Here is a 139,411-nt window from a genome sequence, read left to right on the forward strand (position 1 = left end):
GGGGTGGGGTGGTGGGCAAACGCCTCGAGATACGCCCTTACTTTGAGTTTCTCCTTCTCTTCTTTAAGACTCGGATGGGGAGGGCGGGAAAATGACGGGGGGGGGGGCTTTTCTTTCTTCTTGTCTGACTCGCGTGGCGATGCCCCCCCCCCCGTTTTTTCTTTCCGCAGCGCAACTGAGGGGCTTCTGACCTCCTCCCCCTGGTCCCCAACAGCGCTAGCACTTGCATGTGGTCATTTGGGGGTGTGTGGAAAAAAAGGGGGGATGGTCCTTAGATTCCGATCTCTTTTATTTGGCAAGCAGGAAACGGGTCAGGAATCAGGAAGGAAGGAAGGAAGGAAGGAAGGAGAGGAAGGAAGGAGAGGAAGGAGAGGAAGGAAGGAAAGAAGGAGAGGAAGGAAGGAAGGATTTTTTTAAATTTTTCTTTTTCTACAACCAGAAGAAGATAAGAGAACTGTTTATTTTCTTCTGGACGTGGCCAAGGCAGAATTCCCAGGGTGTCAAGTGTTACAAAATGGAAGGAGACTTTGGCAGGACGTTGGATTCTCGTGGTTTTTGTCCTCTTTAGAGTAGAGGAAGGAGACAATTGGGAGAAAAAGACAAGAGGGGAGAAATAGACCCTCGGCAAAGGGTTCAAATCACCCTCCAACATTCTGCTTTGGAAAATGTCTTTTTTACACACACACACACACACACACACACACACACACACACACCAGAAAGGAAGAAAAATTAGCTTTCCTTCTTTCCCTTCGTGATTTCGAGTGAAGAATCGTTGTTAGTTAAAATGACATTTCTCAAACTCGGCAACTTTCGGATGGGTGGACTTCAATCCCCAGAATTCCCCAGCCAGCTTTGCCTGTTTTTAATTCTCTTATCTCCCAGAGCAGAGAGGTCGCAGAGGAAGGGATGAGAAGAGAGTAAGCAGGTTCCCAATGGGGGCGTACCTATCCAAGGGAATGCATTAGCGCCAGGGAATTCTGGGAGTCGAAGTCCACCCCTCTTAAAAGTTGCCACAGTTGAGAAATGCTGAATCCAATTGAGAGCTGGAGAAGAATCGGGCTTGTACAGAATAGCCAAATGACTTAGGAATTTTATTCATATAAATATATTCATATGTATGTATGTATGTGTGTATGTATGTATGTATGTATGTATATACATACATACATACATATATATATATATATATAAATATATTCATATACATACATACATACATACATACATATATATATATATATATATATATATAAATATTATATATATATATATATTCATATATATAAATATATTCATATATATATATATATATATATATATATATATATATATATATATATATATATATATATATATATATATATATATATATATATATATATATATATATATATATATTCATATATATATATGCGAAATAATGGTCGCATAAATATAAAAAGGCTCTTTTTTTTCCCAGTTGCATTTCCCCCCCTTTTTTGACCCTTCTTATTTTTTATTTCGAGTCCACAAGGAGTCATCTGCAGCTTTAGGAGAGGGCAAAAAAGAAAGGGGGGTGGTGGAATTTTATTATATTTGCAGCCTTCTATATTTTTCTTTCCACGGAAGAGAAGGGGAGGGAAGAGGAAGAGAGAAAAAGATCAACAACAACAACAACAAAATATTTTTTTTCTATGTCCTGTGATTCTTTTTTGCGGTCCTATCAAGTCTTTTGGTGCGGCTGTGCGTGATGTTAAGAAAAAAAAAACAAATATATAAAGGAGAAACAGTTTTTAACTGGGGGGGGAAAAAATCTACTTCGGAGAATTGTTTTCGGCTTTCCATTGGAAAATTGCCGTTTCCAAGTGGAATGAATTATTCTTACATTTTTTTTTTGTACATAAAAAGGAAAACAAACGAAAGAAAGAGAAACTGGGGAAGAAGGTGGGTTAAGAGAATTTACACCCCACTCCATCCTTTACCGCTTTGGGAAGTGTCGTCCCCGTTCCCCCCCCCCCCACGAGACCCCAAAATCCAAAGACGCAAAATTCACAAGATTTTGTGGCAGAGTGGGCAGAAATTGTGAATGACAGAATAAATAAATTTTTAAAAACACAGCAGGGAGAGTTTTCAGAGGGAGAAGAAGCCCCCGGCTTAATCATTGCTACGTTCTGGGGGTCTCTATCCACCCCAGCCGTTTTGATGCAAACAATGCTGAAAACAGATCAAGTGACTTTAGTCTTTGCTGTTGAAATAATAATAATAATAATAATTGGAGGAAGGAGATCCGTCAAATTTTTCAACATTGCCTTCCGATGAAGAGAGGCTTCTGGGGAGCGGTTTTTTAGGGGGAGCATTCAAACCCCCTCCCTGCTGACCCCCCCTGATCCCCCCTCAATGGAAGACCACCTCCTCATTTTTTATTTAAAATGTTGGTTTCTTTTATGCGTTTCCAGGTAGAAATGGTTAAATGAAGGAGAGAGTGGGGGGGGATGAGACGGGGGGGGGAAAAGAGTTTTTTTTCTGAGCACAACAAAGAGGCAGCTTGGGGTGATCTAGATGGCTCTGGGTGCCCCCCACCCCCCCAGTGGCCGATTCCAGGGTGAGAAGGCAGCTGGCTGGGAGACCAGGGGAATTGGGGAGGGGGGAGAATATATAGATATATATGTATAGAGAGAAAAAGATTTATTTATTACCCCGGTTTCCAAAGGCGTCCCCCCCCATCCTGCAAACTTGGCTGCTCCCAGCCCCAGAGGCTGGGCCTGATTTTAGGGGAACTAGCAGAGGGGGGGTCTCAACCTTTCCGCCGTTTCCCCCTCCCCTTATGCTCAGCTCTCACTCCAGTGATGGCAGCCATCCTGTTGACTGACACGTGTCAAGGGCTTTCAACCCAGGGACAGGGTCCCTGTGCCCCACCCCCTACGCCGCCACCCCACGCACCCCCAACTTCCTCCCCCCTCAACGATGGGGATTGGGGGCAGAAGACGTCAGTCAGGCACCAAAGGGTCGTTCGTTCCCCCTTTGCAAAAATGCCAAAAAAAAAAAAAGATTAAAAAATTAACTATTAAAAGAACTAGCTGGGGGGGGCAGATTTCTTGGGGGTGGGGCACCAAGGATCAGCAGGGGTGGGGGCTGGGCTGGGGGGGGAGATATAAGAGAGTATTTTGCATAGAAATATTATCGCCTTCGGCAATGAATAATTAAAAATTAATGAAAACCCACCAGCGTCTCTCGCAGTTTGATTTATCTTTTGGGGGTGGGTGGGATTGAACAGTTGGGATTTCTCCCCCACCCCAACCAGATTGTTGGGCTTTTAATTTCATTATTTATTTGTTTTAAAGTCTTTTTTGAAATGCGCAGAAAAAGACACCGAGCGATCGGCCTGCTTGAGTGACCTTAAACCTGGCCTCAATAAATGTAATATATTGATATTAAATACAATACAATACAATAGTAGAGTTGGAAGGGACCTTGGAGGTCTTCTAGTCCAACCCCCTGCCTAGGCAGGAAACCCTATACCGTTTCAGACAGATGGCTATCCAACATCTTCTTAAAGACTTCCAGTGTTGAGGCATTCACAACTTCTGGAGGCAACTTCTGTTCCCCTGATTAATTGTCCTAACTGTCAGGAAATTTCTCCTCAGTTCTAAGTTGCTTCTCTCCTTGATTAGTTTCCACCCATTGCTTCTTGTTCTACCCTCAGGTGCTTTGGAGAATAGTTTGACTCCCTCTTCTTTGTGGCAACCCCTGAGATATTGGAAGACTGCTATCCTGTCTCCCCTAGTCCTTCTTTCTCTTAAGCTAAACATACCCAGTTCCTGCAACCGTTCTTCATATGTTTTATCCTCCAGTCCCTTAATCCTCTTTGTTGCTCTTCTCTGCACTCTTTCTAGAGTCTCCACGTCTTTTCTACATCGTGGCGACCAGAACTGAATGCAGTATTCCAAGTGTGGCCTTACCAAGGCATTATAAAGTGGTATTAACACTTCACGTGATCTTGATTCTCTCCCTCTGTTGATGCAGCCTAGAACTGTGTTGGCTTTTTTGGCAGCTGCTGCACACGGCTGGCTCCTATTTAAATGGTTGTCCACTAGGACTCCAAGGTCCCTTTCACAGTTACTACTGTTGAGCAAGGTACCACCTATACTGTCCCTGTGCATTCTGTTTCTCTTGCCTAAATGTAGAACCTGACTCTTTTCACCATTGAATTTCATTTTATTAGATAGTGCCCAATGTTCAAGTTTGTCAAGATCCTTCTGTATCTTAAGCCTATCTTCTGGAGTGTTGGCTATTCCTGCCAGCTTGGTGTCATCTGCAAATTTGATGAGTTCCCCATTTATTCCCTCATCCAAATCATTGATGAAGATGTTGAAGAGTACTGGGCCTAAAACAGAGCCTTGGGGGACTCCACTGCATACTTCCCTCCATGTAGATGCAGTTCCATTGAGAACTACACGTTGAGTGCGGTTGGTCAGCCAGTTACCAATCCATCTGGTGGTGATGCTGTCTAACCCACATTCTTCTACTTTATCTAGTAGTAGGTTATGGTCTACCTTATCAAAAGCCTTACTGAAGTCCAAGTAAACTATATCAACGGCATTCCTCTGGTCCACTAATTTTGTCACATTATCAAAGAATGCAATAAGATTAGTCTGGCATGATCTCTTTTTGACAAATCCATGTTGACTTTTGGCTATTACTTTGTTTGCTTCTAGGTGTTCGCGAATTCGTTGCTTGATTATTTTTTCCAGAATCTTTCCTGGTATTGAGGTTAGGCTGATAGGTCTGTAGTTTCCTGGATCTAATTTTTTCCCTTTTTTGAAGATGGGAACCACATCAGCTCTTTTCCAGTCCTCTGGTAGTTCCCCGGTGTTCCAGGATCTCTGAAAGATATAATTCAGTGGTTCTGAGATCTCGTCTGCTAGTTCCTTCAGAACTCTGGGGTGTAATCCATCCGGTCCTGGTGATTTGAACTCATCTAGGGTAGACAGGTGCTCACTTACCATTTTCTTCCCTATTTCAATTTGTGTTCCTAATTTTGTGGTGCTGCTTTTGATAGGTTGGACTGTTTTATCCCTTTGTGTAAAGACAGATGCAAAACATGAGTTAAATAGTTCTGCTTTCTCCCTGTTGCTTGTCACCTTCTTGCCACTTTCTCCTAGCAATGGACCAATTGTTTCCTTAACTTTTTTCTTGTTTTTAACATGTTGGAAGAAGCTTTTTTTGTTAATTTTTACTTTTGTGGCAAGCCTTTCTTCATTGTGAGCCTTAGCTTTCCTCACTTCATCTTTACAGGCTCGGGCTATTTGCTGATATTCTGCCTTAGTTATGTCCCCCTCCTTCCACTTTTTATACTTACTTTTTTTGTCTTTCAGTTTGTCAGATAGTTGTTTATGCAGCCATGCTGGTTTCTTTTGGGAGCTGTTGTTTTTCTTCTTCATTGGTATTGTGTTAGACTGGGCTTTTCTAATCTCATTTTTCAAAATTTCCCAAGCTTCTTGAGTTGTTTTCCCCTCGAGGATTCTCATCCATGGAATTTTTCCCAAGCTCTCTCTAAGTTTATTGAAATTAGCTTTCTTAAAGTCCAAGACTCTAGTTTGACTTTGTTCTACTACTTGTGTTTGGATAATGTTGAATTCCAATTCTGGAGGGCTTTTAAGTTTGAAAGACTCACATCGACAGATATTTTTTTGGAGTTGGGAAAATGAGACCGAAGTGTTCAAAAGAATACAAAATGTAAGTAAAAATCCCCTTTTCCCCCAAAGATTCATAGACTTCTAACATACATTCTCTATAGAACAAGATCTCCAAACTTGGCCACTTTAAGTGGACTTCAACTCCCAGAATTTCTCCGTCACTTTAAGATTAATGGACTTTGACTCCCAAAATTTCTCTGTCACTTTAAGACTGGTGGACTTCAACTCCCAGAATCCCTCCGTCACTTTCAGACTGGCGGACATCCACTCCCAGCATGGCTGCCTGGGGAATTCTGGGAATTGAAGTCCTCACAGCTTGAATTGGCTGAGGCTGAGAAATGCAGCTTAGTTCCTCCCCCCCCCCCCCAAGGGAAGGACAAAGCCTTGGCCCCTCCCAGTTTAGCATGGCCACACCCACAGTGGCCCTCATCCCCCCCTCCCTCCCCCAGCTCTGCCAGTGTCTAGATGGGGAATCTGGCAAAAGGATTTGGACCCCAAAGAGGAAGTGATTGGACAGCTCCGGAAACAGGAAGCCAGAAGGGCATCTCTTCAAGAATGGGGGGGGGAGGCCATGACTCAGGGCACCCCCCCCCGCCCGCAGTGGGCTGACCCCCCCCCCATCTCCATCTTGTAATGGGCAGAGGCTGTTGGGAGGATGCCAAGAGCGACCGAGGGGCAGGAGTTCAGCTGGGGAGGTGGGAGGGCAGAATAGGCCTGCTGAAGGGAGACACTGACCACTTTCCTTCCTTCCTTCTTCTCTCCCTCCCTCCCTCTCTTTTCCTTCCTTTTGTATATTTCCTTTTCTTTCTTTCCTTCCTTTTCTTTCTTTTCCCCTCCCTTCCCTTCGCTTATCTTTCCTTTCCTTAACTTTCTCTTCCTTTCTTTTCTTCCTTTTTCCCTCCCTTCCCTTAATTTTCCTTTCCTTCTTTCCTTCTTTCCTTTCACCCTTCCTTCCCTTCCCTTAACTTTCTCTTCCCTTTCGTTTTCCCTCCCTCCCTCCCTTTTCTTTCACTCATTCTAATCTGTCCCATGGAGATGGCCTAGAGATGCCCCTCCGTGGTTTTCTTGGCAAGGTTTTCCGGAGGCGGTTTGCCATTGTCTCCTTCCTAGGGCTGAGAGAGAGTGACTGGCCAAGGATCACCCAGCCAGCATTGGCTGGCTGGAGAATTCTGGGAGTTGAAGTCCACCCATCTTCCAGGGGCCAAAGTTGAGAGCCGTTGTCTTCTTAGGAGAATGGCAGCTGTTCAGGGACGATCAGATAAGAGGAGACGCAGCCCGCAGTTGTATAAGGGAAAAGGGGGGAAAGAAACTCTACTAAGTCTCTAAAAGAGACAGCGGGCGTATTTGTACTTTCAGACCTGGTTAAGATGTTGTTGAGGTAGCCTCACCACAAAGTGGGATTAGATCGTTGCATTGTTGTGTTTCCTGTCAAGGCGATGAACGAGCTGGATAGGCCAGTCTGACACCCGCCTTGGAAACGACAACAACACAAACGCACCAGCAGATGGAGCCCCCGTCATTCATTGTGCGGCCTTCGCACGCCTTTAAGAAAAGGCCATGCGGCTAAAAGGGCCAATGGGAACACAAGGGAGAAATCGCTGCACACACACACACACACACACACACACACACAAATTGTGTTAATGGCATTCAATTAACGGCATCCCAATGGGATCGATTGGTCCTGAGTGACCTAAATCAACTTTTATTGTATCTCCATAGAATCCAATTTTATTTTTACCCTGGGGGCTTCTGGGTGCCTTTGCCCCCTCCGTTCACACTGGGGAGGGGGGAAAGACCCTCCCTTCCACTAGCCCTACACACACACACACACACATACACGGCTGGCAGATTCCACGTAGGGCATGGTAAGGATTACAAAGGGGGGGGGAGAGGGAAGGAGAAGCCCTTTGGTGTCGTGGAGACTGGGTGGCTGTGAGTTCTAGTCCTGCACAAAGGCAGCTTGGAGACCTTGGGCCAGCCCCTTTCTCTGCGCTCTTTCTGTGGAAAAGAAAAATACCTCGCCAAGAAAACTGCAGGGACTCTTGATGGAATAGAGATAAGGGAAGAAGGGAAGGGGAAGAAAAGGGAGGAAGGGATGAAAGAGAGGGAGGGAGGAAAAGAGAAAAGAGAAAAGGAAGAGAAAGGAAAGGAAGGGAAAGGAAGGGAAGGATAAGGAAGGAAGGAGAGAAGAAACAAAGAGGAAGGAAGGAGGGGAAGGAAGGAAGGAAAGGAAGGAGGGAAGGATAAGGAAGGAAGGAGGGAGGGAAGAATGAAAGAAAGAAAGAAAGAAAGAAAGAAAGAAGAAGGAAGGAGGATAAGGAAGGAAGGAAGGAAAGGGAAAGGAAGGAGGTAAGGATAAGGATGGAAGGAAGGAGGAAGGAGAGAAAGAAAGAAAGAAAAAAGGAAGGAAGGAAGAGAAGAAAGGAAGGGAAAGGGAAAGAAAGGAGGGAAGGATAAGGGTGGAAGGAAGGAAGGAAGGAGGGAGGGAAGAAAGAAAGAAAGGAAAGAAAAAAGGAGGAAAGAAAGGAAGGAAGAGAAGAAAGGAAGGAAAGTGAAAGGAAGGAGGGAGGGAAAGATAAGGAAGGAAGGAAGGAAAGAGTGAGGGAGGGAAGAAAAAGAAAAAAGAAAGAAAGAGGAAGGAAGAGAAGAAAGGAACAAAGGAAAAGAAGAAGGGAGGGAAGAGGAAGGAAGGATAAGGAAGGAAAGAAGGAGGGAGGGAGTAAAGAAAGAATAGGCCCCTTCAGCAAGCCTATTCTGCCCCCCCACCCCCACCCCCAGCTGAACTCCTGGCCTGGCTTCCTGTTTCCGGAGCTGTCCAATCACTTCCTCTTTGGGGTCCAAATCCTTTTGCCAGATTCCCCATCTAGACACTGGGACAGCTGGGGGAGGGAGGGGGGGATGAGGGCCACTGTGGGCGTGGCCATGCCAAACTGGGAGGGGCCAAGGCTTTGTCCTTCCCTTGGGGGGGGGAGGAACTAAGCTGCATTTCTCAGCCTCAGCCAATTCAAGCTGTGAGGACTTCAATTCCCAGAATTCCCCAGGGAGCCATGCTGGGAGTGGATGTCTGCCAGTCTGAAAGTGATGGAGGAATTCTGGGAGTTGAAGTCCACCAATCTTAAAGTGACGGAGGAATTCTGGGAGTTGAAGTCCACCAATCTTAAAGTGGCCGAGGAATTCTGGGAGTTGAAGTCCACCAATCTTAAAGTGACCGAGGGATTCTGGGAGTTGAAGTCCACACAGCTTCAACTTCCTAACACAACCTCTGACCGCTGGATTCCAAATCCCAATTCTGCTTAACCTTAATGAGAGGGGTTTAAATTATGCTTAATTAATTCATCAAAGTCTCCCCACCCTCCCATATTTGAATCCCTGCTTTTGTCGTTCTTGATGCTGTCTGAATTGAGCAGAGGGCCAATCAAATCAAATCCAATCCAATCTCAAGTCAAGCGATTAGTCCTGGATTTAATTCTTACAAATTAGATGCCACTTTTCATTACGTCCGAAATCTCGAAAAACTCCTGCGGTCAAAAAAATACACAAATTTTAAAAAAAAAACTGCTTTCCCTAAGAAAATAATAATAACAACTTAATCTCAGCTGCTGTAAAGGTGGGTGTCAAATTTCGTAACGATGCCCCAATAAATTCATAATTATCGAGTCAAGGTTTGAGTACAAAACCAGTGATTTATTATGAGCTTCGTTAGGCAAGATCTGTTCGCAGTCAAGCCTGTGCTTTGTTTGATTTTCTTCTGAACTTTACCCCTGTTCCTTCCCTCTCCTCTGTGTCATAAATCACATTCCCCTGTAAGATGCCACCCCTCCCGAGCCGGCTGCACTAACCTGAGATCCATCTTCAGCCGACAGGATGCGTGAAATGTACTCCCCCCTCCTTTCTACCATGACAACACGGGGTGGTTAGTTCAGATAGTCCTCGACTTACGACCATTCTGTTAGTGACCGTTTCGAGATAGGACGATGCTTGAAAAAGTGCCCTCAGGTGCTTTGGAGAATAAGTTGACACCTTCTTCTTTATGGCGGCCCCTCAAACACTTATCATGCCCCCCTCCCAAAAATCCTTCTTTTTCTCCAGAGTAGCCAAACTCAAATCCTGCCACCGTTCTTCGCATGTTTTAGCCTCCAGGCCTTTGACCCTCTTAGTTGCCCTTCTCTGCACTTTTTCCCAAGCCTCCAACATCTGCCTTCCTTCACAATGGAAAAGCCGCCCTTGTTGTGGTCATAAATTGAGGACTATCTATCATTGCAGGACTTTAAGGTGGCCAAATTTGGGTCCTCAACTGATTTACTTTCAGTGTGGAGAATTTCACCTTAAGGGACACTTGGGTGAATTAATTAATTACTGGAAAATTATTTCCATACAGGGAGTCCTCGGCTTACGGCCGCAATGGAGCACCAAAATCTCTGCTGTTCAGAGAGACATTTGTTGAGTTTCACTCCATTTTTGCAACCTTTCCCGCCACCGTTGTTAAGCGAATCCAGACTGCTGTTAAGTCAGGAACCCTGCTGTTAAGTGAATCGGGCTTTCCCCCTCCCCCCTTGACTTTGCTGGACCGAGGATCGCAAAAGGGGATCACGTGACACGCACACACACACACACACGCGACACTGCGACCGTCATAAGTATGCGTCAGTTGCCGAGCGTTTGAATTTTCATTACGGGAAGCTGCAACGGTCATCAATGTGGAAAACGGTCATAAGTTGCCTTTTCCAGTGCCGTCGTAACTTTGAACGGTCACTAAATGTACCGTTGTAAGTGGAGGACTCCCTGTATTACAGATCCCTATTGGACCAGGGTGGTATAAGGCAGGGGTGTCCAAACTTGGGAACTTTAAGACTTGTGGACTTCAACTCCCAGAATTCCCCGCTGTCTTAAAGTTCCCAAGTTTGGACATCCCTGGTATAAGGTCTCTTGCATGGGGTTGGACTAGAAGACCTTTGAGGTCCCTCCTGACCCTATAAATCTATGTTCCAAGTTGGTTAGATTTAAGCTGTGAATGCCACCCCTTTGTTCTCACAGTCTGGACTCACGTAGGCTGTGTTAACCCAAGTTGGGTTGTGTGAACAGGGACTTCGACATAGGCTCGGGATGTGCCTTCTCCTCACCACCCATCCACCCACCCCCAGATCCCTCCCGGGGCTTCGCTTTTATCTTTCAAAAGGCAGACGGATGAGTCTCCATGTCCTGGCCAGGAGGGCTTGGGAGGTGAGTGGAGGCACACGATGTTCTGTTCCAGGTACCTTGGAAGCTTCTGCCCAGGTGGGAGGGGTGCCAAGGTAGGCTGGCACGAGCTCAGGCCCTGCGTCTTATGCGAAGGAGGAAGGGAGAAGGTTCAGGAGGAGAAGATTCTTTAAAGGCCAGGACTGACCTGTGAGGTCCGCGGTTATCTCTGAACTGGGTGGTTTTCTTGCAGACGTTTTATGACCCAAGTAGGGAACATCATCAATCCTAGGGGAGGGGTAAGGTTTGTAGAGGAGGAGGACTGTGGGGTCCTTGGGGGTCTCTGAGCTTGCTTGTTTTCTTGCAGACGTTTCATGACCCAACTAGGGAGCATCATCAGTGCTAGAAGGGGATAATGTTTGTGGAGAGGAGGAGGAGGAGAAAGAAGAAGAAGATTGGAGCTTGGTTCCTTCCTTCCTTCCTTCCTTCCTTCCTTCCTTCCTTCCTTCCTTCCTTCCTTCCTTCCTTCCTTCCTGGAATGGAATAGAATAGAAAATATGGAATGGAATGGAATAGAATAGAAAATATGGAATGGAATAGAATAGAATAGAATGGAATGGAATGGAATGGAATGGAATAGAATAGAAAATATGGAATGGAATAGAATAGAATAGAATGGAATGGAATGGAATGGAATGGAATAGAATAGAATAGAATAGAAAATATGGAATGGAATGGAATGGAATGGAATAGAATAGAAAATATGGAATGGAATAGAATAGAATAGAATGGAATGGAATGGAATGGAATGGAATAGAATAGAATAGAATAGAAAATATGGAATGGAATGGAATAGAATAGAAACTATGGAATGGGATGGAATGGAATGGAATAGAATAGAATAGAATAGAATAGAATAGAATAGAATAGCAGAGTTGGAAGGGACCCTGGAGGTCTTCTAGTCCAACCCCCTGCCTTAAATTTCCCTATAAAATTCAGACAAATGGTTATCCACTTGTATTATAAAAATAGCAACAGCACTTAGGAGCTGTTTCCCCAGCTAATAACTTACTAGCACAGCCCCAAATAAGGAGGGGGGGGTCCTTCTCTCGGGGTGCTAGGCAGAGGATGGGTGTGTCCACCTTGCCCTGATCTCGTCAACATCCGTTTATTTTTGCTGACTTGTTTGCAGGAATCGGGGAGTGACGACCGATAGAAAGAAGATTTCTGCCTCGGCCAAGAGAACTGAATGAACTCAAAAGGCGCTTACAGCTATAAAAACCCGCGTTCATTTTAAGGACAGCTCTTCCTTAAATTGCCCCCTGTTCAGCGGCCTCAAGACAAAAGTTGCAAACAAGCAAAAAAAAATAGAATTTTAAAAAATATCGTAAGCGTCAGAAAAAAGCGTTCGAAGGCCAACCCCACAGGTCAAATTTGAAGATTGGGAGGAAGTGAAACCTCAAACGAGCATTATTAGAAATATAAATATATTTCTTAGTAAGGGTTTCTTGGGAGGGAATTCACGCTCTGCAAAATGATAACGGGAAGAGGGGTTTGGGCCAGTTTCGGGGAACACCAATTCGTCTTATAGGCCAGCACCTCTTCTTCCAGGTGTCAGGTTCCCCCCCTCCAAAAAAAGCCCTAATTGATTCATGAGCCTCAGACCAAACTTCAAAAGAAATCCAGTTGTTTATTAGGAACACCATTCCGGCAATATCCCATTGCAGTCAAATCTGACCTCATTTAAATTATGGCTGAACTTTGCCCCTGTTCCTTCCCCCCCCCCTCAGTCTGTGTCATAAATCATATTCCCCAATGAGGTGCACCCCTCCCAAACCTGCTGCGGTAATCTAGCCGAAAGTATGCGTGAAATACGCTTCCCCCCCTTTCCTCAGAATGGCAACTTTAGGAGTTGACATTCGGCTCCCCTCTCTTTGCAAAAGCAACCTGTGCGAAGCAAAAACAATTGACACCGGGTTTTGTAGCTGAGTGTCAATGACAGGTAGTCCTCGACGTACGACCACAATTGAGCCCCAAAGGGCCTGTTGCTAAGCGAGACAGTTGTCAAGGGAAGTTTGCTCCATTTTCTGACCTTCCTTGCCACCATCGGGAAGTGAATCCCTGCAGTCATTCAGCGAGTCACATGGATGTTAAGCAAATCGGGCTTCCCCCACGGACTTTGCTCGTCAGAAGGTCATGAAAGGGGATGGTGTGACCCTGGGGAACACTGCAACTGTCATAAATGTGAATAAATTGGCAAGCATTTGAACTTTGATCGCTTACAATGGTCGTAAGCGTGAAAAATGATCCTCGGTCATTTTTTTCATGCCGTTACAACTTTGAATGGTCATTAAATGAATTGTTATCAGGGCATTCATTGCCTGTATGGCAAAATGAAGTGCTTGGACATCCAAAAGGTATTTGATAAAGTAAACTGTGACCTACTTCTTGGTATGCTAGAAAAAAGAGGCAGAATGTCAGTCCATCCGTCCCCCCCTTTGTCAATGGGCCATTAAGGCCGGATCCAGTGTATTCTACATAACAAAGATCTCCCTCCTTCAGGCAGAGCCATAGTAGGAATTGCCCAGAGCCCTTTCATTACATCATCACCCAGCAAGAGTCAACCAAGCTTGGGACTCAGGACAGCCTACAGAGTTGCCCCTGCATGGGCCCATGGGAATCTGACAACCAATCATAATGCAAGCTCAAATTCAAAAACCCAGAGAGGGCATAAAACCAGGGCAGTTTCAGCATCTCTGACCGTTTTTCAGCCCCCAGGACCTCAAATCATCAATAAACCATCTTTCCAAGCAATTTCCAATGAATCCGGTGTCTTTTTCCCCACTTGGAACTGAACCCAGAGGGATATTTTTTTTCCCCAACAGGAGAATAGGTTGAGCCTCTTTGCTTTGGGGCAGCCCCTCACACATTGGAACACTGCTATCATGTTACCTCTAAGTTCTTTTTGCCATTAAACAAGACATACCCAATTCCTGCAACTGTTCTTCTGATATTTGGTCGTCCTCTAATCCTCTTTGCACGTTTTCCCAGAATCTCAACATGAGTTTTTTATGTCATGGTGACCAATACTGGGTACAACCCCCAGAAGCTGTGAATGCTCCACCAGTAAAAGTTTTGAAGAAGAGTTTAAGCAACCATTTGTCTGAAGTAGTGCAGGGCATCCTGCCTAAGCAGGGGGTTGGACTAGAAGGCCTCCAAGGTCCCTTCCAACTCTGTTATTCTATTCTAATCAATGCTAGCCGATAACCCGGCCTGGCCCGGAGATTTATTTATAGGGGGAAGACATCTGGACCAAACGTAATTTTTAATGTTGGATTTTCCCCCTTACCAGAGGGAGCCCCCTTGTGGAGTGCTGTGAAGCCGTTACCATGGCAACTTTAATGCACTGTACAGTAGAATCCATTTTACGGCAGTACAGTAGAAGCCATTTGAAGGCACAACAGGCTGTATCTTAACAGAACACACACCCTGAGGGACGTTAGGGGTATCTTACTTATCCAACACTATCTCTATCTAGAGATAGAGATGATAGATAGATAGATAGATAGATAGATAGATAGATAGATAGATAGATAGATAGATAGATAGACAGACAGAGAGAGATAGAGATAGAGATAGATGATAGATAGATAGATAGATAGATAGATAGATAGATAGATGAGAGAGAGAGATAGAGAGATAGAGAGATAGAGAGATAGAGAGATAGAGAGATAGAGAGAGAGAGAGAGAGAGAGAGAGAGAGAGAGAGAGAGAGAGAGAGAGAGAGAGAGAGAGAGAGATTTGTTTTCGTATATATATAGAAGACTCCAAGAGGGCATTATGGTTCCATGTTGGCTGGGGAATTCTGGGAGATGAAGTCTGCAAGTCTTAAATTTGCCCAGTTTGGAGACCACGAACATCAACAACGTCCCCCTACAGGTGGGAGGTTCTCCTCTAGAACGTTCTACCAGCCCACGAGGGAGTTCAGATTGCGGTGCCTTTGAACTCAACATCTGCTGACTGACTTCTAGGAAAACCTAGAATTTTTCCATCAGCAAATTTGCAAAATACGGTTGACCCCGTTATGAGTCATGTGGTTTAACTTCAGCACCGGGGCAGGGGGCGGGGGGGCGGGGGGGCGGGGGGGTGAGGGGGCGGGGGGGCAGGGGGGCGGGGGGGTGAGGGGGGCGGGGGGGCGGGAAGCCAAAATGCATTCGATTTCAGAAGTGAAAGTCTTTAACTTTGGAGAGGGACTACGCGGAAGATGGTCGTGAAGAAGGCACACACACACACATAGTCTCAGGAATTTGGAGGAGGGGAGGGGGGGTCACTTAAGGTCCTAAAGTGGAACCCACCCATCTTAAATTAGCCAAGATTATTTTTTTTGGGGGGGGGGAAATTTCCAGAAATAATTATTCAAATAGAAGAAAATGTTTGTAGCTCAAATTTGGATGGTGGGGGAGCTTGGTGCTCTCTGAGCTGGGTGGTTTTCTTGCAGACGTTTCATGACCCAAGTAGGGACTGTCATCAGGGCTAGAAGGGAGCGGGGCTGGTGGAGTGGAGAGGGGGAAGAGGAGGAGGATTGTGGGATCATTGGGGCTTTCTGAGCTTGGTGGCCTGCTTGCACCAAGCCCCCCCCCCCCCCGCAGTCCTTGTAGTCTCCCTCCTCCTCGTTACATATCCCACTCCCTTCTAGCACTGATGATGTTCCCTAGATGGGTCATGTAATGTCTGCAAGAAAACCACCAATACGGCCAAAAATTGGAAATAATGGAAAGGTAATGCAGAATGAATTATGTGTTTGTGGAGATGTTAAAGGGGAAATCTGGACAACACTTTTGTTCACAAAAGCATTTTTTTTAAAATTATGTAACAAAAATAAAATAAAAAACTTTTTGAAAAAAAGAAAAGAAAAGAAACATTTCTACTTATGCGTTGTTTAATCATCTTTTCCAAACGTGTGTGGATTTTCTTCCAATATTTTCTCCTTTTCGGACACCTCCACCACACGTGGTAGTAAGTGCCTAGGGACTGATCACATGTCCAAGCGTTTGGGAGATATGTCTCCCAAAGACATGGTTTATGCCGCTTATGCGCAGCTTATCCGTCTCTATTGCGTCAAGTTTTGAGGATTTTCGGTTCCTCTCTTTGGGGAAATGCCCTTTCCAAGGGGGGGGGGGACCCCAGAGCCAAGGGAGGGGCGAGCATCGAGCCCAATATAAGGGAGGGGGGCGGTGCAGACTGAGCTGGCCGCTTCTCTTTTAGCAAACTTGGACAAACTTTGAAACGTCCCGCAGGAGAAACGTATTGACAGGGCAAAGATCAACAAGGGGGGGGGGGGGCGGAAAAGCGAACGGTTGGCCAGAAAGAGAGAAAGGCCGAGGTCCTTTTGAAAACCTCAACCAGGACTAGCTTCATCCCCGCTGCAGGTTGGTTTTGGGAAGGTAGGTGTGTGTGTGGGGGGGGCTTGGTTTTGTAGTAGCTGAGCCAGGAGTCTCCCTTCCTAAAAATGAAAACAAAAACAAAAAAAACAGGACCAGATGAGAAGAAGGAAGAGGCTTCACGCGGCAGAAAAGATGGCGGGAGACGAAAGGTGAAAAAGGATAAAACAGGAGGAATATTGGCAGCTCTGGGTCCAAAGGAGGTGGATTTTCTGGCAGGCGTTTCGTGAACTAACCAGGGAACATCATCAGTGCTAGAAAAGAGAGGGGTTTATGAAGAGGAAGAGGAGGAGGACTGAGGGGTCCTTGATGCTCTCTGAGCTTGTGGTTTTCTTGCAGACGTTTCATGACCCAACTAGGGAACAGCATCAGTGCTAGAAGAGTTTATGAGAGGAGGAAGAAGAGGAGGAGGACTGTGGGGTCCTGGGTGGTCTCTAAACTTGCTGGTTTTCTCTGATGTTACTCAAGTTGTGTCCTTAAACCCCTGCCAGAAAGCCCCCAAGTTCAGAGACCACCAAGGCCTCCTCCGGTTATACCGTTCGTTGTACTTTGAAGGGCTGTCTTTCGGTTACATGAGAATTGGGGTGGGGGGCTTTGAGGGGGGTGAAGGGAACAGGTGGGGGGAGCAGCCATTTAGGGGGGGGAACCCGGGACAGAAAGGCCAGCGGCCATGTCACCCATGACAAATAAAAGAAGGTGAACGGTTTAGGAGTCACCTTTGGGGTCGCTGGGCTTCCCTTCCAGAAAAGCAGCCATGTTGGCGTTTGGGTGTTTGCCTCAGTTTCCCCTTCGGCACAGCACTCTTAAAACCGGAGTGTCGGGAGACGGAGGAGGAGGAGGAGGCTGAAGGCCAAGAAGAATCTCCTCCCCTCTTAAAATCAGAATCTCAGTTTATTATTTCATCCGGGCAGGTATATATTGAAATTTTCTTCTCTTTGAGACAACCTATTTTTTTTCCTGGTACAAGGAAAGAAGGGGGGGGGAAAGGGGCTGGGGTGGGGGCTCGGTGGGACCTTCAGAGGTTCTGTAGAAGGTTTCCCCCAAGAGACTCGTTCTCGTCCGCAGTTCTGGGTTCTTTGTGCCAGGAAGTTGTGAGCCGAATACCAAAATAACGCAGAATTGGCAGGGACCTTAGAGGCTTTCTAGTCCAGCCCTCTGCTCAAGCAGGAGACCCTAGACCAGTGTTTCTCAATCTTGGCAACTTGAAGATGTCCGGACTTCAACTCCCAGAATGCCCCAGCCAGCATCCGCTGGCTGGGGCATTCTGGGAGTTGAGATCCGGACATCTTCAAGTTGGCAAGATTGAGAAACACTGCCCTAGACCATTCCAGACCAATGGGTGTCCAGCTTCTTCTTAAAAACCTCCAATATTGGAGTGCCTGCAACCTCTGGAGGCCAGCTGTTCCCCTGTCAGCAAGGGGTACCGATGATCTCCTGGTGTCTCTTCCTTGACCAAAAGTTCAGAAGATGACTTTAGAAAGCTAAGGAGGCCCCACAGACAGGATCCTGGAGCCAGAGGGTTCAGATAAATAAACGAATAAAGTAAATAAATAGTCAATAAACTTGTAGCTCAGGGTTGAAATGAGGGATCCGTGGTGCTCTCAGCACTGGGTGGTTTTCTTGCAGGCGTTTTATGACCCAACTAGGGAACATCATCAGTGCTAGAAGGGAGTGGAGGAAGAGGAGGAGGAAGAAGAGGGGGAGGAGGAGGAGGAGGAGGAGGAGGAAGAGGAGGAGGAGGAGGAGGAGAAGGAGGAAGAAAAGGAGAAGAGTGTGTGCCTTCATTCTCTCTGAACTTAGTAGTTTCCTTCAGACATTTCATGACCCAACTAAGGAACATCATCAGTGCTAGAAGGGAGTGGAGGAAGAGGAGGAGGAAAAAGAGGGGGAGGAGGGGGAAGAGAAGGAAGAGGAGGAGAGGAGGAGAGGAGGAGGAGGAGTTAGAAAAGGAGAAAAGTGTGTTCCTTCCTTCTCTCTGAACTTGGTAGTTTCCTTGCAGACGTTTCATGACCCAACTAGGGAACATCATCAGTGCTACCTAGAAGGGCCTGCAAGAAAGCAGCTCCTGCAAAATAACGGAAGGCAGGCCAACGGTCCACAAACTAAGTGTGTGTGTGTGTGTGTGTGGCCTTGTGACCCTTGTGTTGTGCTTCCAGGTGTTTGGGGAAGGGTCTCAAGATGATCCGAGACTACCAGGATCTGACCATGACGTTTGACCCCGAAAACGAGGATGCCCCACGGATGAAAGGTGGGCTTTACTCAGAGATGGACAATCCCCACCCACAAAGCCCCCAGGTCCCACGCTCTGCAATTCACGCTCCGTGGCTCTTCCTCGGGCAGGGGGCTCCATCCTTGCCCCCCCTTCCCCAATTCCCCTGAGTAAGAGACAAGGGCCCTTGTTTTAAAAAATGAGGAAGAGTCATGGTTAGCGACTCAACAACAGCCTTTTTGTGAAATGCCACAATTTGTGGGTTTGGTGGCTTTGCGTGGCCTCCCCCCCCACCCCCATTTTCAAAAGTGTTCTCGACTTACGACCACCATAGAGCCCCACGCACCTGCGGCTGAGTGAGAACCGTCGTTAGGTGAATTCCGCCCTGTTTTAAACGGACCTTTCCTGCAGCAATCGTTTAAGCGAACCGCCACCGTTGTTAAGTGAGCGACAGGGTTTCTTGAGGGAATCCAGCTGCCCCGTCATCTTAGCCAATCAGACACAGAGAGAGAAATGATAGGTAGATAGATAGAGATGGAGAGAAAGAGAGAGAGAGAATGATGGAGAGAGAGAGATGATAGATAGATAGATAGATAGATAGATAGATAGATAGATAGATAGATAGATAGATAGATAGATAGATAGATAGATAGATAGATGATATAGATAGATAGATAGATAGATAGATAGATAGATAGATAGATAGATAGATAGATAGATGATAGATAGATAGATAGATAGATAGATAGATAGATAGATAGATAGATAGATAGAGATGGAGAAAAAGAGAGAGAGAGAATGATGGAGAGAGAGATATGATAGATAGATAGATGGATGGATGGATGGTTGGATGGATGGATAAATATAGATATAGATGATAAATAGATAGATGATAGATAGATGATAGATAGATGATAGATAGATAGATAGATGATAGATAGATAGATAGATAGATAGATAGATAGATAGATGATAGATAGATGATAGATAGAGATAGATAGATAGATAGATAGATAGATAGATAGATAGATAGATGATAGATAGATGATAGATAGAGATAGATAGATAGATAGATAGATAGATAGATAGATAGATGATAGAGAGAGATGATAGATAGATGATAGATAGATAGATAGATAGATAGAGATAGATAGATAGATAGATGATAGATAGATAGAGATAGATAGATAGATAGATAGATAGATAGAGATAGATAGATAGATAGATGATAGATAGATGATAGATACAGATAGATAGATAGATAGATAGATAGATAGATAGATAGATAGATGATAGATAGATGATAGATAGAGATAGATAGATAGATAAATAGATAGATAGATAGATAGATAGATGATAGAGAGAGATGATAGATAGATGATAGATAGATAGATATAGATAAATAGATAGAGATAGATAGATAGATGATAGATAGATAGAGATAGATAGATAGATAGATAGATAGATAGAGATAGATAGATAGATAGATAGATAGATAGAGATAGATAGATAGATAGATAGATAGATAGATGATAGATAGATGATGATAGATAGATAGATAGATAGAGATAGATAGATAGATAGAGATAGATAGATAGATAGATAGATAGATAGATAGATAGATAGATAGATAGATAGATAGATATGGAGAGAGAGAGAGAGACATCGAAACAGTCACTATATTTATAAATATAGTCATATATTTACATATAATTATAGACTACAACCGGAATTACTAGGAATTTAATGCTAGGTCAGATGCTTCCTCTTTTCTTACTCCACCATGCCCTAATTCCTATTTCTCTCCTCCCACTGTCCTTCTGGTTCTTACCTTCTTCTTGTGACCTGCTCTATTTCTGCCTCCTTCCTTCCTTTATTCCCCAAGGTTTTTGCAATTTTAGCACCTTTAAAACAGCTTCGCTGGCTGGGGAATTAGAATAGAATAGAGCCCAGAAGGGAACTTAGAGGTCTTCTAGTCCAGCCCCCTTCTCAAGCAGGAGAACCATTTCAGACAAACATTCAGTCTCTCTTGAAAGCCTCCAGTGTTGGTGCATCTGCAACTTCTGGAGGGAAGCCACATGCTGTTTCTACTGATTAATAGAGTCGGGTGGGATCTTGGAGGTCATCCAGTCCAACCCGCAGCCCTACCCCATTTGAGACAAGTGACCGTCTCATGTCTTCAAGGCCAGATAACTTAAAAATGGCCAAGGTTGAGAAACATGGTGTTACCCATTCGGGGCAAGCGAGGAAGGCTACATTAACAGATAACAGAGTTGGAAGGGACCTTGGAGATCATCCAGTCCAACCCGCAACCCAAGCAGGAGTCCCTGCTCCATTTCTGACAGTTTCTTCTTGAAAGCTTCCAGGGATGAAGCTTCCACAACTTCCGAAGGCAACTTCTGTTCCGTTGGTGGAGTGATACGTTACTCTGAGATGGGTTCTCGCAGGTGTCCCTCTGAACTACGATTCCCAGCATCCTTTGCCTTGGTGATGGAGCCGCTGGGAATTCGAATCATAGAGTGGAAGAGCTAGAAAGGATTTTGGAGAAAGGATTCAGCCTTGTTTTTCAGCGTAGGCAACTTTTAAACTGGGTGGACTTCAACTCCCAGAATCCCCAGAAACAATGGAATAGAAAATAGAGTAATAAACTGAAAGAAAAATGAAGCTGAATAAAGAAAAAAAAGCAAAAGAAAGAAAAGAAAAGAAATAAAAGAAAGAAGGAAAGAAAAGAAAGAAAACAAAAAAGAAAAGAAAAATAAAATAAAAAAGAAAAGAAAAGAAATAAAATGAATAAAAGAAAAAAGAAAAGAAAGAAAAGAAATAAATAAAATACATAAAATACATAAAATAAATAAAGAAAAGAAATAAAATAAAGAAAAGAAATAAAATAAATAAATACATAAATACATAAAATACATAAATAAAATAAAATAAATAAATTATAAAATAAAGAAAAGAAATAAAATAAATAAAATAAATAATAAAATAAATAAAATGAATAAAATGAATAAAATGAATAAAATGAATAAAATGAATAAAATGAATAAAATGAATAAAAAAATGAATAAAATAAATAAAATAAATAATAGAACAGAACAGAACAGAGCAGAACTAAATTAAACTAAACTAAACTAAACTAAACTAAACTAAACTAAACTAAACCTCAGGGAGTGGAAATCCACCCAGTTTAAAGTTTGTTTAGACAGTCCTCACAGCATCCATCAAACAAACAAACCTCCTTACTAAAGTTTGGGAAATAAACCAAGGTTTGCTTCCTCTCTTCTTAGCCCCTCCGAAGATGCCCCAAAGCCGGACGTGGCTCCAACGGACTTTCCCCAGCCGGCGCCGGGTTCTAATCCTGATGGCTCTGAGCTTCATCCTCACCATCGCGGTGATGGTCTTTGGCGTCAAAGGTGAGCATGTCGCTAGGCCCGAAAACGGCGTCCTAGGGTCTGAGCAAAGGCAAAAAAGCCGAGGGGGAGTGAGTGGGCACCACCAGGTGATCACCAACGGGCCTTTTTTTTTCTTCCTCAGCCATTATTTTGTACTTTTCTTCTTCTCAGGACATTTTTACAACATGGAGTTGAAGAAGATGCAGGAGAGCATGAACAGCCTCAATAAAACAGTCGGGACGCAGCTCACCAAGCTTCAGGAGAAGGGTAAACCTCGGCCAGGTTACTTAACAGAGTCGGAAGGGGCCTTGGAGGTCATCTAGTCCAACCCCCTTGCCCCAAGCAGTATCCTGATTGATTGATTGATTGATTGATTGATGTGGTCTAGGGTCTCCTGCTTCAGCAGGGGGCTGGACTAGAAGACCTCCAAGGTACCTTCCAGCTTCTATTCTGTTTGATTGATTGATTGATTGATTGATTGATGCGGTCTAGAGTCTCCTGCTCAATCAGGGGGCTGGACTAGAAGACCTCCAAGGTCCCTTCTAGCTTCTATTTTAATTGATTGATTGATTGATTGATGTGATCTAGGGCCTCCTGCTCGATCAGAGGGCTGGACTAGAAGACCTCCAAGGTCCCTTCCAGCTTCTATTCTGTTTGATTGATTGATTGATTGATTGATTGATTGACGTGGTCTAGGGCCTCCTGCTCGATCAGGGGGCTGAACTAGGTGAACTCCAAGGTCCCTTCATTCCACCTGTGTTTCGCAGAGAACGACGCGGACACAAAACTGAAGGAGACGGAAGGGACAGTGAAGCAGTTGACCGAGGAGGCCAACAGAGGTAAGGAAGAAAAAGCCCCTTCCTGTCAGGTGGCGAAAAACCAGATCCAATTACAGGGCGGTCCTTGGCTTATGACCAGAAACGAGCCCCCACATTTCTGTCACTAAGCAAAGCCATTGAATTTGGACCCGTTTTATGACTCGTCTTGCCCCTGTTGTAAAGCAAATCGCAGCCGCTGTTGAATGAGTCACACGGTTGTTAAGTGAACCCCGGACGGTCGCAAATGATCGCCATGACCATCGTAAGTACACGCCGGGTGCCAAGCGTGGGAATTTGGCTCCTGTGACCACGTCGGATGGCTGTAGGTTTGGGCAACCTGTGTGGATTTTATCCCCGGTGGAAGGAGCTGAGCCACGAGGAGGGTGTAACCGCCCTGCCCTTCCGCCTGGCGTCCCGGGAGGGACGGCTGAGATACCCAGGGAGCCTTCATGTGGGCAGACTGCGTGGCACCCGTGGAAACAGCTGCCGGTGGTTTCCTGGCGCTGATGCCTCTTTTGGGGCATTTGAAAAGGGAGGGGAGGTTTCAACGCCTCTTATTTCTTTTTTTCCCCCTTGGCAAACCCCAAGAAAAAGGGGGGAAGCTATTGGCAGACGAAGCCCCCCCCCCCCCCAGATTTCATTTCATTTCATTGTATTTTATTTTATTTCATTTCATTTACTTTATTAACTTTATTTTATTTGTTTTCCTTCTTTCTTTTCTTTTTTTTTTGCTTTTTTGCTTTATTCAGTTTCGTTTTCTTTACATGCTCTCCATATTTTCACATTTATTTCAGTTTATTATTCTGTTCTATTCCATTGTTTTGTTTTATTATTTCTTTTCCTTTTCGGTTTCCTTTATCCGGCTGTGTTTTGTGTTGATATGCTCTCCGTCTCACTATCCATTTTATTTCTCTGCAATAAAAACAGAAATAGAAAAGCAATTGTAAAAATAATTGTTGCCCACCCCAGCAATAAGTAACTATTCCTAATTGAGTGACATTTTTAAAATGTGTTCCCTTTTTCCTTCCTTCCTTCCTTCCTTCCTTCCTTCCTTCCTTCTTTCTTTCCTTCCTTCCTTCCTTCCTTCCTTCCTTCTTTCCTTCCTCTTACCATCCTTCCTACCCTCCCTCCCTTTCTTTCCTTCTTTCCTCCCTCCGTCCCTCTCTCTCTCTCTCTCCCTTCCTTCCTTCCTTTCAATTTTCATTCTTTCTGTCTGCCTCTTTTCCTTCCTCTTTCTTTTTTCTTTCTCTTTCTCCTTCCCTCCCTCTCTCTTTCTTTTCCTTCCTTTCTTCTTTTTCCTTTCTTCTTTCTTCTGTTTCTTTCATTTTTCTTTCTTTCTTTCTTTCATTTTTCTTTCTTTCTTTCCATCTCTTTTCTATCCTTTCTTTCTTTCTTTTTCTTCCTTCCTTCCTTCTTTTACTTTCTTTCTTTCTCTTCTTTTCTTTCTTTCTTTTGTTTTTCCTTCCCTCTTTTCCCTCCTCTTTTCTTCCTTTCTTCCTTCTTTCTCTTTCTTCTTTTCTTTCTTTCATTCATTTTTCTTTCTTTCTTTCCATCTCTTTTCCTTCCTCTTCCTTCCTTCTTTATTTCTCTCTCTCTCTCTCTCTTTCTTTCTTTCTTTCTTTCTTTCTCTCTCTCTCTCTCTCTCTCTCTCTCTTTCTTTCTTTCTCTCTCTCTCTCTCTCTCTCTTTCTTTCTTTCTTTCTTTCACAGCCACAACCCACCTTCTAAACCAGCTGAAGGAGCTACGGAGGAATAACATCGCCCTCAATTGTGACTTCCAGGACTTCAAACACAACCGTACAGGTGCGGAGGGAGAGGGGGGGGAGGGCACGCCAAGGGTGAGGCCTGGCACCGGTGGGCATAAGGAGAGTGGCTCCCTGCTGGTCCTCCTTCCGCTTGGTTGGCGCCTGCCGCCTCTTTGCCTTGGCCTGGGGTTTGAAGGAGGGGGGGGGGGCTGTGTGGGCTTTGAGCCTTTTAATATTTGTAGCTGAGGGTCCGGCGGCTGTGAGCTCCTTGGGGGTCTTGGAGCTCAAGAGTTTTCTGGCAGGCATTCCATCGCCAAACTAGATAACGTCATCAGTGCTAGAAAGGTAAAGCTCACTCTGTCCTAGCACTGATGATGTTATCTAGTTGGGTTATGACAAGTGGCAAGATGTCCTGAGAGAACCAAGGACCCCACCGTCCTCCTCCCCATCCTGCAAACCCCTCCTCCCTTCTAGCACTGATGACGTTCCCTAGTTGGGTCATGAAACGCCTGGAAGAAAATAACCAAGTTCCGAGAGCAGCAAGAGTCCTCCTCCTCCTCCTCCTCCTCCTCCTCCTCCCACAACTCTTCCAGCATTGATGATGTTCCCTAGTTTGGTCATGAAACGTCTGCAAGGAAGCTCAGAGAGGCACTAAGGGCATCAAAGTCTCCTTCCTTCCCCCTCTTCCTCCTCCTTCCTTCTAGCCCTGATGATATTGCCTAGCTGGGTCATGAAACGTCTCCAAGAAAACCACCCAGCTCAGAGACCCCCCAAGGACCCCACAGTCCTCCTCCTCCCACTCCTCCTCCTCCTCTTCTTCTTCTCCTCCTCCCCCACTTCTCCTCCTCTTCTCTGCAAACACCGCTCCCTTCAAGCGCTGATAATATTACCTAGTTGGGTCACAAAATGTCTGCCGGGAAACCCCCAAGCTCAGAGACCCCCCCAAGGACCCCACAGTCCCCCTCTTCCTCCTCTCTACAAACACCACTCCCTTCCAGCACTGATGACATTCCATAGATGGGTCATGAAACGTCTGCAAGAACCCCCTCCACCCGCACCAAGCTCTGAGACCCCCACCGTCGTAGCCTTTCCCCTTAGCCAAATGGCACCCTGGGGCTGATGGTCTTCCTTGTGGGTGGGCTGCTTCCGGCTGAGGCTGAGCCGAGGATGCTGAGCCCCCAAGTGCATGATGGGAATATCCCTCCCCTCCCAATTGCCGCCCAGCAAGGGCTCTTCCGGAGGTTGGCTTGTTTTCCAGTGGTTTGGAATGGATTCCGGGATGAATCACACAGGGATGGGAAGAGGCCCCGCTTGTCATCTCTTCTCCCCGTCGTTTATTCGGCCTCTGCAAACGTCTCCGGGTGCCACCTGGGTTTTGGGGGGGCACCAGAAATAACTCCGGCGGGGCTCCCTGGCGCCTCGCCCTAAATTCGGGCTGGACCCGCCCAGCCAGTTCTGCGACATTTTCTTGGTTTTCAGATGTTTTTCTCTTGCTTTGATTCTCTGCCAGGCCTCCCGGATGGGCGGAATGAAGAATTAAAAAGGGAATTAAGAATCGTATTGGTCGTCCTCGACTTACGACGATTCGTTTAGTGACTGTTGAAAAAAAAAGGGACATGGACATTTCCCCCCCCCCCCACGATCAAAATTTAGACGCCGATTCGTATTTACAACGGTCACAGCGTCCCAGGGTGGGGTGGGGGTGAGGTTGTCAGGTAAATCCCCTTTTTGCGACCTTCCGCCACAAGCAAAGTCAACGGGGAAGCTGGACTCGCTTAATGACCACGTGGCCCACTTATCCACTGGGGCGATTTGCTTAACAACGGTGGCCAGAAAGGTTGTAAAATGGGGGAGGGGGGACTCATTTCGTCAACGTCTCACTTAACGATGGATGTTTTGGACTCCGCTGCGGTCATAAGCCAAGGACCCTCCCTACATGAAAGCATTTTTGCTGCCCAAAAACGGCACGAGAAGACGCCAGTTCTTTACGATGACGGGCTTTTCTCACCGCCCAGAAGGAGAGGCAAGGCTAGCTCAGCCTGATGGGTGTTGTAGTCCAGCACAGCTGAAGCTCTCTCTCTCTCTCTTCTCTTCCTTTTCTTCCCAGGCCGAACGGAGGCCTGCTGTCCCAGGGGTTGGGATGCATTTCGGAAAAGCTGCTACTGGGAAAGCCAAGTGGGAACGTCGTGGCAGGAAGCCAAAGCCGAGTGCGAAAGCTACGATGCTCACCTGGTGATCATCAACTCCTACGAGGAGCAGGTAGACGTCCCTACCTGGGTGGCTGATTGAGTCAGGAAGCAGTTGGATTAGACCGGGGGGGGGGGGGGGTTGTCTCCAGACATGGCCCCTTTAAGATGTGTGGACTTCAACTCCCACAATTCCTCTGTCAGCATAGCTGGCTGAGGAATCCTGGGAGTTGAAGTCCACCAGTCTTAAAGGAACCAAGTTTGCTGGCTGAGGAATTCTGGGAGTTGAAGTCCAGCAGTCTTAAAGGAACCAAGTTTGCTGGCTGAGGAATTCTGGGAGTTGAAGTCCAGCAGTCTTAAAGGAACCAAGTTTGCTGGCTGAGGAATTCTGGGAGTTGAAGTCCACCAGTCTTAAAGGAACCACGTTTGCTGGCTGAGGAATTCTGGGAGTTGAAGTCCAGCAGTCTTAAAGGAACCAAGTTTGCTGGCTGAGGAATCCTGGGAGTTGAAGTCCCCAAGTCTTAAAGGGGCCAAGATTGGAGACCCCCTGAGACCCAATATTTTTTCAACTTGGACCATTTTAAGAGGAGTGGACTTCAACTCCCAGAATTCCCCAGCCAACCAAAACTTATGGAAATTCAGCATGAATAAGAACCAATGTGGTTAGACTAATTTTTGCATTTAAAAAAAACAAATTGGGTCACTTTCTTAATAGACGGTGGGAATGCAGTCGACGTAATATATCTTGATTTCAAGAAAATAGGGGGCGGGGGGGGGGGAAACCATCCATGAGAAACTAAATTAATAAACAGGTTAAATATGGGCTCTATGGCGTAACAATTAATTAATGAGGAAACTTGATATGCTGGCCGGGGAATTCTGGGAGTTGAAGTCCACCCCAAGTAAAGTTTCAAACAGATGTTTCTATCTATCTATTTTGCTACTCAGTGTATTTGACTAGGTATTTCTTTAATTATATCTATTATTCTATGCTGGGATGGACTTCACTGGTAGAGTAAGATTTTCGGGTGCTGGGGGGGGTCTCAACGTTCCTTTTTTTTTTTCTGACAGCAATTCGTGGCGGTCCGTGTCAGGCCAAACTTAATGTGGATCGGGTTGACAGACAGTAGTGGCAGCTGGAAGTGGGTGGACGATTCCCCCTACACAATGGTCTCACGGTAGGTTCAACTGGAGGGGTTCCCCCCACCCCACCAACCATCCAGAATTCCCCATTGACTGTCCATGGATAGTCAGCCTTGAGGGTACCTCTCGAGGTCATCTAGACCAACCCCCCTCTGTTTAGCGCAGCAAGGGAATTCTGGGAATGGAACTCCAGCCGTCTTAAATCTGCCGAAAGACTGTTCTACGCAGGTAGTCCTCAACTTAGGACGGGTTGCTTGAGGACCATTCAAAGTACCGACAGACTTATTAATACCTACGGATGACCTGTCCTCATAGTTACGCCTGGCGTAACTGCAGGACAGATCCTGTTTTGTGCGTATCGCTTCGTGGTTATGACCGGTGGCAGTGTCCCGCAGTCACGTGACCGCCACTGGAGAGTATTTTGCCCCCCAAAATGGTTGGGTTCCCTTAAAGAGGTTCACTTAACGACGGGGGGTGACTCATTTTAAGACCGTTGTCAAAACAGTGATCAAATGGAGACTGGTCACGTGGTGCCTCGGCTTACGACCGCAGTGACTTATGAGGAACATTTCAAACTCCAAAAGGTTGTAACTTGAGGACTATAGGTAGTCCGAGACCTATGACCGCAATTGAGCCCAACATTTGCGTTGCTAAGCAAAACGGTTGCTAAGTGAGTTTTGCTCCCTTTTACGAGCTTTCTTGTCACTGCTGTTGTTAAGTGAGTAACATGGTTGTTAAGTGAATCCATTTTCCCTATGGACTCCGCTTGTCAGGGGAATCATGTGAGCCCGGTAAAAACTGTGACCGTCATAAAGATGAGTCAGTTTCGAACCATCGGAATTTTGATCATGTGACTGCGGGAATACTGCAACGGTCATAAGTGTGTCACTTTTTTACAGGGATGTCGTAACTTTGAATGGTCACTAAATGAACTGTTGGAAGTTGAGGACTACCTTTATTTTATTTTAGTTTAGGTTTTTTTATTTACTTTAGTATCTTATATTTTGTTTTATTTTATTATTTTGTTCATTTTAATACTTTATATTTCATTTTATTTTAATATTTTATTTCATTTCATTTCATTTTAGCATTTTATTTCATTTTAATATTTTATATTTCATTTTATTTTATTTTATTTTAATATTTAATCTTTCGTTTTATTTTACTTTAGTATTTTATATTTCATTTTATTTCATTTTAGTATTTTACATTTCATTTTATTTTACTTTAGTATTTTATTTCATTTTATTTCATTTTAGTATTTTACATTTCATTTTATTTTACTTTAGTATTTTATTTCATTTTATTTTAGTATTTTATATTTTGTTTTATTTTACTTTAGTATTTTATATTTCATTTTAGTATTTTATATTTCATTTCTTTAGTATTTTATTTTACTTTAGTATTTTATATTTCATTTTATTTCTTTAGTATTTTATTTTACTTTAGTATTTTATGTTTAATTTTATTTCATTTCATTTCATTTTAGTATTTTATATTTCATTTCATTTCATTTTAATATTTATTCTTTTTTATTTGGTTCTCCCGTTGGCTTATTGTTTTGCCCTTGGGTGCCTGTGGTTGTGTTGGGAGGCATCCCCACAACCTAACCAAACTCACCCCGTCTTCTGCCGTGTCTCTCTCTGGCCCAGGGACTGGTGCCCAGAACAACCGGACAACTGGTACTACCATGAACTGGGGGGCGGGGAAGACTGCGCCCACCTCCACCGGGACGGCTGCTGGAACGATGACCACTGTAGCCGGCTCTACGGCTTCGTCTGCGAGTTGGAGATGAATAATTAAGGGGAGCCGGAAGCCCCCCACCCACCCAGAGCTCCCCCAAAGTGGACAATCAACCACCCCGGTTTAGATGCTGGCTAGATGCTGGCTAGATGCTGGCTAGATTCCTTGTTTCGCACTCAAGATGGAAGCGGCCATCTTGAGACTGAGACTTCGACGACCTCCATTCTTCCTCCCTTCCTCCCTCTGTTTCTGACTTTACACTTAGTCCTCGACTTGCAGCCATTAGTGACGGTTCGAAGTTACGACGACACAAAAAAAGAAACTTAGGCAGACTGTTTGTCACACTCACGACCGTTACAGGATCAAAATTCGTAGGCTTGGCAACTGGCACGTACTTATGCCTGTTGCATTGTGTCCCCTTTTCCGACCTTCTGACAAGGCAGGTCAACGAGGAAGCTGGAGTCACTTCACAGCCATGGGACTCGCTGAACAGTGGCGGCGATTCGCTTAGCAACAGCGGCCGGGAAAGTCGTACAATGGGGCAACACTCACTTAACAATTGTCTCGCTTAACGACCGAAATGTTGGGCTCCATAGTGTTAAGACCACCCTGGAGCCCAGATTTTCCATTTTAAGTCAGGACAATCATAAATCAAGGGACGCATTTTGAGTGGATCCAATTTTATGCCTTCTTTTTTTTAATGTGGCGGTCATTAAGTGAGCCACAATGTGAATGCCATGAGTAAGGAAATCAATGTATTCCTATGTAAATATTTGGCTGGAAACAGGGAAACATTATGCCATAAAGATGGGCAGCCTATAAGTTTTACAAACAAACAAATAAGTAAGGGACACGTGAACTCAGAACAGGGTCGTAAGGAGCTTTGGGGGAGGTCCGTCGTAACTCTGAACATTCGCTTAACTCGTTGGTCGTTAAGTCGAGGATTACCTGCCTGCTTTGACTGCAAACTTAGCGCAAAGGGGACATCGGTCAGAGGTTTGACCTCTTCCCTGGCTAAGACCAACCATTTTGCCCAAAATTCAGCCTTGATATGTGTATCTTTGATGTCAATCATTCAATAAAGGATTCCTCGATCCACCAGATCAGCAAGCAATCTGGTTGGCTGCAGGAATGAGCCCGTTTCGGAGACTGAGGATAGTTCAATGCAGAATAACACAGTCGGAAGGGACCTTGGAGGTCATCTAGTTCAACCCCCTGCCCAAGATCATAGAAACAGGGCTGGAAGGGACCTCGGAGCTCTCCTAGTCTAGGCCAACCTCCTGCCCGAGATAGTAGGAACATAGGCCTGGAAGGGGCCTTAGAGGTCTTCTAGTCCACCCCCCCTGCAATCTCTTCTTAAAAGCCTCTAATGATGGAACAACCACAACTTCCAGAGCACCCACAATGTTCTTGTGTCTTGGGGTTCAGTAAAGCCCGCCAATGGCCAGCTTCTGCGCCTTCTCCAAGAGGGCCCATCCGAGGGTCTCCATGTTCGGGCAGAGGTGACTGGCAGAGTAGCAGCTGCTTGGGTAGGTGCCCAGGCCCGTTCCCTCCTGTCCCAGGTAGGACGTGCCGAGCCGTCCGTCCCGGAGCAGGAAAGGATGTGAGGCACCTTTGCGATGGCTCCTGTGGCTGACTCACCTGCCTCAAGCCAGGGCATGAACGCCAGGTGGGTTGGTTTGTCCGTGGTTTGGATTAACCACGTTTCCTCCTTTAGCAACAGGGTGCAACATCCATCAGGGATGACCAACTCCGAATCCTTCAGGGGGAGAGCTTTGAACCTTGGGATGGACAGAGAAGGAAGCTTGGGAAGTTGGAGCAAGTCACCTCCCCCGGGGTGGTCCTTTGGAGCAGGGGGTCTCCAACCACGGACACTTTAAGACTGGTGGACTTCAACTCCCAGAATTCCTCAGCCGGCTTCGCTTTAAGACTGGTGGGCTTCTGGGCGTTGAAGTCCACAAGTCTTAAAGTCCTCAAGTTTGACAAGAACTGATTTAAACTGTGCTGAGATTGGCTGGGGAATTCTGGGAGTTGAAGTCCACAAGTCTTAAAGTCCTCAAGTTTGACAAGCATGGATTTCAACTGTAGTGAACCTGGCTGGGGAATTCTGGGAGTTGAAGTCCACCTCTTTTTAAAATTTCCCAAGTTGAAAAGCACTGGTTTAAGCAGCCCTTGCAAAGCATGCTGGCTGGGGAATTCTGGGAGTTGAAGTCCACCTCTCTTCGAAGTTGCCACCTTGGGAGTTTTTCTACCTGAGACGGGGGCGGAATAAGGCCGGGGTGAGCCAAGGCCGCCGAATCAGGCCACAGAGCCCGGTGACTCACCCAGCCAGTCTGAAATTGCATGCAGGTTTTGCAACGCCACCGGAAAAACACAAAACGTTTGCGGGCGGTCAGTGAGGGAGGGTGTGCGTTCAGACAAACACGACAACAAGGATTACGTGCCACTGGAAACGGGGCCCTGCTAGATGCGGAGGAGGAGGAGGAGGAGGCTTTCCGGCTTTCCATTTAGGGAGCTGGTTGGTTTGGTTCCCTGCCCGGGGAAGAGGGCCGGGCAGAGACGGAGGCGTCATGAGCCCTGGAATTTCAATAAGGCGGCCCTGGGAGCCGAGCCCTTCCGCTCCCAAACCCCGGATTGGAGGCAGGTTGCAAAATGCCAGCAGTCCTCCTCGCCTTGCGACCGTTCGTTTAGTGACCGTTCAAAGTTACAACAGGAAAAAGTGATTTGTGACCGTTGCTCGCGCTTACGACTGTTGCAGCCGTAAGGGATCCACGTTCCAATGCTCGGCAACCGGTTTTGTATTCGTGATAGTGGCAGCTTCACACGATTTGGGACCTTCTGACCAGCCGAGTCCATGGGGGAAGCCAGATTCACTGAATGACACGGTCACTAACTGAGCAACGGCAGCGGTGCGCTTAACGACCGTGGCCTGGAAGGTTGTAAAATGGGAGCGAAGCTCACTTCTCTGAGCAACCGAAATTTTGGCCTCGGTTGTGGTCCTCAGTTAAGGCTTAGCTGAGTCTACAGTATTCCATCCTCCTGTTCCTTCCCACAACAACCTCCCTGCTAGGTAGGCCGAGCTGAGGAAAGAAAGAGAAAGAAAGAGAGAGAGAGGGAGAGAGAAAGAGAAAAAAGAGTGAGAGAAAGGGAAAGGGAAAGAAAAAAGAGAAAGAGAGAGAGAGACAAGGGGACAGAAAGAAAGAGAGAAAGGAAGAGAGAGAGAGAAAGAGGGAAAGAAAGAAAGAGAAAGGGAGAGAAAGAAAGTGAGAGAGAAAGAGAGGGGGAAAGAAAGAAAGAGAAAGAGAGAGACAGAGAGAGAGAGAAAGGGAAAGAAAGAAAGAGAAAGGGAGAAAGAAAGAGAGAGAGAGAGAGAGAGAGAAAGAGAGTGAGAGAAAGGGGAAGGGAAAGAAAGACAGACAGAGAGAAACAGAAAGAGAGGGAGAGAAAGGGAGAGAAAAAGAAAGAGAGAAAGAGAAAAGGAGAGAGGGAAAGAAAGAAAGAAAGAGAAAGAGAGAGAAAGGGAGAGAAAGAAAGAGAAAAAGAGAGAGAGGGAAAGAGAGGGAAGAAAGAAAGAGAAAGGAGGAGAGAGAGAGGGAAAGAAAGAAAAAGAGAGACAGAAAGAGAGGGAAAGAGGGGGAAGAAAGAGAGAGGGAAAGAAAGAAAGAAAGAAAGAAAGAAAGAAAGAAAGAAAGAAAGAAAGAAAGAGAGAGGGAAAGAAAGAGGGAAAGAAAGAGAAAGAAAGAGAGGGAAAGAACGAAAGAGAGAAAGAGAGGGAAAGAGAGAGAGGGAAGAAAGAAAGAGGGAAAGAAAGAGAGAGAGAGAGAGAGAGAGAGAGAGAAGGGGGGCGGGGGGCGGGATTGGGACTGTCCCAAAGTCTCAAGAACTCAGGCGGCCCCCCCAGGGGGCATTTGAACTCGGGTTTCCCACTTTCCCACGCAAACTTTTCAAAAGTTTGCGCTGTCCAAAACCCGAACTGCTGGGGGCTGTCTCACCACCCCCCCCACGTCTCTGGCACCCACCAACCCCAAGCACCGAATAGGAATCGAATGGAGACCCTGCCGCAAGAAGGCGGGATCCCAAGTTGTGAGACGCTCCCACCGCCCACTGCCCACCCATCATCCCCCACCGCCCACCACCCATCATCCCCCGCCGCCCTCGGGGGGGCGCGTTTCTTCTCCAGGACGACTCAACGGCGGGATGGCACCGCTCCAGTCGCTTGTTGCGGGATGATCGCGGGGACGACCACCGGGGGGGGGGGGGGGCAGAGGTCCCCACTCCTCCGTCCGGGGGTCCGGGGTTGGAGGGGGCGGGAAGGGTTGAGACATACGCACACCCGGGACCTGGAGGAGGTCCTAGGCCAGCCAGGGGGTCTGTTCCAGATTGCGGCGAGGCTCCGTCGCTGAACGGGACAGAAGCGGCGGCGGCGCCCCCACCCCTCCGTCCGGGGGTTCGGAGTTGGAGGGGGCAGGAAAGGTTGAGACCCCCACCCGGGGACCCAGAAGGAAGTCCTAGACCCGCCAGGGGTCGGTTCCCAATTGCGGCGAGGCTCCGTCGCTGAACGAGGCAGAAGCGGCGGCAGCGCCCCCACCCCACCTACCGGCTGCTTTCCCGGGGCGGGGAACGAGCCCTACCCGCCCCCGCCGCTCCCGCCCCTATAAAGAGCCGCCGCCGCCGGCAGCGCCCAGAGAAATCCGATCGGACCAGGCGCGCTTGCTTTCCCCGCACCGGAGACCCCCGGCAGGTAAGGAGACCCCTCCCCTCCTCCATCACCCTCGGGGAGGGGAGAGCTGGTCAACCCCCCCCACAAGCCCACCCCTCGCTCCTTCTGCTCCCCTCCCCCGCTGGAGGGATCACAGCCGGGGACCCTCGCCCCCTCCAGTCCGTGGGAGGGGGAGGGGGGCTTCCCAGGACGAGCCCCCCGCTTTAGGGCAGGGAGGACTCCAGTTCCCATCCTCCTTCGCCTGATGGGAGCGGAGTCCCAGGCTTCCCTCCCCCACTTTTACAGCTTCTGATGTTCTGCCCCCTCCCCCAATTCACACACCCCTTTCGGGAGGGGCGCAGAAGAGGAAGGGGGGAGCCCACCCAAAGCTGCAGCCCAGCCCGTCCCGGACCCCTCCGGGGGGCAGGATCCCACTGGGACGTCCCAGACTGGGAACCGCCCCCACCTGGCCGGGAAGGCGCCCCTTCCCCGCCCCCCGCCCCCGCCCCTTTTGCCTGGGACCTCAGCTCTGCAAGCGCCTCTGCTTGCCTTTAACAGCCCCCCCCCACTCCCTCCCCCCCCCCTCAGCCCCGAAAAGTGTGGGTGGAGGGAAGGCGACCCAAGACGGGATTTTGGAAAGAGTTGCGAAGATTTTTTTCTCTCCCACGTTGGAAAATTATATCAGGTGGTGTTTGCTCGTTTGTTTATTCCGTTTATCTGACTCTCTCTCTCTCTTTCTCTCTCTCTCTCTGTTTCTATCTATCTCTCCGTCTCTCTCTAAATCTCTATTTTCCCTATTTCTCCCTATTTCTCTCTCTATTTTATATATCTCTTTCTCTCTGTTTCTCTCTCTCTCTCTCTCTCTCTCTCTAACTCTCTATTTTCTCTCTCTTTCTATGTATATCTATATCTTTCTCTCTTTCTTTCTCTCTCTATATAGTATCTATAGGGCAGAAAATCTCTATTTTCCCTATTTCTCCCTATTTCTCTCTCTATTTTATATATCTCTTTCTCTCTGTTTCTCTCTCTCTCTCTCTCTCTCTCTCTCTAACTCTCTATTTTCTCTCTCTTTCTATCTATATCTATTTTTCTTTCTCTATTAGATATATATATATATCTTCCCCCCTCTCTCTGGTATCTATTTTTCTATCTCTATCTTTCTCTCTCTTTCCATCTATAACTTTCTTTCTTTCTTTCTTTCTTTCTCTTTTGCTATCTATCTCTATCTTCCTCTCTCTCTTTCTATCCATAACTATCTATCTATCTATCTATCTATCTATCTATCTATCTATCTATCATCTCTTTTTCTTTCTTTTTCTCTCTTTCGCTATCTATCTCTATCTTCCTCTCTCTCTCTTTCTATCTATCTATATCTATCTATCTATCTATCTATCTATCTTTTTTTTTCTTTCTTTCTTTCTCTTTCGCTACCTATCTGTCTTCCTCTCTCTCACTCTATCTATCTATCTATCTATCTATCTATCTATCTATCATCTATCTATTAAATTATTATGCCCCCCCCCTCCTCACTGTTACCGTAGCTCTGGATGGCTCACAATACAGGTTATCCTCGACTTTACAACCATTCGTTTAATGACCGGGATGTTATGACAGTGCTGAAAAAAGTGACCTATGACCATTTTTCACTCTTAACAACCGTTTCAGTAGATCACGTGGTCAAAATCCAGATAGTCACAGTATCCTATGGTCAAGAGATTCCGTTTTGTGACCATCCCACAAGCAAAGTCAACCGGGGGGGGAGCCTGATTCACTTAACAACTGTATTTCTCACTTAACAACTGCAGTGATTCACTTAACAACAGTGGCAAGAAAAGTCATTAAAATGGGGCTAAATTGTACTGATAAGTCTAACGCTATAATATCAATCATCTTCATTTAACTACCCCATAATCCCTTGCGGGATGGAGTCTGGGCAACTGAATGATTCAGAGGATGACATCGGAAGCTCGGGAAAACAGCAGGTGCACCCATCCATCACACCCCAAATCACGCACCCCCTTCTCATCTCCCCACAGGTGTCTTCGTGAGGATGCCGGACACTTGCCAGGACCCAGGCCGACTTGGCCCACTGGTGACCCTGAACGTGGGGGGGAAACTCTACAGCACCACCCTGGAAACCTTGACCCGCTTCCCTGACTCCATGCTGGGCGCCATGTTCCGGGGTCCCCAACCGGCCCTCCTGGACAGCTGCGGGAACTACTTCATCGACCGCGACGGCAAGACTTTCCGCCACATTCTGAACTTCCTCCGGTTCGGCCGCCTGGATCTTCCGGAGGGCTACGCCGAGCTCTCCCTGCTGCGGGCCGAAGCGGACTTCTACCAGATCCGTCCACTCCTGGAACAACTGCGGCGGGTCGAGGCGGAGCGATGGCGGCAGCGGAGCAACGCGGTGCTCCACGCCGATGTGGACGTGACCCAGCGCCAGCTGCATTTCAACGTGCGCCGCGGACCCCAAAACTATGAGCTCAGCTCTTGCATCGTGGAGATCTTCACCGCCAACGTCTTCTGCACCGACCGGCACTTTCTGGCTGGACTGCGTAGACAGCTGGGCTGCCTTGAGTGTGTCAACGAGGATTTGGACGAAGGGTCTTCTGACGGACAGCCGGACCCGTCACGGAAAGGATCACGTCTTCCCAAAACTCAGCCAACCCTCCGGGAAAGCGGAGAAAGGAAGAGGTGGTCTAGTAATGGCGACCGGAGAATTTCTCCGGATGACTCCCCGGACGAAGACACGGAGACGGATGATGAGATGCTGGACGGTTCCCCGGGAAGGTCCTGCGTGGAAGCCACGACGTGCCACCATCTGTGTTTGGAGTGGGCCCCGTGGCCGGCCACGCTGCCCGCCGCGGAGTACGCCAAACAGAAGTTCCGCCAGCTACGGGTGGACGGGCGAGAGATCAGCTCCTCCAACCAATTCCTGGAAGAGGTCCTGAAGGTGGCCTTGGCCCAAGGCTTCCGGGTGGATTCGGTCTTCCCGGATCCGGCTGATATCCTGAACGCCCGTTCTTTGCGTTTCGTACGACAGTGAATAGCTCAGCCAAACGTTCGGGGCAGAGGCAGCCCTTGGCAGCCGACGCTACCGCGAGGCGGACCAAAAAGGTAAGCAGGAACCTTGGCCTGACATGGTTTGAAATGATCCAGCGCAAGGATGGCTAACCTTTGTCTCGCCGCATGCCGAAAGCTTAGGGGTTTGCTGCCTGAGCAGGGGGTTGGACTAGAAGACCTCTAAGGTCCCTTCCAACCATTACAGGTAGTCCTCGACTTACAAACATTCATTTAGTGACCGCTGAAAGTTACGACCGCACGGAACCAAGCGGCTTACGGCCGTTTCCACACTTCAATTAAGAACATCCCCAGGGTCATGGGAGCCAAATTCAGCCACCTGGCAACTGACTCCTATTTACGACGGTCGCAGTGTCCCGGCCGTCCCATGATTCCCCCTTTAGCAACCTTCGGACAAACCAAAGTCCCCTGAGGAAGCCAGATTCGTTTAGCCATCGTGTGACGAATTTAACAATTGCGGGGATTCCCATAACAACGGTGAACGGAAAGCTCGTAAAACGGGGCAAAACTCGCTTAAATGTCCTGCTTAACGACAGAAATTGGTCGTAAGTCGAGGACTGCCCGTAGAGGGGCAACTCGTAAGCCTGAAATTGTAACTTGGGGGTGGGGGTGGGGGTGGAACAAAGGCATGCTCTGTTCTGAACTACGGTTCGCTTAACCAGGTTTACGGCTTCAACAGGCCTTAAGATGGTTTGCTCCCTTGTGTTATGCCCCAACAGCGGTGGGCAGATTCACATGGCACCTTTCATTGAACACACCTGATTCTGGATTGGCGCAATGTCTAAATCCGTGGCACCAGGGGCCACGATTCGGATTTGGCCAAGGGCTTCCCCCCCCCGCCCCCGTTTCCCCGAAAATAAGACCTAGCGGGATTTTTCAGGCTGCTGGTCATATAAGCCCTACCCAGTGTGGAAATCTCAACACACACACCCCACCGGTTCTGTGGGCGTGGCTTGGTGGTGGAGGGATCATGTGACTAGGTGGGCGTGGCCATTTCCCCCCCAAGTTCAGCTATTTTTTTTAGATTTTTCAAAATGCTTTAGAAAGCTTTGAAAAATAGCTTCTTCCGACCATCTCTTCTGATTGACCGATTGAGGGGCTGCCCCCCCAAAAAAGAGGGGGTGAACTCATTTTCCAAAGCCCCTGGAGGCAGAGCACGAAGCAATGGATGGAAACTAATCAAGGAGAGAAGCACCCTGGAATTCAGGAGACATTTCCTGACCATTAAGCAGTGGAACTCCTTGCCACCTGCACTTAGGGGTGCTTCGTCCCTGGAGGTTGATAACGAAAAGTCTGGACAGCCTACATGTCTGGAATGGTACGGGGTCTCCTCCTTGAGCAGGGGGGGTTGGATTAGATGACCTCCAAGGTCCCTTCCCACTGTCATTCTGAGCAGGGGGGGTTGGACTAGATGACCTCCAAGGTCCCTTCCCACTCTGTCATTCTGTAAGGGCTACCAGGCTGAGCGGAGGAGAAGAGCTGCCCGGCCCAGGCGGTGAGTGGTACATGGGGACGGTGGGGAGGTCATAGGGGGAGGGAACTTGAGAAGGGGACAAACCGGCTTTTGTCTGAAGCGGCTGCCTGGCTCCAGAATCCGCCTTTGTCTGCCTTAACTCAGCGAGGCCTCCCCGTTTCTCTCTCACCCCCCATTACCTTCTCCTTCCACCTCCCTAACACCCCCCACCCCCACACCCCCACCCCCGTCTAGATCCCACCTGTCGCCTGAGCTTTCGGCCTCCGGATGGACACAGCGGAAGACACCGAAGAGAGGAAGACGATGGACGAGGAAGGCTTGAGCATCCGTGGGGGGGGGGGGGGAGCAGGAATGGCATCGTAGCGACGTCACCCTGAGAAGGATGGCATCCCAAGACCCCCTTCCCCTCCCTCCCCCGTGACGTCTGCATTGGCTGCAGCCTAAAACTCAGAAGTCCTCGATGTACGACGGGTCACTTAAGCAAGAGTTCAGGGTTATGACAGAGACCCTGCTCAACCCCCCCCCCAAATGTAGAGGTAGTCCTCGGCTTACGGCCACAATTGAGCCCCGAATATCTGTGGCTCCACAGGACACTTTTTTTTTAAAGTGAATTTTGCTCCGTTTTAACAACCTTTCGGTTGTTAAGCGAATCTGGACTCCCCCCCCTTTCCTTGGCTTGGCTTGGCGGAAGGTCGCCAAAGGGGGACCCCGCAACCGTCGTAAGTACATGCCGGTTGGCCAAGCGTCTGAATTCACGTGACCGAGGCAGCGGTCGTAAGTGTGAAAAAGGATCTCTTTTTTCAGGGAGGTCACTTTGGGCGGTCGCTAAATGAACTGTTGTAACTCGAGGAGTTAGCTGTAATCTACATCAGGCGGGGGGGAGGGGGAAGTAAATGGCAACTGAGGAGGATTTAAGGGATGCAGCTAATCCTTGACTTACGACCGTTCCCTTAGAGACTGTCCAGACTTACAACGGACCTCCGCCCGGCGGGGTGGGGGGGTAGAGTTACTTACAACCCAGTTCCGAAGTTCTGATGCACTCCCCCCCCCGAATCCCGTGATCACATGACCACAAGTCCCGTTCCTGGAAACTGGCCTCTTTTTACAGCCATTTGCAATATCCCCCGTGCATGTGACTCATTTAACGACCGAAAACTGGCCTTCTAGTTTTTGGCAAAGCTGGCCCACAGACAACCGCTGGTTCGTTGAAAGACAGCCGAGGTCACTTAACAACTACCGTTAAAAAAAAAACCATCGTAAAATCTGGCGACTGATCCGGGTTATGGACTTACCACCGCGATAGGCGGGTTCCATGACGGTTGTAAGTCAAGGACTACCTATCATGAGATAATCCGATGACAGGTAATTAATATAATTGGGGGGGGGATATAATTTAATGAACTTAATGGGGTGTTGATTGTACCCCTCCCTCTTTCCTTAACTTATTTTGCTTCTAATTGTTGATGAGCATTTTCACACATGTCTGCACACAAAGGGGGCGCACTTGAAAGGGGCACGACTCCCTCTGGGGAAGATGGGAGGTGTAGTCCAACCCCCTCTGAAAGGCAAAGGGAATTCTGCCCCCTAGATAAGTTTTCCTGGTGCCTTTTCGACTGCGGTTGGCAAACCAGACACACAAAAGAACGAACAACGAATTGTGTTCTCGGCACGGGTACAAAGGGGGGAAGAACATCGCGCAAAAATTGTGTAGGTTGATTTCACACACACGCGCACACTCTTCGAGAGCAACGCAAGTGCCTGCCTGTGTGGGGTGGAGGATGGCGATACCTCGCAAAAATGCAAGGCCTCCTCGGTGTGTTGATTGCCACGTGACAATAAAGCTCGGCAATGTTGTGCTTTTTCCCTGTGATCCTCCTCCTTCTTTTTTAACGAGCCCATAATCCCTTGCGGGGGTGGAGACTGGGCAACTGAATGGAGAGCTGAGTGTTTTACTGGCCGGATGCCTTTCCCTGTCGCCAATGAGGAGTTTTGTTCGGCAGTTATATTCTCATTGTGCCCAGAGAGAGAAAAATCTGCCTCTACCTAGGATCGAACAAAGAGCCGGCGGGGGCCAGGTCCAAGATACACCATCCCAGAGAACCGTTGGTCCATTTAACGACTGAGGTGCTCGCTTTGTGACCGCACCGGTCACTTAACGACCAGCCAGGCAGAAAAGGATGATAAAATCACAATTCTTTTTTCTTTTTCCTCCATTCCTCTTTGTGAAAATTTAATTAAACCTGCAATGGCTGTGGGTATTTGAAGAGAGATTTTGGGGGATTATGGACCCTCTCCCTGGGATAAGGGGGGGGGATAGGTGGGGGAGGTTGAGGGGGGGGCACAACGGCTAAGTGGAGATTAGCATGCATGGAAACACGGGTGGGTTAGAGAAGGGGCAACCCAGGGGTTTATTTTTAATGCATTAAAGTGGGTTTTTTGCTTGAAATATACCAAAGAAATCTTATTTTCACCAGCTGCCTGTTTTTATCAATGGAAGGGAATATTGGCAGTTCCTGCCACTTTAAGAGGGGTTGGACTTCAACTCCCAGGATTCCTGCCACTTTAAGAGAGGGTGGTGGTGGCTTCCGGGAGTTGAATTCTGGGAGTTGAAGTCCGTCCCTCTTCAAACTGACCCAGATTGAAAAACACTGATTTAAAGATTGTTCACTTTAATTTTCCCCCCTTTTATCTGCTTTTATCCTATTTTATCTTGCTTTGAACGGCATTCGCCCACCCTCCCTCCTTCAGTTAATATCCCACCTGGCCCAAAGACCCGAATCGGTGCCTTCTGGGTTCCGGAATCCCATTTTTGGGGGGCATCTTTTCCAAACTGCTCCGAGTTTGGAAAAGTTTCTTGTTTTTGAGATGGGGAAATAGTAGGATTTGTTTTCTGCGCTCTTGATGGAGTTTTCGTAGGGGCAAAATCGCACAGGGCAAACATTGGCCACCCCGAATGTTACACCCAACCTGCGTGTCATTTGTGATAAGACTCCTGGTGTTAAGTGTGTGTCTTTTGCACCACTCCCTCGTGGGTGATTCACGCAGCCCGGAGCGGAGGTAGCTGCTGACCTACATTCTCCTTTGGGTCTGAGTAAGCTTACTCACTCCTACTCCGGCCCGGTTTCTCCTCCGCACAACTATTAACATGCAAAGGTGTCTCACGTGTTTCCTTGCTCACACCTCACACCTGGCTGCTTGCGCAGGGAGAGTTTTGTCTTGCAAGGTTGGCAAGGTTGAAGAGCAGGAGGCCGGGGCAGGAGAGGGTGGGGAGTTGGTTGGAAGCGGGGAAGGGGCACCAACAAGACATCTGCAATCAAGGCAAGGAGGCGGCCAAAACACCTGGTCGGGCGAGGGGCTGCAGGTGGGGAAGGACAGGTAGAATATCCCACACACACACACCCCTCAAGGAGGATGTGCAGAGGGATTCTTCCACTTTCAGGTCCCTTCGCTTTGAAGCTGATGAGGTCTCCTAGTTGGGTCGTGAAAGGTCTGCAAGGGAGCCCCCAAGCTCAGAGAGAATGAATCCCCCCCCCCATCTTAGGCTCAGTCGTGTCTCCTGAGGAATTCTGGGAGTTGAAGTCCACCCATCTCCAAGGTGTGAAGGCTGAGTAAGGCCGCGTCACAATCGCAACTGTCGCGGCAGAGCTGACTCCTCTGCCAGACTGATGGGAAAACCCTTACATGAGGCACTTGGGAAGGACCCTCAAGGGTCATCTAGTCCAACCCCGTGTGGGTAAACCAGTTCAACCATTTGGGAGAGCTGGCGCCCAGCTTTTTCTTCACAAGTCCCGTTGTGGTCAAAAGCTGGTTTGCCAAAAACAACAAAATCCCTTTGAAGTTAACAACCGAAATATGCGTATAACACACAGAGCACAGCTGGTCCTTGACTTACAACCGCTGGTTTAGTGACCGTCCCAAGTTACAACAGCACTGAATGACTCACGGCCGTTTTTCACCCTTATGACCGTTGCGGCATTCCCCGTGGTCACGTGATCGAAATTGGCAACTGACTCATATTTACGACGATCGCAGAGTCCCTGGGGGTGTGTGTGTCACGTGATCCTCCTTTTGCGACCTTCTCACAAGCCACATCAATGGGGAAGCCCGGATTCACTTAGCGACCATGTTACTCGCTTAATCCCTGCACAGATTCATTTAACAACGGTGGTGGCAAGAAATGTCAGAACGCGGGATGCAAGTCACGTCACAAAGGTCTTGCTTAGCAGCGGAAGCCTTGGGCTCAACTGTGGTCGTTAAACCGAGGACTTCCTGTATGCCAAACTCTCTGCAAAGCTTTGTCGAGACCCTGAATTCACGTCCATATACAGAATAACAAGTTGGAAGGGAGCTTGGAGGTCATCTAGTCCAGCCCCACCTGCCCAAGCAGGAGACCCTGCCCCATTTTCTGACCGATGGCAGCCTGGTCTCTTCTTGAAAGCTTCCAGGGATAAAAAAAAATTCTAGATAGTGCAGAGATGAATAGGCTGACAGTGAAAATAAAGGACAAAGAGGAATCAGTGTACTTCAAGACATGGGGAAGATTTGATGAATGGTTTGAGAAAGACATACAGAAATAAAGTAAGGGGAAAATATGGAACCCAGATGATAGGCCATTAGGTAGAAAAGGGGAGGAAGAGGGGGGCAAATAGAAAAGAAAATAACAGTATATAAGTATATATTCCAAAGTAAGATACAAAGGGGAAAAAGAAATATAATCAGGATAGATTTGAGAAGGAAAGAGAACAAGAAATGATATTTAACTATTTTTGGGTCTGTGGAAATACCACCCCAAGAAAGTAAAAAAATTAAGAACTGGAAGAGACACCTACAACAATAGAAAAAGAAAGGAAGAGAGGAGAGGAAGAGGAGGGACGGAAGAGAGAGGTAGGGAGAGGAAGATGGAAGGGAGAAGGAGAGAGGGCAGGAAGGGGAAGAGGAAGAGAGGAGGAAGGGAGAGGTAAGGGAAGAAGGAAGGGGAAGGAGAGGAGGAAGAAAGGAGAGAAGGGAGGGAAGGAGAAAAGAAAGGACAATAGAAAAAGAAAGGAAGAGAGGAGAGGAAGAGGAGGGATGGAAGAGAGAGGTGAGGAGCGGAAGATGGAAGGGAGAAGGAGAGAAGGAGAGAGGGCAGGAAGAGGAAGAGAGGAGGAAGAGAGATGGAAGAGAAAAGGAGAGAAGGAGAGAGGGCAGGAAGAGGAAGAGAGGAGAAGGCTCCACTCCAAGAGCCTTCCAGGCAGAAAAAAACCATTTTGTGTTGCATTTTTGGATTGGATTGGATTGGATTTATGCTGATAAATAAACCAAGGGAGACTAGTATAGATCTATTTCAAGCTATTTAGCTCTCATCAGCTAGCCAAACCCTTACTGGGATTCGAACCTGGGCTGTTTTTACAGGTTTTTCTGCCTGGAAGTCTCCTGGAGTGGGGCTGAAAGGCAAAAGGGAAGCAGTATCCTCCCTCCCATATTTGGCCACACCAGGTGCTTTGACAAAAGAAAAAACACTTCGTCATTCCCCTGGCTCAGCTGATAAGGGAGGAGAGCTTGTGGCTTAGAGGTTAATATAATTGCCTCCCATGTAAAAACAGTCCAAGTTCGAATTTGTCCGGGATGGTATATAAAAATTTCTGCCTTGCACCTATGACAGGGTCAGACTAGAAGACCTCCAGGGTCCCTTCCTGCCTTATGGTTTCTATGATTCTAAGATTCTTGCCACTCCCCCCCCCCCCACGACACACCAAGCTCTAGAACCCGTGGCCCAACAGGACATGGAAACGGGGGTTCCGGATAACCCCCAAGGCCCCGCCTACTCCTTCCCTGCTCCGCCCACCTGGTACTCCCCATGGGCCCTCCAGCGGCTCCCTGCTGGGGGTCCTTGACCCCGGCTGTCCTCCTCTTCCTCCTCCTCCTCTTTCTCCTGCCCAAGGGGCCCACGGAGGGCTGCCTCCACTGCGGGCACCAGTTCAAAAACCTGAAGATGCGTTTTGCCCACCTCTGTGCCCGCTACCAAGAGCATTTCGGCCGGAGGGGCTGCTCCAAGTACCCCTGGGGGGCAAAGGCCGTCCGGGAGTTCGCTTTAGGTAGAGGGAGACTCCAGGGTTTCAAACTGGGGAGGGGGTGATAGAGAAGGGGGAGGCAAAGCAACCCACCCAATACCCATAGGAGGGACATCACCCTACCCCTGGGGCGGGGAGAGGCTTTAGGTCTCCAAAGTGCCACCCCCCCCAACCTGATTTTTGGGACCCGCGGGGGCATTGATCGTCAGAACTTCAGATCCTGAAGTTCGGTTCGGTTGTAACGTCAATAAATCCATCAGACTAGAGCTGGAAGGGAACCCTAGAGGTCATTTAGTCCAACCCCCTTTTCCAGCAGGGGACCCAACCCCATTTCAGATGAGGGCCTCGTCTGGTCTTGTTCTTAGGACGACTTCAGGAGGACTCATGGAGTCCAGTTTGTCCGCCGGAATCCTCCAGTCGCTAAGCGAGCAGCTGTTAAGTCGAGGACCGGTTCGCGCCAGGCGTCACTTTTGTGGCCTCGCACGAACGCGTGCCATTCTCCTTCCTGCAATGGTTGTGCTTCTGCCGGACACCGGGTCTCGTAACAACAGCCCTGCAAGGCGGGACGGGTCGAAGGGCACAGAGTTGGCCCTATGTTGGTTCCAGGGCTGCAGGATGGTCCCCTCCAGGCAGATATCCCACCGGTCGAGCTCTGGCTTGCAACAAAGCCCCTCCTTATTCTGTTTTTTCGCCCTCCAGATGAGGAAGCCCTGGACCTCCTCCTGGAGAAAGCCCATCGTGTGCTCAGAGTGATGGGTAAGGGAGTCCCCGAGTCCTCGGGAGCTTGGGCCGGGGTTCGAAGGCCTGGCTCACCCCCAAATCCATTGCTCAAGGGAGCCTCTGAGTGTGGCTGGGGATGGTGGGAGTTGTAGTCCAAGGCTCTGGAAGGCTCCCCCCACAACCCTCCCCCCCCACCCCCATTGTTTTCCTTAGAAATAAAGCAAAGTTTCGCGGATCTCCCGAAGTTTTGGAACTGGCTGCACGAGGTGAAGATGCCAAGCGAGATGCGAGAAGGTGGGAGAATCCGCACTCGGCTCTTTGGGGGGCGGGGTTTGACTTGAGGGGCGGGGCATGCCTGCCTGCTCTCTCCTTAAGAAAGGGTGTTTCGCACTCGACACCAAGACGCGGGTTAGGATGGAAGCCTGCCAATCGTCTCCGAGGTGACGTCCCAAACGCAACTTTCGGCAGCCTCTTTTCAGATATGGGCAGTCCTCCACTTACGCCCACCATCAAGCCCAGGATTTCTGTCGCTAAGCGAGATGGTTGTTAAGGAGGGTGCGCCCCTTTCGATGACCCTTTTTGGGGGGCTATGGTTGTGAAGCGGATCACCACAGTCATTCAGGGAGTCACACGGTCATTAAGTGAACCTGGTTGTTAAGTGAATCACATGGTCATTAAGTGAATCCAGCTTCCCTGGACTTCGCTTGATAGGAAGGTCGCAAAATGGAATCATGCAACATCCCACCCCTCCCGGGACGCTGCACCGTCGTAAATATAAGTCAATTCTCTGAATGTTGATGAGGTGACCACAGGGTCGTTAAGTGTGAAATAGGGCTCATTTTTTTTCAGTGCCGTTGTCACTTTGAGCGGTCACTAAAGGAACGGTTGTAAGTCAAGGACTGCCTGTATTTTACAAGCAGCATCAAATCCGGGGCTTGGGCGCAGAAGAATTTGGCTGGGACTTTCCTTAGAGAGGGAGCTCAGCTGGCAGGGCGGGTCAGATTGGATGACCTTGTGGGTTCCTTCTGATCTTGACATTTGTCTGCAAAGGGCATTGAGTTGACTCTCGGAACCAAATGATCAAACAGACCCAGGAGTTACATATTATAAAGGGAGGATTTATTTTTTTAAAAATCAAATAAATAATAACAGATATATTAGGAAATCAGCTGGCATGGATAGTACTGGATAATGGACAGACAACAAGGTATTGCTGGAGCTGTCCTTTTGGATGGCGTGAGACGGGCAGCATATAAAATTAGTTCATTTTACAAAATAAATGAGAATATATCTGCCGAACAAAACTCCACACTGGCGACAGGAAAGGGCATCCGGCCAGTAAAATACTCAAGTTTCATTCAGTTGCCCAGATTCCACCCTTGCAAGGGATTATGGGGGTCGTTACAAGAAGATGGTGATAACGATTTTACAAAAATAAATGTGCGACAACAGCACACCCCAGTTCCCAAAGCATCCTTTGTCCCAGAAAGTTTTGCACATCGCACAAAGGATCTAGTCCTCAGTAATGATCAGGCAAAGGTTTACTCTGAATTCTTTCATTATCTGGGGGATATTTGTTCTATCTCTGCTTTCGTTTTTATGTGATTTTTCTTCTCTCTTTCTTTCTCTCTCTCCAGCTCTGTGTCCGCCCGCCTGTCGTAAGTTTTCCTCCTAAAACCCTTGGACGGATAATTGTTTTAATGTCCAGTGATTGATTTTAAAAGGCCAATTTTGATTTTAATTGCGTTGGTGTTTCTGTTTTGCATTTTTAAGTCCTGGTAAGCTGCCGTGAGAGTTGGGGACAGGAAAGTGTAAAATAATAATAATACAAATAATAAGAATACAAATAATAATAATATTAATAATACTAATACTACTATTACTAATAATAATAATAATACTAACACTAATAATGCTATTACTAATAATACTAATAACCACCATCAGTTCCAGTCAATAATATTTATGTTACATTTTTAAATGTTGAGTTTCATATTTAATGAATAAAAGTATAATAAGAATAATACGAAGGATACGAATAATATGAATAATAATAATAATATGGTAATAATAATAATTTACTTTTATTCATTAAACATGAAACTCAGTTTAAAAGTTCAATTGATTGAGTTTCATTTTAATGAATAAAAGTTAACAATAATAATTACTATATTTAATTAATAAACAAATAAAATTTATACATAACTTTTTTATTAATTAAAATACACTTTTAAATGTTCATTTGACTGTTTCATGTTCAATGTATAAAAGTAAATAATAATAATATGAATGATACGAATAATAATAATAATAATAATAATAATAATAATAATAATAATAATAATAATAATAATAATATGGTGGTAATAATAATAATTTACTTTTGTTCATTTAATACGGAACTCATTTGAAATGTTCATTTGACTGAGTTTCATTTTAATGAATAAAACCTAACAATAATAATAACTATAATAAATAAATAAGATGTATACATAAATTATTTATTTATTTATTAAAATACTTTTTAAAATGTTCATGTGACTGAGTTTCATGTTTAATGAATAATAATAATAATAATAATAATAATAATAATAATAATAATAATAATAATAATAATAATAATAATAATAATAATAATAATAATAATAATAAAGATACGATTTGGAGAATAAGGAGATTGCGGTAGTAATTGAAGAGCTGAAGCAGAGGGTTGTTGCCGTTGCTGAAAAGATTAAAAGGTATGAAAATCGAGTAACTCAGTTCAAGGAAAATTCACAGTTCAGAGCAAATCAGCACCAGTTTTATAAGAGCTTAGAAAGTGGAGATGGAGTAACAACAAATGAAAAGCCTGATAAAGAGAAAGCTCTGAAATTCTGGAAGAATTTGTGGGAAAACAACAAGAAGCACAACAGAAGTGCAAAATGGATCAAGCAGGTTGAGGATTTGATTAAAGTGCATAAAATGGAAGATGTGAAAATAACAAAAGAAATGGTGCAAAGGCAGTCAAGAAAAGGGAAGAATTGGAGGGCACCTGGACCAGATGAGCTACGTGGTTTCTGGCTAAAGGCACTTACAAGTATGCACGAAAGATTGGCAGCCCAAATGAACCAGATCTTAAAAACACCTGACAGTGATGACAACTGGAAGGACATTTTTGATGCAAAAAGATAAAGAAAAAGGAAAGGACCCTGGAAACTATGGGCCAATCACCTGTTTGCCAACAACATACAAGCTCCTTACTGGTATCATTGCAAACCAAATTTACGGATACTTGGAAAGAAATGACTTGCTTCCTGTAGAACAGAAAGGATGCTGCAAAAATTCAAGAGGAACAAAAGACCAACTGCTGATTGACAAGCTAATCCTAAAGGATTCAAAGAAAAGACGAACCAAGCTGTTCATGGCTTGGATAGACTATAAGAAAGCGTTTGATTCAGTTCCCCACAGCTGGATCAAGAAATGCCTGAAAATCTTTGGCATCAGCAGCAACATACAAAAATTCATGGAAACTTCAATGAACCTCTGGGAAACGAAGCTTATGGCTAACGGAGAAGAACTGGGTGAAGTTGAAATTAAACGAGGCATTTTCCAGGGGGATTCCCTTTCACCCCTACTTTTTATACTCTCAATGCTACCACTGACAACCATTTGGAAGAAGGTGAACTGTGGATACGAACTTGCAAGGAAAGGACTGAAAATTTCACACTTGGTGTACACGGATGATTTGAAGCTGTTTGGTAAAACGAAAGCTGAACTGAATTTATTAATTGAAAGGACAAAAGAATTTAGCCAAGACCTTGGTATGCAGTTTGGAATTGCCAAATGTGCAACAATGGCAACCAAGGTCCTAGAAGATGATGGAATGCAACTTGAGAATGAAGAAATGATAAAGGCAGTAAAACCAGAAGAAGGCTACAAGTACTTGGGGATTTTAGAGGCCTCTGACGTAATGCATAATAAAGTCAAGGAATTAACCTCAGCCAAGGACATTCGATGAATTCTCAAGATATTAAAGTCCAAACTGAGTGGAGGAAACATCATAAAAGCCATAAATACCTGGGCTATACCTGTGACATGAAACCCAGTTTAAACGTTCAGTTGACTGAGTTTCATTTTAATGAATAAAAGTTAATAATAATTATTATATTTAATTAATAAACAAATGAAATGTATACATGTTATTTATTAATTAAAATACAGTTTTAAATGTTCATGTTCAATGTATAAAAGCAAATAATAATAATATATATGATACAAATAATAATAATAATAATAATAATAATAATAATAATATGGTAGTAATAATAATGGCAGTAATAATAATAATATGGTAGTAATAATAATTTACTTTTGTTCATTAAATACGTAACTCAGTTGAAATGTTCATTTGACTGAGTTTCATTTTAATGAATAAAACCTAACAATAACTATAATAAATAAATAAAATGTATACATAAATTTAATAATTATTTATTTATTAAAATACTTTTTAAAATGTTCATTTGACTGAGTTTCATTTTTAATGAAACTCGGTATTATTATTATTATTATTATTATTATTATTATTATTATTATTAATAATAATAATAATAATAATAATAATAATAATAATAATAATAATAATAATAATAATAATAATAATAACGGCAGATCCACTCGTAATTAGATAGTCCTCAACTTACGACCACAATTGAGCGAAGCAACACAGTTGTTAAATGAAATTTTTCCTGTTTTGTCCTCTTTCTTGTCACCGTTGTTAAATGAATCCCTGCCGTTGTTCAGTTAGTAACTTGGTCGTTAAGTGAATCCGGCTCCCCCCCATTGACCTCGCTGGTCAGAAAGGGAATCCCGTGACTTTGGGACACTGCGACCGTCGTAAACGTCAGTCGGTTGCCGAATGATTGAATTTTGATTGCGTGACCACGGGGATGTCCGCAACGGTCGTAAATGTGAAAAAAATGGTCGTAAGTAACATTTTTCAACGCTGTTGTAGCGGTCACTAAATGGTCGTAAGTTGAGGACTGTGTGACCTAGGAAAACAAATATTGCTGCCCAAAAGAGGAAGAGAGAAGCTAGAAGAATTTATTTTTCTCACAATGAGGCTTTCGAAATTTATTTGGGAGGTCAGAAGAGGTCAAGACCTCGCGGTCGTGCCACACCAAGGCCGCCATTCTGACTTTTTCCCCCTGCCCTGATTCAAATCAGGGATCTCCAAACACGGCCATTTTCCAAGACGGGTGGACTTCAATTCCCAGAATCCCCCAGCCTGCCATGCAATGGAAATGTTGTGTCCCTTTGTGGTTGCCAAGCGGGGGAAAAACTATAATCCCTTTGTGGGTTCCTTCCTCCAGATGTGGTGGCCTCTCTCTTCAATTGTTCTACCTGTCGCAGGGTGGAGATCCGTTGTTGGGACATGAGGACCTGCTATCCAGGTGAGGGGCTGACCCCGACACCTTTCTCTCCCAGCCCCCTGGGGGTTGGGTAGCAGGACCCTCCCTCCTTAGCTGAGCTTTCCCAGTTTCCTCCCATTCCCCCCCCTCCTTCAGCCTCTTTCTAAGGAGCCCTTCCTCTTCCCCCTCCCTCTCTGCTGCTCTAATACACCCCTCTTGTGGCAGGGAGTTCTGCCGGTGAACGGTGGCTTCACCCACCCCTCCACCTTGTCTGCTTCTCTTCTGCCCCCACAGAGTACCAGGGGTTGCCAAAGATCATCCAGCTGTTTCTCTACATTTCCGGATCCTGCTTCTTTCTCGGACTGGTCTCCTGCGCCGTGGAGTGAGTGGACGTCCCCGGGGAGGGGGACCTAGATGGGGAGGGGGCTGAATGGGGAAGGGGAAATTTTCTGTGGGAAATGGGTCCAACTGGCTCTTTGAGTGTTTAAGGTTGCCGACCCCTGGGACTCAAACAATGTTGGCTAGCTTGTGCTTCAGTGGGCTGTGTGAATATAGCCCAAGTCTTTTGTGAAGCCAAGGATCGCAATCTTAAGCTTAAGATGGGTGGACTTCAACTCCCAGAATTCCCCAGGCAGCCTGGGGAATTCTGGGGGTTGAAGTCCACCCATCTTAAACTTCCTGTGGTTGACACACACTGCATAATTTATCTTTTTAGCCATCCTAACTGGGTTTAAGGATCACCCCCTCGTCCAAATGCACCTTTTGGGGGGTCTCTTGTTTGTACAGATAGCCCAAGACTTACAACCGTTCGTTTAGCGACGGTTTAAAGTAACCATGGGACGGACAAACAAGTGACACGATCCGTTTTCACAACTTTTCATGGTTTCACCTGATCAAAGTTCGGACACTTGACAAACTGACTCACATTTATGACGTAACATTTGCAACCATCAGAGGGGCAAAGTCAACCGGGGAGCCAGACTCACTTAACAACCATGTCACTAGCAGAACAAAGGCAGTGGTTCGTTTAACAACGGTGGCTAGAGCAGAAAGATAATAGGAACAGAACAAATTTCGTTTAGCAACTGCGTTGCTTCGCTCAATTGGGGTCGTCAGCCGAGGACTTAATTACCCTAACCACTGCAGGGATTCGCTTAACGACAGAGGCAAAAAGGTCGTAATACGGGGCAAAGCTCACTTTTAAAAATGTCTCACTCCGTGTCGATGGTGGTCGTAATCGAGGACTAACCGTACCCACCTCAGCATCCTGTGCCCCCTCCTCCCCTGCAACCCCAGTATGTGGGGAGTAATTTCCTGAGCTAGCACCGAGCAGGGGATTCTGGGACATGCTGGAGGGGCAGCGGCTTGCAGAGAACGGCACATGGCATGTTTGACATACGTGTATCATGAATCATCCTCCAAAAACAGATCATTAAAAATTGATTGTCTGGACAGATAATATTTTTTTCCTCCTTTTTTTTTCCTTGCAGGTTTCGTTTCCGTCCTGGAGTTGGAAGAAAATAGAAGACGGGGAGAAAATTCGTAATCTTTTCTATGTCCTTGGGCGTGCAAGAACGCAGCTGGCTCCATAACCTTTCTCACCGAACGAGCTGGCTGTATTTACACAAACGGCCATGCGTGTGTGTGTTTATATATATTTTTTTAAAATAGCTTTTTAAAAAGTGACTTTTATTATTGAATGAAACTCGCCATTGTTTCCTATTTGAAACAATCGCTCTAAGCTGGATGACTTATTCATTATTTTAATTCTTTTTCCTTCTTTTATAACTTTGTAAGTCATCCCTTCGGTAGGGAAGACGGACAGCATCAAAATTTAATAAACAGAATAATCGCATAAAATACAGTTAGTTCTCGTCTTACAGCCGTTCGTTTAAGGATGGTTCGAAGTTACAATGGCAATTGTGGTCGCTAGTAAAATAAAATATGAAATTACATTTAAAAACTCAAATAAAACAGAACAACGCAATGCAATCCTACGCAACGCGATCATAGTAACAAGATGAAAAATTAAAATAAAACGTAACAGAAAGTAATAAAATAAAGTTATGTGATATTAAATTAAATTAAAAAGTAAGATGACATTAAGTTTAAAAAGTCAAATAAAACAAAACAAAATAATGCAGCACAACGCGATAATAATAAAAATCAAAAAATTAAAATAAAAAGTAATGAAAAGTAATGAAATAAAAAGTAAATAAAATAAAGTTAAATTAAATTAAAAAGTAAGGTGAAGTTTAATTTAAAGAGTCAAATAAAACAAAACAAAATAATGCAACACAACAGGCTAACAATAAAAACCGAAAAATGAAAATGAAAAGTAATGAAGTAAAAAGTAAATAAAATAAAGTTAAATTAAATTAAAAAGCAAGATAAGATGAAATTAAATTTAAAGAGTCAAATGAAACAAAATACAAAAATGCAATACAGCACGACGCGCTAATAATAAAAAAAATGACAAAACGAAGATAAAAAGTAATGAAAAGTAATAAAATAAAATAGTGACATTAAATTAAACGAAATTAAAAAGATAAGATGATGAGATGGGACACTAAGACGATACAATTCTGCTAATAAAATCATAAAATGAAATAAGTAAAATATTAAATAGTAAAATAAAATTACATCCGATTGAAAATAATAATAATAAAAAGAAAAACAAGTGCCAATGCTAACCCCAACCGAAGAGACGTGTGTCAAATCTCTGAGCATAGGCAAACAGGCCTTTGTTCACCCTGGGCGTGCGAGGGTGGAGTTGGTAGTGCAAGGGTGTAAACAAGCCCCTCGCTGCGGATGGAGGACCTCTGGGGGACCCCTGGCGCCTTCACAGTTGCGTTTTTGGCAGTCCTCCCAGGTCTGTGATGCGTTTGTGATGCAGACGGTGTGTCAGCAGCGCCCTCTGCGCATGGCCCGGGGCGATTTGCGTGGGTGGCAGAAACAAACAGTTAGAGCCTCCACTTCGCTTGGCAAGGGATTAAACGGGGCCTCCCCGCGCACAACCGATTGTGTGACGAAACCACACAACTGGGACATGTGGGGTGAAGCAGCTGCAACACACAGGATCTAGGAATCGCTTAGCTGGCTGACTTAAGGCTGCCATTCTCCACGTCCAACCGTTGCGCTAAATATACAGGTGGCCCACAATTGAGCCCAGAATAACGGAGTTGGAAGGAAGGGACCTTGGAGGTCATCTAGTTGAACCCGAAGGGAGGGAGGGAGGGGAAGGAAGGAAGGAAGGAAGGAAGGAAGGAAGGATAGCAGAATAACAGAACTGGAAGTGACCTTAGAGGTCATCTAGTCCAACCCTCCCTCACTCTCAAGCAGGAGTCCCTACCCCAAGAAGCCCCACATCCCAAAACCACCTCGAGGGGCAAATCTCCCCAATTCCCTTCCCCCCACCCCATCCCTCGCCCTTTCTGACCCAACCTTCTTCCCTTTCCCTACGTTCCGCGCTCCTGCGTGTCGTGTGGGGGGGGGGGTCTCCCCAAGCGCCCACCCAGCCCTCCCGCATCCTCTCCCCCGGCTTTCCGTAGCCCCCAGACCCGCGCAGCGCCATCCATCCATCCCCAACCAGACCCCAAAACAAACACGCCGGGCAAGAAGACCCTCGCAATCACACACAAAAGCAGACACACGAAAAGACACACAAAACGCACAAATCAAACACCCGCCGAGGCAGGTCCGGGGGTCTCCAGGTAGAGATAGAGACCCCCCGCGGGAGGGGGAGAAAGGGAGCTGGTGGCCAGCGGGGTTTTTCATTTTTCGCCCTCACCTGCCTGGCGCCTCACCTGTGCCACCCAGGTGGGAAGTGGCGGCGGCCCCCGGGCGCGCGGCTCGTCCCGACCCAACCCCGCCTCCGCCTCCTCCCACCTGGCGGCCAGGTGAGGCGCGGGGGAGGCGTGGGGAAGCCGCCCGCCTCCCTTGGCTGCCCGTCCAGGAAGGAAGGAAAGAAGGAAGGAAGGAAGGAAGGAAGGAAAGAAAGAAAGAGAGAGAGAGAAGAAAGCAGCGTCGGTTGCCACAACAGACGGAGCGAAGCTCTCTCCGCGGATCGCAGGTGAGGGGGGGGCAGAGAATGGGGGAGGGGGCAGAGAAGTCCCTCCAAAAGTTCCGAAGGGGGGGGGTCCTTTCTCGCTTTCTACGGCCAGGTGTGTGTCCTTCATTGCTTCCTTCCTTCCTTTTTTCTTTCTCTTCCTCCCTCCCTTCTTTCGTTCCTTCCTTTTCTTCCTTCCTTGTTTCTTTTTCTTCCTCCCTCCCTCCCTTCTATCGTTCCCTCCCTCCTTCCCTCCTTACTTCCCTTCTTTTTTCTTATTCCCCCCTTTCCTTCTTTCCCTTCTTTTTTCTTTATCTTTTTCTTCCTCCCTCCCTCCTTTATTTCGTTCCTTCCTTCCCTCCCTCTTCCTTCTTTCCCTCCTTTTTCTTTTTCTTATTCCCTCCCTCTCTCCTTCCTTCCTTTTCTTCCTTCCTTCCTTTTTTCTTTTTCTTGCTCCCTCCCTTCCTTTCCTCCTTCCCTCCTTCCCTCTTTCTTTCCTTTCCTTCCTTTTTTCTTTTTCTTACTCCCTCCCTCCTTTCTTTCGTTCCCTCCTTTTTCTTTTTCTTACTCCCTCCCTCTCTCCTCCCTTCCTTTTCTTCCTTCCTTCCTTTTTCTTTTTCTTTTTCTTTCTCCCTCCATTTGATCTCTAAATTTCTTAATTAAGAAATGAAATCTGGCCCGCTCAGCTTCTACGCTGTCTCTCTCCCACCCCCCCACCCCGCCCCCCCAGGAATTCTGCTCACCTTCCCTTCCCCTCCTGCCTCTCCCCCTTCCTCCCCCCCTCCCCGTTCTCCTTTGCCCTCCAGGACTTTTTCCACGCAGGGAAGAAAAAAACATTTTTTCCACCTCCCCACTTTGGAACTTTGGCTCACCTGGCGGGGCAGGTAATCATTAGAAGGGCCAAATAAAAGCCCTGTTTTGCAAGGGGAAGGAGACATTTCTTTCCCCCCCCGCCACCCCCCCCAGGTTCTTCCGTGGGTGACTCCAGCCTTGGCTCCGTGCCATCCCCCCCCAAGGCGCCTTCGGAGTTTGACACACACACAAACACACACCCTAACAACGCATTCCTTTAATTTCCCCTCTCCTAGGTTTGTAATATTTGCCTTTTCTCTGCCTCACTTCGGCCTGGGGGGCAAAAATGCACCCATTGTGCAGATGGAGACAACTGAGGCCGACCCGTGGAGAAGAAAGGAGGGTTCCAGATGGATCCCGGGGATCCATTTGGATCGGCGGCTGGTGAGGTCAGAGATCACTTTGAAGCGCTCCTCCCCCGCCCTGGAAAAATCCAACACTATTCGGCTTAGAAGACAGACCATAGAGTCCTCACCGGCTGGTCTCCTAGACAGGTCATCTTGATTTACGGCAGCTCGTTTAGTGACGGTTCGAAGTCACAAACGGCACTGGGGGGAAAATGGATTGGCGGTCTGCTTTTTCACCCTGCCGACCGTTGAGGCACCTCGGGGGTTAAAATTCAGGCGCTTGGCATCGAACTCGTATTTATGACGGTCGCAGTGTCCCCCGGGGATTCAGATGATCCCCTTTTGTGACCGTCAACGGGGGAGCAGGATTCGCTTAGTAACGCTGTTGCTAACTTCACCCCTGCAGTGATCCCATTAACGACGCGGTCAATGGGGCAAAATTCACGTCATAACTGTCTCGCTTCGTAAACGGAGGCTTCGGGCTCAGTTGCGGTCGTATGTCGAGGACTAGCTGTAGTCCAAGCCCTTGTTCAGGGTAGGACAATTTATACCATTTGGGTGAAAAGGTTGTCCAGTCTGGCTTTTTTTCCCAAAACCTCCAAGGCTGGAGCACTCACAGCTTCTGGTGGCAAGGAGTTTCCCTGGTTAATTCAATTAATCATTCTATAATTTTTAAAAATGATGCTTATTCAAAAGGTTGCCTGGTATTGAACTTGTGGAAAGGAGAGAGTCATTCTGTATAGATAGTCCTCGACTTACGGCCACAATTGAGACCCAACGTTTCTGTTGCTAAGTGAATTTTGCCCTGTTTTACGACCTTTCTTGCCACTGTCGTTAAGTGAATTGCTGCCATTGTTAAGTGAGTAACCCGGTTGTTAAGTGAATCTGGATTCCCCCTGGATTTTGCTTGTCAGACGGTCACAAAAGGAGACCATCATAAATGTGAGTCACTGTCTGAATTTTGATCGCATGACGTAAGTGTGAAAAACAGCCCTGAGCCCCTTTTTCAGTGTCATCATAACTTTGGTCACTAAACGAAATGTTTTAAGTCGAGGACCCCCTTGTACAGGTGCAGCCAAGAAAATCAGGAGTCAGTAGCTGGCCAAAGTTGTGCTCCTAGGCAGAAAAGGAGCTATGGGTAGTCCTCGTTTTACAACCAAAATTGGGACCCGAATTTTCATTCTTCACCAAGTTGGTTATTAAGTGAGTTGCCTCCAATTTTGCGGCCATTTTTGCCAGGCTCGTTAAGCAAAACACAACACAGGCACACCGTTGTAAAGTGAATCACCGTTAAGTGAGTCACACGGTCGTTAAACAAATCCGGTGTCCGTCCCCAACATCCCCCTACCCCATCGACCTGGCTTGTCAGAAGGTCTCAAAAGGGAATCATGTGACCCCGGGACGCGACGACCGTCGTAAATACGAGTCGGTTGGCCCCACGTCCGAATTCTGATCGCATGATTTTAGGGAAACGATAATGACCATTGTAAAGGCGAGGACTGGCTGTAAGTCGCTTTCTCCGGGGCTGTCGAAAACTTCGGTCGCTCAACGGATGGCTGTAAGTCGAGGACGGCCAGTTTCATGTGATTTTTTTCTGACCCTCCACGGTGGCAAGAATTCTCTTTTCATGTCCAGTTTGAACACCCCTTGCCCTTTTAAAATTTAAATGTAAAGGTAAACATTTTAAATGTTTCACGCTTTAAAATGGTTTTTAATGCTCTTTTTTTTCTGGGAGGGAGCGGTGCCTTCATTGCGAGAAATAAATAATTTCATTATTGAATAAAATTCAATAAATGAAATTAAATGGGTCGAGACGAGAAGGATCTGGTTTGAGAAAACCACCCAGGGGACAGTTTTTGTGAAAGGGAAAACGGAAGAGATGCAGGTGGATGAATGGAAGTCCAGCCATCTTAAAGCATGGTGGCTGGGGAATTCTGGGAGTCGAAGTCCAGATATATTAAACTATGGTGGCTGGGGAATTCTGGGAATTGGAGTCCAGACATCTTAAAACATGCCAGCTGGAGAATTCTGGGAGTTGAAGTCTAAATATATTAAACTATGGTGGCTGGGGAATTCTGGGAGTTGAAGTCCAGATTATATTAAAGCATGGTGGCTGGGGAATTCTGGGAGGCTCTCCCCCCCCCCCCAAGAGAATATCTGCAGCTCCAATTCTGGGAGCTGAAGTCCCCGATCTTGAGTGGGTCTTGCATGAACAGGGGGCTGGACTACATGTCCTTGAGTGAGCCCCAACTCTGATTCTCTGATGCGGATTACAGGAAATAAACGAAATCAGAGGCATCCAGAGGGTCCCCGTGGGAGGTGGGGGGTGTCTTATGCCTTCGGCCTCTCCTGCAGAGCCAAATCATCCGGGGGGGGGGGGTTTGACACATTAGCGGGATTAAATTCCTTTTCATTTGCAATTTGTGGCAATTTCTGGCAAAGGGGCGGTTGGGAGGGGGGGCAGAGGAATGGGAGAGGGCAGGGGGGGGTTTGCCCACTTGGCACACAGAGACACGTGGGTGGCTTGGGCTAAGGACCCCTGCCACGGGGGTGGGGGGTGGGGGGTGTATGTAAGGGGGTGCTGAGGGGGAGAGGGGCGATGGGCCGGTGCCAGATGCCAGGGCTATCAGGAGGAAGACCCCCCCACCCCTCTGGGGGCAGCCCTCCTCCTCATTCCTGCAAAAGAAATGGGGTTCTTTTAGCCGCCCCCAGCCCTGTGGGGAGAGAGATGGGGCAGCCCTCATCCCCCCCACTTATGAGAGAGGGTTGTTGGGCTGCTTTTCATACAGGAGCTCAAGGGGGGTGGGGGAACCTCTGGCGGCCCCTTCCCCTGCTCCTCTTTGCAAAGACAACCAAGCCCCTTGACCACCACCCCTCCCCAAACAAACCGGTGTCCAGTGTTAATAGGACCAAGTGACCCTGTTCCATGTTTGCTTGAGGCTGGGCCAACTTCACAGGGGAGGGGGCTCCCATGCAGGGAAATTAGGGGTGGGTGGGATAGATTCAGAAGGCTGGGTAAGGCGAGAAGGGGATAGGGTGAAAAAAAAGACAAGATGGTGGCCACAAGGCTTCTAAAAAGCCACATTATACCATATTGTGTGTATGTATGTATGTATACAATACAATGCAATACAATAGTAGAGTTGGAAGGGACCTTGGAGGTCTTCTAGTCCAACCCCCTGCCTAGGCAGGAAACCCTATACCGTTTCAGACAAATGGCTATCCAACATCTTCTTAAAGACTTCCAGTGTTGGGGCATTCACAACTTCTGGAGGAAAGTTGTTCCACTGATTAATTTGTTCTCACTGTCAGGAAATTTCTCCTCAGTTCTAAGTTGCTTCTCTCCTTGATTAGTTTCCACCCATTGCTTCTTGTTCTACCCTCAGGTGCTTTGGAGAATAGTTTGACTCCCTCTTCTTTGTGGCAACCCCTGAGATATTGGAACACTGCTATCATGTCTCCCCTTGTCCTTCTTTCTATTAAACTAGACATACCCAGTTCCTGCAACCGTTCTTCATATGTTTTAGTCTCCAGTCCCCTAATCATCTTTGTTGCTCTTCTCTGCACTCTTTCTAGAGTCTCCACATCTTTTCTACATCGTGGTGACCAAAACTGAATGCCTTATTCCAAGTGTGGCCTTACCAAGTCCGTATAAAGTGGCATTAACCCTTCACGTGATCTTGATTCCATCCCTCTGTTGATGCAGCCTAGAACTGTCTTGGCTTTTTTGGCAGCCGCTGCACACGGCTGGCTCATATTTAAATGGTTGTCCACTAGGACTCCAAGATCCCTTTCACAGTTACTACTACTGAGCAAGGTACCACCTATACTGTCCCTGTGCATTCCGTTTTTGTTGCCTAAATGTAGAACCTTACTCTTTTCACCATTGAATTTCATTTTATTAGATAGTGCCCAATGTTCAAGTTTGTCAAGATCCTTCTGTATCTTCAGCCTGTCTTCTGGAGTGTTGGCTATTCCTGCCAGCTTGGTGTCATCTGCAAATTTGGTGAATTCCCCATTTATTCCCTCGTCCAAATCATTGATGAAGATGTTGAAGAGTACTGGGCCCAAAACAGAGCCTTGGGGGACTCCACTGCATACCTCCCTCCATGTAGATGCAGTTCCATTGAGGACTACACGTTGAGTGCGGTTGGTCAGCCAGTTACGAATCCATCTGGTGGTGATGCTGTCTAACCCACATTCTTCTACTTTATCTAGTAGTAGGTTATGGTCTACCTTATCGAATGCCTTCCTGAAGTCCAAGTAAACTATATCGACGGCATTCCTCTGGTCCACTAATTTTGTCCCTTTGTCAAAGAATGCAATAAGATTAGTCTGGCACGATCTGTTTTTGACAAACCCATGTTGGCTTTGGGCTATTACTTTGTTTACTTCTAGGTGTTAGCTAATTCGTTGCTTGATTATCTTTTCCAGAATCTTTCCTGGTATTGAGGTCAGGCTAATAGGTCTGTAATTTCCTGGATCTATTTCCCCCCCTTTTTTGAAGATGGGAACCACATCAGCTCTTTTCCAGTCCTCTGGTAGTTCCCCGGTGCTCCAGGATCTCTGAAAGATATAATTCAGTGGTTCTGAGATCTCGTCTGCCAGTTCCTTCAGAACCCTGGTGTGTAATATATGTATATACGCGTTTGTGTGTGTGTGTTTACTTACAATATGATGTAGAATAGAGTAGAATAGAATAGAATAGAATAGATAGATGATAGATAGATAGATAGATAGATAGATAGATAGATGATAGATAGATAGATAGATAGATAGATAGATAGATAAAGAGAGATGATAGATAGATAGATAGAGAGACAGACAGACAGACAGACAAAGATGATAGCTATAGATAGATAGATAGATAGATAGATAGATAGATAGATAGATAGATAGATAGATAGATGGATGGATGATATATAGATAGATAGAGAGCGGGGACGTGCGGTCATTGGAGGCAGGGGAGGCAGAGCCTCACCTCTCATCATGAAATAATAATATATAATAATAATATCCACAAGGGAGTTTCATATATATAAGAGGAAGAGGAGGGAGGAGGAGGAGCGCACGCGGGGCAGTGCCAGCTGGGCAACCGGCGGAGGCAGGAGGGTTCTCGGAAGCGGCAATAACCTTCCTGCCTCCGCTGTACTTTGCGCGCTCCTCGCGACTGCAATAGATGTCCAGAAGTGGCAGGGGCTTGATGACGTCGCCGCAGCTGCCATGCGCGGATGGACGGAGGTAGCGAGAGTGGCGTCGAGGCAGTCCGGCGGACGAGCGACCGAGGATCAGGCTGCCTGATCCTCCATCGCTCGCTCGCTCGCTCTTTCGTCTGCCCGGACTCCTCAGCGCCACTGGTTACTTCCGTCCGGCTGCGCCCAGCAGCGATGTCAGCGACATCATCAAGACGAAGTGGCTTGGAGGCGAAGTGCTTTTCAGTGCTTTTCTGTGCGTCTGGCATTTAGGTAGATAGCCGGATGTCCTAAACGCCAGACGCACAGAAAAGCAGCTGCTGTTGGGGATCACGGAACGCGAGCCGGCGAAGCGCGCTCAGGAAGGTGGGGAATGGGATCACGTGTGCTTGAGGCTGAGGCAGCCTCAGGCTCCAGCACACGTGGTCCCATTCCCCGCCTTCCTGATGACATCACCAGCCTCACCAGCCGTAAACCTCACCGCACGTCACTGATTAGAGAGAGAGAGAGAGAGATGATAGCTAGATATATAGATAAATAGATAGAGATAGATAGATTGATAGAGAGAGATGATAGATAGATAGATAGATAGATAGATAGATAGATAGATAGATAGACAGACAGACAGACAGACAGACAGACAGACAGACACACACACACACACACACACACACACACACAAACACCAAATTCCACATTACAAAAAAGATGTGGAGACTTTGGGAAAAGTGCAGAGAAGAGCAACTAAGAGGATCAAAGACCTGAAGACTAAACATATGAAGAACAATTGCAAGATTTGGGTTTGTCCAGTCTAAAGAAAAGAAAAATTGGATATGAATATTGAATGATACCCGTGAAGGGAAGGCTAGAAATCCTTTTGGATTATATATAAAGGTCAATAATAATAATAACAATTTTAAAAAAAGAACTAAATTATACACAGTTAAGTTTTGATTATTAGAGGGAAAATGTTATGATATAGGATATAGACAAATAAAGAAAGGATAATAATAATAATCTATATATATGTATGGGTATAATATAAGAAAATCGGATGTAAATTGCAAACAGCGATTTGGAAAGGAGGATTAGAAAACTCTGTTATTAAATATTATGGAAGTTTAGCTAGAATAGGATATAAGGATTTAATGTTAATGGAGGATTTTATAAATAAGTAAATGAAATGCCAGTATGTGGTTATGTATTACATTTTGCTATATTTTATGATGAAGGACGTTTAAACAATCATAGTCAAATAAAAGTGGAGGTATGATGATGGTGATATGTATAAACATTTGAGTTAAGATACTAGAGTTAATATGAATTATACTTGATGACGGTAGAAGAGATGCACAAAAACCTTTTGTAACCAACTGATACACTTTCTACAGGATGTAAAGAAGGAGGATTTTTATGTTTGTTTTGAAAATTAAAAATAAATAAAAAAGTTTTTTGGGGAAAAAAAAGAAAAATTAGGGGTGAGATGATAGCAATCTTCCAGTATTTAAGGGGCTGCCCCAAAGAAGAAGGGGGTCAATTTATTCTCCAAAGCCCCCAGAAGGCAGATCAAGAAGCAACGGAGGGAAACTGATCAAGGGGAAACTTCCTAACAGTGAGGGCAATTGACCAGTGGAACTCCTTGCCACTGGAGGTTGTGGGTGCTTTCATCACTGGAGGTTTTCAAGAAGAGACTGGACAGCTATTTGACTGGGATGGTGTAGGTTCTCCTGCTTGAGCAGGGGGTTGGACTAGAAGACCTCCAAGGTCCCTTCCAACACTATTATTCTGTTAAAAAAGAGACAGGGGCTCGAGGGGGGAGCGTTTTGACTTTTTTTTATCCCCCCCATCCCCTCTGATGCCCCTTCCCCAGCAATCCCCTTTGCACTGGCATTTCCACTTTGGCTGGCTAGCATTATCTAGAGGAGATGTTTATTTATTTCTTAGACTTAGAACCTTAGACTTGTCCCCCCCTCGGGGATGACAAGTGGTTTCCTGGACTGAAAATAAAAATAACACACTCTGGAAATTTTTTCAAACTGTGAGGGCAAATTTACGGCAAGTTTCTAATGAAGGCATGGCGATGGAAGATATAATTCCTCACAGATACCAGCTAAGGAATCTAATAGAATGGAATAGAATTCAGAACAGAAGAGAATAGAATTCAGGATAGGATAGGATAGGATAGGATAGGATAGGATAGGATAGGATAGGATAGGATAGGATAGGATAGGATAGGAGAATTAGAATAAAGAATAGAATAGAAATAGATAGGATAGAATAGAATAGAATAGAATAGAATAGAATAGAATAGAATAGAATAAGATATAGAACAGAACAAAATAGAAATAGAATAGAATAATTAGAATAAAGAATAGAACAGAATAGAATAGAGAATTAGAATAGAATAGGGAATATAATAGAATAGAACACAGAATACAAATATAGAATACAGAATGCAGAATAGAACAGAATATAATATTATCCCTTTATTTATTTATCAACACAAATACAACACACACACATATATAATATAATATATAGAGAATAGAACAGAATAGAAAATAAAACACAGAACAGAATAGGACATAGGATACAGAAAATTGAAAATTGAAATAGAGAACAGAACCCAACACAACACAAAACTATTTAGCCAAGTTAGGTTGCCCACAGAAGGGATTTATCTCTGCTTGCAGTGCATCTGCAAAACCACAGAGAAAGTCGCCATAATAGTTTTCACTTGGCCAATCTGTGGGCTGACCACAGATCTACTAAAAGAAAGAGAGAGAAAAAGATCACTCTAGCCAGCGAGCCAAGCTGCATGCCTAGCAGGAGAAGTCTGGAAACTGATAGAAATCAGTGAATCTGACCTGGGCAACAACTTCTCGACTCCCTTTTGAGCACTGCTCCCGCAAATGTGGCTGCTGCTTTCACCCCCCTAATATGAGGTTTGTCTATTTCTTCCCCCCACCCCTGTAGTCCCCCCCACCCCCGCCCCCCCGATGGCGCCAGACGACGGGACTGAATGGCTGCTGCAGCTGCTGAGCGAAATCCAACTGGAGCAGTTTTACACCCGGATCCGGGATGAGCTTCACGTCACCCGCCCCAGCCATTTCGACTACGTCAAGCCCCCCGACCTGGACCGCATCGGCATGGGGCGCCCAGGTGAGGCCGGGAGCGCGGGGTCGTGGATGCGGGGTAGTGCGAGGTAACTCTGCTCAGAGCTGGCGCCTCTCGCAAGACTTCCCAAGTTTCTAGTCCTCATGAGGTGCGGGGTACAAAAGGAGGATGAGATAGGAATTCAAAATTGGGCCTATGTTTAAAATAAAGAAACATAGCAGTAGTCCTCAATTTAGGACCCCAATTTATGTTGCTAAACGAGGCGATTGTTAAGTGAGTTTTTGTCCCGTTTGACGACATTTCTGGCCACCGTCATTAAGCGAGTCACTGCAGTGGTTAAGCTAGTCACACGGTTGTTCAGTGAATCCGGCTTCCCCGTGGACGGTTGCAAAAGGGGATCGTGTGATCCCAGGACGCTGCAACGGTCATAAATATGAGTCAGTTGCCAAGCATCCAAATTTTGCAAAGGTCATAAGTGTGAAAAGTGGTGATAGATAGATAGATAGATAGATAGATAGATAGATAGATAGATAGATAGATAGATAGATAGATATAGAGAGAATGATCAATAGATAGATAGAAAAGATGATAGATAGATAGATAGATAGATAGATAGATAGATAGATAGATAAGTAGATGATAGATAGATAGATAGATAGATAGATAGATAGATAGATAGATAGATAGATAGATAGATAGACAGAGATAGATAGATAGATGATAGATAGATAGATAGATATAGAGAGAATGATCGATTGATAGATAGACAGAAAAGATGATGGATAAATGATAGATAGATAGATAGATAGATAGAGATAGATAGATAGATAGATAGATAGATAAGTAGATGATAGATAGATAGATAGATAGATAGATAGATAGATAGATAGATAGACAGAGATAGATAGATAGATGATCGATAGATAGATAGATATAGAGAGAATGATCGATTGATAGATAGACAGAAAAGATGATGGATAAATGATAGATAGATAGATAGATAGATAGATAGATAGATAGATAGATAGATAGATAGATGATAGATAGAGATAGATAGATAGATAGATAGATAGATGATAGATAGAGATAGATAGATAGATAGATAGATAGATAGATAGATAGATAGATAGATAGATATAGAGAGAGAGAATGATCAATTGATAGGCAGAAAAGATGATAGATAGATAGATAGATAGATAGATAGATAGATAGATAGATAGATAGATAGATGATAGATAGAGATAGATAGATAGATAGATAGATAGATAGATAGATAGATAGATAGATAGATAGATAGATGATAGATAGAGATAGATAGATAGATAGATAGAGAGAGAGAGAGAGAGAGAGAGAGAGAGAATGATCAATTGATAGACAGAAAAGATGATAGATAGATAGATAGATAGATAGATAGATAGATAGATAGATAGATAGATGATAATAGATAGATAGATGATAATAGATATGGAGAGAAAGAGAGAGAGAGAGAGAAAGATGGTAGACAGAGATAGATAGATAGATAGATAGATAGATAGATAGATAGATAGATAGATAGATAGATCACCTTTTTCAGTGCCATTGTAATCTGTGAACGGTTGCTAAACAGTGGCAAGTCGAAGGATGCCTGTAACGGAGGAGTCTGCTCAGAGATGCCATCTCTCACAAGTTTCTAGTCCTCATGAGCACCAGAGAGAAAAATCTGGGGAAGGTGCCTGGTATATAATACAGGATGATACAGGGGCTCAAAAGGGACAAGTGTCTATTTATATTGAATATGTAAAGGTCTCCCCTTTCTGATAATTTCTCCCCCCCCTTTTGTTTGGCCCCTTTTAAGACTTGTAGACTTCAACTCCCAGAATTCCTCAGCCAGCAGAGATTTACCCAGAATTCAGCATGGATGGGACAAGAAGAAAGATAAATAGACAACTTTATCGTGTTTTTTTTTTCTTAGTTTCTTAATCATAGATGGTGGGAATACGGCAGTAGATGTAATATATCTTCACTTCAGTAGAGTGGAGGCAAAATGGCTGCTGGGGGAATTCTGGGAACCGTAGTCCACAAGTCTTAAAGGGGCCACATTTGGCCTATAGAAAGGAATATTATATGGGAATCATTTCCAAGAGATCACGAAGCCCCCCCCACTTAAGTCACCCATCGAGGCAAAGGGGTCTTACCTGCAACCGTGATTCGGGTTTGAATTCGGGTTTCCCCCGGACTGAGGCATCGTCCCGCCGCTCAGTGTTTTTATCTTCCAGGTCAGCGGCGGCTCGAAGAGGCCTTGAAACGCCGGAAGGGTCAAAGCCAGCGCCCCAAGTCCTGGGTCTATAAGGTGAGTGGTGGGACCCTCCCTCGAAGGGACAGGCCGGGGAGGGCTTCGCAAAATACGTCCCCCTCCTGGGATTTCTGCAGCCTTGGGAATCCAGCTGTTCTCGTGGGGTGGATTTGGAGAGGTGAAAGACAGGTGGGTTTATTTGGGGAGGGGGGCGGAGGTGATTCCCCCACTTGACAAGAGAGGAGGATCTTTGTAGCGCGGGGGTTGAACTGTGGGGTCCTGGGTGGAGGTTTTTTTGCGGACGTTTTGTGACCCAAGTAGGGAACCTCATCAGTGCTAGAAGGAAGAGGGGTTTATGGGGAGGAGGAGAAGGAGGAGAAAAAGGAGAACTGTGGGGTCCTTGGTGCTGTCTGAGCTTGGTAGTTTTCTTGCAGACGTTTCATGACCCATTTAGGGAACATCATCAGTGCTAGAAGGAAGAGGGGTTTATGGGGAGGAGGAGAAGGAGGAGAAAGAGGAGGAGAACTGTGGGGTCCTTGGTGCTGTCTGAGCTTGGTAGTTTTCTTGTAGACGTTTCATGACCCATTTAGGGAACATCATCAGTGTTAGAAGGGAATAGGGTTTATGGAGAGGAGGAGGAGGAGGAGGAGGAGGAGGAAGAGGACTATGGGGTCCTAGGTGGTCTCTGAGCTTGGCTATTTTCTTGCAAACCTTTCACGACCCAACTATGGAACAACACCAGTGCTACAAAAACACCCACCCCTTTCCCTTCTAGCACTGATGCTGTTCCCTACTCGGGTCACGAGACGTCTGCGAGAAAACAACCCATCTCAGCCAGCCCAGGCAACCCCCTGCCCCTCCCGTCACCCCGTCACCCAACTGGAGCCGACCGTGGCACTCACAACAGTGAGTTGGCCCAGCCCCGTAGACTTTGCCATTTGAGCCGTGACCTCATGGCATGCTGGCGGCAGACACGGCACTGGCATGTCCTTCCTTGCCTCCAAGACCTTCCGCCAACCGTCGCCTGCTGCCCCTGGAGGGCACCGAAACACGCTGAGCTGGCTCCCCTTGCCCGCTTGGCGACGGAAATATGCCCTTCCTGGCTGCGGTTTGGGAGGAAGTTTAGAACGTGCTAATTAAACGTTGTGTGTTATTGTTTTTGTGGTTGTTGCAGGTTGTTTTACAGCCAGCAGATGTTCAGGGCCTTTTAGATCCACCTCTGGAGTCCTCCCCAAAACCCCTAAGAGGGGCAGATGTGCTTCTTTGATGTGTTAAATAAAAGGCCTCGTTGTGGGACGGAAGCAATATTTTTATTTATTATAGTCAGACAGATGTTCAGATTTTATTATATTTTTGTTCGCTTCTCCGGTCCTTCCTCAAACCCCGTAAGATAGACAGATGTGGCTGTTGGGTGGTGTGGAGGAGGGAAGCTCTGTTATTATGGTGGGTTGCAAAGTCAGCCAGATGTTCAAACTGGATTTGGCCTCTTTACCCACCTTCCCAAAGATAGGCAGATGTGGCTGCTGGGTGGTCTTTAAGGAGGGAAAACTATTATTACGGTTATTTGCAAAGTCAGCCAGATGTTCAAACTGGATCCGACCTGTATCCACCTCTCCAGTCCTTCCCAAACCCCCTAAGATAGACAGATGTGGCTGTTGGATGGTGTTGAGGAGGGAAGGCCTGTTATTAAAGTTGGTTGCAAAGTTAGCCAGATGTTGAGACTGGCTTTGCATTTTTGTTCACCTCTCCAGTCTTTCCCCAAACCCCTAAGACAGGCAGATGTGGCTGTTTTGTGGTGTTAAGAGTGGAAAGTATATTATTACGGTTGGTAGCAAAGCCAGCCAGATGTTCAAACTGGATTCGGCCTGTTTACCAACCTTCCCAAGCCCCTAAGATAGACAGATGTGGCTGTTTCATGGTGTTAAGAAGGGAAAGCAGTGGGTTACACAATCAGCCAGATGTTGAGATTGGATTTGGCCTTTTTTTTTTTAATCCACTTGCTCCCACTTTTCGGGAAAACCACACCACAGCGAACACTGGGTGTGCTTAACAACCGTGATGTTTCACTTAACGACCGTGGGGGTGTTTCGCTTTATGACTGCGGCGTTCGCTTAACGACAGCTGCCCCAAACATCGTAAAATGACACGAACGATCTCTTTTACAACTGTTAGGATTGACGACCGTGAGGGACAGGCTCTGTGATGGTCGTAACTCGAGGACGCTCTGTGTTGTGCTGTTGCTTTTCGACTCTTGTTAGTGACGTTTTCCTGCCTCTCCTCAGCGGCCCCCAGCTGTCGCGACTTGGGCACTTAGAGCGCCTGTATTCTCCCGCGGGCAGCTGCTTCGTGGCATCCTGATGGGCACCGATGCCCTTTCTCTCTCTCTCTCTCCCTTTGCCCCTGCCAGATGTTCACAGGGGTGCGAAGCCCCGAAAGCGAAGAGACCCCCAACTCCCAGCCCCCGGTCCCTCCCCGGCTGGACACGGACGCCTCCCTCAAGTGTCTGATCAGCGAGTGGGACCTCCGCATCTGCGAGCGGCTGGGTGACGGATGCTTCGGGGTGGTACATCGTGCCGAGTGGCACGCGCCCGGCGGCGCCTTGGTAAGCGCCCGGCCTTTGGCCCATCCGCTGCTAAGCTTTCTTGGCCTGCGCCTGGCTGAACTAGGCGCCCGTGTCATTACAGGCAGTCCTCGACTTACAATGGTTCTCTTAGTGGCCATTCAAAGTCACAACGGCGCTGATAAGTGACTTACGACTGTTTCTCACACTTACGACCGTGGCAAGCAACCCTATGAGCAAAATTCAGACGGTTGGCTACTAACCCCTCCTTATGACTGCTGGAATGTCCCGGGGTCACACGATCCTCTTTTTACGATCTTCGGACAAAGCCGGATTCACTTAACGACCGTGTGATTCGTTTAACCTTTGCAGTGATTCCCTTAACAACCGAAGAAAGGTCGTAAAAGGGGGGGAAATTTGCTTCCCAAATGTCTCACTTAGCGTCAGAAATTTAGGCCTTCGTTGCTGTCGTAAGTCGAGGATCGTCTGTAAAATGCAAACTGGGTTCAACTTGGCCAAAGAGACAGTCCTTTGCCACTGTTCCCATTACCGGCAGTCTCTGACTTACGACCGTTCAAACTGACCATGGCAAGGAAAGTGATTTACGACATCCTCAGACTTACGACCCTCGCTGCATTACCAACTGTTCGGCCACCAAAATTCAGGCGCTTGGCAACCGGCATGTATCTACGACGGTTTGCTTGAAGCTGTGTTCGTTTAACGACCACATGACTCACTTAACAACTGCAGGGATTCTCTGAACTGCCGTATGGAGAAAAATGGTCGAACTGAGCCAGACGCTCTTAATAACCGTCTGGCTCAGCAATGGAAATTCTCATTCCAGCTGCGGTCGTAAGTCGAGGACTGTCTGTCCTGGGTGGGGGGGGAGGGGAAGCTGCAGTTTGTCAGGGAACATATTCTGCATCCCAGCCCCCCCCCCAGCCCCCCGCCCCCAGGAGAAGGGCCTTCCCTCTATTTCCGAAAGGCTTCTGTAGATCAGAATAGCTAGGAATATCGAGAGAAGGAAAGGACACCACCAGGTGATCCAGTGCTGAGCCATTAATGGTTTTTAAAGAAAATCAGGGTCCAATTGGCCAACGGAGATCTCTCAGCCCACCAGAATCACCAGTTCTTGTGCCACAGTCGTATTTCACACACGTTGCCCTTTCTAGAACTTTCCGCATATAAAGGGGAAAGGACACCAAGAGGTGTTCCCTTAATTTAACTCTGGCATCCCCGAGACAGGTCTCGTCCGGCCGGTAGCCAACTGTCTTTTTGCCTCCTCCCAGATCCCGGTGGCCGCAAAGACGCTGCGTTCAGATGTCTCCTCCGACCCGGGGGCCCTGATTGACTTCCTCAATGAGGTCAACGCCATGTGCTGCCTGGATCACCCCCATCTCCTCCGCCTCCACGGCGTGGTTCTTACCCAGCCCCTCAAGATGGTAAGAGGGACCCCCCCACAATGACTCGCCTGCAGAGGAGGATGGGAGAAGCATTTGTCTGGAATGGCGTAGGCAGGATCTCCTTGCTTGAACAGGGGGTTGGGCTAGATGGCCTCCAAGGTCTCTTCCAACTCTATTATTCTGTTATTCTGGGGTTGGATTAGATGACCTCTAAGGTCCCTTCCAATGTTATTCTGTTATTCTGAGGAGGGGGTTGGGCTAGATGACCTCCAGGGTCTCTTCCAACTCTATTATTCTGTTATTCTGGGGTTGGATTAGATGACCTCTAAGGTCCCTTCCAATGTTATTCTGTTATTCTGAGTAGGGGGTTGGACTAGATGACCACCAAGGTCCCTTCCAACTCTGCTATTCTGTTATTCTGAGCAGGGGTTTGGGCTAGATGACCTCCAGGGTCCCTTCCAACTCTAATTATTCGGTAAGGGTCTCCTTCTTGAGCAGGGGGCTGGACTAGATGACCTCTGAGGTCACCTCCAACTCTGTTATTCTGAGCAGTGGGTTGGGCTAGATGACCTCCAAGGTCCCTTCCAACTCTGTTATTCTGAGGAAGCGGTTAGATTAAATTACCTCTGAGGTCCCTTCCATCTGTTATTCTGAGGAGCGGGTTGGACTAGATGACCTATAAAGCCCCTTCCAACTCTATTAATCTGTTATTCTGAGCAGGGGGTTGGGCTAGATGACCTCCAAGGTCCCTTCCAACTCTGTTATTCTGAGGAAGCGTTTGGACTAGATGACCTCCGAGGCCCCTTCCAATGTTATTCTGTTATTCCAAGGAGAGGGTTAGAGTAGATGACCTTTAAGGCCCCTTCCAACTCTGCTATTCTGTTATTCTGATTAGGGGGTTGGACTAGATGACCTTTAGGCTATTTTTCAACACTGTTATTCTGTTAGATTTCCCTGAGTGAGTGGTGGTGGTTGAAGATCAGGAAGGTCTGAAGATTTGCCGAGTCATTTGGGGGTTCAGAAGACGGGGACGATGGATGCGTGGGAGCCACGGTTGAGCCCTTTCTCTTGGCAGGTGACGGAATTGGCCGCGCTGGGCTCGCTCTACGACCGACTCCAGCCGCCCTTCCCTCTGCACCAGCTCTGGAGCTACGCCGTGCAGGTGGCGGGGGCCATGGCTTACCTGGAGTCCAAGCTCTTCGTCCACCGGGATCTGGCTGCCCGCAACATCCTCCTCGTCTCCGAGGACCACGCCAAGATTGGCGATTTCGGCCTGATGCGCCCGCTGTCCAGCAAGAGTGACCGCTACGTCATGTCCGCCCACCGGCGCATCCCGTTCGCCTGGTAAGGCTCCCCAAAGTGGGGGAGGGTTTCACTGCCTCTTTCCCCTGTCACCTGGGGCGGCTGCTGAACCCTCAGCGGTCATGAGGACTAGCGCCTTGCCATGTGCTGTCGAGACCTGAACGAAGGAATGTGCCACGTCAAGATTTAAGGGAGAGGTCTGGGGTGGGTGGGGTGAACATTTGGGGTGTCTCCGAGCACCCCGAAGGATCCCTGAGCAGAGAAATGCTCCGATCATCCTCTTACTGACCCCTTTTGCAAATCGTGGTTGGTTTGTGCTTAAGATCGAATCTCGGCTTGCAAATTCCCTTCTGATTTCTGTTCCTCCTGATGTATATTTCAAGCTGTACGAAAGATTGGTGGTTTAGGCAAGCAGTCCTCGATTTACGACCACAATTGAGCCCGAAGGTTATGTCGCGATACCTGTACTCAAAATTGTTTTTGCTTTGCACAGGTTGCTTTTGGAAGGTGAGGGGAGCCGCATGTCAACTCCTAAAGTTGCCATGATGAGGAAAAGGGGGGGGGGAGCGCATTCCATGCATAGTTTCGGCTAGAGTTCCCTTAACAACCACCTGACTAGCTTAACCACTGCGGCGATTCACTTAACAACGGTGTCAAGAAAGGTTGCAAAACGGGGCAAAAACTGACTTGGCTCTCTCCCTCGGCAATAGAAACTGGGGTCTCGATTGTGGTCGTAAGTCGAGGACTCCTTCGCCTAACGACCAGGCCACTCCTTTGAACCCCCGCAAGGATTCGCTTTAAAAATGGGTCATGAAAATGGAGCAAAAGTCCCTGAAGAAACATCTCGCTTAGCAACATATATTGGGGGGGGGCTCCGTTTTGGTCGTAAGTCGAGGACTGGCCGAATCATCCTGCAGAAGGGTTGGGGCGGAGAATTTGATGGCGCCTTTTTGAATTTTGCTCTTCTGCGCTTTGCCCATTTTATTTTGCCTCGGCGCTGTTAACCTCCCCCCACTTCTGCCCTCCCCAGGTAAGCTGCGGGTGGGGCCGCCCCCCCCAAGCCCCACCAGGTAACTGACACCCACCCACCCCTCCTTCTTGCTGCCCCTCCAGGTGCGCCCCCGAGAGTCTGCGCCTGGGCATCTTCACCAGCGCCTCGGACGTCTGGATGTTCGGGGTGACCCTTTGGGAGATGTTTTCCTACTGCGAGGAGCCCTGGGTGGGCTTGACGGGAAGGCAGGTGAGGCCAAGAGGGGTTGGACTAGATGATCTCCAAGGTCCCTTCCAGCTCTGCTCATCTGCAATCTGGTGGTGGTAGGGTCGGGCAGCTGCGGGGCCAGAATGGCTCAGAGGCAGTGTGCTTTCCGGTAGGGTGCTGAGGGGGAGCGGAGATGCTTTGCCAGGGAGGGCAAAAAAGTCAAGATGGCGGCCAGGCCAAGGGGGCATTACAATAAATTGTTGGTTGTTTTTTTTCCAGGCATAAAAATGGGCAAAGGTTTGATGATCTAGAGGCAGTTTGGTTCAGTGATTGAGGCGTCAGGCTAGAAACCAGGAGACTGGGAGTTCTAGTCCCACCTTAGGCATGTAAGCAGTTGGGTGACTTTAGTCCAATCACTGGGAGACAGTGAGTTCTAGTCCCACTTTAGGCATAAAAGGGACTGGGTGACTTTAGTCCAATCACTGGGAGACTGGGAGTTCTAGTCCCACTTTAGGCATAAAAGGGACTGGGTGACTTTGGGCCAATCACCAGGAGACAGTGAATTATAGTCCTATGTTAGGCATGTAAGCGGCTGGGTGACTTTAGTCCAATCACCGGGAGACAGTGAATTATAGTCCTATGTTAGGCATGTAAGCGGCTGGGTGACTTTAGTCCAATCACCGGGAGACAGTGAATTATAGTCCTATGTTAGGCATGTAAGTGGCTGGGTGACTTTGGGCCACTCACCAGGAGACGGGGAGTTCTAGTCCTGACCTTAGGCCTGAAAGCCATCTGAACGACGGTGGGCCAATCTCTAGGAGATGGTGAGTTCTAGCGCATGAAAGCTGGGTGCCCAATCCACCTCGCAGGGTTGTCGTGGAGGGGGGAAAATAGGCGAAGGAAGGAATATTAGGCGTCTTCACGGCCTTTTTTATCAAAACAACGAAGGCAGCATAAATTATTTCTCTTCCAAATTAAAAAGGGACTTTTGATGCAGTTTTTTCTGCGCCTCCATCCTCCAAGTGGAGGTTTGCTTTCCCCTTCCTGACCCCCGTCCCTCCCCACAGATCATGATCAAAATTGACCGGGAAGGGGGGCGCTTGGAAAGGACGGAAGATTGCCCAAGGACCATCTACGCCCTGGCGCTGAAATGCTGGGCTCACAACCCGGAAGAGAGGCCCAAATTCCGGGAAATCATCCACCTGTTGCAGGAGGTGAGAGGAAAGCCTGCTTCACACAACACCTGGGATGGGTCAGGGCCAGGGGGGGAGAAGGCCATCCTGGTGCCCGGAATATCTAGATTCCTCTCTGGCCAGCAACTGGCCAGGTTGGGACTGCTGGGTAGGTGGCATCAGCCAATTTAGGGCAGGGCCCCTTTAAGACTCATGGACTTCAACTCCCAGAATTCCAAAGCGAGCTGAGGGATTCTGGGAGTTGAAGTCCACAAATCTTAAAGAGGCCATGTTTGGAGACTTTAAAGTATGAAGATATGTGGACTTCAACTCCCAGAATTCCACAGCGAGCTGGAGAATGCTGGGAGTTGAAGTCCACAAATCTTAAAGGGGCCATGTTTGGAGTCCCTTTAGAGTATATAGATATGAGGACTTCAACTCCCAGGATTCTTAGCAGTGCCCATTAACTACTTCTGCTATGAACTCTGGGAAGTGAAGTCCACACATCCGGAAGGCAGGGAGTTTGCCAGACCCCCAGTCACATGATCAAAATTCAGATGCCTGGCCACTGATTCATATTTATGACGGTCGCAGCAATCCGGTGTCACGTTTCTGACAAGTACAGTCAATGGGGACGTCAGATTTGCTTAACAACCGTGGCTTTTATTTAACGACGGCTGGGGTTCATTTAACAAGAGTGGCAAGAAAGGTTGCCAGAACCTCACTTCATGGCCATCTCGCTTAGCGACGGGGATGTTGCCCTCTCACATCTTTTTTCACCACGCCGTGTCTCTTTTGAACGCAGCTCCGTCCCAGAGAGATGACGGCCAGTCGTGGGTTTGGGGAGCCCGGCTGGCTGAGGCTGGAAGCAAACGACCCGGTCACTATTATCGAAGGCGGGTGAGTGAGGATGCCGGGACCCTATTTTTTGCGGGGGAGGGAAGGGGAAGGGGTCTGCTCCCCTTCTGCCCCTTCCCCAATTGCACAACCAACCTATCCCGTCAGCGCCATCCTGCTTTTTCGAGTTTCTAGTCCTCAATATCCAATTTCTCTTCTTTCCTCTGTTCCTACAGTTGTTTGGAGGGCAGGGATCCGTGAGGTCATCTAGGCCAACCCCCTTCCTGCTAATCTCTTATCTATCTAGCATCAAATTTCTAGTAATCTTGGTTTATTTCTTTGTCCATGACTCTTAGCTGAGATGTTGCAAGTTGTAAAAAACGCCACCAATTCCCTCTCGTCCAAAACTTTCCCCGGCTTTCTAGGTTGATGGGAGGTGTAGTCCGAGATGTTGAAAACTGAGGGTCCCAAAAACCCCAACGGGGACTTCTGGGGGTGTATTCCTCTCATCCCCCCTCCTTTCTCGCCCCTCCAGCCCCGAATCCTCCACCTGGCGAGGACAGAACAAGCGAACGCTCAAAGTGGGCATCTTCCCCTCTTCCGTTGTGGCAGCCGCCGAGGAAGGAGCGCCCCCTGTTGGAGCACCGCGGATCAGCCACCCCATCCGAAGCTCCTTCCTTCACCTGAGTCACGGGGATATCGACCCTGAGAGAGGATGGGGGTCTCCGGATCACAAGGAGGAGTACGTCAGAGATGGGGTGGGGTGGGTACACACACAAACACACATACAGAGAAATACACACACAAACACACACACACTAAAATTGGAAAAAAAATGTCTTAGGATCCCTGCAGAGCAAATATCCAATATTTGGGGATATCCTGCCACCCAGTGGCCAGCAGTGGTATTGCATTTTCTGTCCAAGCTGCAGCAAGTAGGGCTAACACCACCCCAGCGAGGTGGGGAGCCCAGAAAGGGGAGGAACGATGCAACCGTCATAAATATGAGTCGGTTGCCATGCGCCCGAATTTTGATCCCATGACCGCAGAGATGCTGCCACAGTCATATGTGTGAGGACTGGTCATAAATTACTTTCTTTGTGCCATTCTAACTTCGAACCACCATAAGTGCGAGGACTGGTCATAAGTCACTTTGTCCGTGCCGTTCTAACTTTGAATGGTCATAAGTGCAAGGACTGGTTGTAAGTCAGTTTCTCTGTGCCATTCTAACTTTGAATGCGAGGACTGGTTTTGAGTCAATTTCTCCGTGTTGTTCTAACTTTGAATGGTCATAAGTGCGAGGACCAGTTGTAAGTCACTTTGTGCGTGCCATTCTAACTTCAAACAGTCGTAAATCCGAGAACCGGTTAGATGTCACTTTCTCCCTGCCATCGTAACTTTGGGGGCTAAACAAATTGGTTGCAAGGCGAGGACTGCTGATAATCGGCCGTCACTAAACGGAACGTTGCTGTTTTTCTCCTTTCTCCTAGGAAAAAAACGAAGCCGCGTGGGGGGAATCTCGGCCCCCAGAGTCCCAGCAAGAACAAGCAGCTGCTGCAGCTGGCCCGTGAGTCTCCCCCTCCCCTTCATGGCGGGTTGGGGGGGTCTTCCACCCACCCCCCTTTATTAACCTCCCCCCCGCACTGCCGCCCCCTCTAGGCCTCTCCAAGAGCCTGGAGTCCATTTCCGAGTGGTCCCTCCTGCGTCACAAGCCGAAGTTCCCCCCTTTCCGGATGGAGGGACCCAGCCGGGGGGCCCAGCGCCGCTTCAGCGACCTCCCTCCCCCGCTCCCGTCGCCCCCCCAGCCGGAGAGCCGCAGCCCCAAGCCCGCCACCCGCATCCCGAACCCGGCACTGCCTTCCTGGGCGCTGCCCAAGGCGGAAGCCACGGGGGCCAAAGAGAAGGACCAGCGGGGGGTCCGTCCGGGGGGACCCAAAGGCGCCGGGGGGCCACTCCCTCCCGGCGGGCAGAGGCTGACCATGGGCGAGATCGAGAAGAAGATCAAGGAGGTAAGATGCCCGCGGCTTCAACGGGGGCACCCCGAGGGCATCCATCTGGGCCTTGACCTCCGCATCTGGATGTGGGCTGCCTGTGGGGGGCATTTTCCCCAGGGTTAGGGGGCCAGGGAGGGATCGGAGGCGGACTGAACAGCTTCCAATAAGATTCCCACGAAGGGAAAAGAGACCACCAGGAGATGTTCGCCGAGCGGACCTCAGAAAGACCTGTGGGAAAAGCCCTTGGAAAAATTCCTTACTGGTGGTCCTCAAATTACAATGGTTCATTTAGTGACCGTTCGAAGTTACAACGGTGCGGTGAAAGCCCCATATCACCGGTTCTTGCACTTATGACCGCCGCAGCATCCCGCTAGTGACATGATCCAAATTCAGACAAACTTGTACTTATGACAGTTGTGGTGTCCCGGGGGGGGGGGAGGGGAGGGGGGCTCATGTGATCCCTTTTTGTGACCTTCCGACGAGCAAAGTCGCTGGGGAAGCCACTGCTTCGCTTAACGACCGTGTTGCTCATTTTTTAACAACTGCCACGTTTCGCTTAACTGCGGGCCCGAAAGGCGATGAAACGAGGCGAAACACCCTTTGCCGCGGTCTCGATTAGCGGCGGGAGTGGTTGGCCTCGATTCCGGTCGTAAGTTCAAGGACCACCCGTATGAAAGGGATTCTTTCTTCGAATGTATCCAATTTCATCCTCAGTGGGCTTTCCCAAAATCCGCCTGGGAGGGAAGCTCATCCTGCTGAACTCTCTCCCGGTGGAGATGGGTTTTGTAGTCCCAGAGAAGTGGCATCAGAAGGACTAGCCCAGCGTTGAAGGAGGAGGAGGCCCCTGGGCCCACGGTGGGCAGCCCCTTCCCCATTTGGCAACCCTTCTTCTTCTGAGAGCCCCCTCCCCAAAAGCGAAGGGGACCCTCGGCTGAGGCTGCCCCTTGTGCCCCCCCCTGCAGGTGGAGGAGAGGGTCCACGGGGTGACCACGGAAGAGTGCCTGGAGGCCCTGAGGATGAACGCCTGGGATCTCCCCAAAACCATCCAGCTGCTGAAGGTGGGCTCCTTGTGGGGTCGGCTGGGAGGGGGTTTTGGGGAGGGGGGGTCCTTCCATGCCCAGCGGTGGCTTATGGGAGCCTCAGGAGGGGAGGAGGGAGGCGTGGCACCCTGGATTGGATTGGGGTCCTTCTTTATATCATCCTTTCTTTCCTTCGTCCCTTCCTTCTTTCTTCCCTCTTCCTTCCTTCCACTATCCATCCCTTCCTTTCTGGCCTTTATCCCTCCCCCCTTCCTTCCTTTTTTCCTTCCTTCCTCTTGCTTTCCTTCCTTTGTCCCTGTCTCCCTTCCAATCTTCTTTTCCTTTCCTTTCCCCCATCTTCCCTTTTCCTTCCTTTCCTCTCATTTTCTTTCCCTCTTCCTCTTCATTCCTTCTTCTGTTTCTTTCTCCCTCCCTCCCAACTTGTTTTCCTTTCTTCCCTCCCTTTTCTCCCTCCCTTCCGCCTTCCTTCGTCTCTTCTTCCTTTCCTTTATTTCCTTCCTCCCTTCTTCCCGTTTCCTTCCCTCTCCTCATCCCTTCCTTTCTTCCCCTTTTCATTCCTTCCTTCCCTCCCCTCCGTTTCCTTCCATCCTCTCCTTCCTTCCCTCTCCTTATACTTTCCTTTCTTTCCCTTTCCCTTCCTTCCCTCCCTCTACTTTCCTTCTATTCCTTCCTCCCTCCATTTTCCTTCCATCCTCTCCTTCCTTGCCTCTCCTTATCCCTTCCTCCCTCCCTCTTTCCCTCCCTCCTTTTTCTCTCCTTATCCCTCCCTTCCTTCCTTCTCTCCCTCCCATAGGTCAACCAGCTCTTCAACCTGAGTTCTCTCTCGTGGGACGAATGTCGTCGTATCCTGGAGAAACACCGCTGGAACCTGGCCATGGCCTCCCGCTACGTCCTCAGCCGGGGGCTCCGGACCTGAGCAGGCCCCTTGGGAGGGCAGAGAGGGCCCAGGTGGTCTAGGATCCTCCCCCAGGCCTTCCCCAGCCTCCTCCAAGGACTCCTGGCCAATTGTCCAGCCACTTACGACGACGGCCGCACGGAGGGGGCAGCCCAGACCCAAGCCAGCCAGCCCCCTCCTCTTCCTTTTGGCCAGAGAGAACCGAAGACCGTGGTCCAGTTGACCAGCCTGGGGACGCAGCCCTCCTCTGAACCTCAGGACACAAGGTGCTAGTCCTCTTTGAGGAGGGACACCTCAACAGGGCTGCCCCGTTGTCACAAATGGGCTCCTTCTTCCAAGGATCTGCAGTTTTCCTTATTTATAAGCACGGCTAGCTGGGACTGTTTAGGTTTTATTTTTCCCTGCGTGGACGCTCGCTGTATTTGGGGACAGGAAGAATGGGGAGGGGGGAGGCCTAGCCCCCCTCACCAAATGCCCAGGTGCCTAAAGGGGTGAGGGGGGCAGCGGGCCAAAGCGGTGCCTTTCGGGGTCTCTTTTTTTATGTAAATAGGGGTTACGGGACAATAAAGGTGAGCTGCGGTTAGTCTCCTCTTGGATTGCCTCTGCAGGAGGAAGGGGACAAGGAAGAGGGGGAAGAAGAATGGGAAGAGGGGAAAAGGAGGAAGAGGTGAAGAGGAGGAGGAAGGGAAGAGTGGAGGAGGAGGGAGAAGTGGGAAGAGTAGAGGAAGAGAAGGATGCAGGGAAGAGGAGGAAGGAAAGAGGAAGAAAGGAAGAGGAAAAGAGGCAGGGAGGAGGGGAAAAGGAAGGAAGAGGTGAGAAAGAGGAGGGGAACAGTGGGAAAGGAGGAAGAGGGGAGGAGGAAGGGAAATGGAAGAGAAGAAATGGCAGGGGGAAGGAGGGACAAGTGGGAAGAGTAGAGGAAAAGGAGGAAGAGGGGAGGAAGGGAAGAGTGGGGAGAGGAGGGGGAAAGGCAGACTCAGGGAAGAGGAAAAGAGGCAGGGAGGAGGGGAAGAGGTGAGGAGGAGGAGGAGGAGAACATTGGGAAGAGGGGGAAAGGAGGAAGAAGGGAAGGGGAAGAGTGAAGGAAGGGAAGAAGGGAAGTGGCAGGGGAGGAGGAGGAAGGGAGAAGTGGAAAGAGGAGAGGAAAGAGGAAGAAAGAAAGAAAAGGCAGGGAGGAGGAGGGGGAAGAAGGAGGAAGAGGAGGGGACCGCAGAGAGGAAGACTCACTCCTAAGGTTCTTCCTCTTCTGGCTTTAACAGCTAGTCCTCGACTTAGGACCATTCATTTAATGACCGTTTGAAATAATGACGCAGTGAAAAAAGTAAACTTTATGACCGGTCCTCGCACATACGTTACCAGTGATGTTCTGATGACATGAAGAGGGTTTATTATATTTTCCAGAGTTTTCCAATGCTTCTGGAGCTGTTTTCCCCGTGGAAATTTTCCCCTGCGGAATCCTTTCCCAAGTTCTTAACTTTGTTGAAATCAGCCCTTTGGACTAGATGACCTCCAAGGGCCCTTCCAGCTCTGTTACTATTCGGTTATTCAGAAACTGTGGGAGCTTCACCCCTGGAAGCTTTCAAGAAGAGACTGAACTGCCATTGGTCAGAAATAGTGTAGGCTCTCCTGCTTGGGCAGGGGGTTGGACTAGATGACCTCCAAGGTCCCTTCCAACGCTGTTAAATATAACGTGGTCACTCTCACCCAAAGTTCCGGCCACTTCAAGCCCCTCCATCACTTCTACGTTAGTAACAATTAGACACAGTATTTGATAATGCTTGACTTATGACCACAGTGGAGTCCCGCATTTCTGTCGCTAAGTGAAACATTGGCGAAACCCGTTTCGCCCCATCTTACATCCTTTCCTTTCACCATTGTTAAGTGAATCACTCCAGATGTTCCATTAGCCACACGGTTGTTAAGTGAATCTGGATTCCCCGTTGACTTCGCTCGTCGGAAGGTCGCAAAAGCAGAATCCCTGATCGCAGGACACTGCCACCGTCATAAATATGAGTCAGTTTCCAATTTTGATGACGGGACCACCGGGATGCGATGTGGCAATGGTCATAAGTGTGAAAAAGGCCATACATGTGAGTTAGTTTCCCAGTCTGGATTTCTGACGTCGTGACCAACGGGGATGTGGCAACGGTCCTAAGTGTGAAACACGATGGTAAGTCATTTCCCCCACCAATGCCGTAAACTTTGGTCGCTAAGCGGAACGTTGCAAGTGGAGGAATATTTTGGCTTTCTGTTTGCATTGGCTGCTTTTTAAGGATTGGCGCCCACTCTCGCATCGAGAGATGTGAGTTATCAATCCAATGAAATCAACAATTAATCCATCAAAGAGGAAAAAATTAGCAAATTAGCATATTTATTCATTTTTTGGTTCAGCCTGGAAATTCAAAAGTTCCGTCGTCCGCGGGACCCAAAATGGCATCCTTCCGAAGGAAGGGGAGGTGTTGCGGCGCGCTTGACCTCCCAAAACTAGCTCCGAGCCTCCCTCCACACGAGGGGTGGGAACTACATAACCCATCACCCGTGCCACCGTTCGGAGAAGATGGCCCAAATCGGAACCCCAAACTCGGAGACTTAAATTTGTCCAAGCAAGCGTCAACTTCAAGAGTCCATCTTTGCTTTCTTTTTCTCTCCCAGCCACGGATCCTTTCTCCACAGTCAAAATGCGAGAGTTGTGGGGTACAAATTCACCCCATGCCACCCCAAAACATTTGGTATTTAAATACAGTACGGAAAAAGACACCGAATATTAATATTATACAAGACGCTGAAAATTCGGGAAGGGAAAAGGGGGGGGTTTGCCTTGCCGTGACCCCCAACCCTGAGCTGATGTTGGGGAGACCCTAACAGTCCTCAAAAGCGGGGAGAGGGTCTTGCTAGTTTAGTGGTTAAGGCAACTTGGCACCAGCAAACATTGCAAACATCCATGCCTGACCAAGGAATTACAATCCCAGTTCGGAAGGTAAAATTATCTACAAATTTGCGCCGGAGAGAGTCGAAACGGTTGGCTCAAGACCATGCTTCGTCCTTCGTGCCAACCAGTCCGTTCCACGCCGACACACGCCAACACCCACCAGACATAATCCAGACAAGACCCATAAAGCGTCATCCCCGTTGCTCCCTTCGCGATCGGCTGAAGACTACAACGCCCATGCCTCTCGGGGCAGCAGCCCAGCCTATCGCCCCAGGGCACCACGTTGGCAAAAACAAGTCCAACCACGTCCCGTGTCAGCCCAGTAAAAAGAAAAAGAACAGTGAATCAGCAATTGAGACAGACAGATGTCTCCAGATGTGCTTGGTTTCCAAACTTGAGGCACCCATGCCGCTCGGCTCCTTGAAGCCTTGCCATCATCTGATTTGAGTCCAACAACGGAGCCTTTGTTAAACCAAAGATGGCTTGTTTTGTTTTCCTTTTAACAAGCAAGGATTATTCTTTTTCCCCCACTCGGATTTTTCAGGGGAAGGGCAGTGGCACAGCTGCCAAAATATAATTATATTTATTCTGCCAAGTGTCCTCCTATGAATTATCTGCCTGGCACAACTCTCTGATGGGTGTGTGTGTGTGTGTTTCTCCACTGCCCCCCCCCCAGCCCCTCTGCTTGGAGATCTGGAGAATCTGTGGGGCACGGACACCCATCCCTGGGAGTGACTAAATCCACACCCAAGGAATAAACCTTCATCTTAAGGCTGTCGTGTTCAAACTGGGCACCTTTAAGACGTGTGGACTACAACTCCCAGAATTCCCTTAGCCAGATATGTTATCTTCTTCTCTGCCTTGAGCAATTTCAACCAAACTGTGTGTGTTCCAGCTTAACTCTGGAACGCCTGGCCCGCTAAGGAGAGCAAATGCGGCGTCCTAGAGCGGCAATTGTTTGTGATGTCATGGGAAGGAGGAGGGACAGCCTGGGCTGTTAAGCAGAGCGAGTGCGGCATCCTAGAGCAGCAATTGTTTGTGATGTCACTTCCTTCGCAGCTTCCTCAGGAAAGCCAGCCGTGACATTCGCCCTCCAGTGGACGAATGGGGAAGCGCCTGATGGATTTGGGGCAAAGGGCCAGGACTGTAGACAGGGCGGCAAAGAGGAGTGCATGGGAGGGGGAATGGATTGGGCAGAGATGATGGGCATGGGAGTAGGGGGAAGAAAGGCCCCTCTCCATGGCTCCCTGTCAGACAAAGGCTTCGACGTCTATAAATATCCAGGCAACGCCTCGTCGCTAGCTAGTCATTTATAAAGGAGACTCGCTAGAAATCCAGGCTTTGGATAAACTATGTCTGTAAGCATACCCCCGATCTACTAAGTCCATAATTCTTAAGTTGGCAGGGGAATTCTGGGAATTGAAGTCCATACATCTTAAACTTGCTGAAATGGAGAATTCTTAAGGACTAGGGCTGTCTGGTTTTATGTGCCAAGTTTTGGTTACACAATAATCCACCGTTCTGAATTTTTTTGACTAGACTCTTAAGATAGCCTTGGTCCCCGCACCCCAAAAAAGCGCCCAGGCACCCCAACTCACACGAGCATCCACAGCGATCTTCCCCGCCAAACATTTCCCTGAAAATCACAACTTTAAAACTGGTAACACCAGAACCTCTAACCCAACACGTTTCCCAACCTTCTTCTCTCCTTTACAGAGCTGGACTTCAAGTCCCATAATCCCTAGCCTGAGGACGACCGATAAGAGCGCGGCGCAGGACAGAGTCTTAACAAGGTTTGCGCAGAAGTACAAAACCCACAACAGCTTTCGGGCACCGGAGCAAGTAGGATAAGATGCCCAGTTTTTGGACACTTGGAAGCCTTCCAGCTGGGCAGCCTTGCCATCTGTCAAAAATGCTGTAGGGTCTGCTCGGGCAGAGGGGGGGTTGGACTAGATGACCTGCCAGGTCCCTTCCAACTCTGTTAATCTGTGAAGCGCCTCTGCGCAACGAACGGGAGACAGAACGGGAAGGGAAGACAATCCTAACTAAGAAACCATCGCTGTCAGACCCAAACACACATATACACATACCCTCTACACACAAACACACACACACACACACACTCTCCGTTAGGTCAGACCCAGGAAAATTGTCCCCCATTTTGAGATGATTTCAGCTGGACAGCACAGAGGTCCTCTGTCCAACTTCGCCCGTCTTTTCGAAAAACATAAAATCCTGCAAAACAAAGGCAAAACGAGTCAGACGTTGCTGGAGTAGAGTGCCAGGAGGTCTCGGTTTTTTGGGGGGGGGGAGGCGTAGGGAAAGTGGATCCCCTCCCACCACAGATCTTATCCCCCTCTTCCTTGACCGGACTCACAATGAGGAAGCAGGCGCCCATCAGAATCGCCTTGACCTTCACGTCCAGATCGATGGGGAACTGGATCCCGAAGTTGTCCGTGTCGGTGAAGACTTCCTTAAGGAGGCCGCTCCACTGCTTACTGATCCGGCCCACCCCACGGGACTCGTCCCGCGTCTTCACCTGCAGGAAAGGACACGTATAGACTGGGCAAAACCTGGCTTAATAGCGGTCACTGTGAGAGGCCTCTCGGAGTCTTAGTGGACAACCAGCAGTCAAAAAAGCCAACGCAATCCTAGACTGCATTAACAGAGACAATCAAGGTTGTCTGCACGCGCACCTCGAAGCTGACATCTCCGCCACAGCTGCAGGCAAAGCAGGGCCCCAAAACCCGCAGCACCGTCTCCTTCTCCACGTTCTGGATGGAGAACCTGGGCATGAAAGGGTGCCAGGTCTGCACCACGTAGCCAATGGTGGCGCCCGGCGGGCACTGGACTTCCATCTGGGCAAAGGAAGGGGGGGGAAGAAGCCGGCATCAGAAAAACGAGGTTGAGAGGTTCCCCAAGTTAGTCACAAACCATCCCGTTTTTAACCCGATTTCATTCCTTTTTCATCAATCTTGTTAAAGAAAACTTGGGGAATATTTCACTATTGGTTAAAGTTGGCTGTCAAAAGAGATTGACGGGACATCAATCCAGCGGGAATGGCAGGAGAGCTTTAAAAGGACAGGAGGGACATTTTCCCACACCACCACAGGAGGGCCAATCACCAGGTGACGGTGAATTCTAGTCCTGCCTTAGGCATGAAAGCCGGCTGGGTAGTCTGGGACTTTTCTGCCTAAGGCAGGACTAGAACTCACTGTCTCCTGGTGATTGGCCCGAAGTCACACAAGCCTTCTTTCATACTTCAGGTGAAACTAGAACTCCCCATCTCCTAGTGACTGGCCCAAAGTCACTTAGCCAGCATTCATGCCTCTGAGGCACGACTAGAACTCACTGTCTCCTGGTGATTGGCCCGAAGTCACGCAAGCCAGCTTTCACGCCTCAGGTGAAACTAGAACTCCCCATCTCCTAGTGACTGGCCCAAAGTCACCCAGTTGCTTTCATGCCCAAGGCAGGACTAGAACTCACTGTCTCCCGGTGGAGCCTGGATGCAATTGCCCACCAGGCCCCCCTCGCCGGGTTACCTCCTGAAGGCAGCAGGGGAAAAAGCAGCTGACGCATTTCAGCGGGCGGACCAATCGGATGACTTCGCGGCCGCTGGGATCGTCCAGCCTCATGGAGAAGCGGCGTAGCGAGCCGCAGCAGTTCCGGGTGCAACAGTCGTTCTGCTCCTCCGCGTGGAAGATGTGCTGGCCGAGGCTGTTTCGCACCTCGTACTTGTTGTTGCCTTCGAAGCCGATGAACGCTGCGGAGAGGAAAGGACCGGAGAGAGAAAGGGATGAAGGAGAGCAAGAGGGCATAGTGTGTGAAGGTGCCATTTGTTAGGGCACGCAGGGCGTTACCCTGTCAGCTCCAGCACGCATGCGCTCACTGGCCAATGGCTGACTTTGGCCTTCTTTTTCGGCCATTTTTCACGAAAAATAACCCCAGCACGCAAACCGTAAGTTCGGCAATGGACTTCCAGTTTGACCGCAGGGCCGTTTTTCGCCCTCCGGTGGGGCAGGGGAGGCCGTTTTTGCTCTCTCCGGGCTCCTAGAAAGCCTCTGGACCCTGGGGAGGGTGAAAAAACGGCTCCATCGGATGCCAAAAGCAGGGTGGGTGGGGTGGGGGTCACGCACATAGCATTATGGGTGTGGGCACGCCCGCACACGACCCCCCTGTGCTCCCCCCGCTTTTGCATGCGATGGGGAAAAGGTTTTAGCCATCCCTGGGCTAAACTATCACGTTTTTTGATTCGGTAACTTCCTTAATAGAAGGTGGCAATGAAGTAAGACATAATATATCTTGACTTCAGCAAAGTGAAGGGGGGGGAAAGAGTTGGCGGGGGAATTCTGGGAGTTGAAGTCCACAAGTCTTAAAGTAGCTAAGCCTGGACAATCCCCCCACCCGATCTATAGGCTTCCCCAACTTCTGCTTCCTAACGTCACAACTCCCCCCCCAACCGCCCAGTTCAAGGCCTGAGGGAAGCTGAGACTCGGGCACGCCCGAACTCTGTCCATGCACAAGGTCTCCGAAAAAATCAATAATGGCTTTGACCCCCTTACCTTCTACAAGTTCCACCTTCTGATGGATCAAAATTTGGTCCACCTGGAGAAAAGCGACAGAACAGAATCGGAGAGGAGGGAAAAGATAAATGAAGAATTCAAACCAGGACTATTTCTTTTGGGAATCATAAACGATAAACATAACAAGGGGGTAATCTATTTAATAATACATATTATTACGGCAGCAAGAACGGTCTTTGCCCCAAACTGGAAAAACAGGAAAATTCCACAAGAAGAGGAAGTAATTAGGAAAATTCCTGTTTTGTGCTGAAATGGATAAATTGACGTGAGAATCGAAGAGCAAAGGCGAATCAGAATATTGTAAGATCTGGGATAAATTTTTATCGATGATTGGAAGGAAAAAAGGAAAGACCCAAAATAAGCAATGGCTTAAGATTTATAGAATGGAGATTAAAATTAGGTGGAGACTCTAGAAAGAGTGCAGAGAAGAGCAACAAAGAGGATGAGGGGACTGGAGGCTAAAACCTATGAAGAACGGTTGCAGGAACTGGGTATGTTTAGCTTAAGAGAAAGAAGGACTAGGGGAGACAGGATAGCAGTCTTCCAATATCTCAGGGGTTGCCACAAAGAAGAGGGAGTCAAACTGTTCTCCAAGGCACCTGAGGGTAGAACAAGAAGCAATGGGTGGAAACTAATCAAGGAGAGAAGCAACTTACAACTGAGGAGAAACTTCCTGACAGAACAATTAATCAGTGGAACAGAAATTGCCTCCAGAAGTTGTGAATGCCCCAACACTGGAAGTCTTTAAGAAGATGCTGGATAAACCATTTGTCTGAAACGGTATAGGGTTTCCTGCCTAGGCAGGGGGTTGGTCTAGAAGACCTCCAAGGTCCCTTCCAACTCTACTATTGTATTGTATTGTATTGTATTGTATTGCATTGCATTGCATTGCATTGCATTGCATTGCATTGCATTGCATTGCATTGCATTGCATTGCATTGCATTGTATAGGTGTGGAATCATAACAAGAGGGAACTTACAAGATGGAAAACTTACGGTTTCCAAATGAGATGAAAAAGAAAATTATTGCAGGAATATCCCAAAAAATTATACGACAAAGGGAAAAAAATCCTGGAGGAACGAATAACGCAACACTTTAAAAAAAGCCAAATTCCCCAAAGTGACTGTTAAATTCTGTATTTTTTTTTCCTCATGTTTTAAAAAGTTTCATTAAATATTAAGCAAACCCCATTTCTAAATAAACAGTGTGTTTGTCTGCATACAAATCATTTTGAGAAATCATAACCACGATAGTTATGATCACATTCATCATATTAATATGGATCTCATAATTGTAGTAGCATTTGCTTATCCATTTTAATAAACCTTTGCTACAAAAAGCATCCTTCTCTTAGATTTCCACATTGCTAACTTCTGTTCCTGTTGGTTGGATAAAAGGAGTCCCTTTTTTAAAATATTCAGTTTCTTCCTTTTCATTTAATTGTAAGTGTTAATCTATCCATTTCTGCACATTTTCGTATTTTTTTAAAATTGCATTTTCCTCTGTAGGGAAATCTTCATTTTTCCAATGTTGGGCAAATACAATTCTAGCTGCAGTCAGCACATGTAAAATTAAGAATTAGTATTATTTTTCCAGTAATTCTGTATTTCTATCTGTGCTTCTGGTTGCCTTCCGTTGGGAAGCCATTGGGGGGCATAAGACAGTAGAGCCTCCAGCATCAAGAGCAGAGGGGATTGAACCCAGAAATTTGCAAGCCAAGCACGTTCCTTGAAGTCTGCCGTCTCAAATCAAAATCTGTTTTTCGTTCTGCACTTATAAACAGGGAATCTCACTTTTAAATCCCTTTTCTTTTTAAAAAAAATGCCCCCCACCCCCCTCCATTCAGCACCCTTGTGCTTACCTGAGTCAGGTATTCCAGGCCAGGTGGGATGCTAGCCGACACAGGCAGGTAAGGGGTGATGGCCGCGTGGGGGTCACCAGACTGGGGGTGTTGGGGAGAAGCGGAGTGATCCCGGTATCCTCGGGGGGGCGGTTGGGGGGCTGCCACGTAGCCGGGCCCAGGACTGGCGCTGGGATAGACGTTGAACCCTGGGCTAGGGACGGAGGGCCCAGCGTGCGGTGGTGGCACGACGGGGTAAGGCGGAGAAGCCACTGGGTATCCGGGCTGTGGAACATGGTACCCTGTCAAAGAGGACAAAGAGAAATACAGACTCAGTTCCTGAAACTTTACCTGCAAACAGTGGCAGGTTAACAGACTTAATAGAATAATACGAGCTGGGAGGGATCTTGGAGGTCTTCTAGTCCAGCCCCCTGCTCAGAATAACAGAGTGGGAAGGGACCTTGGAGGCCATCTAGTCCAACCCCTGCTCAAGCAGGAGACCCTTACAGAATAACAGGAGTTGGGAGGGACCTTGGAGGTCATCTAATCTAACCCCTTGCTCAGAATAGCAGAGTTGGAAGGGAGCTCAGAGGTCATCTATTCCAACCCCTTCCTCAGAATAACAGAGTGGGAAGGGACCTTGGAGGCCATCTAGTCCAACCCCCTGCTCAAGCAGGAGACCCTTACAGAATAACAGGAGTTGGGAGGGACCTTGGAGGTCATCTAATCTAACCCCTTGCTCAGAATAGCAGAGTTGGAAGGGAGTTCAGAGGTCATCTATTCCAACCCCTTCCTCAGAATAACAGAGTGGGAAGGGACCTTGGAGGCCATCTAGTCCAACCCCCTGCTCAAGCAGGAGACCCTTACAGAATAACAGGAGTTGGGAGGGACCTTGGAGGTCATCTAATCTAACCCCTTGCTCAGAATAGCAGAGTTGGAAGGGAGTTCAGAGGTCATCTATTCCAACCCCTTCCTCAGAATAACAGAGTGGGAAGGGACCTTGGAGGCCATCTAGTCCAACCCCCTGCTCAAGCAGGAGACCCTTACAGAATAACAGGAGTTGGGAGGGACCTTGGAGGTCATCTAATCTAACCCCTTGCTCAGAATAGCAGAGTTGGAAGGGAGTTCAGAGGTCATCTATTCCAACCCCTTCCTCAGAATAACAGAGTGGGAAGGGACCTTGGAGGCCATCTAGTCCAACCCCCTGCTCAAGCAGGAGACCCTTACAGAATAACAGGAGTTGGGAGGGACCTTGGAGGTCATCTAGTCTAACCCCCTGCTCAGAATAACAGAGTTGGAAGGGGCCTCGGAGGTCATCTAGTCTAACCCCCTGCTCAAGCAGGAGACCCTTACAGAATAGCAGATTTGGAAGGGACCTTGGAGGTCTTCTAGTCCAGCCCCTTTGCTCAAGCAGGAGACCTTTAACAGAATAACAGGGGTTGGACGGGACCTCAGAGGTCATCTAGTCCAGCCCCTTGTTCAACCAGGAGACCCCCATTTCAGACAAATGGCTGCCCAATTCCTCCTTAAGAAACCTTCACACTGCACGGGTGCAGCATGGGAAATGTAATCCCCGAGGGAAGGAGGTGGCTTGCTTTGCTCGTCTGAAGGAGGCAAAAGGGGATCGGGTGACACCTCCCCCAACCCGGGACACTGTAACCGTCACAGATGCGAGTCAGTTGCCAGGAGTCTCCATTTTTATCGTTGTGACGGTCGTTGCAGAGTGAAAAAAAATGTTTTCGGTTGCTTTTTCAGTGCCTGGAAAAGGAACCGTCGCGAAGGCGAGGACTGGCCGTACAGCTCGCGCCTCCCGCATTCGGGACTCCGAGGAGGCCGTCCAAATTTGATTCCGTTTCATTTCTTCGGCAAGTGGATGGCAGCCGCCAAATTCACCCGCCAGGTGAGACTTCCGGCAGCTGGCAAACTTTTTTTAAAAAAATTAAAAATCCATCAGGCGATTAAAAACGCATTGCAAAGAATGATTCGGGTCTCCCTCGGCTGGGGTGGGTGCGAATGATGCTCCAAAGGGTAACCGCGGCAGGTTACGTACGAGGAGGGGGGGAGGATTCCCTCTGCACCCCCCCTCCCCTCCCCGACCTAACCTGCCCAGGTGCATTCCATGATCCACGCCCTCCATCCATCCTCCCGGCTTCGCCCGAAACAAGACCGGCATAGAGGAGTGCCCGCATCATCGCCATGGCAACCTATGGATCAGCCGTGTTTTGCAGGCATACAGGTTTGATCAGGTTAGGGCAGGAGGGGACCTTGGAGGTCATCTAGTCCAGCCCCCTGCTCAAGCAGGAGACCCATTGGATGGCCCAGGCAAACGGCCTGACTCCCTTTTCCTTGGGGCAGCCCCTCACAATACTGGGAAACTGCTCTCCTGTCACCCCTTACTCCTCCTCCTTTTCATTCAACTAAACATACTCAATCCCTGCAACCGTTCTTCACATATTTTACTCTCCCAGGCCTTTAATCCTCTTAGTTGCTCTTCTCTGCCCTTTTTCCAAAGTCTCAAACCTTTTTTTTTTTGCAGGGGTGGCTTTACTAAGGCTTCACAAAGCGGCGCTTAACCCTTCGCGCAATTTTGAGTCTTGTCTTTTTCTCCTTACACAGCCGAGAATTGTATTCCCCTTTTTTTGACTCGCGTTTAAACTCCAAAAGCCATCTCCCAGTTCCCAGTTTTGGAGCTAGGTTTCGCTCAATACTTGCATTTCCCATTCCCCACCACCACCACCCTTTGGGCTTTCTGGAAAGGGGTGGGTACCACAAGTCCCATCATCCCCACCTCGCCGTCCTGAAAAGGCAGCCTTGACGGGAAAGACAGCAACCATTTTGGGGAAGTCAGCCTGAAAAGCACAATTTTTATTATTGTCGTTATTCTGACGCTGACGTCATTCTCTGCTTTCCGGGGTTGGTTTCACTCCTGCAGCAATTCAAACGGCTGCACCTGGTGGAAGATTTAAGGCTTAAAAGCAATTAAAAGGAAAGAAAATGAAAGAGAAAATGAAAAACGAAAAATTGGCTAGGTTTTCTGGCTGATTCACAAAGACGGCAGGATTTCTAGTTAGGTCACAGATCTTTTTCCCAGCAGGATAACTCAAGCTTCTCCTTTGAGAAGACGCAAAATTAAATTTTATGTCTCCTAATGCAGACAGAGAGAAATTCACGTTTTTCCTGTTGTGACAGCCTTCTGGCGCTATCAATTTTCACCGTCTCCTCCTCCTCCTTCTTCTTCCAGGAACTTATCAAAAAACCAGACAGATTGAGTTTCGTTTCTCTTCTACCAGGCCACCTGTTGCTGCAAACGAGCGGTAAAATTAAAATAGTAATAATAATTTCATAGTATTTGCAAAGAATATAAAAAGAGATGGGTGCAAGCAACAGGGTCAAAGATCATTGAGGGAGAGAATTTCCCTGCTTTGCAAAATGATCAGGAAATGCACTTTTTTGTTCTAAGGCAGGCGTCGTGTCTTGTGGCAAGGCGTTCCAAAGTCTGTCGTTGGATCCTGTTGCTGTTGTTTTTTCTCCCCTTGTCCTGATTCTTCCACTACTCAAGCTTTACCCGGATTTTCCCACGGAATTTAAATCTTCGGATGATAGGAAGGGAGTTTGCCAAAAGTTGGCAATTTTAAGACGTGCGGACTTCAACTCCCAGAATTCTCCAGCCGGCTTCCCCCACCCTTACTTTGCCGAAGTCAAAAAGATATATTATATCTACTGTATTCCCACCATCTATTAAGAAAGTTTAAAAATACTTTTTTTAAAAAAATGGGACAAAGTTATCTGACCACATTTTAACAGATTAGCAGAGTTGGAAGGGACCTTGGAGGTCATCTAGTCCAACCCCCCACCCCACCCAAGCAGGAGACCCTGGCCTACACCATTTCTAACCAATGGCAGTCCAGTCTCTTCTGGAACATTTGCTCTTGTCCTGCCTGTGCTGAATTCTGGGGGGGACCCTTGCTGGCTGGGGATTCTGGGAATTGAAGTCCGCCCGCCTGACATTTGCTGGGATGGAAAAAGAGGAAAACATGCCGTATTTTCCGTGCCTGGAAAACGTGCAGGGTTGAGGAATGTACCAGTTGGGAGGGAAGGAAAAATGACAGCCAAAAAGGAGAAAAGAAAAGAAATTTAGTAATTCCATCTGTCGATCCGGCTCTGAACTGAATTTCCAAAGGGAATAAAACTTTTCAAAACAACCAAAACATCACAGTTGAATCGAAAGCAGCTCAAACCAGCTGCCGAATATGCAGAATTTCTGGTTTTTTGTTTTTTGTTTTCCCCTCCAAAATCAGGACGTTCAAATCACTGCCCCCGGGGCAAATTCGAACCTGGGACGTCCTCAACATACAACAGTTCATTTAGCGACCATTCGAAGTCACAACGGTATTGAAAAAAAGCGACTTGGGACCGTTATTCACACTTACGACCGTTGCAACCCAGGCTCTTGGGCCACTGACTCGCATTTACGATGGACGTCCATTTGCGACCTGACGAGCAAAGGCAGCGGGGGGAGGGGGATTCCCTTAACGACGGAAGAGCTTCGCTTCAGGTCTCTGGCAACAATTAGTGTAAAACTAGCCAAAAGTCACTTAACAACTGCAGGATTCGCTTAACAACAGCAGACTCACTTAACAGCCCTGGCAACGATTATTGTAAAACCAGCCGCAGTTCACTTAACCGCTTCGCTGAACGACATAAGTTCTGGGTTCTAATTAAGGTCATAAATCAGGGACTACCCTAGACATGTCACTAAGGAGATAAGAATTTAAGTGAAACGTTAAGAAGTTGGAAGAGTCCTTGTCTCGTCTTGTCCCCTGAATGGGGCATCGCAGGGAGCAGAGATAGGAGAAAAACCACAAACCTGGAGCTGCCATGATCCCCGACTTCAGAGAGGGACCCCCACTCTGGGCGGCTTCAGATCAACAACCGACTCTTCCTTCCATCTGCAAGAGTCCCTTCGGGGGAGAGCGGGCGGTCTAGAAATCAAATCAAATAAATAAATAAATAAGATCCCTGCACAAAAAGGGATTGAAGAGAAGCTGTTGGCGTTTTCAAGGGGCATCTGGTGTGAAACGGTGACTTCATTTAACAAAAAGGGGGACAAGGGGTGTCTGTGTGTGTGTGTGTGCACAACTGCCCCCCCCCTCCCAAAATATTCAGGAATTAAAGGGGGGAAAGCTTATTCCTTGCATCACCTGGGACACTAGTGGGCAAGCTTGGCCCCTTTAAGACTAGTGGACTTCAACTCCCAGAATTCCCCAGCCAGCACGATCTCGCGCACGCGCACACACACACACATACAGACAGATTCCAGCTCCCTCCTTCAACAAACCAACAGATTCCAGATCTCTGTTGCACCAACACACACACACAAACACACACAGAGAAAAGAAAGCAAGGAGAAAATACAGAACCCAGAGGATCCACTGTCAAATGAGAAAGGGGGGGAAATTGAAAAGAAAGTACTAAATATACAAGTATATATTCAAGAGAGAGATATAAAGTGGGGGGGGGGGAATAGTTAGGATAGATTAGTGAAGGGAAGGGAATAAGGAATGATACTAAATTATATTTGGGTTTGCGGAAATACCATCCCAAGGAAACATAAACTAAGATTTGAAAGAGACACAGAAAAAGAAAGGGAGAGAGGAGGAAAGGAAGATAGGGGAAAGAAGAAAGAGTAAGGAGAGGAGGATGGAGGGGAGAGAAAGAGAAGGAGAGAGAGTAGGAAGGGGAGAGTAAGAGTAGGCTAAAGGGAAGGGGAAGAAGAGGAGGAAGGAAGGAGGGAGAAGAGAAAGGGAAAAGAAGGTGGCCTTACAACAGGAGGAAGGGATGGGAAATAAAGCAACCCAAACTGAATATTATAACCTATTAAATGGAATAACAAATGTATAAGAATGGCAAATAGAAAGAAGAATTATGTCAATGTATACTTAGAATGGTATGTAAGAGAATAAAAAATAAAAATAAAAACATTATTAAAACGCACTCCAGCTCCCTCCTGCCACAAACCGGCTACAGGCAGGCCCTCAACTTACAACGCTCCGTTTAGCGACCAGTCCAAGTTACAACGGCACCTTGAAAAATGTGACTGGGGGGGCATTTTTTCACACTTCCCCACCATCGCCGCATCCCCGCGATTAAAATTCAGGCACCAGGCCGACGGACTCGTACTTACGACGGTGTCCCGGAGTCGCACGATTCCGGCAAGCAAAGCCCCATTCACTTAACAACCTGCAGGACTTAACTTTAAACCACCGCGGCAGTTCGCTTAACGACGGCAGGCAAGAAAGGTCGTCATAACAACTGCCCCGCTCAGCAACGTACATTTGGGGGTCAATTCTGGTCGTACGTCGAGGACTACCTGCATAGATTCACACACCCCCACCCTCCACCTCATCCTTGGGAGTCCTGCCGAAGGCATGGAACTACAGCCTCCATGAGGCTAGCCCCCCCCCCCCCCCGCTGTGCAGCCTGGGAGTTGGAATCCAACACTTCTGAAAAGTGCTGGGTTTGTAAGAAATGCCACGCATTGCACCAAGCTTGTGTTGGATGCAAAGACACACACACAATCCACAACCCACACCCTTTCCCTGGGCCAAGTCCGCTGCTGGGCCTCTCCTCCACGCGAAAATCTCCCCCCCACCCACGTGCGACCCCCCCTCCAAGGCTGGCCTTGCTTTGAGTTTCTACCAATCTGCAGCATGGCCAAGGGCGGGGGGGGGGGGCACACACACACACACAGGGAGGGTGGGAGACCCCAGCCAACCCCACCGGGAACCAACCCAAACGGGACTTTGCCAAGGCAGCTGGGGAAGGTACAGCCAGACCCCCCCCAACCGATCAGACCCCCCTCCCACTTAACTTGAGGCCAAGGGGAAGGGGCTTCCCCTCCGCCCTGAAAACAACGGGAGACCCCCCCACAAAAAAACAAGGGCGCCTCTGCCCTGCACCCCTTTAAGGGAAAGGGGAGGGGGTGCAATTGGAATCCTCCCCCAGCCCCTTCCCCCGCTGGGAAGACCTCCAAGCCCCTCACCCGTCCCGTCCCTTTCGCTCCAAGCCCGCTCGCCAAGGCCGGCAGGGAGGCGTCAGTCTGGGGAGGGGGAGCAAAGCAAGGACGAGTGGCACGTGGTCTGCCGGGAAACTGGATCCCCTCCCCAGGGGTTGCGGCCGAGGGCGGGGAGGAAGGGAGGAGGAGGAGGAGGAGAGGGAGGGCAGCCTCTTCCTGCCGCCTCCTTCCCCAACCGGGCGCCCCCCGCTATAGATAGGAGAGAGAGAGAGAGAGGAGGGAAGGGGGTGATCTAACCGCTAAGCCACGCTCTCCTCCTTCCCAGCCTTGCCCAGACCTCGCCCTGCCGCCCGCGGGGTTTTGGGAAACACACACACAAATACACAGTGTTGCTTTTGCTTAGAAACACAACACACACAAGCGATGCCCTGCGAAACAGGAGGGAGGGGCGGGGAGGGGGGGCATAAAAGGGGCAGGGGCGCAATCGTGGCCCACCCACCCACCCCCAAGGCCAGCAGGCCCCCCCTCGGGAAAACATAGGGTGTATGTGTGTGTGTGTGTGTGTGTGTGTTTTGTGTGTTGTGTGTGCGGACAGGAAGGCGTGGGGTTTTCCATAGGAAGGACGCAGCGGTTTCCAGCCTCTCGCTTTGACGGGTGGCAAGAATGTTGCGGAGTTTTTGTTTGGTCCAAATTTGTGGAAGTCCTCAAGACCATCCCGAGAGTTTCTTGACTCGCGTTTATTTCCCCCCGGGGTTGGGGGCTGGGGGGGCTGTTTCTGCAGCTTTGATGCCGGGTCTTTCAACGTCCAAGCACGCCACGCCAGGGAGGGAGGGAAGGGAGGGAGGGAGGGAGGGAAGGAAGGAAGGAAGGAAGGAAGGAAGGAAGGGAGGGAGGGAGGGAGGGAGGGAAAAGAAAGGCAAGGAAGAGGCAGGGAGGAAGAAGGGAAGGGGGAAAAAGGGAGGGAGGGAAGGAAAGCAGACAAGAGAAAGGAGGGAAAGAAAAATAGAAAAAAGGAGGGAAAGAGGAAAGGGAAGAAAAAAGAGGGGAGGCAGGGAGCCCACTTCTCAAGGTGAGAAAGGAATAGAATGAAAGAGTGAAAGAAAAGTGGAAGAAGAGGGGAGAGGAAAAGGGGGAATTGATAGAGAAGGAAGTAATGAAAAGAAGGAAGGAAAAAAGGAAGGAAGGAATGAGAAGGGGGAAGGAAGGAAAGATGGAAAGAAGGAAGGAAAGAAGGGAAGAGAAGGAAGGAAGGAAATATAGGGGAATGGAAGGAAGGAAGGAAAGAAGGAAGGAATGAAAAGGGGAAAGGAAGAAGGAATGAAAAAGAGAATGAGGAAGGAAGGAGAGAAGGAAGGAATTAGAAGGGGAAGGAAAGATGGAAAGAAGGAAAGAAAGGAGGAAGGAATGATGCAGGGAATGGAAGGAAGGAAGGAGAGGAAAGAAGGAAGGAGAGAAAGAAAGAAGGAAGTAATGAGAAGGGGAAAGGAAGAAGGAAGGAAGGAAAAAGGAGAGAATGAGGAAGGAAGGAGTGAAGGAAGGAATGAGAAGCAGGAAGGAAAGGAGAAAGGAGGGAAGGAAGGAATGAGAAGGGGGAAGGAAGGAAAGATAGAAAGGAAAGAGAAGGAAGAAAGAAAGAAATGATAAGGGGGATGGAAGGAAGGAAAGAAGGAAGGAGAGAAAGAAGGAAGGAAAAAGGAGAGAATGAAGGAGGCAGGAGAGAAGGAAAGAAGAAAGGAAGGAAAGAAGGAAGGAAGGAAAAGGGAGAAAGAAGGAAGGAAGCAGAGGAGGAAGGAGAGGAGGAAGGAGAAGGGGAATGGGAGAAAGGAAGGAGAGAATGGAAGAAGAAAAGAAGGAAGGAAGAAATGAGAAGGGGGAAGGAAGGGAGGAAGCAGAGAAGGAAGCAGAGAAGGAAGGAGAAGGGGAAAGGAAGAAGGAAGGAAGGAATGGGCCCACTTCCCAACAGGAAAACGAAAGGAAGGAGACCTTTGAAGGTACCGATGACGACGTAAAACCCCCATCAGCCCAGCTCCTTCCTGGACTCAATCCAACGCGCAGTCCGCGGTCTTTCACAGAGTTCCTCGTCGGGCGGAAAGGACCGAGGAGCGGAGCCAAAGGGCCTCCGGGTTTGGAAAGGGGGCAGGACGGGCATCGGGCTGGCAAAGTCCCGCTAGCTGGACCCAAAGAGGGGGCGATGGGCGACGCCCCCCCCCCGTTTCCGAAGCCTTCCTATTGGGGAGGGCGGCTTGTTTTTTTTTTTTTTAATTAAGCGGTGGGAGCGGCTGGGCTTAGCCTTATGGGTCCAGCGATCCTTGCCCTACAACACCCCGGCAAGGTAGGCCACTCCAGGGCTACGCCAAAAAAGAAAGCGGGCGAGAAAGCGGGAGAAAAAACGGCTTCGCCTTGTCCCCCCCTGAGGTCCGCGACCCCCCAACTTTGGATCTTCCTTTCCAGGACCCCCCTCCTTCCCCCGTTACCTGCAGATCCGGAGAGAGACGAGCGGTACCCGGCGGAGGCGGGGAAGCCAGGCTGTCGAGGGGGGGGGGCGCTTTTTGTTCTGCTTTGGGGAGGGGGCGGAGCTGGAAGGAGGAGGGGAGGGGCTGCGAGGGTGGGTGGATGGGGATTCCGCCCTTCTCCCGCCCAGGGAAAGCATCCCTCTGCACGTCGGAAAGGAGTTTTCTTCTTTCAGAGTTGGAAAGGGACGTTGTAGGTCATCTAGTCCACCCCCACCCCTGCCCAAGCAAGGTTTCCATCCCCACCCCACCCGCGTCTGTCCTTTCCCCCAGCCCCGCCCTGCCTGGCCTTTGTGCCAGCTTCCACGGCCGCGCCTTTTCCTCCCCGGAGTCATCCTTTGTGAGATGACTTTCACTACAACGCCCATCAGCCCCAGCCACGCAGCAGAAGGAAAACCGGGGCTGCGGGCTTCCCCCCTCCCTCCCACGCCCACCAGTTATATGTCCGGATTGAAGCCTGCAAAGCCACAGGCCGGCCTCAAGGGATGGGAACGTGTCAAATCAGGTGCTTAGTGGAACGTGGGAACTCTCGAACGCAGCTCCCGAAGCTCGAAGCTGGGCTAGGCAGTTTCCTTGGGGCCGGTAAATGAAGAGCCTTTCAAGTTTTATTTTATTGAATAAAACAAACAATTTCTAAATTAAGATTTTAATTTTATTCTCGGCCTCCCTGGCTCAGGTGGCTATGTAAAAATGGTTTAATAATTGAATTGAATTTAATAAATAACATGATAAATAAAAATATGGGCCGCTCACCCTCCACCTAACGAGCCCCATCGGGACCAAAACTTTGGTTGCTGACACAGATGGCGGCGAAGGGAGCTATGCCCCATTCTATGACCTTTCTGGCACACCGCTGTTAAGTGAATCCCTGCAGTTGCTGAGCTAGTAGCACGGTTGTTAAGTGAATCTGGTTCTCCACATTGAATTTGTTTTTCCGGTCACAAAAAAGGGGAGCCCATGACCCCGGCACACTGTGACCGTCATAAACATGAGTCAGTTGCTATGCGTCTGAATTTTGATCATGGGGATGCGGCAATGGTCATAAGTGTGAAAAATGGACGTAAGTGTGAAAAGTGGTCATAAATCTCTTTTTCGGTTCCATTGTAGTTTGGGATGACCGTTAAAAAAATGCTTTTAAGTCAGCTTGTATAAATAATAATAATAATAATAATAATAAACAGAGTGCTGCTTTTCTCCATCAAAATCTTCCTCAATCTAAATCCACCCCCCACCTAAATTTATATAATCTGGGGTATCCAAGCTTGGCCCCTTTAAGATCTCTGGACTTCAACTCCCAGAATTCCCCAGGCAGCCTGGGGAAGTCTTAAAGGGGCCACGATTGGACAGCGCTAATATGATCTGTATCCCAATATAAATCCAACTTGTTGGAAGTGCAAAAAAAAATGCAAGGGACTTTCTATCATATATGGTGGAGCTGCCCGGAAACTCAAAAGTATTGGATTAAAATTTGGAAATGGATACAACAAATTATAGAGGAACAAATAGAATATAAACCAGAACTCTTTCTGCTGGGAATAAAAAAGGGGAAATATAGAAAGAAAATTAAATATATACTAATACATCTGTTGACGACAGCCAGAATAATGTTTGACCAGTGCTGGAAACAGAGTAATATTCCCCCAGATGAATTAGTGATTCAGAAAATACTAGATTGCGCAGAAATGGATAGATTAACATTAAGATTAAAGAACAAAGAAGAGTCTGCATACTATGAAATTTGGGATAATTGGTATAAATGGTTGTATAACAGAAATAAAGTTAATCTGGCCAAGAAGCAGTAGAGAAGTGTATAGAACTGTAAATGAATGTATAGAAATATAGGAGCGATATAAGATTGGTAGATATACAGGTATGATGACACAACAATGTTAATGTGATGATTGAAAGTTGTTATAGATGGGGGAAAAAACAATAAAAGAATCTATTTTTAAAAATACGATCTGTTTTGCTCCACTTCAGACACTGGAAACAAAATAAATGAGAACAAAATAAATAAAAATTCAAGAGACTGGATGGCCACTTGCCTGAAAGGATATTATAGGGTCTCCCTGCTTTGAGAGGGTTGGACTAGAAGACCTTCAAAGTCCCCTTCCAGGGCTATTCTGGATTGAAATAAAATCGAACGTCTCCCTATTTTTTTAGGCTGCCATGCGGGAGAATCTGACCTCTTCTTTCAGTTTGCAGAAACCCTCGAGGGAAAACGCCCCAAAACTGTTTCAGGTCCACAAAGGGCACCTCCTTTATTGCGTCACACCTGCAAATTCTAGATTTTGTCTTCTTAACTTTTAAAATTCCCCAGCCTTTTGCATTCACCTACCAAGGGGGGGACCACTTAAAGTGAACCCCCAAATCTCAGAATTGGGGTGGGTGGGGTGTCTAAGCCCCTTCTTCCTTCCTTCTGCCCAGCCACAGAGGAGGGCTGGTTTTCTGGGGTTGTGAGGTGGTCACAAATTGGGGTTTTCAGCCTTGCAACATCCCCCAGAAACTGGCGTTGTGTAACTCAGCCCAAAAAAAACACAGACTTGACCCGTATGGGGAAATCTCTCTGGGAAATTTAACCAGGTGGCTTCTGTGTTTTTGGAACTGGAGGGTTTTCAGCATTTTGTTTCGACATTTGGGGTGACCCCGATTTTTGTGTTGATGCAACGTTTGAAATCTGACCCTTTCTTTGTTGTGTTTTAGGGATTTCAGAATTGTCAAGCCTCCCAGGGCCTCTCGGTTGAGTTGGGTGGCTCCAGAAATTGAATGAATTTTAAAAAAAACCACTTCCTAATAAATAAGATAAATAAGGGAGCCCACGGTTCGTGTTTTAATTCTGAAGCCTCTTTAGCCAACGTTCCACCGTTATCTGGGGTCACCCTAATTCAAAGGGGGCCACCCCCACCCCCACGATACTGGAATCACCACAGTTCTATATTATAGCCCAACACAAGGGTGATTGGAGGTCTTCTAGTCCACCCCATAGGGGCCCGAGACAAAGTCCTCCTTCCATGTTGGACAAAACGGCTGTTCAATCTTTTCTTGAAACCTATAGACAGTTAGACAGACAGAAAATGATGGATGGAAGATAGGTAACCAGCTAGACAGGCATGGAAGATAGCTAGACATACAGGCAGACATGATGGAGGGAAGACAGATGGACAGCCATAGAGTCCTAGGGCTGGAAGGGCCTTTAGAGGTCTTCTAGTCCAACCTCCAAGGCCCAAGGTAGATAGACAGACAGACATATAAGATGATACATAAAGAGAAGAGGAAGATGATAGAGGCAGAGATAGATAGATAGATGATAGATAGATATGAATAGATGATAGATTAGATAGATAGATAGATAGATAGATAGATAGATAGATAGATAGATAGATAGATATGAATAGATGATAGATAGATTAGATAGATAGATACGACAGACAGACGAGAGAGGATGATAAAGAGAAGATGGATGATGGGCGACAGAGATAAATGATACATACAGAATGATAAACAGACACACACCCACACCCACATATATACATAGAGAGAGAATAGATGTGTTGGAAGATAGCTAGAGAAACAGACAGACAGGGTGCATGGAAGGCACAGATAGATCATAAAACTCTAAGGCTGGGAGGGACTTTGGAGGTCTTCTAGTCCATCCCCTTTCCAAAGGGAGGAGACCTTATCTCGTTTCGGACAAATGGCCGTGCAATCTTTTCTTGGAGAGCCCGCAACTTCTGGAGGCAGGCTGTTCTACTATCCATCAACATCACAACCACACCCCCCCAAGGCCCCCCTTGCCCTGGCAGTCTCCCCTTCCTCAACCAGGGGGCTGCCCGAATCTCCCCCCCAAAAAGACGCGTTCTGGAAGGCATGAAATCAAGTCCGTTTATTAAAGTCACAATTAAAGCTGCATGATTCTGTACACTCGTGTGAAGCCAAATAGCCTTGGCACGATGCCATCCCACCCACCCACCCACCAAATCTGGAGCCACAATAATATTAATTTATCCTTAAAAAGAAAAGAAAAGTAGAAATTCAGCCCTTTCAGAATTTAATTCCAGTGCAGGTTTTGGGAGACGCCTCCGCTGCTCCTTGAGCTCCTTCCTCAACCCCCAAAACGGAGAACGGTGGGGAGGTCCAGTGGGCAGGGCAGAGGTTCCTGGTTCGCCCAGCCTCGTGGGGACCTTCAGGGAGCCAGGGCCAGCCAGCCAAGGATGAGGAGGCTCCCGCCATAGGGTGCCACATGGGTGAGGGCCGGTTGGCCGGTCAGCGCATGGTAATAAAACGGCCCGCAGAAGAGCCCCATGCCCGCCGACAGGACGCCACCAGCCTAGCAAAGAACAAAGAGGGTTTTAATGTGTTTGCCCCTCCCTGCAAACCACAGACGCCCCCCCCCTTCCTGTGCCAAGCTGGGACAACGCTAGGCAAAGGAATAGCAATGGATTTCAACTCCCAGAATGCAATGGAATAGCAACGGACTTCAACTCCCAGAATGCAATGGAATAGCAACGGACTTCAATTCCCAGAATGCAATGGAATAGCAACGGACTTCAATTCCCAGAATGCAATGGAATAGCAACGGACTTCAACTCCCAGAATGCAATGGAATAGCAACGGACTTCAATTCCCAGAATGCAATGGAATAGCAACGGACTTCAATTCCCAGAATGCAATGGAATAGCAACGGACTTCAATTCCCAGAATGCAATGGAATAGCAATGGACTTCAATTCCCAGAATGCAATGGAATAGCAATGGACTTCAATTCCCAGAATGCAATGGAATAGCAATGGACTTCAACTCCCAGAATGCAATGGAATAGCAATGGACGTCAATTCCCAGAATGCAATGGAATAGCAATGGACTTCAATTCCCAGAATGCAATGGAACAGCAATGGACTTCAATTCCCAGAATGCAATGGAATAGAAATGGACTTCAATTCCCAGAATGCAATGGAATAGCAATGGACTTCAACTCCCAGAATTCTGGGTGTTCACACGCCTCTTAAAGGTGCGGAGGTTCAAAAAAAACCCTGCTCTAGAGAATATGGGGAGGGGGCAGTGCTTCCCATGTCACAAATGGGTATAGATGTTTGTGCAAGAACAGTAAAAAATTACAATCATATTCATTATTTAATCTATTCTTAGCTTAATACCAATACGTTAAATATCTGATATTTTAAATCCTCTTCTTAGTTGCTTAACTCTATTAACTATTTTCTATATTGTGCACACCTACTTTTACACCTAATTTTTATATTTATCCTCTAACCATTGATGAGACGTTTCCCATATCGCATCATAACCAGTTTGTTCTTTCTCTTTAACTGCCAGTGTTAATCTATTCATTTCTAATATTTTCCTTATCATATTCTCCTTTGTAGCGATCTCTTCACTTTCCAAGTTTTGTGCAAATACAATTCTAGCTGCGGTTATGACGTGAACAATCAAATATACATTTTCTTTACTAGAAGTTTCTGGTTAAGATCCCCAACAGCAAAATATTTCAGGTTCAACAGGTTGTTTGTATCACCTTTTCCAACACCACGCATACTTTTATTCCAATATTTTTTCCCTTCTAGACATATCCCCCACGGATGATAAGAAGAGCCAGGTGTCTGGTGACATTTCCAAGGTTGAGCTGACTGATCTTTAAACATAAATGTCTTGGAAAGTATCACGCTTTTTATTTTATTTTTTTGGCATCCCACAACAAGGCATGCCCTCCCAACTGAAAATCATGTCCCTGCAGAAGAAAAAATGATTACAAAAACGTATAATTGTCTTTTAAAATTCAAAATGGAGGAGGAAACTGTGAAGGAAACCATGGTAATTTGGGCTGAAAATGTTGGGCACAATATTGAATTGGAGCACTGGGAAAAATTATGGGGGGAAAAATTATAAATTGACTATGTCGGCATCGTATCATTCCAACACTGGAAATCTTTAAGATGATGTTGGATAACCTTTTGTCTGAAGTGGTGTAGGGTTTCCTGCCTAGGCAGGGGGTTGGACTAGAAGACCTCCAGGGTCCCTTCCAACTCTGTTATTCAATATAAAGAAAATATCTACACAATGTTTTTATAGGTGGCGTTTATCCCCCCATTGGCCAAAACGTTCCCAAATAGACCTACAAAGTGCTGGAAATGTAACTACCAAGAGGGAATCTTCTATCATATGTGGTGGACATGTCTGAAAGCTGAAGAATTCTGGACAAAAATAAAAAAAAACGGTTGGAAGAAGTAACAAAACAAAAAATTGACATGAAACCTGTCCTGATTCTCCTAGGAATAATCAAACAATATTCAATGTATAATGCTTCATATAATTATCGCAGCTAGAATCTCATTTGCCCAAAATTGGAAAGAAAAAACCATTCCTTCAACTGCTAGAATGCACAGAAATGGACAAACTAACGAAGGAACTGAAGAGATAAGAGAGGAAACAAGAGTAGTACTACAAGATATGGAGTAGGTGGTATAATTGGCTTGAAAAGGAATGTAAACTCAATGTATAATGAATGCATAGAACATAGCAAAAGGAGATGTATATATGGAGATGTAAATGTATTTTATTTATATCTATTTATATATCTATATCTATCTATCATCTATCTATCTATCTATCTATCTATCTATCTATCTATCTATCTATCATCTATCATCTATCTATCATTTTTCTGTCTGCCTGCCTGCCTGCCTGCCTGTCTATCATCTTTCTCTCTGTCTGTCTGTCTGTGTCTGTCTATTGAGCAGTATCATCTATCTATCTATCTATCTATCTATCTATCTATCTATCTATCTATCTATCTATCTATCTATCATCTATCTATCTATCTATCATCATCTATCTATCTATCATCTATCTATCTATCTATCTATCTATCATCTATCTATCATCTATCTATCTATCTATCTATCTATCTATCTATCTATCTATCTATCATCATCTATCTATCATCTATCTATCTATCTATCTATCTATCTATCTATCTATCATCTATCTATCTATCATCATCTATCTATCTATCTATCTATCATCTATCTATCTATCATCTATCTATCTATCTATCTATCAATCTATCTAATAATAATAATAATAATTTTTTATTTATTAGCCGCTCCCTCTCCAAAAGGACTCGGGGCGGCGTACAATAAAACATATAAAACATAAAAACATATGTGCAAACACATAAACAGCAAATCCACACATATACAAAGACATACATGCACAGAGGAGGTAACAATTACATCACATTAAGAATGTTAAAAAATCAGCCATTAAAATACCCCTTAATAACAACACAATTTAACATTTAAAAGGACTGTCAGGAGGAATAAGAAAAAACTACGGTTGAGCCAGGCCAGATAAATGAAAGAGGTGGGTCTTCAGCTGTACACGGAAGGAGCGGAGATCGGAAGTCATCCTGATGTCACGGGGGAGGTCATTCCACAGGGCTGGGCCCATCACAGAGAAGGCTCTGCTCCTGGGTGTCGCCCCCCGACACTGTTTGGCGGACGGCACCCGGAGAAGTCCCTCTCTGTGAGCGGATTGGTCGTAGGGATGTATGGGGCAGGATGCGATCCTGCATGTAACTAGGTCCTGTGCCATGAAGCGCTTTAAAGATCGTAATCAAAACCTTGAAACGCACTCGATAGACTACAGGAAGCCAGTGCAGCTCGCGCAGGAGAGGTGTTACAGGGGAGTATCTAGTCCTCCCCATAATCACCCGCGCGGCCGCATTCTGGACCAACTGCAGTCTCCGAGTGCATCTCAAGGGGAGCCCCATGTAGAGAGCATTGCAGTAGTCCAGGCGAGACGTCACCAGCGCATGGGTGACTGTGCGTAGGGCATACCGGTCCAATAAGGGGCGCAATTGGCGCATCAGGCGAACCTGATGGAACGCCCCCCTTGCCACGGCTGTTACATGGTCATCCATGGACAGCCGGGCATCCAGGAGGACGCCCAAATCTATCTATCTACTATCTATCATCTATCTATCATCTATCTATTTATCTATCTATATCTATCATCTATCTGTCTGTCTGTCTGTCTGTCCATCTATCATCTATCTATCTATCATCTATCTATCTATCATCTATCTTCTATCTATCATCTATCTATCATCTATCTATTTATCTATCTATGTCTATCATCTATTTATCTGTCTGTCTGTCTGTCTGTCCGTCTATCCATCCATCCATCTATCTATCTATCTATTGTGTCACAATCCCTGGTATGCCCAAAATATGGGAGGGAGCATATTGCTTCCCTTTTCTGTCTATCGGCTCACCCTAGGAGCCATCCAGGCAGAAAGCCATTTTTTTAGGTTGCCTTGTTACATTTGTGTTGCATTTGTGCTGATAAATAAACAAATGCAACACACACACACACACACTGAAACAAAGAGGAATATGTATATGACAACATGTTGTAGAATGGAAAACCAGAAATTAGAAAAAAGAAATACCGATATACCGGAAAGCTGTAAAAGGATAACTGTGATTTTAATGTTTGGAAAATGGGGAATAAAAATATTATTTTTGTAAAAAAATGAAGATCACGTCCCTGCCGTCCCCTCCCCTCTTTTTTTTAATGCCCGTTTAATGCAACTTTGCAAGAGCTGCGCTTGGAGGAAACTGGGGTGGGGGTGGGAGTCAGCCCCCCTCCCCAATAAAAGAATACCTACCAGCATGGGGTAGCGGCAGTGGGGCACAGCCAAGAGTGCCAGGCTGTGCAGGAAGTGGTACTTATTGGCCGTGTTGTACAACTGAGGAAAGAAAGCAAGACAAAAATAAAGCATCACAACCGTGGGGATTTGCACGCCCCCCCCCCGGAATCCCCCCCCCCGCCCAGCCACCCCTCCCAGAGCGGGCAGGGGTTGTGGGGCAGGACTCCCAGTGTGGGGGTCGCAGAGGGGAGAGGCCCGTCATCGGAGAATTCCAGCTGGCTCCCTCGAGGGAGGGTCTTTTGGGGCTGGATGGGTGGGGGTCTTTTACCTCTTTCAGGTACTCTGGCTGTTCCTGGGGGTGGAAGCCTGGAAGAAGAGCAGCGGGGGGGGCAGTTATGGGGGGGAGAAGATTGGGGGGGGGATGCCCACTTTTTTGACTGCCCCATCCATTGAGACCGCCTGTCCTCGCTTCCACAGAGTTGGGGGCTTCAAACTGGTGCGAGAGTCACGGGGGTCCCTTTGCTCCTCCAAGGAGTGGCCGGGGGGACGGGACCCCCGAAGTCTTGGTGGGTGGTTCAGACTCCTCTGGTTCCCCCCTCCCCCTGGTTGGGGGATGGCTCCAAGGGGTGGCATCCTGCCTGCATGACCTCATGGGGTTCCCCCTCCTTCAAAGGCTCAGCATCCAGCTGGAAAAGGGACCCTAAGAGGTCGTCTAGTCCAGCCCCCTTGCTAATTCCATTCCAGGCGTGCCGCTTAGCGACCGCCCAGTCTTAAAACAAAGCAGACCCCCCCAAATCCCGGGAGTTGCGCAATCTGACTGTCCCCCTCCAGGCGTCTAAGCAGAGACCCCTCCCCATATAAAGACCCCTCCCCAATTTGCAGCCGGCTCTTCTCTCTCCAAGCGCCCCCCACTGGTGGGATCCGAGCTCCAGCCGGGGCCGGATCCTCCGCAAGCAAAGCCCCGCGCCCCACCGCTCACCGTGCGCCCCATAAGCGGCCGCCCCCACCGCGGACGCCCCGCTCAGCGCCCCGAGGCGGCGGAAAAAAGTAGCCGCCATCCTCCGCTTACGGTTCGAACGTTGCCGACTAGGCGCGTCTTAGCCAATCGGCGTCCGCGGCGCCTCTTTACTATGCAAGCCGCACCCATCCCGCGGGTCTCTCGCTCGGCCAATCGGCGCTCTCTACCGCTTCCTGAACGGCAAGCCAATGACAAGCCCGATTATCCAATGGGAAATGAGTTTCCTTCCGTTATCCTGGCTTGTTGTTGTTTTTTTGGTGTTCTCCACTCCGATTCGCCCGCGAGGTTGAGCTGCGAACGCCAATCATGGCACAGTAGCCAATTCCAGGAAGCCGGGGGGAGGGAGGACGCAGTCGCAGCAATTGCCTGCGTCGTTGATGTCAGGCGGACGATTTATGCAATTTGCCGTAGCGCCCTTGCCACAGCGCCCTCTGGCGGAAATCACGAAAACTTTTCGTTTTCGTTTGGGGCTTTTCCAAGTGGTGCCCTTTCCTTTCTCTGGCATTTCTTGCCTCCCACGCGCGGGTCTTGGCTGCTCTGGCTTCCCCTATTTCAGCATGTGTGGGAGGGGAGGTGCGGGAGCGGAAACGGGGGACCCGCGCTTGCCGTACACGCAACGTCACAGCAATCCCGACGTTACCCCCCATTCCTTTAAAAAAAATTTGCACGATTTCGCCCCATTCTTTTCACGTGGAAGCATCAACGACCAGTCAGGATGCCACCTCGTTCTGCTGAGCTGCAATGACGCGCTCGGACCGCCAGGCGGCAGCAGGAGCGTAGGGATGCTAAGCAACACGCGGGTTTGGAGGGGGGAGCAGGACGTCTCCATCTTGGACCACAGCTGCCCTGATGTTCCAGCCCGGTCTTCCCCCAACATGGAGCCCTCCGCCTCGCTGGATTGACATCGAGCGTCATCCGCCCACCAGAGCGGCCCAAACACGCGTGCAAACCCTTGTAACGTGTGAACGCGCTGCGCGAGGAAATGCACGCCGGGAAAACTGCTGCCCGCTGCCACCCCCCTCCTCCCTCGGACTAGGCACTCTAACCTAGTGGTTAGAAAGCAGTGCCTGCCTGGGGGATGGGAAATGTAGTCTGACATCTCAATCAACCCAAGGAACAGAAGTTGCCTTCGGAAGTGGTGGGAGCTTCATCCCTGGGGGCTTTTAGTAGAAGCTGGACTGCCATTGGTCAGAAATTGTGTAGGGTCTCCTGCTTGGGCGGGGGGTTGGACTAGATGACCTCCAAGGTCCCTTCCAGCTGTTAATCTAACCGCCTTGAAATAACCCGAAGAAGCCTTGAGAGAGTGGGGCGGTGATCTCATAGCCCCCCACCCTATCCCCACGCAAGGACCGACTCCTCCGGCTTCCATCGGGACTCGGGGTTCCCACTCTGGTCCGAAACGCCCCCTCCCCAGGCTTTTTCGCCGCCCCCTCCCCTTAAATTGGGAAACTCTGGCGTTTACTTCTGAAACTTGGGCGCCCACGCGAAAGCTGGTACGCGTGTCAGCACAAACGATGGGGTACGGCTCTGGGAAGCTCCTCTGCCAACACTCCCCCCCCCGCCCCAACCCGGCAGATTCCCACGAACAAAGGGAACCTCCCTGTATAGGAGTAGTCTATCGCCGCCGAGAGGAGAGAAAAAGCTGCCCCCACCCCAAAGCCCATTTGGGTGGGAGTTATGGGTGGGCTCTCCTATAGTTTCTCTGAAGCGGGGGGGGGGCTGTCCGGCCTCATCCCGACGATCTTGGTAGCCCCTTTTCTGCCCAACAATCCCCCTCCCCCCTATTTTTTTTTCTACCTCTGACCCTGCCGCAGCTCTCCGTGCGCAGCGAGCACGTGCAGAGTGCCTCTGGCGTTCCCGGGGGTGGGGGAGAAGAACCCTCCGAAGCCCCTTCCTCCCTCTCCCGGGGCGAGACCCCCCCTCCTTGGTCCGCGAGCGGGGCTCCAAGAGACACGCGTGGATGACCGTCTCTGGTTTATATTCCCCCTCCCCACCAAAAACAGCCCAGCTGACGCGCTGCTTGGCTGCTCCACCCTCACCCTCCTTGTTCGAGAACCTCGTGGCTTCCCGGGCCGGCGCGCGGAGGCTCCGAAGCCCCTTCCTCTCGGGACGAGACCAAACCAGACCCCCACCCCTCAAAAAAGCCCAGCTGATGCGCTGCGCGGCTGCTCCATCCTCCTCCTCCCTGGCCCGCGCGACCCTCGTGTTTTTCCTCCCCTCCCCAGGCCCCCTCCCCAAATGCCGCTCCGTCTTCCTGCTCTGCAAGAGAGCGATGACGTCCCCCCTTCTCTTCCTACGACGACCCCAGCCCCCTCCGCATCCCATCCCTCCACCCGCAGCGCGCATTCCCTGCCTTGCGAACTGGCGCAGCCTGGAAAAGCGCTGCTATTTTTAGCAGCAGCCGAGGCACGAATGCGGGGGGGGGAGGGTCCCTGCGACGCCCACCGCCTCCCCGCCGCCCTTTCCCGCATCGCTGCGGCTCCTTTTACCCACCCACCCCACGCATAAAAACCCTGGCGCAATTCCGCCCGTTGCACAGAGTGGTGAAGCCCCCCCCCACTCACATTTGCGCGAGTGGAGAGAAAATTCAGGGGAGGACCCCCCCCCCCCCACGGAAGAAGCGGGTGTGGGGGAAGGGAAGAATGAGCGCGTAGAAGGGAAGGGGCGCGGTGGGCAGCAGGGACCGCGCAGGGTGGGTTCACACAGGATGGGGGCAGCAGCGGTTGAACCCAGCCAACCGTGTTTACGCAAGCCGTGGCATAATGCGGGGGGGGGGTTGGTAGCCCCAGGCTGAGCTTGCAAGCCCACGTTGCCCCTCAGCCTCGAGGGGAGTCCCGCCACGTGGGGATCCCTCCCAAATCACGGCCAATCCCCTCCCCTTTCAAACGCACCCCAAGAATTGCAGGTGGGTTAGCTTTGCGAGGAGGGGGAGTGAGGGGTTCCATTGCATTCTGTAGGATAATGTCGGGGGAGGGGGCTTCTATAGTCTCCCCCTCTCCTTTTTCCCCCGCGCCCCTCCCAGCAACCCCGCCCCAGAAAGAGCCGATTCAACAATTAAATCTTTTTTTATATTTACAATATCATTTTCCATTTCTTGCAAGGTTTTAAAAATGTGTACAGCATCCCAGCTTCCCCCTCCCCCCACCGCACCCCGAGAGTTCTCGCCTTCGGAGGAGGGGGTGTGCAAAAGACCTCCCCCCACCGGAGCTTGCTCGATCCATCCATCATCCAGGTCATAACAAACGGGAGGAGTTGGGGGGGGGGGAGAGAAAAACCCAATAAAAGCACCACCTTAAAATCTGTTGGTCGGTTCGAATCCCAGGTCTTTCCAGAAGCTGGAGGGAGAAGCCCTCCCCTCCCCCCTACCTGGATGGGAGGGGGCTAGAAAAGTCTCAGAGTGAGGGGAGGGAGGGGGGAAAGGAGGCTCTGTTGAGGGTGGGGGGCGTTTGCAAGAGTATTCCTCAAAATCAGGTGCAGTGAGGTTGAAAAATTGGCCCTCTCCTGGCCCAAGTCTCATAAAAATAGATTTTTTTTCTCGCCATTGTGGGGAGGGGGAGAAGGGGAGGAGGGGGGCCCAGCCGTCATGCCCAGAGTGAAAAATGTCCACAGCAGACAAGGGGGGAGGGGGGTTGGTGGTGGGATGTGAGGCTGGAAGGCAGCCCATCCTCTTCCTCATTGCCCAGTGGCATTTCTGCAGTGGCGTCCGTCCTCTCTCTTTCCTGGAGACCCCCAGGGGTGGGGGGGCTGAGGGGGGGGCATGGCATCTATACTCTCTTTCTTGAAGACCCTCCCCCTTCAGGATGGGCTGAGGAGGAAGGGGGGGTGTCTGCAGATCAAGAGGAAGAAAGTCTCACCGTTCTCCTCCGGAGGGAAGGTGGCATGAATTTGTTTGGCATGGAGGGCAGAAAGACCGCCCCCCCTCACACAGTGGATCACTGGATCTCCAAGGAAGCCGTTGGGTGGAGATTGAGTGAGGCGGAGTGGATTCCAATTTCAATTTGGCTCCAATCAAATTTGTGGGCATCTGTGCCACCTACGGTTGCCCCCTAAAAGTGACCGTGTGCTTCTAATGGCGGAGGGAGGGGGGGCAACCGGGCTGTCCGTTGGTTGGGGGCCATGAATGCAGAGGAGGGTGTGTGTGTGGGGGGTCTGATGGTCTAAGTGCCCCAGGGTACGAGGGAGGTTAAGGTGGCATCCTTTCCAGTCAAATCGCCAAGCCCAAAAAACCGTTCACACACTCCCCCCCTCTTCGAATCTCCCAAACAAGCGGTAGCAAAAACGCCCCCCCCCCTCTGCCCCCCTGCCCCCCCCTCCGTCTCCCACCCCTCCCGCTGTTGAGTTTGGCACAAATGTTTCCTTTTTTTTTTCTGGTGTTTTTTTTTTTTGGTGTTTTGTTACAAAATAATTGTTTTCCTTTTTTAAAAAAACCGGATATAGATATATATTTATTCATAATAAAGTCTCTTTTTCTTTTCTTATTTTCTTTTTTTAAAAAAAGGAAACCAACAGTTGCAAAGAGAGGTGGGGGGGTCCCCCAAATGGCTTAGAACGAAACTCCCCCCCCCTGCGTCCTTCCTGTCCCCCCCCATAATTTTCGCTTTTCCTTCTTTGACCCTTCCTTCCTTCCTTCCTTCCTTCCTTCCTTCCTTCCTTCCTTCCTTCCTACTTCTTCCATCCTTTCTTTCTCCCCCACCTCTCTTCCTCCCTGTCTACCTTCGTCCCTTCCTTCCTCCGAGCCATTTTTCCTTCCTTCCTTCTTCCCTTCTTTCCCTTTCTATATCTTCCTTCCTTCCTTTCTTCCTTCCAAAGAAAGAAAAGAGGAATGGATTCTCCAAGAAAGCAGAGGAGGAAGCAGGCAAAGAGGCAAGAGATGGAAAATTCAGGAATGGGCTTAAGGAAAACCAGAGATGCATCCGAAGTAAATGAAGGAATGTATGGAGGCAGTCCTCAACTTACAACAGTTCACTTAGTGTCCGGTCAAAAGACACAATGGCACAAAGTCCTTGGCAGTCCTTGACAGCAATCCCGTGAGCAAAATCCGGCCATTTGGCAACTGACGCGTATTTATGACGGTCGCAATATCCCGGGGGGGGGGGGTGTCACATGATTTCCCCTTTGATGGCCTTCTAACAAGAAAGATTTACTCAACAACCATGTCCTTAACACCTGTAATGATTCACTTAACAACTCTGGCAAGGAAGGTCATAAAACGGGGCAAACCTCATTCGACCAATGTCTCGCTTAGCAACATTAATTTTGGGCTCCATGGTGGTTCGTAAGAGGAAAGCAAGAACAAAGGTAGTCCTCGGGTTATGCCTGCCACGGAGCCTAAAATATCAATTGCTGAGCGAGACAGTTGTTAAGTGAATTGCCCCCATTTTACGACCTTCCCGGCCATGGTCCTTAAGTGAATCACTGCAGTTGTTGGGTGATTTACACCATTGCTAAGTGAATCCGGCTTGCCCATTGTCTTTGCTCGTCGGAAGGTCGTAAAACGGGGATCACGTGACACCCACCCAACCCAGGGACACTGCGACCGTCATAAATATGAGTCAGTTGAATTTGGGTCACAAGTCACTTTATTCAAGGCCGTCGTTAACTTGGAGTGGTCAGTAAACGAATGGTGGTAAGGGCTAGGGCTGCCTGTTGGAGTCTTTGCGTGGGGTGGGGGGCTGGTAAGAGATGAAGGCAGGTTCCTGGATGCGCCCCATAATTGTTCCCCCACCCACCCTGTCGACCACCTATGGGGCCCCCACCACACCAGAAGAAAAGAGCCAATGATCGGCAGAGAAAAGCAGGCAACTCGACGAAGTGAGCCAAGTTACATCAAGAAGGAACGAAGGATCCTTTTGCTGCATAAGCAGATGGGGCGGGCAGAAGAAGGAGGACCAACCTACCAGCAGGAGAAACAGGGATCCCTCCCTGCCGGAGTGGGGGGGGGGCGGCCTTCGTGGGAGGGGTCTACATTGCCGAGTTTAAAGCCGGGGGTCTCCAACCTTGGCCACTTTACGACATGTGGACTTCAACTCCCAGAATTCCTCAGCCAGCTCTCTTTTCCCCATTGCTGAAGTCAAGATAAATTACGCTCCCTTCATACCCACCGTCTATGAAGAAAGGGACCCTCTGCGGCTGGCTGGGGAATTCTGGGAGTTGAAGTCCACACGTCTTAAAAATGGCCAAGTTTGGAGACACCCCCCCACCCCTGCTTTAAAGGAGCGGTGCCCGTCCAGATGGGAAGGAGGGAGAAAGAGGCTGGGTGGAAATGGGGCAAAGAGGAAGGCGAGAGGAGGCGCCAAGGACGTCACCTACAGTTAGAAAGAGCCTACCTTGCAGGGGCAGGCTGGATTTCAAGGGGACTGGAACAGACAGGCCCTGCTCACTTCTGGGTCTGGAATTTCCTCCAGCAGCTGCCCCCCAAGAGCCCCCTCGGCAGCCGCTGCCTTCCCCTGGCGAGGACGGGTGGGAGAACCCACCTCATCCTCCCCCCCACTCCCGTGTTCAGTGGATCAGCCCAGGACATTGTGGGAGGGGGGAGGGAGGGCTGAGCCCCCTCTGGATGGCCAGAGGGGCCAAGAGGTGAACTTTGTGGTGGAGGGTCTCTAAAGGGAGATGGAGAAGCAGCCCCTTCCCACTATTATGAGCCATTCTGTCCCCTTAAGATGGCCATTCAGAGAAGGAAGGAAGGAAGGGAAAGAAAGTGAGAAAGAGAGAGAAAGAGAGAGAGAAAAGGAAGGAAGGAAGGAAAGAAAGGGGAAGGGAAGAAGAAAGGAAGGAAAAGAAAAGGAAGTAAAGGAAGGAAGGAAGTGAGAGAAGGAAGGAAGGGAAAGAAGGGAGGAAGGAGGAACTTACAAACAAGGAACCACCCAGCACTCAAACCCCTCCTGGAGCTCACCCCTACTTCTTCCGGCTCAGACAGGAAGTGGTGGTCCAGCTGCCCCCCTCAAGATTTCAGGGCACAGACGGACGGACGGGCGAGGACTTTCTCTCCTTGGTCCTCCTGGGGGAGGCAGGGAGGGGCCTTTTTCTGGGACGCGAGAAAGCGACGGGGGGGGGGGTGTTGACTCCCTCTTCCAATCGAGGGACCCTCCACTCTATACAGGAGGAGCCAGATCCACTCTGCTTTCCTGCTCGCTGGGATGCCCACCGGTGGCCCCCTTGTCCTCGGGCCCTGGTGCCCTCGACATCCCCCCCCCCCAGACGGCCTAAGCCGGATGCTCCTGACCCAGGACCGGTGCGGAGAACGAATGACGCCCCAAAATGTTGAGAACACAGAGGACCAGGGACCGTTTCTTGCTGCTCCAGTTGCCTCCATACCGGGGTCCCCAACCCCGTTGGATCGCGGCCCGTTCCTGGGCCAGACCCTGTTGGATCGCGTCCCAGTTCAGGCCACGCTGCTTGGAACTGGGCCACGCAAGCGGCAGGCGCGTGGGCTTGCAACACACAGCTCCATGGGCGCAAACAGCGGGCGTTTGCACAGCCGTGAAGTTCCATTTGCGCCTGCCGTTGGCAGAGCACCAGTTCCTTCCGCCCCACGGCCGCCCCACCACCGGTGGGAAAATTGGGAACCACTGCTCAAAACTCTGAAGAAGCCGAGGGCACCCACCTCCCGCTCTAGGAGGATGGAGGAGAGTGACCACTGCCCTCCGGTGGGACCCAGTGCAGGATGGGTGGATTGAGGAGATTGCGAAGATGGTCATAGAAATGTGGGCAGATCCTTCCTCCCTTCTTTCTTTCTTTCCTTCCTTCCTTCCTTCTTTCTTTCCTTCTTTCTTTTTCTTTCTTTCCTTCCTTCCTTCCTTCTTTCCCCTGCACTTCCATAACCACGTTTAAAGCTGGTTTATCCAGCCTCTGAAACAGCCTCCTCTGCCTTGATGCCTCTCCCGCGTGCCCAAGGAAATCATGGCCCCTCCCTGCTTGCAAAGGGGGAGGACTCTCCACCAACCCCGCCCTCTCTCTCTCTTGGACTCCCCGTCGACCTCAGCCCCCAAACTGCCTTCCAATCCATGACTGCTTTTCCCGACATTTCTCTATGCTCGAGCGGAAGGATGCCGTTATGCCCCCCCTTCCAGCCCCACGCCTTGACTCCTCGGAAGTACAGCGGACGCCCACGCAGGGAGGACTTCTGTGCCGTGCCACGTCCTGCAGGATGGCGGGTGTGCCCAGGTGCCATTGGATCTGGGTGAAGGGGTGGCCGACCCCCACCGGGCTCCCCCTCTGTTGCCGTTTCTCCCCAGTGTGATATAAAAGGCCTCGTACGGGCCAAAGGCGGGAAGAGGGCCTCCCCCTGGGGGGCAGGAGGTTGGCAAGACAACCCCCCCCTCCCGCCGGGGATCTTTGGGCACCAAGGACGACTATACACGGGTGGTGGAGTGAGGGTGAGGGAGGGTGTTGTTGTGTCCGGTGGGGAAGGTGTTGAAGGGGTGTAAGGCTTGCATACCCGTGATGGTGCTGGGGATCATGGTTATGGTGTTCGGGGTCATCAGGGGCACATCGTCGGGCGCCCGGCGAAGGGCCAGGGTGTAGTCGGGAGGGCAGGCGGGGCGTAGGATTTCATGCGGTCGCAAGGGCTCCAGATCGTGCGCATCATGCTCCAAGTGTTTGATCTGTAGCGACATGATCTCTTCTTCCTGGCCGCCGTGCACCAAGTCGTTGGCGGCGCTGCGCTGGGGACTCAGCCGCCGTCCGCTCCGCAGCTCGTGGCGCTTGTCCCGCTTGTAGTAGAGGGCGGCGAAGGCCAGGATGTTGAGGAAGAGCAGGGAGGCGCCCACCGCCACCGTCACGCTCAGTTCGGTGGAGTAGTCCCGCGTGTCTCCCGGGAAGGGCACGTAGCGGGGCGGGCGCGCCACGTCGTCTTCGTCCGGAGGGAGCGTGGCGATGGGCTGGCGCGTTGTGCTTGGGCCCACCCGGGTGCTGGGCCAGCGGGTGACGTAAGGGGGCACCCGGGTGGTGGTGGAGGTGTAGGGGGGCTCGTGGAGGTTGTGGAGGTGGGGCACCAGCTCCAGCCAGAAGGCCACCTTGTTGGCGCGGTAGTTGTCCCGGACGCGGGGTTTCAAACCGATGTGCAGGTACTGCTTGTCCTTGGTGTTGAATTTGGTCCACACCACCTCCTCGAAGCGGTTCGGCTTGGTGTGGATGAACTTGGTGTCCTGTGGCACAGGCTGGTTGGGGTCCCTGTGGGGAGGGGGGAGAGAGAAAGAAAAGAGAAATGGGTGGAAACGAATCAAGGAGAGAAGCAGAACAATTAACCTGTGGAACAGCTTGGCACCGGAAGTCCATTCCATTTATCCGGAATGCTGTAGGGCAAGGATGTCAAACTCAAGGCCCGCGGGGGGCTTACATTCAGCCTGGAAATAGCAAAGGATTGGCCAATGGTAGCCAAAATGGGGCGCAAGAGGCCACGCACAGCCTCTCCGCACCCCGCTTTCGGCCTGGATGGCCTCCTGCAGCACTCCGCTGGCCCGGCAGAGAACTACGATGGTGATGGGGCCCTCAAAGAAATCCAGTTGGACATCCCTGGTGTAGGGTTTCCTCCCTGAGCAGGGGGTTGGACTAGACAACCTCCAAGGCCCCTTCCAACTGCGCTATTCTGTTTGCCTAACAACAGGGTTAGCAGTATGATATTCCAGTATTTGAGGGGCTGCCCCAACGAAGAGGGTGTGTGTGTGTGTCAAATTATTCTCCAAAGCACCGGAGGACAAGAAGCAACGGATGGAAACTGATCAAGGAGAGGAGCATCTACATTTCTACCGCTTCTGTCGCCATGACTTGGGGGCGTGGCTTGGTGAGAGTCATGTGACTGGGTGGGCGTGGCTATGTAGTCATGTAACTGGGGGATCAAAAGACAGAAACTCGCTTTAACAATGTCCTGCTGGCGCAGGGTTGGAGTAGATGACCTCCAGGTCCCTTCCAGCCCTGGATTATCCTCTGAAGCTGCGTCTAGTGCCTGGTTTGTAGTCCTTCCTCTTTTTTTCCCCTCCCTCCCTCCCTCTCTCCCTCCCTTCCTTTCTTTTTCTTCCTTTCTCCCTTTCTTTCTCTCTCTGTCTCTGTTTCTGTCTCTCTCTCTTTCTTTCCTTCTTTCTTTCCCCCTTCCTTCCTTCCTTCCTTCTTTCCTTCTTTCTCCCTTCCTTCCTTCCTTCCTTCCTCCCTTCTTCCTTTCTTTTTCTTTCTCTTTCTCTTCCTTCCTTCCTTCCTCCTGTCTTTCCATCTTTCTCCCTTTCTCTTTCTTTCTCTCTCTCTTTCCTCCTCCCTTCTTTCTTTCTCTTTCTTTCTTTCTCCCTTCTTTCCTTCATTCCTTCCTTTCTTTCTTTCCTTCCTTCCTTCCATTCTCTCTCTCTCTCTCTCTCTCTCTTTCTTTTGTTCTTTCTCTCTCTCTCTCTTTCTTTCTTTCTTTCTTTCTCTCTCTCTCTCTCTCTCTCTCCCTCACTCTCTCTCTCTTTCTGTCTCAGCACCCCCCCCCCAGGAGCAAAAACAGACCTCCCCCCACCCCCGCGTTTCCAAAGAACCTGTAGTAAAAAAAATGCTTAAAAAGTGTAAAAAAAAGAGAAGAAGCTCAGATGTGGGATTGCCGGAACATTTTTTAAAAACTTTTTTTTAGTATTTTTTTACAACTGGTTCTGGAAACCAATAGCCCTTTTTTCCCAACCACTTCGTGCAAACCGGCCCAAACCGGCAGCCTTTCACCCCTGCCGGAGACTTATTCAGCCATGGGGCAGGAGGCTGCATCGGGGCATCTCTGGGCTCACCTCAATCGCTCTGATTCCAGCTGGGCCTCTGCAGTCTGAGGATGATGGGAGCTGGGGTTGTTGAGGATACCTGGCGGGCTGGGGGAAAGCTGGGACCAAGAGGGCAGAGGCACACATTTCCTTGGCCAGCCCCCAAACAGACATCCACCGCTTCTGAGTTGTCCCCCCCACCCAAAAACAACTTAGGAAGTCTGCCCTTTTTGTGTGTGTGTGGGGGGTATTAATTGGAGGGGTGTCATGCTTCGAAATTAGGGAGGGGACAGGAATAATTCTTTTGCTTCTGGATGTTGCCAATTCTCACCCACTTATTTCTTTAAGCCAGGGGTCTCCAAATTATGCTCATTTAAGGAAAGACGGAAGGGGAGGAAAGGGAGGGAGGGAGGGAGGGGGTGGGACAGAGGAAGGAAGGAAAGAAAGAAAGAGGGGAAGGGAGGAAGGAAGTAAAAGAAGGAAGGGTGTGAAGAGGTGAAGAAAAGAAGGGGAAGAAAGTGAGGGAGGGGGTGGGACAGAGGAAGGAAAGAAAGAAAGAAAGAGGGGAAGGGAGGAAGGAAGTAAAAGAGGGAAGGATGTGAAGAGGTGAAGAAAAGGGGAAGAAAGTGAGGGGGGAGGGGGTGGGGCAGAGGAAGGAAGGAAGGAAAGAAAGAAAGAAAAGGAGGGGAGGAAGGGAGGAAAGAAGGTAGTAAAAGAAAAGGAAGTAAAAGAAGGAAGGATGTGAAGAAAGAAAGGAAAGAGAAAGAAATAAAAAGAAAGAGGGAGGGAGGGATGAGAAGGGAGAAGGAAGGAAAGAAATTATGCTCATTTAAGACTTGTGGACTTCAGCTCCCAGAATTCAGCATGGCTGGGAGGAAGAGGAAGTGCGGCCAGGTGACTTTATGGCCTGTTCTGGAGGAGGGGAACTTTTCCTTCGTAGGAAAGGCAAGAGATCTTCCCTTGGTGGTTTTCCTGTGCAGACGTTTCAACGCCTGACCAGGGAACACCATCAGTGCTAGAAGGGGGTTCATCAAGGACCCCACAAAGTCTCCTCCACCTCCTCCTCCTCTTCATAAACCCCTCTCTCTTCTAGCACTGATGATGTTCCCTAGTTGGGTCATGAAACGTCTGCACGGAAAACCACCCAGCTCAGAGAGCACATTTCTTCCTCCTCCTTCTCTTCCTCCTCTTCCTCCTCTCCTCTTCCTCCTCCTCTTTTCTCTTCTCCTCCTCACCTCCTTGCCAATAAATGCAAGAAAGCCACCAATATTCTCTCCTACGGGCCAGGCGTTCTCCCAGGGAGTGGACTGGGACCACTGACCCTACTACCAATAGGACGGGCCAGGGTCTCCATCTTGGCTGGGTGCCAGCCATGCCCCCCCCCCGTCCCTTCCGCCCCCCCCTCGCCCCTTCCCAGGCATTCTGGAGAGTCCCTTCTCTGCAGCTCCAGTTTGGCTGGGCTGGAAGGGCCCCTTTTGGCTTCCCAGAGCCCCCCCCTCAAATAGCCCCATTTCTAACCAATCCTCTTCCAAGGGTGGGAGGAAGACCGTTTCTCATCCCCTTTTTACGACGAAAGGAAAACCGCCTTATTGACGGAGCTGATCAAACTTTTCTACAAGTCACGCGCAGCCAAAGTTTTTTTGTTCCTAAGCGAAAACATGGAGTTCATTGAGTTTGCCCCCATTTTACGACCTTTCTTGCTATAGTTGTTAAGCGAATCACTGCAGTTAGGGTTAGGGATTCTCTTTCTTTCTTTCTTTCCTTCTTTCTTTACTTCCTCATTCTGTCCTTCCCCTTTCTTTCTTTCTTTCTTTCTTTCTTTCTTTCTTTCTTTCTTTCTTTCTCTTCCTTTTCTTTCCTCCCTTCCTTCCTTCCTTCCTTTCTTTCTTTTCTTCCTCTTCCTTCCTTTTTCTTTCCTTCCTTCCTTCCCCTTCCTTCCTTCCTTCTTCTTTCTTTTTCTTTCCTTCTTTCTCTCCCCCCCTCTCTCCCCCTTTCTTTCTCCCAAAGGTTCTTTTTCCAGAGGCAACTGGACTTTCTTGCTTTTTCTTTGCAGATGTTTTGCTTCTCATCCAAGGAGTTTCTTGGGCCCCGACAGGAAAGTGGTGGGGAAGGGAAGGATTGATGCTCCTTGCAGAGAGCTGGTCCTTTGCATCCTTTGAGAGGGTCCTTGAGGCCACTTGGAGGTTCCTCTGAGTCCTCGGGGTTGACAGTGAAAACCGGTGTGGAGCCTTTGTGGAACGGCTGAAAGGAGCTGGGTTGTAGTCACCCCCCCCCCCCCCGTTTCCACCACTCAGGTGGCCTCGAGGACACAGAGAGACCCCCAGGTGGCCTCAATGACCCTCTAAAAAGAATGACAGCTTTGTCTGCAAGGAGGATCAATCCTTCCCTTCCCCTCCATGCAAGTCAGAGCTGAGGAAACTTCTTGGATGAGAAGAGAAACATCTTCAAAGGAAAACCAAGAAAGTTTGGGACAACTTTTGGGTTGGACTAGGAGACCTCCAAGGTTCCTTACACTACTCTGGTTCTAAGATTCTTTCTTTCTTTCTTTCTTTCTTCCTTTCTTCCTTCCCTTTTCCTTTTTCTCTTCTTCCTTTTTTCTTTTCCTCTTTCTTCCTTCCTTTCTTTCTTCCTTCCTTTTTTCTTTCTCTTCCTTTTTCCTTCTTCCTTTTTCCTTCTTCCTTTTTCTTCCTTCCTTCCTTTTTCTCTTTCTCTTTCTCTTTCCTTCCTTCCTTCCTCTTTCTATCTTTCTTTTTTCCTTCCTTTTTTCTTTTTCTAGCCTTCCTTCCTTTCTTTCTTCCTTTCTTCCTTTCTATCCTTTCTTTCTTTTTTCTTTCTTTCTATCCTTCCCTTCTTTCTATCCTTCCTTTTTTCCTTTATTTTCTTTCTTTCTATCCTTCCTTTCTATCCTTCTTTCCTTTCTTTCTCTTTCTGTTCTTTCTTTCTTTCTTTCTTTCTTTCTTTCTTTCTTTCTTTCTTTCTTTCTTTCTTTCTTTCTTTTTCTCTCCCTCCCTCCCTCCCAAAGGTGCTATTTCCAGAGACAACTGGACTTTCTGCTTTTTCTCTGAAGCGAAACGTCTTTAAAGAAAAAAACCAAGACAGTCCAGTTGCCTCTTGAAGGAAAAAAAAAGAAAGCATTTGGGGGACAACCGCCACTCGGCCGACCCGAGAATCTCCTTTGACATCCTCATCCTCATCGTCTCACCCTGTCTTTGCAAAATTGGTCCAGTAGGTCATAACCACGGCGCTCAGCATGACGTCGTTCTTGGAAAAGTTGCAAGGAAAGAGGTCCGTGGCCCCAATCATGGGCACCCCGAAGACGTAGGGGATCTCATCCCCGTGGGCCGCGTCCGCCCACTCGGGCCGCGTATCCGTCTGGCAGTGGTGGTAGAAGGTGTAGAAGAAGACGGGCGACTGATACTCGGCGTGGAGCTTCGCCGTGGCCACGGCTGGTGCCACCCACTGGTGATCCGTGAAGAGAGCCAGCAGGGTTTTCCGGCGCATCTCGCCGTTGTCTCGGTCCGCCCAGTCGGTGTACATGAACTTGATGGTCTCCCTCAGGATGTCCTTGCCTTCCGGGTAGCCGTAGAGGTTGTCCACGAAGTTGGAGATGGTGAAGTCGAAGTAGCTGGCCGAGATGCCGTCCTCGTTCTCCATGGAGTCCTCCACGAACTTCAGGCCCTCCCCTTGGTTGACCCCGATCAGGATGTCGTAGTTGAGGAATTCGCCTTGCTGCATCAGGATCTCCGGGTCGTCGGGGACCACGTCACCGTCCACCACGGGGCCAAAGGCGATGTGGTATCGGGCGGGCTGGATGTCCTGGTCCACCAGCTCCCGGTAAGGTTTCCGCCGTAGGCACTCCACCGTACTGCCGGTGTCCATGTGGTCACAGCCGACTTTGGAGGCCAACATGCGGGTGTATTTGAGTGGCTGGTAGTTGACGGACCAGCTGGAGATGGCGGTGCCACTCTGCGCGATGGCTTTCTGGAACAGACCTGTAGGGGTGGGGAAGGAAAAGAGGGGTCAGCGACCGAGGGACGGACAGCCCAGCAGGCAATGGTTACCGGCTCTAAGGTTAGAACGTAGAGGGTAGGATAGCAACAGCGCTTAGACTTATATACCGCTTCGTAAGTGCTTTTACTGCCCTCTCTAAGCGGTTTATAGAGTCAGCCTCTTGCCCCACCTAACCATCTGGGTCCTCATTTTACCCACCACAGAAGGCTGAGTCCACCTTGAGCCTGGTGAGATTCGAACTGCTGGCTATGGGCAGAATTAGCCTGAAATACAGCACTCTAACTACTAAGCCACTACAGCTTCCTTCCTTTTCCTCATTTCCATTCCTTCCTTCCTTCCTTCCTCCTCATCACCTTTTATCTCTCCCTCCCTCCCTCCCTTTCTTCCTTCCTCACCCCTCTATATCTTCCTTCCTTCCTTTCTTCTTCCTCACCTTGCTACGTATATCTCCCTTCCTTCCTTTCTCTCTCCTTCCTTCTTCCTTCCTTTCCTTTCCCTCTCCTTCCTTCCTTGCCCCTCTATATTTTCCTTCCTTCCTTTCTTCTTCCTCACTTAGCTATATTTCCCTTCCTTCCTTCCTTCCTCCCTGCCTCCCTCCCTCCCTCCCTTCCTCCTCACCTTCTATATCTCTCTCCCTGCCTCCCTCCCTCCCTTCCTTACTCACCTCTCTATATCTTCCTTCCTTCCTTTCTTCTTCCTCACCTTGCTACGTATATCTCCCTTCCTTTCTCTCTCCTTCCTTCTTTCCTTTCCCTCTCCTTCCTTCCTTCCTTCCTTCCTCACCCCTCTATATTTCCCTTCCTTCCTTCCTTCCTTCCTCCTCACCTTCTATATCTCCCCTCCTTCTGCCCTCCCTCCCCCCACCCACCCCCATTTTCTCTCCTTTTGATCACGTGTCCATGGGGAGGCTCCAGCAGTCGTAAGTGTGAAAAATGGTCACACGTCAGTGCCATTGTAACTTTGAACGGTCACTAAATGAACTGTTGTAAGCCAAGGATTACCTGTAAATGGATGGATGGACGGAGACATAAGATGTCGTCCGTCTCTTTTCACGCCTCCCACTTTAATTCCTTTTTCCAACCCTTTCTCCCTTGTCTCAATGTGGACAAACCTTAGTTAAGAGTCCCTACAAGCTGCCTGATCCATTCCATCCTGAAATTCAGGAGATCCATCCCACGGTTGCCCCAACATCGCAAACCCTGGCATGTCCTGAACCCACAGCCTTCGGAGGAGGAGATACAATACAATACAATACAATACAATACAATACAATAGCAGAGTTGGAAGGGACCTCGGAGGTCTTCTAGTCCAACCCCCTGCCTAGGCAGGAAACCCTATACCGTTTCAGACAAATGGCTATCCAACATCTTCTTAAAGACTTCCAGTGTTGGGGCATTCACAACTTCTGGAGGCAACTTCTGTTCCACTGATGAATTGTTCTCACTGTCAGGAAGTTTCTCCTCAGTTCTAAGTTGCTTCTCTCCTTCATTAGTTTCCACCCATTGCTTCTTGTTCTACCCTCAGGTGCCTTGGAGAATAGTTGGACTCCCTCTTCTTTGTGGCAACCCCTGAGATATTGGAAGACTGCTATCATGTCTCCCCAGTCCTTCTTTTCATCAGACTAGACATTCCCAGTTCCTGCAACCGTTCTTCATATGTTTTAGCCTCCAGTCCCCTAATCCTCTTTGTTGCTCTTCTCTGCACTCTTTCCAGAGTCTCCACATCTTTTCTACATCATGGTGACCAAAACTGAATGCAGTAGATGACCAGGCTGAGCCTGAAGGAGGGAGGGGTGAAGAATTCTCCAGCCACCGAGGGTTGACCAGAATTCAACATGGGTAGGACTAGAAGAAATATGGCTAGACAACATCGATCGCATATTTTCTTTTGGGTGGGGTGGTTTTTTTTAATAGATGGTGGGAATTTAGTCGACGTAATATAACTTTGATTTCAGCAATGGGAAAATCCAGCCTTCCTTGAATTCTCTTAACTCTTATCAGCCACTAATTTGCCCTTGACCGCCAGTAAACGCTAGTTTGTTGAGAGGTAGCCTGGAATGAGTTTGTACAGGTAGTCCTCAATTCACAACAGCTCATTTAGTGACCGTTCAAATGTCACTGAAAAAAAAGGGACTGAACAACTGTGGGATTCACCTAACAACTGTGGCAAGAGAGGTCGTAAAATAAATTTAATAGATGGTGGGCATGTAGTCGACGTAATATAACTTTGATTTCAGCAATGGGAAAAAGTCCAGCCTTCCTTGAATTCTGTTAACTCTTATCTGCCACTAATTTGCGAATGTCGCTGAAAAAAAGGGACGAAACAACCATGGGATTCACCTAACAACCATGGCAAGAGAGGTCGTAAAATGGGGCCAAACCCACTTAGCAATTGTCTCCCTTAGCAACGGACTCCATTGTGTTCGTAAGACTCATTTGAATCACCCCGGTTCCTGGGGGTTTTTTTGCGCCCCGACACTCCCGGGACAACATCACTCCCCGCCGCTCCCACCACCACTCCCATCATCCACGGCCGGTGCAGCAATACCTTCCGAGTGATGAGACAGGATGAGCAGATTGACGCAGGAAGCACCAGCACCAGATCCAAAGATGGTGATGCGTTCCGGATCGCCCCCGAAATGTCCGATATTCTCGTTCAGCCACCGCAAGGCTTGGATCTGGTCGAGGAGTCCGTAGTTCCCCTTGGCCGACTGGTCCCCGGTGCTCATAAACCCTGTCGCGAGAAAAGGAAGAAATCAGGAAAACAAGCATCTATTAGGTCGCTCTTGATCCGGATTTATAGCGGTGTAGCTCAACCTTCGCTACTTCACGTTGAGTGGACTCCAACTCCCAGAATCCCCCAGCCAGCAAGTGTTTAGCAGAATGTAGCAACGGGCAGGACAAGAAGAAATCGACCACCGATATCACATTTTTTGGACTGCGCAATTTTTTTAAAAAATAGACAGTGGGTATGCAGCTGACGTAATATACCTTGATTTCAGCAAAGTGAAACAGTAACCGACGAGAAGCCAGCTTCATAAACAGGTTAAAGTTGGGCTAGATGAAATGAAAATTAAGTGGGAAACCGATAGGCTGGCTGGGGGAATTCTGGGAGTTGAAGCCCACCCGTCTTAGAAGGGGCCAAGGGTGCGGAATACTGCAAGGGTCTCCAAACATGGCGATTTTAAAACTGATGGACTTCAACTCCCAGAATCCCCCAGCCAGCAAGGGTTGACCAGACTTCAGCACGGGTAGGACCAAAGGAAATATGGCTATGCTACATTTATCGCATTTTTTTTTAGATAGAGTAACTTTTTAAATAGAGGGTGGGAATGTGCTCGATATAATATACCTTGATTTCAGCAAAGTGAAAAAAAATAAGCCACAGTAAGCTAAATTAATAAAAGCGATAAAGGTGGGCTGGATGGCGTGGCAATTTAGTGGGAAACGGATATGGTGGCTGGGGAATTCTGGGAGTTGAAGTCGATCCGTCTTAAAGAGGGCCACAGTTGAGAAAAGCAGGGGTCACCAACCATCGCCACTTTAAGACTTGGGGACTTCAACTCCCAGAATTCCCCAGCCAGCATATCTGTTTCCCATTCAATTGTCCTACCTGGTTTGGGGGATTCTGGGAGTTGAAGTCCCCAAGTCTTAAAGCGGCGATGGTTGGAGGCCGCTGACTTCAGAGTCAAAAATTTCTCTTCCGTTCCCTTTTTATTTTATTTTATTTCAATCCTTTCTCTGATATCGATGCTAGGCCAATTTTGCGCCCATGCGCTTCGATGAAGCAGCCCGGTCTGGTTAATTCCAGCCGTGGAAATGGCTCCGCGATCTATTTTAAACGAAAGGAGCCAAAGACCACGATTGATCGGAAAGCATCTTTATATATCTATATATATTTTCTCCCCCCCCCCCCTTTTTTTGGGGGGGGGGGCTGGGTTAAACATTTGCACCGACTTCTGACCGATCTCCTTCAAAAATTCATCATCTACTCCATCCTGGGGCTCTTTTGCTGGAAATAACGAGGCCCAGCCATTAATTATTCAACACTTTTTAATGAAATATTAATTTCTGCTGTGCCTGGGTAAATTTCACGCCCAGAGGGGGAGTGTAAATGGAGGGGGGGAAGGAGCCACACCCCGTGCCAATGCGATGCCCGCTTTAAGGCCGCAGACTTTTATGCCCAAGCTGGCATCGTCCACCTCATGGCTGAACAACTGCTTGCTGTACTACAGGGCCGATCCTCCACAGCAAAAGATGGCCTGAGGGGGCTTCAGGGCAAAATGCATTTTTTTTTTAATACTATGGGGAAAGCCATTTAAAAATCAGGATTGTGTGTTTCACTGCACAACAATGCTACACAATAGGAATGGGCGATCACAACAACCGTTTTTAAAGCCATTCCTTTACAATCCCACAATCCTTTTGTGTTTCACTTTAAGACGGGTGGACTTCAGCTCCCAGAATTCCCCCGTGTGCCATGGAATTCTCCTGCCATCTTTCTAGCTCACAGTTTAACCTGTTTATTAATTTCGTTTTTCATTCTTTTTCCCATTGGCTGAAATGAAGATATATTACGTCAACCGCATTCCCACCATCTATTTAAAAAATTTACCCCATCCCAAAAGAAAAAGTGATATCTAGCCAGATTTCTTCATGGTGGCTGGGGAATTCTGGGAGTTGAAGTCCATAAGTCTTCAAGTTGCCATCTTGGGAGAGCCCCCCCAATTTATTTTGGGAAAGGAAGGGGGTCTCACGGATCTGGTTCTACCCGTTCTTTGACCCCAGAAGCAGTTGGATTAGATCAGGGGTCTCCTTTAAGACTTGTGGTCTTCAACTCCCAGAATTCCTCCGCTAGCGTTGCCTTAAAGGGGCCACGTTTGCTGGCTGGGGAATTCTGGGAGTTGAAGTCCTCAAGCCTTAAAGGGGCCGCGTTTGCTGGCTGGGGAATTCTGGGAGTTGAAGTCCTCAACCCTTAAAGGGGCCGCGTTTGCTGGCTGGGGAATTCTGGGAGTTGAAGTCCTCAACCCTTAAAGGGGCCGCGTTTGCTGGCTGGGGAATTCTGGGAGTTGAAGTCCTCAAGCCTTAAAGGGGCCGCGTTTGCTGGCTGGGGAATTCTGGGAGTTGAAGTCCTCAAGGCTTAAAGGGGCCGCGTTTGCTGGCTGGGGAATTCTGGGAGTTGAAGTCCTCAAGTCTGAAAGTTGCCCCCACTCCCACCCCTCCCGAGGCAGAGGCCTAGCCTGGGACCCCCTCTCCCCCATACCCAGCACGCCGAGCCGGTAGTTGAGGGTGACAACAATCACATTTCCATACGCAGCCAGGACACTGCCATCAAACATGTTTCCGGTGCCTTCCATGTACGATCCACCATGGATGAAGAGCATGACGGGTTTTTTCCCACTGTCCCGGATATCTGTGGGGCGAGAAAGGTCAGTGGCATGAGACAGAGGAAACCAACTCCTAGTAGTCCATCCTTTGGTCCCCCCATCCTGACCGTGGAGATGCCTACAGCCACAACGTCTGAAGGCCCTCAAGGGGCTGGAGGTGGCCCTCCATCCTCTTCTGAAGACTCAAGGAGCCAAGGACCTCACTCCAGTCTTTGGACCCAGGAAGCATCCGTCACAAAGAAAGGAGTTGTAAGGGCAAAAGAACCTCAGGCCACCGGGTTGAGGGGCGACCTCCTGACCCACGGACCCTCAAGGGACCACAGATGAGCAACCCAACCAATCAAGGAGAATCGAGTAGCACGGATGAGGTCGCCTGGGCCATGACAGGTCTTCAAGAGACCAACCAAGCACCCTCAACCCAACAAAGGACAGCGGAGGAGACTCCCAAGGGCCACACCTGAGGTCTCCTGAAGAGGCCAGGGTGGTCTACCTGGAGAGGCTGCAGGGGGGGAGCTGCAGGGGGCTCAGGAAGGGCTGGGAGCAGGAGGCAACGGGGGAGGGGGAGAGAGACCACCACGTCTGGACCACTCAGGAGACAAGGAGATCTGGATTTCCACCAGGTGGTTTGGGGGAGCAACCTAACTTGAGGAGGAAGAGAAGGAGGAGGTGAGGAAGGTCAGCAGCAGGAGTTAAAAGGGGGGAAGGAGATGAGATGGTGCACCTGGGCCAGGGGGGCATTGCAGGGGGGTGGCAAAAGGTTGGTGGGGGTCCAATAAACCAAGCTGCAAACTTCTCGGCATCTTCTGGAGATGTTTGATCTGGATCTCCACTTTTGCCCTTCCTTTACTGGGAGAAAAACCAGTTTCCTGAGTCAAAGAATTCGGGCAAATGGCAACCCTCCTCGCGAACGGCAAAACCACCTCTCTAATTTTTTTTGGGGGGGGGAAGGAAAAAAAATACCCCACCACCAACCAAAGGTCCCCTGTCTCCCCCCCCAAAAAAAACCCTGCTTCTGTTTTTAGGTCACATCCCCATTTCCATGGCAACCTGGAGCCTAATTAATTCAGTGCAAGGGGAGAGCGTTAATTAGGCGCAGGGAGGTCTTAATTAGCAGTTTCCACTCGGCCCCTCCCCTCGTCTTTCCCCGAGGGGAAGGAGCAGGGAGGAGGGGCGAGGAAAAGGCAGACCCCCCCCCCTGCATCTGCGCAAGGGCACCCTTGGGGGTCTCTGGGCATCCTGAGGGGGGGGGGCTGCACAGCTGTCTCACTGGAAGATCCTTGCAAATGACTCTCCTTCCTTCCTTCCTTCCTCCATCCCATCCTTTCTCTTCCATCCTTTCCCTTGCTCCCTCCCACTTTCTTTCCTTCCCCTTCATCCTTTCTTCCTCCCTCCCTCCTTCCTTCCTTCCTTCCTCCATCCCATCCTTTCTCTTCCATCCGTTCCCTTGCTCCCTCCCACTTTCTTTCCTTCCCCTTCATCCTTTCTTCCTCCCTCCCTCCTTTCCTTCCTTCCTCCATCCCATCATTTCTCTTCCATCTTTCCTGCCTCATTCCTTCCCACTTTCCAGCAAGCCGGCCTGGCCTGTTAATTTTAACTTATTTTAAATGTATTGTTTTTTTAAAAATTCGGTTTGTTTTTTTTGGATATGGATTTAATCTTTTTTAACTTTTGGGATGTGTGTTTTTTAATGTTGTACGCCGCCCTGAGTCCTTTTGGAGAAGGGCGGCATATAAATCCAAATAAACCAAACCAAACTCTCCCTCCCTCCCTCTCCCCTCCCTCTCCATCCTTCCTTTCTTTCTTTCCTCCATCCCATCCTTTCTCTTCTATCCCTCGCTCCCTCCGACTTTCCATCCCTCCCTCTCCTTCCTTCCTTCCTTCCCTTCCTTCCTCCATCCCATCCTTTCTCTTCCATCCTCCTTCCTTCCCACTTGCCCTCCCTTCCTCCCCCATCCTTCCTTCTTCTTTCCTTCCATTCTTCTTCCTTTCCTCCTTCCTTCCCTTCCTTCTCCATCCCATCCTTTCTCTTCCATCCTTTCCCTTGCTCCCTCCCACTTTCTTTCCCTCCCCTTCATCCTTCCTTCCTTCCTATTCTTTCCTTTCTTCCTCCCTCCTTCTTTCCTTCCTTCCTTCCTCCACCCCATCTTCCATCTTTCCTCACTCGCTCCCTCCCACTTTCTCTGTTCCTCCTTCTCCCCTCCCTCTCCTTCTTCCTTCCCTTCTTCCTTTCCTTCCTTCCTCCATCCTTCCATCCCATCCTTTCTCTTCCATCCTCCCTCCCACTTTCCCTCCTTTCCTCCCCCCCTCTCCCTCCTCCCTCCTTCCTTCCTTTTTCCACTGGCTGTTTGCAGTTAAAATTAACTTTCTATCACTTTCTCCCTGTTGCCCTGAGCTGGGGGTTGGACTAGAAGACCTCTCGAGGTCCCTTCCAGCATGATGTTCTCTGTTCAGTTAAGCAGGTCATAGGAACAGGGTTGTTTTCCTTTACCCTGTGAGACTTGAGGGGTGGCCTTGGCAATGCCCCCACTTCCTCTCGTCATCATCATGGGACAGGAGGACCAGAGTGGATTTCATAGAGGTTTATCACCGGTTCGCCCCCCCTTCCCCCGTGCACACACTCGCTTCGTCAGCATTCACACCTTCCACCCACGCGCTCTGCTCACACCTGCAGCTTGCACGCTCGCAGGTGGCTTAGAAAACGTGGCTAAAGAGGACGTCATGGAGCCAAGGTGGGTGGGCAGGGACGGGGTGGGTCACCCATCCACAGGTCGCTGCTCCCAATTTGCCTGAACCGGTCTGAATCGGCTGAATCCGACATCTGGGCAGGAGGACCTCTGGAAACGGCTCATTTAGCTCCCAAACATTGCTGTCCAACCACATTAATGACAAAGGGCAGCGAAGGGTGGTATTAATTGTACACAATGGATTTCATGCAATTTGAATGATAGTTACATCAAATCTTACTTGTGGGTTAAGTAGCGACATTTCCTACCGCCACAACTAAATGACAGACCTCGCTCACTACTTCCTTACCAACGGTCTTCGATCCCCAAGATTATTCCCAGAATTCCTTGCACACTGAATACGGGGGTTAGGTCGGTATTTTTGATCAACCTTAGTCACTTGTTAGATGGGTGGATTTCAACACCCAGAATTCCCTGGCGCGGATCCATTCCTTTTGACGCGGATACCCGTCGTGGCACGCTTACTCTCTTGCAATCCCTTCCTCTTCGATCTCTCTGCTCTAGCGGGTACGAGTGAAATTGTGGGAGTTGAAATCCACCCATCTTACAAGTTGCCGAGGTTGATAAACCACGCTGTAAGCAAGTGGTGGGTTGCTAATTTTTTTTACTACTGGTTCAGGCACGGTCACTCACATGACGCCGTGCTCCTGCTGCTACTACTGGTTCACCCGATCCAGGCCAAACCGGCAGCAACCCAACTCTTCTCTAAGCCATCCATCATCTTCAGGGACCAAAATTCTACCAGGGGTATGGAAATTAGCCACACTCAACGGTTGCAAGAATTGGGTATGTCTAGTTTAATGAAAAGAAGGACTAGGGTGAGATCACAAAAAGAGGGGGTCCACCTATTCTCCAAAGCACCAGAAGGCAGCACAAGAAGTGATGGATGGAAATTAATCAAGGAGAGAAGCAACTTAGAACTAAGGAGAAATTTCCTGACAGGGAGAACAATTCAGCGGTAGAACAGCCTGCCACCAGAAATCGTGGGTGCTTGCTTCATCACTGGAGGTTTTTAAGAAGAGATTGGATAACCAACTGTCCAGAATGGTATAAGGTCTCCTGCTTGAGCAGGGGGTTGGACTAGAAGACCTCCAAGGTCCCTTCCAACTGTGGTTAGGCTGTTAAGGAGGGTTCTAATCTCTACCCAAACTTATTCAAGTTGTACAGATTCCTCTATCATTCCCAGCGAGGCGCTCCCCACGTGACATGGGGTGTCCGAAACTCTCGGATTTTCAACCAGTCATCCCCAAACATCTGGAAGGCATCACAGCTTGCAGACGGCCAGGCGTTTTCCCAGCAGGAGTGAAAACATGGGGGAGCTAATAGCCCGAAGACGCGTAGGTGGGGAATTTGGCCTCCTGCCAGTATCGTAAAAACAAACAACGTGCCAGCGCATTTCCAAAAGTCAGGCCTGGGAGAATCCTTGAGTCAATGCAAACTCTCTACTCTTCTCCTCGTTGAAGCCAGGAACTGATTTGGGGCAGCTGAAAACATCTCAAGAACTTAAGGTCATCACCTCATATCTGGTTCCAGTTGTCTTCTTCTAAGGCTGCTGTTGGGTCATTCATGGGCGTCTTCCATTGTGACATGAGACAGTAGAAGAGGGCCAAAAAGAGCCTCTTCCTAGCACAGGGGTCGGCAACCTTAATCAAAGAGCCACAAATGTCCTAACCAGGAAGCCCCCCGTTCAATTCCGGAGCTGACCGGAAGTCCAGTTGCCCCACCAAAGAGTCTCCTCCTAGCGCAGCGTCCTTTTTCCTCTACCTGTCCGAACTGAAAGCCCTATCCAACGTGAAGCTGATCGGTGGCAGGGAGTCACAGCATTGGGGCAAAAGAGCCACATGAGGCTCCCGAGCCGCAGGTGGCCGACTCCTGTCCTAGGAGAAGCATCCCGCTTCTGGAAAGATCTCTTGGGGAGACATCCTCGGGTGTCCAAACTTGGGAACTTTAAGACTTGTGGACTTCAACTCCCAGAATTCCCCAGCCAGCCATGCTGGCTGGGGAATTCTGGGAGTTGAAGTCCACAAGTCTTAAAGTCCCCAGGTTTGGACACCCCTGTCCTAAACTGTTGGGCACCCAGTTCCCAACCACAGTCCTTCAGTAAGATCTCAGAAGTTGAGAGTGACGGGGGGACTTCAACTCCCAGAATTCCCTGGCACTAAGGCATGCCTTTTGATATGTAAGCCCATGGCGGGCCCCGTTTACTCTCTTCTAATCCCTTTCTCTGCAAATCTCTCCGTTCTAGGGAATAGGAGGGGGGAAAACAGGCCCGGTTGGCTGGGGAATTCTGGGAGCTGAAGTCCACCCACCTTTGGTGTCACTTGAGGGGAGCGGTGGGGAGAATCCCGAGTTCTCCGTCCATTTGATAAAACGTTCACATCACATCAAGAACATTGACTTTATGTTCTGCTGGATCCTTTCCAGAAGCGGCTGATCAGGGCAGGCGCTTCCTGGAATTTCCCCAAATCTTCCATCTACGACGCTCTACATTTTCATCACGCCTCATGATCGGTGCCCAGAAAACGTGGGGGGGTGGGGCGGGGGGAGGCAGGGGGAGAGGAATCCCAACACAGGTAGACCTCGAGTTACGACCACCATTGAGCGGAGGTGAATTTTGCTCCATTTCTGCGACCTTTCTTGCTGTTCAGCGTGGTGAAGTGAATCACTGCCATTGTTCGGTGAGTAACACGGTCCTTAAGTGAATCCCCCTTGACTTTGTTGGTCAGGAGGTCGCAAAAGGGGATCGCGTGACCCCCCAGGGACTCTGTCGTAAGTATGCCAAACGTCTGAATTTTGATCAGGCCAATGCTGCAGCGGTCGTAAGGGTGAAAAATGATCATGTCACATTTTTAACTTTAGATGGTCACTAAATAAATGGTCATAAGTCGAGGACTACCTGAGGCGGTCCTCGACTTACCACTGTTCATTTAGCAATGGTTAGAATTGCAACGGCGTTGGAAAAAAGTGACTTATGGTCAGTCCTCACACTTACGACTATCACAGCGTTCCCATGATCATAATTTGGGGACTTTGCAACTGGCATATATTAACGTCCATTGCAGCGTCCTAGGGGGGGGAGGTGTCACATGATCGCCATTTGCGACCGTCCTACCTGGCTTCCGACATGGAAAGTCAACGGGGAGAAGCATGATTCACTTAACGACTGCAGATATTTCCTCAATAATAGTAAAAAAGGTCATAAAAGTGGGTGTCTCGCTTCACAACCATCTTCCTTAGCAACAGAAAATCCGTCCCGACGGTGGTCATAAGTCAAGGACTGCTTTTGGCAAAAGTTGCTCTCTTTAGACAAGAGGACTTTGGACCAAAGAGCAACAGGACCTTGGACCACTGTGCTTCATTAAGACCAGGGTCAACGCAGCCGTCTACCAGGAGATTTTGGAGCACTTCATGCTTCCTTCCGCAGATGAGCTTCATGGGGATGCTGACTTCATTTTCCAGCTGCCCACACTGCCAAAAGCACCAAAACCTGGTTCAATGACTGTAGGATTACTGTGAGAATCTATGGGGCATTGCCAAGAGGAAGATGAGAGACATGAGACCGAACAACGGAGAAGAGCTGAAGGCCTCTATTGAAGCATCCTGGTCTTCCATAACACCTCAGCATTGCCACAGGCTGAGAGCTTCCATGCCACGCCGCATTGAGGCAGTAATTGCTGCAAAAGGGGCCCAAACCAAGTACTGAGTACATATGCATGCTTATACTTTTCAGAAGTCCGATATTGTTCTATGTACAATCCTTGTTTTATTGATTGCATGTAATATTCTAATTTTCTGAGATGGTGGATTTGGGGTTTTCATGATCTGTACGCCATAATCATCACTATTATGACAAATCAGGGCTTGAACTATCTCGCTTTGCATGTAATGAGTCTTATCTCATATATTAGTTTCACCTTTTAAGTTGCGTTACTGAAATAAATGAACTTTTGCACGATATTCTAATTTTTCGAGTTTCACCTGTATTTGGCCTTCCTTTGAGAACTGCTGTTTAACACCTATTTTTCAAAAAAACCCAAAGCACTTTGCATTTATTTCAATCTTTTCTTGCCTTCTCACACACACCCCAGGGAGGGGGGGGGCAGAGGAGCGACAGGTGAACCTCAGGGCTAAGCGAGGGTCTTAGGGCCCTGCAAGGGATGCTTTGCACACACATACACACATACACACAGAGACACAAACACCCACACATACACACCAGTGTTTCTCGGCATCACTTGGAAAAAATAATAATAATCCCAATTCCATAATCCTAGGACAAAGCAATCTCCTGGAATTCAGGGGGGGGGAAGGGAGGTTGTTGGAAATTTCACAGCTGCCCCCCTCCCTCCCGCCTGCCTGCTGAAAAAGCACCTTTTGGGCTCTGGATGTGAAACGCGGCACGGCCCCCTCACACATTTTGTGTGCTACATGCTACACAAACAACACCCACTGTTGGAAAACTGGAGCGCCTATATCTCATCTAATTCAGTGGGATTAACCCCAAATCAGAGCTTAAACCAGAGGTGGCGGGGAGGGGGGGGGAGAAAGAAAGAAAAAAATCACTGGCTAAAATATCCTTCATCATCATCATGGTTGGAAAAGCAAGTTTCTAGTCCTGGTGAGGTTAATGAGCTAATCTCATCCATTGCAGACTCTAAAAGCCCCTTTTTGTGATGTGGGTTATGCCCACAATCACACTAACCTGGTTAAATTGTCCCCTTTGGCAGGGGTGGGGAGGGGGGAGTAAAGCATGCCCCCCTCCCGCTTTTGTTGAGAGTATCCCATCAGCCCCTGCGGCAGGAGAGGCCTGGCAAGGCTTCGTGACATCATTAAGCCCCTCCCACCGGCCAGGTAAGGCAGGAGCAAGCCGCATAGCTTGACCAGCCCAGCCAATCAGTGCTTAGGTGCTTATCCTGGGCTGCCTGGCCCTGCCAGCGAGGTCTGTCCTGGAGAGGCTGGCTTTGTTTGGTGGCTGTTCTTTCCCTCCGGCTCTTTGGCCTGGAGGACCGGGTGGGCAAAATGGGTTAGCTGGCAGGATTTAGGCAGCCCCACAATAGAATTGGTTGAGAGCAGGACTTCTTCCTTCCTTCCTTCCTTCCTTCCTTCCTTCCTTCCTTCCTTCCTTCCTTCCTTCCTTCCTTCCTTCCTTCCTATTTTTATCTTCTTTCATTCCTCTCCTTCCCTTCATTCTCCTTCCTCTTTTCCTTCCTTTCTTCCTATTTCCATTCCTCTCCTTTTCAACCTCCTTCCTCTTTTATTTCCTCCCTTCCTCTTTCCCCCTCCCTTTCCTTCCTTCCTGATTTCCTTCCTTCCTTCCTTCTCTGCCTTCTTCACTCACATTCTTCCTTCCTTCCTTCCTTCTTTCCTTCCTGTTTTATCAGCTTTCATTCCTATCCTTCCTTTCATTCTCCTTCACCTTTTGTTTCCCTCCTTCCTTCTTCTGCTTTTCTTCCTTCCTTCCTTCCTTCCACGTATTTCTTTTCCTTCCTTCCTGTTTTATCTTCGTTTCTTCCTCTCCTTACTTTCATTCTCCTTCACCTTTTGTTTCCTTCCTTCCTTCTTTTCATCCTTCCTTCCTTCCTGTTTTATCTGCTTTCATTCCTCTCCTTCCTTTCATTCTCCTTCACCTTTTGTTTTCTTCCTTCCTCCTTCTACTTTTCTTTCTTTCTTCCTTCCACCTTCCTTACACATATTTCTTTTCCTTCCTTCCTTCCTTCGTATTTTATCTTCTTTCATTCCTCTCCTTCCCTTCATTCTCCTTCACCTTTTCCTTCCTTCATACCTTCCACCTTCCTTCCACATTTCTTTTCTTTCCTTCCTTCCTTTTTTTAATATTCTTTCTTTCCTCTCCTTCCTTTCATCCTCCTTCCTCTTTTCTTCCTCCCTCCCTCCCTCCCTCCCTCCCCTTTTCTCAGTGCTGAATCTCATTTTGTAATGTCCATACATATCAAAAAGCCCTTTGCAAATTCAACCTCAACAGAAATCCTGCTATTTAGCCTACGGGGAAAAAACCCACTTCAGCCCCAGCTTCTTCGGATGAAGATCAGGGGGCCGAATACTCTTTGTCAACAGTCCCCTCCCATCCACCTGGAGCAGCCCCACTCCCCTTCCATAACTCTGGGACCTCCTGTTGGGCCTCCAGTTTCTCTTGCTCCTATCCAGCATGACCGAAATTCTGCACATTTGCCGTGTGTTTATATATATAAACCTATCTTGGTCTGCTTACTCTCTTCTAATCCCTTTCTCTGCCATTTCTCTGTTCTATGGAATAGGAGGTGGGGGGGGGGGGGAGAACAGGCCTGCACTGGCTGAGGAATTTTGGGCGTTGGAGTCCACAGAGTGGCTCAAATGGACGCCCCTGATCTAGATTCAGGCATTTCCCAGGAAAACTGGACCTTGCTTCTCAGTGGCCGGTCCAGCGGTTAGAAACCTGGCAAAGGAGCCCATCTTGCAAATTCCTATTTGGGAAAAATCGGTCTTGGATTCTTTCAAGATGTTTCCACACAGGACCCCAATTTTGTGGGGGCTCTTACCGGTTCAGCCGAACCGTAGTTGCTTGGCGGCGTGGGTCACTGCAGGCCTGCCACGCCCCCCTCCGAAACGGTTCTCCCGGCGTTGCTTAGGTGCCGCCATTTTGTTTGGGGTTTCTGGCCATGCGGAGAGCAACTTGCGTCCCTGAACGGACCGGCCGCAGCAGCTGCCGGAATCCACCACTGGACCCCAACTTTGGTGGGGTGCCGTGGGCAGATCAACCCCCTTCTTTCCTATATAGAACCAACAAACTTTTCCCCACTGGCATCCTGGTGGACGCCAGAAAAATCTGCTTCAAGCTACAAAACAGGACAATGCAGGCTGGAGGAGTATTTTACCTCCTTGCTTAACAGGTAGTCCTCGACGTATGACTCACGGAGGAGGTCGTTAAGTGAGTCGCACCTCATTTTGCGACCTGTTCTGGTTGGGGTCGTTGAGCGAACCGCAGGGTTCTTAAGCGAATCTTGCTTCCCTCCCCCGCTGGATTTCGCTTGGAAAGATTGCAGAAGGGCGAATCACGTGACCTCGGGGACGCCACAACTGTCCTAAGTACATGCCAGTTGCCAGCAGTCAAACTGCGACCCCACATGAGAGATGGTGCAAAGAAGTCCAAAAATGAAGAAATGTGAGGGTCGCCATTTTTTCATCACAGCCTCCAATGGCCGCCAAATGGATGGCTGTAAGTTAAGGATGACTACCAATACATATAGTCCTCGACTTGCAACAGTTGGTTTAGTGGACCGTTCAAAGTTACAACGGCCCTCAACAAAGTGACTTATGACCATTTTTCACACTTAACGACCATCACAGCAACCCCATGGCTGTGATCAAAATTCAGGCGCTTGGCAAGTGGCTCGTATTTATGACCGCTGCAGTGTCCAAAGTCAACGGGGAAGCCCGTTTCACTTAACAACCGGTGACTAACTTAACAACTGCAGTGATTCACTTAATGACAGTGGCAAGAAAAGCCGTCAAATGAGGCAAAACTCACTTAACAACCATCAGCCACCAAAATTTTGGGCTCAGTTGCAGTCGTAAATCGAGGACTTCCTGTATACACATTCCCACACACAGCTAAAGCACTTCTCTCTCTTTTTTTTTTTTAGCAAAAAACTCTTACGCCCCTCTGCCTATTGTTTTATTTAGATAAAGGCAATTTTTTTCCCCTTCCCAAAAAAATGGGGAGATAGAAAAAAAAAGAAAAGCTTTTAAAGAAAGGAGGAAACTGAACTGGTGAAAACTGAAGGGTTTTTTTTTTTGCAAAACAAGAAGGGAAGACAGGTTTTTTTTTTAGTTCGAAGAGAAGACCAAAAAAAGGAGGAAAAAAAAAATGGGAGTGGAATTGGCCAAAATTCATACGGTACGTATATATATATATATTTCATTTGTTCTGGTTTTTATTTTTTTTTAAAAAAAGAAGAAGTTAAAAACCAAAAACGAAAAAGGAAAATATTTTTTTTGTTTGGTTTATAAAAAAAAAAGCAAGATTGTGAAACATGCAGGAAAAAATACCTTCGTCTGGAGAGGGATTGTTAGCTGACGCTTCCTCACGCTTTTTGGTGAGCGGACCTACGAACAAGAAAAAAGAAGAAAAAGGAAAAATGGGACAGGGGGAAAAAAAGAGAGAGAAAGATCAAGAAAAAAAAAAGAAATTGTGTTTTTTTTTTGGCGCATCAAAAAGGGAAAAAAACATATATATTTTTTGTCTTTTTAGCAAAATACAAACAATTTTTAGGGTCTTTTTTGGGGGGAGGGTTTCGTTCATTCGTTCATTTCATTTTCCGGAATTCCGTATCAGGTGTGTGTGTGGGTGCGTGTGCGAGAGAGCCATTTATTTCACTTTTATTTTCCCCACCAGAAAAAAAAAATACGACACAGAAAACACAAGAAGCTGTGAAATGAAAGATTGGTTAGAGAGGAAGCAAAGTGGGAGGTTGGCGGAACGGTTAAATTCGGGGAGAATGGACAGAAACGTATTTTCTTGCCTCATCTGGAGACCCCCGAGGGTGGGAAATGAGGGCCTGGATCCCGAGTTCCAATCCTACCTCTCTTTCCCCACCACCACCACCACCAGCTGTGCATTTCACAAGAGGTGGACAGGTAGACGTTCAAATGGGGTGGAAACATCTTAGCCAGATGATTTAACCCAGAGGTCTCAAAACCTGGCCAATTTTAAGCCCTGTGGACTTCAACTCCCAGAATTCCCCATCCAGTACTTCCCCCCCCCCACTTCCCTGACTTCAAGTTATATTACGTCTACTGCATTCCCACCTTCTATTAAGCCTT

General features: G+C 48.4%; 7 protein-coding genes across 15 annotated transcripts in view; 4 read left to right on the top strand and 3 right to left on the bottom strand.

Moving 5' to 3' along the window:
* Positions 1 to 1,085, top strand: part of LOC309400444 (disks large homolog 4) — a 97,174-nt gene extending 96,089 nt beyond the window's left edge. For both annotated transcript variants that reach the window (XM_081968944.1, XM_081968945.1), the window contains exon 21: positions 1 to 1,085. This exon is cut by the window's left edge and continues 256 nt beyond it. The gene's annotated coding sequence lies outside the window, so the exon portion shown is untranslated.
* Positions 1,086 to 16,115: 15,030 nt separating this feature from the next.
* Positions 16,116 to 30,229, top strand: LOC309400824 (asialoglycoprotein receptor 1-like). 3 transcript variants are annotated; one of them, XM_081969520.1, is made up of 9 exons: positions 16,116 to 16,300; positions 18,454 to 18,545; positions 21,794 to 21,919; positions 22,070 to 22,165; positions 22,666 to 22,737; positions 24,426 to 24,518; positions 26,568 to 26,719; positions 27,718 to 27,824; positions 29,442 to 30,229. In XM_081969520.1, exons 2-9 carry the CDS (start codon positions 18,476 to 18,478, stop codon positions 29,590 to 29,592), a joined length of 867 nt encoding a protein of 288 aa, XP_081825646.1. In that variant the 5' UTR covers positions 16,116 to 16,300; positions 18,454 to 18,475; the 3' UTR covers positions 29,593 to 30,229. The 3 variants fall into 3 exon arrangements, with proteins under 3 accessions (XP_081825646.1, XP_081825645.1, XP_081825647.1); XM_081969519.1 differs by having other exon boundaries at positions 16,116 to 16,285; XM_081969521.1 differs by lacking the exon at positions 18,454 to 18,545 and having other exon boundaries at positions 16,116 to 16,285.
* A 4,004-nt stretch (positions 30,230 to 34,233) lies between these two features.
* LOC309400439 (BTB/POZ domain-containing protein KCTD11-like) lies at positions 34,234 to 50,952 on the top strand. Of its 3 annotated transcripts, XM_081968933.1 has the most exons (4): positions 34,234 to 34,273; positions 36,268 to 37,351; positions 47,197 to 47,217; positions 50,911 to 50,952. In XM_081968933.1, exon 2 carries the CDS (start codon positions 36,282 to 36,284, stop codon positions 37,278 to 37,280), a length of 999 nt encoding a protein of 332 aa, XP_081825059.1. In that variant the 5' UTR covers positions 34,234 to 34,273; positions 36,268 to 36,281; the 3' UTR covers positions 37,281 to 37,351; positions 47,197 to 47,217; positions 50,911 to 50,952. The 3 variants fall into 3 exon arrangements, with proteins under 3 accessions (XP_081825059.1, XP_081825058.1, XP_081825057.1); XM_081968932.1 differs by lacking the exon at positions 50,911 to 50,952 and having other exon boundaries at positions 47,197 to 47,520; XM_081968931.1 differs by lacking the exons at positions 47,197 to 47,217; positions 50,911 to 50,952 and adding an exon at positions 39,024 to 40,659.
* A 3,609-nt stretch (positions 50,953 to 54,561) lies between these two features.
* LOC309400432 (non-receptor tyrosine-protein kinase TNK1-like) lies at positions 54,562 to 79,761 on the top strand. Of its 2 annotated transcripts, none has more exons than XM_081968920.1 (14): positions 54,562 to 55,021; positions 64,365 to 64,550; positions 66,761 to 66,834; positions 69,185 to 69,379; positions 70,627 to 70,779; positions 71,816 to 72,084; positions 73,156 to 73,282; positions 74,308 to 74,454; positions 75,218 to 75,312; positions 75,785 to 76,012; positions 76,740 to 76,816; positions 76,909 to 77,258; positions 78,206 to 78,301; positions 79,077 to 79,761. In XM_081968920.1, exons 2-14 carry the CDS (start codon positions 64,388 to 64,390, stop codon positions 79,197 to 79,199), a joined length of 2,097 nt encoding a protein of 698 aa, XP_081825046.1. In that variant the 5' UTR covers positions 54,562 to 55,021; positions 64,365 to 64,387; the 3' UTR covers positions 79,200 to 79,761. The 2 variants fall into 2 exon arrangements, with proteins under 2 accessions (XP_081825046.1, XP_081825047.1); XM_081968921.1 differs by having other exon boundaries at positions 54,565 to 55,021; positions 75,785 to 75,991.
* A 1,761-nt stretch (positions 79,762 to 81,522) lies between these two features.
* On the bottom strand, positions 81,523 to 98,062 carry LOC309400440 (phospholipid scramblase 2-like). Of its 3 annotated transcripts, none has more exons than XM_081968934.1 (8): positions 98,021 to 98,062; positions 93,399 to 93,513; positions 88,553 to 88,833; positions 86,670 to 86,712; positions 85,650 to 85,870; positions 84,804 to 84,965; positions 84,485 to 84,646; positions 81,523 to 84,342 (listed from the first exon to the last, which is right to left on the bottom strand). In XM_081968934.1, exons 2-8 carry the CDS (start codon positions 93,409 to 93,411, stop codon positions 84,280 to 84,282), a joined length of 945 nt encoding a protein of 314 aa, XP_081825060.1. In that variant the 5' UTR covers positions 93,412 to 93,513; positions 98,021 to 98,062; the 3' UTR covers positions 81,523 to 84,279. The 3 variants fall into 3 exon arrangements, with proteins under 3 accessions (XP_081825060.1, XP_081825061.1, XP_081825062.1); XM_081968935.1 differs by lacking the exon at positions 98,021 to 98,062 and adding an exon at positions 95,574 to 95,723; XM_081968936.1 differs by lacking the exon at positions 81,523 to 84,342 and having other exon boundaries at positions 84,508 to 84,646; positions 85,594 to 85,870.
* A 3,974-nt stretch (positions 98,063 to 102,036) lies between these two features.
* LOC309400838 (transmembrane protein 256 homolog) lies at positions 102,037 to 107,856 on the bottom strand. The gene is made up of 4 exons (XM_081969537.1): positions 107,703 to 107,856; positions 107,052 to 107,089; positions 106,742 to 106,822; positions 102,037 to 102,383 (listed from the first exon to the last, which is right to left on the bottom strand). The coding sequence occupies exons 1-4, from the start codon at positions 107,779 to 107,781 to the stop codon at positions 102,240 to 102,242; spliced, it is 342 nt and encodes a 113-aa protein (XP_081825663.1). The 5' UTR covers positions 107,782 to 107,856; the 3' UTR covers positions 102,037 to 102,239.
* Positions 107,857 to 116,092: 8,236 nt separating this feature from the next.
* LOC309400738 (neuroligin-2-like) overlaps positions 116,093 to 139,411 on the bottom strand; it is a gene marked incomplete at its 3' end in the record, with an annotated part of 34,041 nt that continues 10,722 nt past the window's right edge. The window contains exons 2-6 of the mRNA XM_081969375.1: positions 138,638 to 138,694; positions 127,727 to 127,876; positions 125,012 to 125,197; positions 121,656 to 122,445; positions 116,093 to 116,912 (exon numbers count right to left, since the gene is read on the bottom strand). Coding sequence (XP_081825501.1) covers positions 116,093 to 116,912; positions 121,656 to 122,445; positions 125,012 to 125,197; positions 127,727 to 127,876; positions 138,638 to 138,694 — 2,003 coding nt within the window. The remainder of the gene's footprint in view (positions 116,913 to 121,655; positions 122,446 to 125,011; positions 125,198 to 127,726; positions 127,877 to 138,637; positions 138,695 to 139,411) is intronic.

Source organism: Natrix helvetica, assembly GCF_964273705.1.
Source record: "Natrix helvetica genome assembly, chromosome: W".
NCBI classification, from domain to species: domain Eukaryota; kingdom Metazoa; phylum Chordata; class Lepidosauria; order Squamata; family Natricidae; genus Natrix; species Natrix helvetica.

What these genes read in the sequence shown, in the direction of transcription:
- LOC309400824 (XM_081969520.1), top strand. Translation starts at nt 18,476, where the DNA reads ATGATCCGAGACTACCAGGATCTGACCATGACGTTTGACCCCGAAAAC. An exon ending in GATGGTCTTTGGCGTCAAAG is followed by an intron (nt 21,920 to 22,069) that starts GTGAGCATGTCG and finishes TCTTCTTCTCAG; the next exon opens with GACATTTTTACAACATGGAG. An exon ending in CCCTACACAATGGTCTCACG is followed by an intron (nt 27,825 to 29,441) that starts GTAGGTTCAACT and finishes TCTCTGGCCCAG; the next exon opens with GGACTGGTGCCCAGAACAAC.
- LOC309400439 (XM_081968933.1), top strand. Translation starts at nt 36,282, where the DNA reads ATGCCGGACACTTGCCAGGACCCAGGCCGACTTGGCCCACTGGTGACC.
- LOC309400432 (XM_081968920.1), top strand. Translation starts at nt 64,388, where the DNA reads ATGGCGCCAGACGACGGGACTGAATGGCTGCTGCAGCTGCTGAGCGAA. An exon ending in TGGGCTTGACGGGAAGGCAG is followed by an intron (nt 73,283 to 74,307) that starts GTGAGGCCAAGA and finishes CCCTCCCCACAG; the next exon opens with ATCATGATCAAAATTGACCG. An exon ending in AAACCATCCAGCTGCTGAAG is followed by an intron (nt 78,302 to 79,076) that starts GTGGGCTCCTTG and finishes TCCCTCCCATAG; the next exon opens with GTCAACCAGCTCTTCAACCT.
- LOC309400440 (XM_081968934.1), bottom strand. An exon ending in GCCTGGAATACCTGACTCAG is followed by an intron (nt 86,713 to 88,552) that starts GTAAGCACAAGG and finishes GCTTTTCTCCAG; the next exon opens with GTGGACCAAATTTTGATCCA. An exon ending in GCGGAGATGTCAGCTTCGAG is followed by an intron (nt 84,647 to 84,803) that starts GTGCGCGTGCAG and finishes CCTTTCCTGCAG; the next exon opens with GTGAAGACGCGGGACGAGTC.
- LOC309400838 (XM_081969537.1), bottom strand. Translation starts at nt 107,781, where the DNA reads ATGGCGGCTACTTTTTTCCGCCGCCTCGGGGCGCTGAGCGGGGCGTCC. An exon ending in AGCCAGAGTACCTGAAAGAG is followed by an intron (nt 106,823 to 107,051) that starts GTAAAAGACCCC and finishes TTCTTTCCTCAG; the next exon opens with TTGTACAACACGGCCAATAA. An exon ending in ACTGCCGCTACCCCATGCTG is followed by an intron (nt 102,384 to 106,741) that starts GTAGGTATTCTT and finishes GTTCTTTGCTAG; the next exon opens with GCTGGTGGCGTCCTGTCGGC.